The sequence below is a fragment of the Danio aesculapii genome, chromosome 4, assembly GCF_903798145.1.
Source record: "Danio aesculapii chromosome 4, fDanAes4.1, whole genome shotgun sequence".
Taxonomy (NCBI): domain Eukaryota; kingdom Metazoa; phylum Chordata; class Actinopteri; order Cypriniformes; family Danionidae; genus Danio; species Danio aesculapii.
The window spans coordinates 21,774,387-21,882,610 of record NC_079438.1 but is presented as its reverse complement, the minus strand read 5'-3'; the positions used below and the strand labels follow the sequence as shown (position 1 = coordinate 21,882,610).

General features: G+C 39.5%; 3 protein-coding genes and 19 non-coding genes across 22 annotated transcripts; 15 read left to right on the top strand and 7 right to left on the bottom strand.

Moving 5' to 3' along the window:
- Window positions 1-14,748: 14,748 nt before the first annotated feature.
- LOC130222336 (gastrula zinc finger protein XlCGF57.1-like) lies at window positions 14,749-26,772 on the bottom strand. Its single transcript, XM_056454925.1, has 2 exons — window positions 26,620-26,772; window positions 14,749-16,867 (listed from the first exon to the last, which is right to left on the bottom strand). The coding sequence occupies exons 1-2, from the start codon at window positions 26,702-26,704 to the stop codon at window positions 15,705-15,707; spliced, it is 1,248 nt and encodes a 415-aa protein (XP_056310900.1). The 5' UTR covers window positions 26,705-26,772; the 3' UTR covers window positions 14,749-15,704.
- A 12,809-nt stretch (window positions 26,773-39,581) lies between these two features.
- trnap-cgg (transfer RNA proline (anticodon CGG)) lies at window positions 39,582-39,653 on the bottom strand. Its single transcript has one exon. It is a non-coding gene; the product is annotated as a tRNA-Pro (tRNA).
- Window positions 39,654-41,921: 2,268 nt separating this feature from the next.
- trnap-cgg (transfer RNA proline (anticodon CGG)) lies at window positions 41,922-41,993 on the bottom strand. The gene has a single exon. It is a non-coding gene; the product is annotated as a tRNA-Pro (tRNA).
- A 2,257-nt stretch (window positions 41,994-44,250) lies between these two features.
- On the bottom strand, window positions 44,251-44,322 carry trnap-ugg (transfer RNA proline (anticodon UGG)). Its single transcript has one exon. It is a non-coding gene; the product is annotated as a tRNA-Pro (tRNA).
- An 18,099-nt stretch (window positions 44,323-62,421) lies between these two features.
- LOC130224023 (5S ribosomal RNA) lies at window positions 62,422-62,540 on the bottom strand. The gene has a single exon (XR_008837125.1). It is a non-coding gene; the product is annotated as a 5S ribosomal RNA (ribosomal RNA).
- Window positions 62,541-63,197: 657 nt separating this feature from the next.
- On the top strand, window positions 63,198-63,269 carry trnaq-cug (transfer RNA glutamine (anticodon CUG)). Its single transcript has one exon. It is a non-coding gene; the product is annotated as a tRNA-Gln (tRNA).
- Window positions 63,270-63,344: 75 nt separating this feature from the next.
- On the top strand, window positions 63,345-63,418 carry trnai-aau (transfer RNA isoleucine (anticodon AAU)). The gene has a single exon. It is a non-coding gene; the product is annotated as a tRNA-Ile (tRNA).
- Window positions 63,419-63,506: 88 nt separating this feature from the next.
- On the top strand, window positions 63,507-63,579 carry trnal-gag (transfer RNA leucine (anticodon GAG)). The gene has a single exon. It is a non-coding gene; the product is annotated as a tRNA-Leu (tRNA).
- A 1,638-nt stretch (window positions 63,580-65,217) lies between these two features.
- Window positions 65,218-65,289, top strand: trnaq-cug (transfer RNA glutamine (anticodon CUG)). Its single transcript has one exon. It is a non-coding gene; the product is annotated as a tRNA-Gln (tRNA).
- A 109-nt stretch (window positions 65,290-65,398) lies between these two features.
- Window positions 65,399-65,472, top strand: trnai-aau (transfer RNA isoleucine (anticodon AAU)). Its single transcript has one exon. It is a non-coding gene; the product is annotated as a tRNA-Ile (tRNA).
- An 88-nt stretch (window positions 65,473-65,560) lies between these two features.
- Window positions 65,561-65,633, top strand: trnaf-gaa (transfer RNA phenylalanine (anticodon GAA)). Its single transcript has one exon. It is a non-coding gene; the product is annotated as a tRNA-Phe (tRNA).
- A 6,267-nt stretch (window positions 65,634-71,900) lies between these two features.
- On the top strand, window positions 71,901-73,252 carry LOC130223481 (uncharacterized). Its single transcript, XM_056456327.1, has 2 exons — window positions 71,901-72,138; window positions 72,223-73,252. Exon 2 carries the CDS (start codon window positions 72,566-72,568, stop codon window positions 73,250-73,252), a length of 687 nt encoding a protein of 228 aa, XP_056312302.1. The 5' UTR covers window positions 71,901-72,138; window positions 72,223-72,565.
- Window positions 73,253-77,339: 4,087 nt separating this feature from the next.
- trnaq-uug (transfer RNA glutamine (anticodon UUG)) lies at window positions 77,340-77,411 on the top strand. The gene has a single exon. It is a non-coding gene; the product is annotated as a tRNA-Gln (tRNA).
- A 409-nt stretch (window positions 77,412-77,820) lies between these two features.
- trnap-ugg (transfer RNA proline (anticodon UGG)) lies at window positions 77,821-77,892 on the top strand. Its single transcript has one exon. It is a non-coding gene; the product is annotated as a tRNA-Pro (tRNA).
- Window positions 77,893-79,012: 1,120 nt separating this feature from the next.
- On the top strand, window positions 79,013-79,084 carry trnaq-uug (transfer RNA glutamine (anticodon UUG)). Its single transcript has one exon. It is a non-coding gene; the product is annotated as a tRNA-Gln (tRNA).
- A 580-nt stretch (window positions 79,085-79,664) lies between these two features.
- Window positions 79,665-79,736, top strand: trnaq-uug (transfer RNA glutamine (anticodon UUG)). The gene has a single exon. It is a non-coding gene; the product is annotated as a tRNA-Gln (tRNA).
- A 411-nt stretch (window positions 79,737-80,147) lies between these two features.
- On the top strand, window positions 80,148-80,219 carry trnap-ugg (transfer RNA proline (anticodon UGG)). The gene has a single exon. It is a non-coding gene; the product is annotated as a tRNA-Pro (tRNA).
- A 1,120-nt stretch (window positions 80,220-81,339) lies between these two features.
- On the top strand, window positions 81,340-81,411 carry trnaq-uug (transfer RNA glutamine (anticodon UUG)). The gene has a single exon. It is a non-coding gene; the product is annotated as a tRNA-Gln (tRNA).
- A 580-nt stretch (window positions 81,412-81,991) lies between these two features.
- Window positions 81,992-82,063, top strand: trnaq-uug (transfer RNA glutamine (anticodon UUG)). The gene has a single exon. It is a non-coding gene; the product is annotated as a tRNA-Gln (tRNA).
- A 411-nt stretch (window positions 82,064-82,474) lies between these two features.
- trnap-ugg (transfer RNA proline (anticodon UGG)) lies at window positions 82,475-82,546 on the top strand. The gene has a single exon. It is a non-coding gene; the product is annotated as a tRNA-Pro (tRNA).
- A 679-nt stretch (window positions 82,547-83,225) lies between these two features.
- Window positions 83,226-83,344, bottom strand: LOC130223987 (5S ribosomal RNA). Its single transcript, XR_008837092.1, has one exon. It is a non-coding gene; the product is annotated as a 5S ribosomal RNA (ribosomal RNA).
- Window positions 83,345-95,387: 12,043 nt separating this feature from the next.
- On the bottom strand, window positions 95,388-107,463 carry LOC130222338 (gastrula zinc finger protein XlCGF57.1-like). The gene is made up of 2 exons (XM_056454926.1): window positions 107,318-107,463; window positions 95,388-97,296 (listed from the first exon to the last, which is right to left on the bottom strand). The coding sequence occupies exons 1-2, from the start codon at window positions 107,400-107,402 to the stop codon at window positions 96,164-96,166; spliced, it is 1,218 nt and encodes a 405-aa protein (XP_056310901.1). The 5' UTR covers window positions 107,403-107,463; the 3' UTR covers window positions 95,388-96,163.
- Between the last annotated feature and the right edge of the window lie 761 nt (window positions 107,464-108,224).

Genomic DNA, 108,224 nt, shown 5'->3' with positions numbered 1-108,224 from the left:
TGGGACATGTAACATGCTGTCTATATTTTGGCAGTTCACGGGACAGTTTTGCTTTGTTAAAGTCCCCGAGAATGATTAAAGCAGAGTCCGGGTGTTGTTGCTCTAACACCGTGATCTGATCAGCTAGTTTCTGTATCGCCAGACTCGCGTGCGCGAGCGGAGGAATGTAAACACTGACGAGGATGAACGAGCAGAACTCGCGCGGGGAGTAAAAAGGCTTACAGTTAATAAACAGTGCTTCGAGATCTGGACAGCACATCTTCTTTAAAACTGTTACATCTGTACACCACCTTTCATTGATGTAAAAGCACGTCCCGCCACCGCGCGATTTACGCGTTGATTCTTCGTTGCGATCCGCTCTGAACAGCTGATAGCCCGGTAGGTGAAGCGCGTTGTCCGGTATGGTGTCGTTCAGCCAGGTTTCCGTGAAACACAGAGCAGCTGAATGCAGAAAATCCCTGTTTGTCTGAGAGAGCAGAATGAGTTCGTCTATTTTGTTGGGTAGAGAGCGGAGATTTGCTAGATGAATGCTAGGCAGCGCGGTCCGAAATCCGCGCTGTCTGAGTTTCACAAGCGCGCCTGCACGCTTTCCTCGTCTGCGCGCTTGAAAGCGTTTGAGCAGCACCGCGGCTCCTCCGACTACGATGTCCAACAGAACATCAGATAAATCCAGGTATGGAAAAATATTCGGTGGTGTATGTGCCCGAATGTCCAACAATTCGTCTCTGGTGAAACTAATTGTAGGAAAATGACTCGAGACAGGACAAACTAACAAAAACACAAACACTACTGCAGAGCACGACACGGAGGCTGCCATCGTCATCGGCGCCATCTTGGATGGAGACAACTGAGGTTAGGATCCACGTGCAGGTTTATTCGTTGTTAGAGAAGCAATGGTCAACACAGGTGCAAACAGATGTATATAGGCAGTCCAGAATCGTAAACAGTCACAGGCGAGAGGTCGGAAGGCAGGCGGCAGACAAGGATAAATAAGTAGACAAGGCTAGGGTAAATACACACCGTGAGACAAGACAAGGAAACGCGTTGTAAAGTCACTATACAGTAGACAAGACTCGGCAAAGGCAGGGAGTGAGTGTGATGTATAAATAGTGTGTGTAATCAGTCCAGAAGTTGCAACAGCTGTGGGAGTCTAATCAATGGAAATGGGGAAGCATGTGTGTGTGTGTGAACAGAGTGCATGTGTGAATATGTAGTCCATGAATGGCGGATTTGTAGTCCATGTGTGAGAGAACCAGCGACCTGGGAGTATGATCGCTGGTGATCGTGACAAATACCATGCATGGCATTAACAGTTCGTCCAATTTTTTCTGTTGTTGTGAAAACAATTGCAGCAGAACTTTTGGATACATGTGGTCATTCAAAAGACATCTGTTGAGAGATCACATGCAAGCAGATGACAGACCAACAAAAGAAATCTTTTCATCTACTTCTCCTGAAGTTTCACATTAACATAGTGCTCCATTCAAAAATGTTTCACATCAACATGTTTCATCCACACCTTTAGACGCTGAAGATACTAAAGTTGTGGGGACACAGGAAGAGTGGGATTATTTTGACAATGAAGAAATAACTAAACGTTTAGTCTTGTTTATCGCAAAGTTGAGAGCAAAATCTTCCCAAACATGTTCTGCCATCAACTTTGTGGTGAAACAAACTGCAAATTTAATTACAGATATAGAAAGTGGTCTTCAGGAGAAGACAATGTCTTTATTTCAACAATTAGGACACCAAGATGAACAAGCAGTAAAAACCCTAAATGCTCAGTTTGAGAGGGCTTCTGAGCCATTAAGAGACATTGAAACCGAATACAAACAAATGAAATACTTCACAAAAACAGGGTGTTTCATTGAGCCTACTGTTGAGTATTTTCCGGGGGTTTCTTATTGTCAGCTGCATGACTCTGTATCCGGCATGGTTAAGCAAACAGCAGTACCTGACTCATTTCAGTACATTCCACTGGGTCCACTTCTAAAAAAGGTTCTTGAATCACCTGGAACAATGAAACTCATCATTGACTATCAGAACATGAAGCGTGATGATGGAGTGTTTAAAGACTTTAATGACGGAGAGCTTTACAAATGCCACCTCTTGTTCTCCAAAGAGCTTTCTGTACCACTTCTATTGTACAACGATGATTGTGAGACTGTTAACCTCTTGGGCTCCAAAACTATAGTACACAAATTAGGACTGATATACTTTCAGATCAAGTGTTTGCCTCCCATGCTGTTATCGTCCCTGTCTTCATGCTTTCTGTTAGCTGTCTATAAATCAGATGATGCTAAAACATATGGCATCAATTCTGTTCTTCAGCGAATAACTGATGATATTATGGACTTGGAAGTTGGGGGACTCCTTATTGACACTCCAGAATATTGTGGCAGTGTTAAGGTCAGTGTGGCACAAGTTACTAGTGACAACTTAGGACTGAATTCACTCCTTGGCTTCTCAGAAAGTTTCAAAGCTAACTACTGCTGTCGCTGGTGTAAAGTAAACAAAGAAAATATGTGGAGGCAGACTGTTGAAGACACAAAGATGCTGTGCAATGCTCAGAATTATGCTGAGGACTTGTCATCCAACCACCAATCAGAAACAGGACTCAAACGAAAATGTGTCTTGGCTGATTTAAAGTACTTCAGCGTTGTGGACAATGTAGCCCCAGACACCATGCATGACATTCTTGAAGGAATTGGACCTTATGAAGTCAAGTTGGTCTTGACCTCCTTGTTTGCTGAAGGTCTTGTGAGTTTGGAAACGCTCAACTATAGATTGACAAGGTTTGATTATGGATTCCCAGATAGCTGCAACAAGCCTACTGTGCTGGGACAACATGAACTTAAGAACCGTAATGGGGCAATGAGACAGACTGCTGCTCAAATGTGGTGCTTTTTAAGGTTTTTGCCTATCATCATTGGAGACAAAATTCCAAAAGAAAACAAACATTGGGAATTGTTACTTCTTCTCCTGTCATGCATGGAGTTTATTTTCTCCCCCTCTATCACAGCAGAAGCCACAATATACTATCTAATAGCTGAACACCACACTGCATTCATGCAGTTTTACCCAGATAGAAACCTGAAACCCAAACATCACTTTCTCCTTCATTACCCGAGAGCTATTCAGAAGATTGGTCCATTAAAACAATTTTGGACAATGTGCTATGAGGCCAGACATAACTTCTTTAAGCAGCTGAGCCATGAAGTTTGCAATTTCAAACTATTTGCAAAACTATGGCATTTAGAAATCAGATGATGTTGTGCTACCATTTACTGACAGAAGGCATTTTCTCCAAAAACACAGAGATTGGACCAGGACATGGCTCATTTCTTTCTGCAGTTGAGGGAGAATTTGTGAAGGGTCTTGAAGAACTCCCATTTGCTGAAGTTTATGTTCCCGATTGGGTAGTAGTTAATGGCACACAGTACAGACCAGGCATGACCATTACAACCAGATGCACAGAGGATGGAGTACTTCAGTTTGGACTCATAAAGACAATTGTAGCTGGTGAGCTCAATGTTGATGTGAAACTTATTGTGAAGAAGTGGCACACTGTGGGTTTTGAGTGTCATTACTTCTCATACGCAGTGTCCCCCGATGAAGCTCTTGAAGCCATCTCTGTGAACTCACTGCATGATTTTCAGCCCTTGCATGCAGTGAGGTCATACAACATAGAGGATGACTTGTACTACATTCCCTTGCGGTACAGATGTTTTTAGGAATTTTTAAAGATCTTTGTTTTCTTTTCTTTTACCTTGAAACATACACAATAAATACAGGCTTCTTGTACAGTACATGCAGGCTTAGGTTACATATATATCTTTATTATTATAATAATGATTTTTATCAAAGACCAATTCTTGGTGTGGTGCATAAATCAAGCACAAGGCACATCTCAAATTGGTAATCACAGAAGCTGTATTTGTCAGTTTTTAACTCATTTATATTATGTAACTGGGTCTAAAAACCAAAATGATTTATCTTTGCATACAGACAGAAGAGCCCTCTCAAAACAGGGCCAGTGAAGCTGAGGTACCAACTGTGACTGAGCAACCTTCTGTGACCCTGACTTTTGTGGATGATTCAACCTTGTTTGTATGTATTCCCTCTTTACTGACCATAAAATGCCTTTAATGATATTGAATCTCTGTAAATTTTCTCTTCCTGAAATTCTCTGACCAGTTTATTTGACCAAAACTTCTTGTCATTTTTAATCTGTGTTAAAAGTGTGGTGTTTATTCACCTTTTTATTAAAGGTTTCTGTTCAATTTAATTGATGTTTATTTGTCCAGAATTAAATTTATTTCAAAGTAGCTTTATAGAAAATACATATTTCTAGTTAACAGCTTTCTTAAAAGGGTAGTTCACCCAAAAATGTCAATTTACTTACTACTTACCGTCAAGTGGCTGGAAATCTTTATGGGTAAGAAATCTGAAAACCTGTAACCAATGACTTCATAGAAGGAGGAACTAATGGTATGGATGTCAGTGGTTACAGGTTATTCTTCTATAAACAAGAAGGTTGCTGGTTGGCAACAAAACTATTGTTTTGTTTAACTTTTTTTCTAAATAAGGATATACGACATATGTTAGGAGAATGCACACAAGGATCTTCTATTGTTTCATCTTAGGAACAAAATCACACCTTATGTCTTGAAGACAGAAAAAAATGGTTCGCATTTTGGTGTCTCATTTAATGGATAAGTTTGGGGAATAGTAAGTGGTGTTTTATTCAATTGTCCAAATTTCCTTTTTTATAATGTTTTAAGTTTAATTACTCTGACAATGCTTGTCACTCCTAAGTAATTTAATTTCTTTAAAATTCTTCTACCAATTAGTCCATCTTCAGACAGAAAGAAAGAGCTAGCTCTGGCCTTTGTTACGCAATTCCCATGTCTTAGAGATTCAGAAGGAAGTGGATACATGAGTATGGTCATTCACATTTACCAGAACCAGTCACATAGCATTCTTGTGTACTATTCCTTTATCATATTTATGTTGATTCTTTAGGAGGTATGGTATTCACCTGGGCGATATCGCCATCCAGCAACAGGGTTTCTGGAGGAACGACTCCGCAATATCAGAAAGCGGACCCACAGATCAGCATCAGGAGGGAGGTCACATTTACAGACCACAAATAAACACAGAGCGACTTTAACCAGTCGGATCACTTTATTGCCAGGTAAAACACTTGAAACCTTGAATTCTTTTACTTTCCTATTTATTTCTCAAATTTCAATTGTGCTATGATAAACAAAGTTCAGAGTGAAAAGCTTCCAAAACATTCAGTTTCTTCAAATTATGCTTGCCTTTTCTTCACATATTGCTGTTTATACCCATATTATGTTTAACAAATAAACTAGTCTGCATCCCACAATCACAGCAATATGCCTGAATACTTTGGCTACCAGCCATTCATCATATCCTTTAGCTTAGAGTTTGGTTTATTTAGGTTCAATGTTTTTCTGAGTCGGCATAACATGACAATAGTCAAAGTAATAATTTTAGAACCTGCAACAAGTGTCTGTTAGAAACTTATCATTAAAACATTGCTTTAAGTTGTTGTCATATTATTCACTTTGCTCTTTGATTTGTATAGATTCAGAACTGAGTCAGACAGACAATTCAAAAATGACAGTGGTTGAAGAAGAACAAGAAACCAGTAAGTCAGGTTGAAGAATATATGGGTGGAACAGAATGGATAACGATTCGAAATCTTTACTGGAGATCAAGAGTACCCAAGACTTTTGGACACACCTGGAATGGTAAGGGATAGTTACATTTTTAAAAAATATATATTTATTTAAAAGATTTCAGGTATATTTTCTTTTTATTCTCTCATAATTTATTTTGAAGAATGTTGGTAAAGAACTGTATTAGATTCTATATTTCAAAACGATGCAAAAAGCACACACTGTAAAACACAATGATTTTCAACAACTGTTTTTATGCAACATTAATCAAATTCACAGCGATTTCATTATTGAATTAAAACTTTTTGTTTTGACGTAATTATGTATTTTCTTGGCCAAATCCTTCCTGGATTAACAGTATTTAAAAGTATAGTTCACCCAAAAAAAGAAATGTATTCATAATTTACTAACCCTCAAGTTATTGATTGGGTTTCTTAATTCTGCTGATCACAAATGAATGTGTGAAATATTCCTTAAAGAAATCCCAGCTCTTATGGCATTGTTTTAACTGGTGTTTTTGTTTATTTATTTTTGGATTGCTCAGGACTTTGGTACTTTAAATCCAGATGCCAAAGATAAACTTTTTGAGCTGTGGGGAGATGCATCACAGCGTATTATTTTGTAGTGCAAAACAGAGAAGAGAGCCTTGGATCTTCTTCCAATTCAACCAAACATTTCATCTGGTGAGAAAATCTTGTGGAACAGCTGTGTTTTAATCACAATTTACAGCAATTTACCTTTCATATAAGCGGCTTGTTTTGAGTTGAATTATTGTATTTTTTCTGTTTGATATAAAGACAGGCTTGGAGATGCTGCTTTAATCACTCTGCCAGCTTTCCTTCCTCCACTGCTGTACAGATTGGGCAGCAAAATTGTTCGGCCCTCTTAACAGGAGGCAAAACAAGCATTTATTGATTTGCAACCTGTAGGTGCGTTATTTATGACAATACATTTTGGCTATTATTAACTCCACGTGTGCATACTTACATTAACATTTTTTGTTTAAAGGTTGGAACAAATAGTGTTCAGTACTTGGAGTAGGAGGAGCAAAGTAGCCGGTACCCTCTTTTCCTGCTGCTTGTGGACACAATTAACTGCTCTCAGACTTTAGTAATTGTGGGAGACATGACACTAGAGCAGGATAGCCTTGCAGGATACAAGCAGTGGATACATGCTTTAAGTTGTTTTATGTATTGGACCTTGAGTATCCCAGGTCTGCTGCTGCTGTTTGGCAGATTTTGCAACATGCCATATACTCTGTACCAGGAGGTGTTCCCTCAGCTCAATATCGCCTACTTAGACAGTTTATAATTAGATAAGGCTGCTGTGTGTTTTCCAAATGAATCGAAGTAATTTAATTTGAGCAAAATTAATCAGTATTTATGTTCCCTCCACATTCCTCACATCAAGGAAGTATCGTTACAGTTTACCTTCTCATTGTTACCTTTGCTGGACTGTGTCATTTGATTATTTATTTGCATTATTTGTATTTATTTATTTAGTTTGGTTTGTTTGTTTAGAGATGAAGATAATATACCCTAACTGAACTCAAATAAATGAATTATAACACAAGACTTAAATTATTGAAAATGTTTGCTTGTGTTTAAATAAAGCATTGCCAATGTATTAGAATCTGTATTTTTTATTTACATATAAATATGATAAGGACTACTACTACTACTACTACTACTACTACTACTACTACAAATAATAATAAATTATCATTATATGGTGGTTAAACCAACTTGGAAAAATAACCCAACGAATTAGTTATTTTTGTAACTCAATGTGTTGGGTTACCCTCAATGACCCAATGGATTGGGTTAAAAATAACCCAAAAGAAGGTTGGTGCCAAAATGACCCATCATTGGGTTACTTGTTGGGTTTTTATTAACCCAACTGTTTTAAGTGAGTGGTTGACAGTGTATTAGACTACATATCTTGCATAAAATGCAAGCGAGAACGAGAAGAAAATGGTTAAATGCATCTTGAATTATATCATTCTCTATGTTCACATGATTTGTTCATGAATTCATGATAGAGAATTATGATGCGGCACCTTCAATCATACTTCACGTCTGCTCAAGGCATGATAGATCAGGCATGATAAAAGACATAAATGACACATGTTATTTCTGGGGGTTTTCATGCGGACCAAATTATCATTTCTCAAATAATGCATCTAAAAAAGTGCTTTTAAGTACTAATATTCTGCTGTAAGCTCTCAGTGTTGCAACGTCAATATGGCTTATATTTTAGAATCTATTTCTGTAAATTAATAGTAAACGTGCTGGATAAGTTGGTGGTTGAGTTGACCCCTGATTAATAAAGCTGAAAAAGAAAATGAATGAATGAATGTGTAGCATCTAGTACCCAATTTAGACACAGAAACATGGTTGAGAATCAGTGGCTTAGTCAATACTGACAGGTCTTTTTTTTTTATTCCAGATATTTAAAAATAATAATAATAAAAAAACTATTTACCACTGCACTGTAGCAGATCTCCTCCCTCAGCTTGTTCTCTAAACTTTCAAGGTCCTGTAGGTTTTCTAGTGGCAAATTTACACCCTCTGGCAAATTTGCTGAGGTGCTTTGGTTTGTCAATGCGAGTAGCAGTTGCTTGATGACAGCAACCTCTTCTTTTAGATGTTCCAGTTGTCTAATTATGTGACGCTTTGTTGCTGTTGAGAGAAAGAGAGAGGTACATGCAAACAAATAGACAATGAAATGTAAAGAAATTGTAAACTTAAAAAAAGAAAAAATAACATTAGCTATACTGTTTACTAGCATTCTACATAATATACATATTTTAACTTTCAATATCCATGATAATAAATAATAATGATAATACTTAACTAAAATAATACTTACGTGTAATTGTCTGCCGGTGGTGCTGGGGGTGCCGGCCGGGGTGATGGTCCTGGTCGGGCTGGTGATGTCAGCTGAAAGGGAAAAGAGGGTGGTACGGGTAGAGCGTGTTTGCGTCTTTTAGCTATGTCCTCTTCATCTGAAAACTGGCAAGGATTTGGGTATCGTGAATTTGGTCTGATGCAAATAAAAAGAAATAAAAAGTTACAAGCTAATTTTCACCATAACAAAATATCAAATTTATGTATGTTTTTAATTGTAGTGTAAGGACATTGTTGACAATAAATTCACTTAATGCAGAATAGCCATTCTAAAGGTAAAAATGAATACTATAAATAGAATTAAAACTTAGTATATTATTAAATTTGATTTACTTCAATGGTTGTCAAATAGTTCTTAAATAAAACGGAATGCATGACCTAGTTTTTTGGCTTAGTAATGCAGGTACTGTTCTTTTCCTCACTTGGGATGCTTCCTCTAAATGCATTTTATTTAAAGGTGTCTTTCTTGACACTCCAAGTCACCATACAGGACAGTCAGTTAAAATAAAAACACAATAAAAGTCAATAGAATATAATTGTTATAAACACATAGGCATACTAAATGGGCTCTATGCACAGCTAGTGTTTTCCAGCCAATGGTAAACGTCCTGTGAAAGCTTAATGTTACTATTTTCAATTTCATAAGGTTCCTTTTACAGCATCAGTTAAATCGACTTAAGCATTCATTTAGTTGTTCAAGCGTAAAATGAGATGGCTAGTGCCAACAGGAACAGAAAGCGAGTGCAGAAACTCCATTGAAAATACTGGGGTAAAATAAACTGTCATATTTTAAAAAATGGGGGCGGGGCTCCTTCCTTATTTCACCAGAAGCGCTTAAGCTGGCTGGCTGAAATTAAATGCCCATGTGCATATACCCCATTAAAATAACACATTTATGTGTTGTGAAAGACTGATTAATGTGCTCACTCACTAATTTTGGAAGAAAAAAGCAAACTGCTGTTTTTGTAAAAATAAATACTACATTCTTACTTTGAATATTACACACATTTTTCTTCTGAAGAAAGTCTTATTTGTTTTAATTTTACTAGAATGAAAGCAGTTTTTAAAAGCCAAAAACATTTTAAGGTCAGTATTATTAGCCCCCTTAAGCAATATGTTTTAATTGTCTAGAACAAACCACTGTTATACATTGACTTGGCTAATGAGTTAAGCCTTTAAATGTCACTGTTAGCTGAATATTTGAAAAATATTCAAATATAAAAGTAATCAGTTATTAGAAATGAGTTATGAAAACTGTTACATTTGGGAATGTTTTGAAACCATCTTGTTTCCATTAAACATAAATTAGGGGGTATCTGTGTCTATTTGTTTTTTATCTGTGCGGGCTCAATAACCAATGAAAGGATACTCACTTTCTTTTGCGATGTAGTTTTCCCACACTGCTGTCATTTTCTGAAGTAAGGCAAGTAGTTGTCTCAGCTTTTTTGCCTTTTGTCTGGCTTTCTCATAATCTGCTATAAAACATGAAATAAGCAGTCAGGACACTGAGTTATGATAAACATTTGTGACTGGTGATTGAGTGTGAAAGATAACATTAGTGCCGCTGAATGGGAAATGACAGGAGAGGATGATTAGAAGAACTTGGGTTATTGGGAGTGTGCAGAGCTCGTCACTGATTCAAGCTTATAGTTGGATGGATGAAGGCAGGTAAATAAGCAGGTGGCTAACCAGATCTTGGGTCCATTCTTTGTATGTGGATTACTCATTTAGCTGCATTTGGTTATTGATGATTTGACATAATCAATCAAACTTTAAAATTAATTTGAGATTTGTTGTCATTGCAACATGTCTGGTAGCACAAACCTGCTCAGGAGCAGCACCTTATTTCATATAAACAGGATTAGATCAGCTCATTTCAAGCATACAGAAAGTGCAGTTTGTAACAGCTGATATTTTCTCACAATAGTAACTTATAGGTTATATATACTGTATTAATTTGGGCAAAACAAGAAAATAGTAAAAATATATTTTATAAGAATCAAAATCTAATTAGTAATTATTAATATTGTTATTTGAATCAGACTGTTATGTTATCTACACAAAAATAAGGGTGCAAAAACCATGATGGTGGTGATCCTCCTCAAGGACTTAAGAGAACATGTATATGGTCTAATTTTAAGATACCAATATGGACTTTTTAGATACAAGCACATACTTTTACAAGGTACTGACCCAGTTTTAGTACAGTTTCTGTATGTTGATATGACTGATAATGACATGACTAATATTCTTGTTTCTTTTATAGGAAAAAATATAGGAGTCCTGCACATGTTTTTACAGCTATAATAATTTGATGCTTCGCAAAAGTTGGATACACCTTTTTTATATCAAAATGCTATTTTGTTATATGACAGGATTAAGAAACTAGTACTGTAAAATCCGCTCTAAAAGTAAAGCTAAATAAATTGTTAATTACTCTTGACACCTGAAATTGTAAGGTCTGCAGCCTATAACAGATATTGAAAGTTATTGCGTATTATTTAACAAGCTATGTACTGACAAATTTATGCCATTTTTGCATACATTTTATTATTATTATTTTTTTTTTGCATACATGGATAATTGAATATTAATCTGATGATGTCATTACGCTGCTGTGCCATCAGCCAATTGGTGCATTGCGGATCATGATTTTGAGGATCGATAGATGTGTGTTACAACAATCACAAGCAATCTCTCGGATCAATAAATCATTTAATTTAATCTGATTCGCGAGCTTGTTTTAAGAGCAAATCCTGTTTTGGTTCTAGGCTTTTTTTATGCAGGCTACAGTTTCATTTTCACATAGGCTTGAGGCAAACAAGCTCGCATGCTGCACTGAAGAGAATTAGAAGTAGGCTTAAATATATTTTTGGGTGCTACTATAGGCTATTATAATGCAATATTATCAATCAATGATAATTTCTAGCACAGCTTCACCTAATTAATTATTGACTTGTTCATTACTGTAACTTAAAGTTTAAATAGGAGAATAACACCATTACATTTTGAACGTTCATGCGTTGACTAAAACGTATTTGATCGTGCGTTTTGTCTGCGGAGGCTCTGGATCAGCTGTCAGATTAGCTATCTCAGCGTTCGACACCACGGTAAAGTTAGTTTGATGTTTGACATTGATTAGACATTCGGTTTCAAACCAATTAAGATCTTTGCTCCTGTTATAGTTTGAGCCAAGAATATGTCAGATGGACATAAATATGTGCCCTTTATGCTGCTGTAACCGGTTCTGCATTGTGTTTTCTTTTTCTTATGTAGGAATTACCAGACGGTTATCAGCAGTGACGGCTCTTTAATTACTCCTGATATAAACAAAAGGACAGCTTTTTCAGTTTGTCTTCACCCTTACAGCTTTTCTCTCTCTCATGTGAAGTCAGTGCAGAAAGGACAAGATAGAGAGAGCAAGAATAAAACTACAAATAATATAAACTTCAAATTGTCAAAACATACCTGATATAAACAAAAGCACAGCTTTTACAGTGTGTCTTCGCCCTTACAGCTTTTCTCTGTTAAAGGGAAAGTACAATGCATTTAGCATTTACATGCTTCAGTTAGACAAAAATAAATCAAAACCTCAATTTAAGTGATAACACAAAAATCATGAAATATATGTGAAAAATACAAGTATAAATATTATATAAACATAAAAAGATTTTTAAGGTAAAGCTGATTTTAGATTAATTGGAGCTTAGCAGACACCCACCTCTCCCATGTGCAGTCAGTGCAGAAAGGGAAGAGGCGGGTGCAAAACAGGAAATTAAATTTAAGCTTCCTTAGAAATTTAAAGGAAAAAACGCACTCACTAACAAACACCTCAGGTATACTTTACACACTAGGTAAAACAAATATATTTTATATAGTTCTATAAATAAAGTGAATGATAGTTTTCATACCTGTTACACTGCACAAGGCTTAATTTCTCTACAAAACAATAAATAACCATTCAACTGAATTAAACAATTCAATCATATGAAATTATACAGCAAAACCAGGACCAAAATGTTCAGAGAAACATCCTGGTTGTTGCACAAGATTTTGGAATTAGAAGTTTTTGGAAACAGCACTTTAATTATTTTATAATCATTTTAAAATAACTTTTAATGTAAAAATGGTAAAAGTCAGTTAAACTCTGACACCATTTGAGATAAAATAATTAAATCAACTCTAAAAATGTCTGAATATTATTCTCTAAAATGCACAAGCTTAGTTTTTACAGTTATGCCTATGTTGATTTATGTATTAATATTTAGAGTTGATTAGAGTTGACACAAGGAGGAGGGGTTTGTCTATACGTGAACACCCGTTATTGCAAATTTGTAACTGTCAGGGAAAGGATATGTTCCTTCAATGTGGAACTTTTATCTGCCTAGAGAATTTCCTCAGATTTTTATAACCATCTTGTACATTCATCCGAAGGCTAATAGCTGCCGCGCCTGCTACAGTACAAGATGTTATTCAGAAACTGCAATGCATATCACCTGATGCTTCAAATTTTATAAAGTATCAATACGTTGACTGCCACACTAGGAAGAACACTATCTTGGACTTGTGTTGTGGGTCAGTAAAAGATGCTTTTAAAGCACTTCCGCTACCGCCGTTGGCCAATGCCGACCATAACTGCATGCATCTCCTGCCCAAATACAAGTCTGTCCTTAAGAGAGGGAAGGTGCAAACCAAAAACGTCAAGGTGTGGTCAGTGGATTCTGTAAGGACACAGTGGTCCCCACTAAGACAGTGAAGATCTACCCTAATAATAGGCCATGGGTCAATAAAGCCATTAAAACCAGCATAAATAAAAAGAAGCTTGCCTTAAAAATGGCTCTTCAGCAGACTTCTATTTGGCCACAAAGGAGCTCAAAGTTGAAATGAATAAAGCAAAATTGATCTATAAATCTCAATTAGAGAATAAGCTAACTAACAATGCTTTAGGGTCGATGTGGTCTGCAATGGAAAGCATTGTGGGACTTCAGAGACCTAAAAACAGTGGAAATTGTATTTTAAAAAAAAGGTTCTAATTCAGATATGGACTTAGCTAATGCACTCAATGTTTTTATAATCGTTTTGATACCTTAGAGTTTAATAGTGAAATTCAGGAGCTTCATAATAAGGTTCTGAACACAGAGCGCTTTATTCTGAAACAGGAACAAGTTCAAAATGCTTTTAAATGCGTTAAAGTTAAAGAGCTATGGACCAGATGAAGTCTGTGGTCGACTGCCAAAACTTTTTAAAGTTTTTAACTATATTTTTAATCAGTCTCTGGAAAAAACAGCATGTACCAAAAATTGTCCAGTAGCCTCTCAACTTTAAATGATTTAAGGCCTGTGGCTGTGACTTCTATCCCTAAGAAGATTTTAAAAAAAATGATTAGGACAGAAATTGTTAAAAGTACAGAACAAGTTCTTGACCCAATGCAGTTTGCATACAGGCCTAATAGAGGTGTGGAAGATGCCGTAATAACTCTGCTGCATTTACTTTTCAAGCTTCTTATGGTTAAGGGGGCTCATGCTCGGCTCTTATTTGTAGATTTTTCTCCAGCTTTTAATACAATTTAACCTCATATTTTAATCCCGAGACTATCAGATCATTTTCAACTAAGCAACAATCTTGGCTGGATTTTAGACTTTTTAACCAATAGAACACAAAGAGTGTGAATAAACAGTTCCCTGTCTGAAAGCCTGTGCTCCTCCACCGGATCACCTCAGGGGTGTCTGTTATCCCCACTTTTAATTATTCTGTACACAAACATGTGTCAGAGCACATTTGAAAATCATTTCATTTTAAAATATGCAGACGACACTGTGATTGTAAGTCATGGTCCCATAGTTGATCATTTTGTTCAGTAATGTGAGGAGTCAAATCTAAAACTTAATGCAACAAAAACTAAGGATATGATAATTGATTTTAGAAGGAATCATACAGCAGCTGAGGCGACTAATATCAGAGGTCAAAAAGTAGAATGTGTGGAGAACTACAAATATTTGGGTACCATTATTGACCGATCTTTAAACTTTGAGGCAAACTGTGATGCTGTGTGCAAGGGACATCAGTGCACGTACACAAAAGTGAGCATGTGTATTCACAAATACGAGACTGTTGTTACAAAATGATGCACATTTATTTAAATCAGACTTTTTCAGACACAAGTGTAGTAGGGCAGGATTGTATAATTCTCAAATCGGTAGGTAGATGTGTACACATTGCGTAAGACATTGTGGCTTTTCCATGTAAAGTTGTTTGTGTTTGATTCCTGAAAAGTTTAAAAACCGCGAAAACAAAGTCTCAAAATTCAAACGAAGCCAGCAGTATAGACTCAAACAAGTGTCAATTCACACACACGCATCACCTGATTCACAAATGCAAAACTTCCTTTTCGCACACATAAATTAATATGCATGAATGCAAAACATAATATTTGTTTTACGAACATGTTTATGTTTGCGCAAATGTTAAACTCACAGACTCAGGTGGAAAGCCATTCAGTTGTGGATGCAAAACTGCATAGACGACATTAATAAAGCATGTGGAGGACAGAGCGTGCATTTGCAAATAATACTGATACTAATTTCATCCCATACGAGTTTAGCCGGACTTTCATTCATCAACAAGTTTTATTAAAATTGCAGACAAAAGCCCAAAATTGGAGGTAAATCTGTGTTTGTTCATGCGAGTGACAATCAGACAATGTGAATGATCAAAAACACAATCTAAGGGTGTAGGACAGTGTTCCCTTCATCTCCCCAAACATTTTCTCCTCCGTAATCTTTCTAATTCTCTTTTCAGAGCTGACCATTTGACTGAAGTGTGCAATGTGCACAAATATGGTTATCGGTTAAAACGCATATAGAGTTATTTTGCTTTCTTGCAGCCATTAGAAACTCTCAAAACCTGGTACTGCGCTGTGACCCTGATCTACACTACAAAAAAAATCTTGACCCCTTTTCAGTTATTAAGTTTAAATCTTCAGGTGTTCAAAGGGTTTCATTATCAGTAACTTGATATGTATACAAGAGTTCACACTTGTTTAGCATGCTGTCCCAGGAGAGAACCTTAAGCGCCGCTGGACAAGGCCTCAATTTTGAGGACTCTGATCTCCATTGTGAAGCTTCATGTGAATGCTGAGGCTTCTTTTATGTTTAAAGCCCTTTCCACACTCACTGCATCTAAAACTTTCCTCTCCTGAGTGAGTCTTCATGTGTTTTTTATTGGAGTCTTTACATGTGAGACTCTTTCCACACTGATCACATGTGAACACTATGGTTCCAGTGTGACCATTCATCTGGTTAATGGGGCTAGCTTTGGTTGTGAAGCTCTTTCCACACTGAGCACATGCAAACGGCTTCTCTCCGGCGTGACTTATCATGTGGTGTTTGAGTGTGTTTTTACATCTGAAACTTTTACCACACTCTGTGCATGTGTAAGGTTTCTCTCCAGTGTGAATCCTCATGTGGGTGTCAAGGCTGTGTTTTCGAGAAAAACTTTTCCCACACTGTGTGCAAATAAAAATTCTCTCTCCATTGTGAGTTCTCATGTGGACTTCAAGAGTGCAATTATGCTTATAACTCTTTCCACACTGAAGGCAAGAGTAAGGCTTCTCCCCAGTGTGAATTCTCATGTGCGCTGCCAAGTTTCCTGTATTATAGAAGCTTTGTCCACACTGTTGGCATGTGTACGGCCTCACTCCAGTGTGAATTCTCATGTGCTGTGTAAAGTTTCCTGTAGTATAGAAGCTTTTTCCACACTGTTGGCATGTGTAAGGCCTCTCTCCAGTGTGTGTTCTCATGTGTACTGTAAGGGTGCCATTTTGCTTAAAACTTTTTCCACACTGAGGGCAAGAGTAAGGCTTCTCCTCAGTGTGAATTCTCTTGTGTGCTGCCAAGTTTCCTGCATGATAGAAGCTTTGTCCACAGTGTTGGCATGTGTATGGCCTCTCTCCATTGTGAATTCTCATGTGGGTTTTAAAGCTTTGTTTTTTACCAAAACTCTTTCCACACTGTTCGCAGGTGTAAGGTTTCTCTCCTGTGTGAACTTTCATGTGAACATCAAGCTTTGGCTTTTGACTGAAACTCTTTCTACACTGTTCACTGCTGAAATTACACCCAGATTTGGATTTCCGAGGTCTTTCGTGTGATGAAGTTTTTTTAGTCAGTGTGGGTTTTTCATCAGTCGTTATGTCTTGGTGTTTCTCTTCCATTTCATTCCATTGATGAGTCTCTTCTTTCAGCATCATCGGGTCTTTAAAAAAAAAAAAAGTGAACTTTAGTATGAAGGCACAAAGCGACAAGCATGAAATGAATGTTTCACCCAAAAATATAAACGACCTTACCATTTACTCTGTCATGTGGTGTTAAACATTTCCTTTCTTCTGGAACACAAAGTAAGCCAGCGTTTTTTCACAATATCTTTTGTGTTTAACAGGTTTAAGAAACTCATAAAGGTTTAAAACCACACGAGGGAGAGTAAATGGTGAGGCTATTTTCATTTATTGACGCAAAAATGAAAATAAAAGGGTTCCTATTATGAACCTTTTTTTACAAGATGTAAAATAAGTCTTTGGTGTTCCCAGAATGTGTCTGAGGTTTCAGCTCAAAATCAGATCATATACCTTGCAGAAGATTTAATTTTGGGGATCAGAGGAAAACCAAGCTCTTTTTGTGCCTGTGGCTTTAAACGCAAATGATCAAATGCACTCGCTCTAGATTACTCATGTTGTGTTCCCTCATGTGTATCTACCACTGGATTTAAACATTTTTAACTTGCTTGGAAGCCCTGATTGAGACAAATCCTGCATGTTCATAGCAAGTACGCATAATTCACACATATATTTGTGAGTTTGCATTATTGTATAGAATTAGGCAAATGTTTCTCAGTACTGGGTTGCAGCTGGAAGGGCATCTGCTGTTTAAAACATATGCTGGATAAGTTGGTGGCTTATTCTGCTTGTGGCGACCCCTGATGAATAAAGGGACTCAGCTGAAGGAAGATGAATGAATGAATGAACTAATGCAAATGCTTCATGCCACGTTTGCTGTAACGAGATGACATACTTTGCTACTTGTTTTCATTTGGACTTTTGTCTTTGTTTTCTTGCCTTTGTGCATGTCCTGGGGCTTAGCTGAAGACCTACATGATGACATTTTATATACCCGACAAGATGCAGAAATGCCATCTAAAAAGGTGACCTGCTGTTTGTCCAATCAGGGATAGTGACAACGTAAATATACTAATATTAATGTTATCCCGGGGTTTACGAATGTGAAACATCTGTTAATGAACACCCAGGTTTATATTTTAACCCCAGGTATAGCATGAGCAGTGTGGAATGTGATTACAGATAACCCAGTATTCTGTTTATCCAGGGTTAGTATGACCCAGGGTTAACAGTTGGAAGTGTGAAAAGCCCTGGGAATACACAGCATCAGCTCTCAGGATAAACGGAGCACAATGACAAACAGCGACAATTGTCAATCATGTCATAGTGACCCGGGGTCCATTCTTCGTACCTCACTTAAATGATCTAAGATAATTTGGCAGATCCTGGATCTTTTAATCTTAATAACTGATCTCTGGCTAATTTGGTTCTTCAAACAAGTTTGTGAATCAGATTAAAATGTCTGGATAAACTGATCTGAGATCACTGCATGTGTTGTGAAGGACAGCTCTATCAATCATCGAAATCATGATCAGCAATGCAACGATTGACTGACAGCGTAATGACATCATTGTGGAGAGGTAAGCATGATCGAACACCCAATGAGGGGGGAGAGCAGGCTTGGAGCCCGGCGGCTAATCAGCAGGCCAATCAGAAATAATAAATAACACCTGTTTATTCTAGTGATTGGGCCGGAGAGACAACCTTCTTAAGGAGAACAGAAGGAGCAGCCGGGAGAAGAGGGGGAGAGCACACACACACGCACACTACGGGTGTTGTGCACTCATTTAAAAAAATAAAGCTATACTGCTTACCTGAATCGCCGACCCTGTCTTCTTCCCCTAATATCGAACTTTGCTACAGTGGTGCCGAAACCCAGGAAGAAGAAGAAACCCTGCTGCCAGAATGGTTACTCCGTCTACCAGTCCATGTGCGGAAGTCATCCAGGCGCTCGCGGCCCTCCACCAACAACAACACCATGCGCTGGGGGAGCTGAGAAAAAATCTGGAAAGACGCTTCCAAGTCCTCGTAGAGGCCCAGCGGGAGGACCGCGAGCTAATCCGGAGTCTGCTGGTCCAGGAGATCCGGCCCGCTCTGACATCTGCCGCCCACCCTCCCATCTCGCTACAGAAGATGGCACCGGAGGACGACCCGGAAGTGTTCCTGGACCTCTTCGAGAGGTTGGCGGAGGCGTGTGGCTGGCCGCGGGCCGAGTGGCCGGTAAGAGTTATCCCCCTGCTGTCAGGCGAAGCCCAAATTGCCATGCAGCAGCTACCGGCCCAGAATCTCCTGGAGTACGCTCACCTGAAGCGAGCCGTTCTCCAGCGGGCCGGCCGCAATCCGGAAGAGCAGCGTCAGCTCTTCCGCTCCATGGAGCTGACTGCCAGTGGCCGGCCCTTCGTGTTCGCTCAGCAGCTCCGTGACGCCTGCCGCAGATGGCTGGTGAAGGATGGCCGGACCACCGACCAGCTGGTGGATGCCGTGGTGCTGGAGCAATTCATCACCCGCCTCCCCTCCCGAACATCGGAGTGGGTCCAGTGCCACCGGCCAGAGGATCTGGAGACGGCCATCCGGCTGGCGGAGGATCACCTGGTGGCGAGGTCCAGGGTCGGCGAAATAACCTCTCTCTCTTCTCCCCCTCTCCCTCTCTCTCCTCCTGTTCCCAGGCCCAGACTGCGGGGACCGCCCACACCAGCACCCAGATGGCGGTGCACAGAGGCGGACCTGCCGAACGTCCCAAGGGGGGCGGGTCCATACCCGGACGGCGGGGTGGAGCAACGACCCCTGGCGGTTCCCCAGACAGCGCCAGGTCTCTCTCCGGTTCAATCGGTTGGTCTTGCTGGCCCTGGGGGTATAGTGAGAAGGGCTGGGCCGATGCATTGGCGCCGCGGGGGCGAGAATAGTACACCAAAAATCTGCTCCATGAAGGAGGTGAGTGCGCTGATTCGGGTCCCCGCCACGCCAATCGTCGCCCCCGGTCGCGACGGGCTATACCGGATACCAGTGAGTATAAAAGGGGGTACATATCAAGCTTTGGTGGATTCGGGGTGCAACCAAACCTCCATCCACCAAAGCCTGCTTCAAGACCCGGCATTGGATACGAGCCGCACAGTAAGGGTAAGGTGTGTGCACGGGGATGTAATTCACTACCCGCTAACGGCGATAGACATTCAATTCCGGGGTAAAAAGCATAGCGTTGAGGTAGCAGTTAACCCGCACCTCAAACACCCGCTAATTCTGGGAACCAATTGGCCTGGATTTAATAGATTATTAGGGGTCTTATGTGCGGGTGTGTCTTGGAAGACGAAATCGCCGGGTAGGGGGTGTGTCGCTCAGCTGGGGGAATCCCAAGCGGTGACGTCACGCGCTGTCTCAGGGGAAGGGATGGGAATTTCCCGGTGTAAAGACTTTCCCCTGGAGCAGTCTCGTGACGACACGCTAAGACATGCACTCGAAAGAGTGCAGGTGATAGATGGGGAAAACCTCCAGCCTGACCGGCCCCTCTCCTATCCATATTTTGCGATCATTAATGACAGGGTGTATCGAGTGACCCAAGACGCTCAGACAAAAGAAGATACTACCCAATTATTAGTACCAAAGTGCCGTCGGGAAATGCTTTTCCAGGCGGCTCATGCTAATCCTATGGCTGGACATTTAGGTCAGGCGGCCACATTAAATCGCCTCATGACCCGATTCTTTTGGCCGGGCATTCACGGGGATGTTAGCAGATGGTGCGCTGCGTGCCGTGAATGTCAGCTGGTAAATCCACCGGCCACCCCAAAAGCGCCTTTGCGCCCGTTACCAATTATGGAGATGCCCTTCGAGAGAATTGGTATGGATCTCATCGGGCCATTAGAGTGATCCGCACGCGGGCACCGGTTTGCACTAGTCCTAGTGGATTATGCAACCCGCTACCCGGAAGCAGTAGCGCTCCGTAACATCTCAGCAAAGAGTGTTGCGGAAGCTGTTTCGTATAATCTCCCGAGTGGGAATCCCCAAGGAGATTCTCACTGATCAAGGCACCGCGTTCATGTCACGCACCATGCGCGAACTTTATGGATTATTGGGCATTAAATCCATTCGCACCAGCGTCTATCACCCACAAACAGACGGGCTGGTGGAAAGGTTTAATCGCACGCTTAAATCAATGATCCGTAAATTCGTTCACGAGGACGCGAAAAATTGGGATAAGTGGTTAGAGCCCTTGTTATTTGCTGTGCGGGAGGTTCCCCAAGCCTCCACGGGGTTTTCCCCCTTCGAGCTTCTCTATGGCAGACAGCCCAGAGGGGTTTTGGATGTCATTAGAGAGGCTTGGGAGGACGAGCCTTCTAATAGTAAAAATGAAATTCAGTATATTCTGGACCTTAGAGCAAAACTCCACACACTGGGGCGGCTCTCTACGGAGAATTTGCTTAAGGCTCAGGATGACCAACGCCGGCGATATGACAAGGGCACTAAACTACGTAAATTTGCACAGGGAGATAAAGTCCTTGTACTACTACCCACTTCCAGCTCTAAATTACTCGCCAAGTGGCAAGGGCCGTTTGTGGTCACACGACGAGTCGGGGATCTCGATTACGAGGTTGTTCGTTCGGACAGGGCTGATTCACGTCAGATTTATCACATTAATCTGCTGAAGCAGTGGAGGGAGCCGGAGGAAGTGGCGTTGGCTACGCTCGTTACTAACGAGGATGACCTGGGGCCAGAGAGCCCCGGCCGGGAACGGCCGGGCGCTCTGGTCACCGGAGGGGATCATCTCTCAGCGAGCCAGCTCCTCGATATCCGGCACCTCCAACGTGAATTCTCTGATGTGTTCTCACCCCTGCCCGGTCGTACTAACCTGATTCAGCACCATATCGAGACCGAACCGGGCGTGGTCGTTAGGACCCGGCCGTATCGCCTACCTGAACACAAGAAAAAAGTGATTCAGGAAGAATTGAGTAATATGTTGAAAATGGGAGTAGTAGAAGAGTCCCACAGCGACTGGGCCAGCCCGATTGTCTTGGTACCCAAGACTGACGGCTCGGTCCGGTTCTGTGTGGATTATCCCAAGGTAAATGCGGTGTCAAAATTCGACGCCTATCCAATGCCGCGTATTGACGAGTTGCTCGACCGGTTAGGTGCTGCTCGATTTTACTCGACTTTGGATTTAACGAAGGGCTATTGGCAGATCCCCTTGACTCCAATATCCCGCGAAAAAACGGCTTTCACAACGCCGTTTGGATTACACCAATTCGTGACACTTCCGTTCGGGCTGTTCGGGGCACCGGCAACGTTTCAGCGTCTGATGGATAAAATACTCGGCCCTCATGTGGCATATGCCGCTGCTTATTTAGATGACATCATCATTTACAGTAATGACTGGCAGCGGCATATGCAACACCTGAGGGCAGTATTGTCGGCGCTGAGACGGGCCGGGCTCACGGCTAACCCACGGAAGTGCGCAATTGGGCGAGTGGAAGTAAGGTATCTGGGCTTCCACTTAGGCCACGGGCAGGTGCAGCCCCAAATTGATAAGACTGCAGCTATTGCCACCTGTCCGAGACCTAAGACCAAGAAGGAGGTGAGACAGTTTTTGGGGCTGGCGGGATACTATAGGCGTTTTGTCCCTAATTATTCGGCCCTCGTCAGCTCATTGACTGATCTCACTAAAAAGGAGGGACCAGATACCGTCCAATGGTCGGAGCAGTGTCAACAGGCCTTCTCAAAGGTAAAATCTATACTTTGCGGGGGGCCACTATTGCACGCTCCTGATTTTGCTCTCCCCTTTCTGTTACAGACGGATGCATCCGATCGGGGTCTGGGGGCGGTTCTCTCCCAGGAGGTGGCAGGAGTGGAACGGCCGGTGCTGTACATTAGCCGAAAACTCAGTAAGAGTGAGGCTAAGTACAGCACCATAGAGAAGGAGTGCCTGGCGATCAGGTGGGCCGTTCTCACTCTTCGCTATTACCTCCTGGGCAGGGAATTCGTCCTCTGTTCAGATCATGCTCCTCTCCAGTGGCTTCACCGCATGAAGGATACCAACGCGCGGATCACCCGTTGGTATCTAGCGTTACAGCCTTTTAAATTCAAGGTGGTCCACAGGCCGGGGGCGCAGATGGCTGTGGCCGACTTCCTCTCCAGGGTGGGGGGGGGGAGGGCTGCAGGCCGGACGGCTCCCCGGCCTGAGGCGGGCGGTGGGGGTATGTGGAGAGGTAAGCATGATCGAACACCCAATGAGGGGGGAGAGCAGGCTTGGAGCCCGGCGGCTAATCAGCAGGCCAATCAGAAATAATAAATAACACCTGTTTATTCTAGTGATTGGGCCGGAGAGACAACCTTCTTAAGGAGAACAGAAGGAGCAGCCGGGAGAAGAGGGGGAGAGCACACACACACGCACACTACGGGTGTTGTGCACTCATTTAAAAAAATAAAGCTATACTGCTTACCTGAATCGCCGACCCTGTCTTCTTCTTCCCCTAATATCGAACTTTGCTACAATCATCTGATTAATATTCAATCATCCATGTGAACAAAATTAGATAACATTTGTAGTAAACGGTTTGTTAAATATGATACGCAAGCTTTCCACATTTGTTGTGGGCTGCATGCTTTACCCTTTCATGTGTCAAGAGTATTTAGCAATTTATTTAGTTTTACAGTTGGAGCGGATATTCTGTAATATAGTAGCCGGTTTCTTATTCTGTGTAAAGAATAACTGGATGTTTACAAAAGCATTTCGATAATTGAAAAAGGCATCTGCAACTGTTGTGAAGCATCAAATCACCATCATATTAACTGTCAAAACATGACAAAACAAAACATGACTGCATAAATGTAAAAAAGTCACATATTGTGCATATCTTTTATTAAAATTTCAAATTGTACTAAAGCGATCTAAAAAGTTCATATCAATAAATTCTCTCTTTAAACTACTTTCATTTCGGACTGCAGATTGCACAAGTTTTTTTAATATATATTTTTAACTTGTTTATATATATATATATATATATATATATATATATATATATATATATATATATATATATATATATATATATAGTTAAAAATGTATATTTACTATTTCCCAAGTGTATATAACTACTACTGTAAGAAAATATCAGAAATCGGTACATACTTTCAGTATTATCTTAGCTTGAACTGACCCAATCTAATCCTGTTTATATAAAATGAGCCTGATCCCTAGCGAAGAGCATAGAATCACCAAGAGGTGACACTCTAGCGCGATTTGGAAAACAGCCACTAGATGGCGCTGCGACCATTTTGGAATAAAAACTGCAATAGAACAACAGCATATTATAAGTCTGTAAATTAAACTATTAAAAGTGCTTATGATTGTCATAGTAAGTGTTGTTTTGTCGTCTTTCAGGTTGTATCTCAGCTTTAATGCGCTTTTAAAATAAATAAATAAAAAACAAACCAGCTGGTTGCCACCGCGACAACAATAAGATCAAATGGACAGCCGATCGCCTTTACTCTAAAATGGTGGAATGCGGGGTGGAATCGTGTCAAATCATCAATAACCAAATCCAGCTAATGGAGTAATCCACGTACGAAGAACAGAGCCCTGGTCTTATATGCTATTGATTTAGAACTTCCAATTCAGTTGCCTATTGGAGAAATGACCAGGAATAATAAACAGCAGAAAACGGTCAAACTACTTACTATACAAAAAAAGTGTGTTCATGACTATACATACAAAAAAAAAAATTTGAAAGTATGACTTTGCAACATCAAGCAGTATTAGGCATGGGCCAGTATAAGATTCTGACGGTATGATAACCTTGAATAAAAATATCACGCTTTCACTGTACTGTGATTACTGCTCTAAAATATATTATTTTTAAATGTCTGGGTAAAAAAAACAAATACTTTTCCCCCTTTGAATACAATATATTTTCATTTGAGAAACTTTTAAAGTATTTTGGAGCAGTAAACATGTCAGACTAAATCATTCAAATGAATTCTTGACTTCTGCTGTCCTCATTTGTTTCAAAAACACAGATTTCTTTACAATTTACAACAGCATCTTTGAATATCTTTTCTGTTAGAGATACTGTTTCCCTGAAAAACTTAAAACATAAAAAAAACCTTACATATACAGTAGGAATGGTATAGCAGAATGTTTTGGCAGTTTTATACCTTGAAAGCGGTTATCATCCCATGCCTAAGCAGCATAACACTTTTTTTTAGGATCAAAAAATTCATTCTTTAAATAAAGTCTCAAGCGAAAAGTTTTACAATGTTACAATGTTTTTATAATAATTCATTATTTTATTGTCCATTTCATTCAGCATATTTAATATTGGGGGCATCCACATTATTTGACATACCAGGGTTTCTGCAGGTTTTACAAAGTTAAATGCAAGACTTTTTTAAGACCATTATGAATTAAATTTTAGACTCATAAAGGGCAAAAAGCTAAGAAATTTTTCAAATGATCAAAAAATATTATAATTTAATACATTTAATAATACAATAATAAATAAATAAAAAACATAAATATTTTAGATAATTCTTAGCCAAAGATTTTAAATAGTGTAAAAAAAGCAAGCTTTACTTATATGCATACACTTTTTTCCAACGTAAATTTCATTAAAAATAATAAAAATATTTTAAAAGTTTTAAAAACTATAATAAACTAAATCTATGCACAACAATCTGTCCAGGTCGATGTCCTCAGCAGTAAATACATGGAGCACGTTTAAACAAATGTTATTGTAAGGAAAATAATTAAACCGTTATGATAAATAGAGTTAACGAAAAGTTTAAAGATTTATTGAGATGGATTGTTGGTGATTATATGGGATTTGGCCAGATTGGGTATCAAAACATGAACCCAGGAAAAGTAAGACTTGTTTAAAAAAAATAAATAAATAAGACCTACAACACAATATTTCAGTAAATTTAAGACTCTGTAAGGGCTAAAACTTTTAATTTTTGAATTTACTATATTTTAAGACCCAGCGGAAATCCAGTTTAAACACAATAGCCCCTGGTAATTAATTATTATAGTAATGATGTAATTCTAACTCAGATACTATCTGTGAGAAATAGTAACAACTACTAGAAACAAGTTTAAACCCATAAAGAAGTTGATGAAAATAAGGGAATTGTGATCAATGTGTGATATGCAAATGGAAAGTACTAAGCCAACACTATCACTGTAATAGCAGATATCTTCTATGAGAATACTGAAGGTCAAATATCATCAGCTCAGTTAAACTTTTTTATTTTATTGTTTTTATTTATTTTATATAGCGCCAGTGCTCAAGCATGCTTTACAAAAACAGTAGGAGAACAAGAAAAGCAATAACCTTAAGAAAGTAGAGAAAATGGGAGACTAATAATACATAAAATAATGACAAAAAACATGAGAACTAACGAAAGAAACTCATTCCAGTCTTTCAATGAGTGCTTATGTGCATTTAGGAGATAGAGGTAAAGTTGGTTTTATATTCGCACATTCGTTCATTTAGAAGTCTACATTGTTTACCATGTTTCTTTGAATATTCGATCAGAATTAGCATGCAAGTGTGGCTTGATATCAACATTAACACTGTTTATTTGACTGTGAACAATGTTGTACTTTGATAGTCATTTGCTGCTAATATGATTTCGTTATTTAGACTTTGGAAATAATACTTTTATAAAATTATATTATTAAGGGGAAAGTCTGAATGTGTGAATATAAAACCAACTTTACCTCTATATTTAGGAGAACTAGGCAGCACACTCAGGGCTGCAAGATGGATTTAATTTAGTATTCTTATTATTAAAATATAACTGAATGAGGATCAAATGACTGAGTTGGTCTTTGAGAATGAAAACTAACCTGTTTGTTCCTGCAGATCTTCCTGTTTGACTCTGAATGTTTCTTCAATCTTCACATCTTCACTCTCCTCTTTAATAAACGCCATCTTTATAACAGTGTGGAGATCAGTCGCTTCAGCAGGAGTTTTTCTCTGTGTTTGGACACTTTATCCTGTTTAAAATGAACAAAACAATGAACAGAAACAAAACAACTTATCCTCAACACTTGCTTCAACAGTTTCTTTATATGAGAGTAATTAACAAAAAGAAATCAGGTTAACAGAGTAAGTCCGAGCAAGAAACAATAGCCATAAATGAGCTGATTAAAACTAGTACTCCATTTCTTATATAGTGATGTATACTTAGAATGGAATGACATTATGCTATTTAATAAATTAAACCTTCATTAAAACACTTATTACAAACGTTTCTCACTTTACACACTTTATTCAAACAATAGCCCTCATTACTTTGAGTAAAATAGTACTTCCTTGTCTAAAGGGTTAAAATAATATTGTCAACAACAGGTACACAATTTAGCATCGGATGAAAAACCTGAAACTTTCAACAATCCGTTTATATCTGTGTAAAAGTTTCAAAACAAACCTTTCTCCAGTTAAATTACAGCGCAGGAGTGGCGCAGCCTTATGACGTCACACATCACGCCAAAATAAAAGTCTTTTTTTTTTTTTTAGCTTTTTTGCCACTTACTATTACAGTCATGACTTATTGATACATTTCTCCCTCATTTTCCACTTGACACTTGCTTGCTCTCTTTCTCTCTCTCTCTCTCTCTTACACACACGCACACGCACACATACAGGTATATAGTGTTTACAGGGACAGCATGTAACCACTGTGGTTTAGGGGGACACACCTTTCCTTACAACCTACAAATTAAATTTATATATCAAACAATCTGTTATGGCCTCATTAAGATACATCTCACTTAAAAAAAAATCACTTGTGACCATGGAGTTGTTGAAAAATTACACCTGTTTTTTCACAGGCTTATAGGGTCATCTGTATCATGGTTTGTTGGCACACACAGGTTTAAAGGGTCTGCTTGTGTAAATCATTCATACACAACAAGCAAAGTGGTTTAAAGGGTCAAACATGGTTTATCAGGACCAGTAACATAAAAAAAACACTGACTGGGGTTAGATGCATACTTTAAGAAAATGATGAATGAATGACAAGCTTTTTTTTATTGTATTTGCTCTTTACATGTACACACAGTGTGCTAATTCATAGTATTTAAAGTATTTATTTGCAGTAAAAATAACAACATTACAAGAATAATAAGTAATAATAAAAACAAGCTACATCAGACATTTGAAGTACAGGAGTAAAAACAGATACATTAAATACTTAAATAGATAATATTTAAAATGAGTTTAAAACTATTTAAAAAATGTTCAAAAAGTAGAAATCTGAAGTTTAGATAAGTAGAAATAGTTCACAAGTACAATTGTCCAAATGACATCTTTTAGACTTTTCCTTTAGACATTAAAAACATTGCTTGTTAGATTTTCCTTTGTTTCTCACATAGTCTCTTATATTCTGAATAGTTAGTGAGTCAAGAACTGGATGTTCAGCTGTCTTGCAGGCATGACACTCTGGCAATGTAGCCAGCTTTCCCTTTTTAATGTGCTCCCGGAAGTATTTGAAGACAGATTTGACTTCTGAAGGAGCCCATGGTCTTTTAACATATGCACGCTTGTTTTTTTGTCTGTCGAGCTCTAAAATAAACACACACAAAAAAAATAGGTTAATACAAATTATCAGCATAGTTAGTTTTTTTATTGGTTTAGCACAATTTTACAAGCAACTGGTACATTTTCAAAACGCTTAGTACTTTTATCACAACAGATCATCAAAAGTGCACCTTTTAAAACATGTCCAAATATTTTTAATTGTGCAAGTACAGTACACAATCACAAAATATCCTTTACACTACACAAATTAAGTGTTTTGTCAATGGAAATGTTTTAACACTGACTTAATAGTAACTTCCTGAAACGACAGTACAAACTATGTTTTAAGCAAGCAAAATACAAGATTTACAGATAGCACATTTATTCATCTCCACGCCGAAGAGGCTTAAGGTAAGTTTAGTTACATCTTTTGGTAATTTATTGTTAATTGTTAATTCATGAAATTTGACGAGTATGTTTCAACAAACACATAGACTGCTGAATTATGTCAGATCCCTCAGCTCAACTGTCTTCTGTTCATGCAGAGGTTGATATTAATTCCTGGCTGTGTTTTCTTTGACTGTAGCTTCAAAATACAAAACGCGATAAATCTTGTTTACTCTCTTTTGTCAAATTTAATTATAATTTAGCCTTTATCAATAACAGATTTGGTGAGAAAAATTAACGTTAACGTTACACTGTTTGGATTTATATTTGTCCGTGTTCAGTGTACGTCATCATGCTCTCTGTGTGTGTGTGTTTGTAGGAGCGGCATTCAGAGCGGAGCTCATTAATATTCACGACACAAACCATATACGGTCAATCATGGACCTTCTGATCTAGGGGTATTTTAAGGAGTAATAAATTAGCTTATAAAACTGTTTCTGGAGATTTTTTGAACTTACCAAAGCCATAAACAAGGCCCTCAGACTATGCAGAGTCACTGATTTGATCCAAGACCAACGACGAGATGATCCCAAGGTTTCTATATCCTGGACCAGGCCGTATCCTGAGCAGCTACTGTGGTGGTCATGGAAGAGTGGAGAACACGAGACTGATTCCTGTGACGCTCCAGAGACAGACGAGTCTTCGCTGAGGCCAACTTTCAGCCTCCGCCACTGAGACTGCAGCTCTGCACAAAATGTTTGGCCAGCGGAGAAATTAAAATGATCCTAAGCGCTATACAAATAAAGGTGAATTTAATTGAATTAAACCTACTATGCAGATATCACAGAACAATTTAACTTATTAGACCAATGCAGTATATGGAACTTTTAAATAACCAAAAATAAACATGAGGAAACATTCTGAATATTTATATATTATTATTTAAAAAATAAAAAGCATTTTAAAAATTTTCCGAGCCCTGATACATAACACAATTACCTAGTGTTCTGAAAAAGTAATTATGTGGAATAAAAATAGGTGTAACTATAATGAAATCATGACATCAGGTTTTGAAAGAATAAGTAGTGGTATTACAATGGATCAGTTTAAAGTTTTGTTCTAAGAGATTTGAAAATGTTCACCTTTTGAAAATAGTGCCAAACAACCATACCTGTATTTTTTGTGGATGAACTGGCTCCCCCGCTGACTCCTGGGTTTTTACCTATACAATGTGTAAAACAATTGTTAAAGATGTTTTTATTTGTATTTTTTACTTTTCATAAAATTTTATGTATTGGTTCTATCAGAATTGAGCTACTTAAGGCATAAACATAAAATAAGGTAGGTCCCTTGGCTTATTTGTTTATCAGATGCAAATTAAGTCAGATGTCTACTCTGTAAATTTATACTGCAAAGGACCTCATTAGAAGTTGAGCATGCAAACGTTTTTCAACTTGTTACCTGATTGGCTCATCATATCTTGCATCATTGCTTCTGTGATCAATCCCATGGCCTTTTTAAAGAATGCAGCGAATGCGTACTTATCCCGGCTATTTACACTAGGCTTGACATAATGACACATTCTCATCCTAGATCAGCAAACCTGCAATGGACTAAGGCAAAACGCCCTGAGTAAACTAGGTCAAGTTACATTTTTTGTAAAATTATGGCTTTCTTAGTTCTACTTTTGGTCAACACCCCTCAGGAGGTGAGAACATGACACATGGAAGCCTAAAGACAATGAGACAACAGAAACACAGGAATGTCGGTAAGTAGCAATCACAATGAGTGTCTGAGGATGTGAATTGTAAATCACTGGCTGATGGAGCAAAGGTGAGTATTTTTTATAAGAAGCTTTTATAACTGGGTAGTTAAGCATGTGTGCCCTGGGGTCTTAGCAAGGGTGGTGGCTGCAGTGAATGCCTGGCATTACCCCATCCTGCATGTGTGGCTCCTGATGTTATTATGGGAAGACTACAACTTATAAGGCCCGGCTGGTCTGGATGAGAGTGGTAAAAAAATGCTGAGGAGGACAGGGGCTAGTACATCACTGGGAATCTAGGATTTTTCTTCCATGCTGTACCCAGTCAATCAGATATTGCAAATGATTATTTTAGCGTTGTGAACCCAGCTTCTGAACACAGGGAAGAACAGTTCAGCACTTAAGGCAGTAAGTAGACCTTTGATGCAAATCAGTTTACGAGCCTTGGAGAAGTGCTGGCATGAAGAGTGGAACAAGCTCAGCCAGAGGCAAACTTCTATGTGTTTTTGACAGCACAGACTATGCAGCTTCAGTTGCATGTTCTGCCTGGGTGACCAGAACCCAAAAGATTGCATACTGTAGACTTCATTGAGATTTTATTGTATGGGACACACAATAAGGGTTGGTAGTATAACTGACATAGATTAGTTGAGATCAAAGGAGAATTTATAGGACAGGGCATCAGCTTTGCTGTTTTTAGAACCTAGTTGGTAAGTTATAGTATAAATGTTCCATGGAAGGGACTTAGGGTTGCCTCGAAGAAGGTAACTAGGAGGGATCTAGGATTTTCCTGAAATCTTGAGTAAAAATCTTCTGTAGAAATTTGCCCAGCCAAGAACACTCTGGAGTTATATAATGAAGTTGAGCCATGTAAGGACTTTACCTTTCCCTTGTCCCCTCAAGGACTGATGAAATATAATAATTAGACTAAGGGCGTGTGGAGATCACACTTCCCCAACGTCACATATAGATTGTTTTCTCAGATGTTGAAGGACCAGCATGACTTGCTGGCAATGGTCAGCCAGGATCTGGGAAAATATTAGGATGTTGTTGATGTAGACAAGACAATAAAAAATTGATGGAGGAACTATTGGAACACCTTGTTCCTGTAGGTCTGGAAAACGGCTAAAAAGTTAATCAAATGTCTCATTCTAAATTAATAAATGCTTTCATAACGTATTTCACAGCATGCACGAGGTAAACCTTTTTTAAAGTTTGTCTAATTTGTTTTACTGCAGGCTATACTGTGATATGCATACAAAATTCACATTTAATACTGAAATAACTTCCTTCGGATTTGACCATACAGAATATTTTAAAAATAAATTAAATATTCCAATTGATTAAGATGAGAATAGCAATAATTCAAAATACTCAAGCGCAGACAAATCGTTTTCAAAAGTCTGCTAGTTGTCAACTGATAACCACACCAGGTGGTTAGTTGGATCCACTGGCAGAGGAGGAGGCCAGAGAAACCTGGCAGCCCCAAACGTATTGTGTGGGTTTGCTAGGAACTTCTTACTAAACTACATGTTGAAGGGTTTTTCAACTCTCCCATCTGGAAAAGCTTTGACCAGATCCTGCGGGAGGCTGGAATTTAAACCAAATGGTCCATGCTCTCTGACCTTGTCAACACAGTCATCGGGAGCTTTGGCTTCAAGGCCTCTGGTGCCTGTTGTGGCAGAACTCACAAACCTGGTAATGGACATTGGAAGCAAAGGATGCCATTAAACTAAAAGAGAAGTTCTACCAGGCCTGGCTGGCTTATGGGACTTCCAAGGCAGCTGATGATAATCAATCAACACGCCAAGCGTGCTGCAACCCATGTGGTTGGGGAAACAAAAACTTGACCAAGAGGACTACTGGCCTGCCTCAAAGATATTCTGGGGACATTAGATGGTGGAAGGAATTCTTTGAGGACATGCCCTCAATTGAGAAAGCAGAGATGACAGATACAAGGGTTAACTTGCTCGTGCAATCTCAAGTCACTGAACTAGTATGTAAGCTTCACAGTAGAAGTGGCTGGGAGTAAGATCCAACCTGGGTACCTCAAATCTCTGAAAGTTCTAGAGCTATCTTGGCTGACATGCCTCTACAACATCGCATAGACACAGGGACCATACCTCTGGACTGTACAACCTGGGGAAAGTGATTTCCACTTTTAAGAAGGGGGATCAGGAAAGGTGTTCCAAATAATGGTTATGTTTTACTCCGCAGACTCTTTGGAAAAGTCTATGCCAGGTTACTGGAGAGGAGAATTCAGCCGATAGTTAAACTTTTAAATCATGAGGAACAAAGTGAATTTCATCCAGGTAATGGAAAACTGGAACTGGCAATAAGTTCCCAGTGCATGTTGGACTCTGAGGGCTAATCTTTGTCATTGGTTTTGTTTATTATTTCTATGGACAGAATTTCTAGGTACAACCAAGAACCGGAGTGGGTCTGGTTTGGGTATGACCAAATTTCATTGTTTATATTTAAAGATGATGTTGCTCTGTTGGCTTTAATGGACCTGGATATTCAACATGTACTGCAGTGGTTTTGTAGTCAAGTGTGACATGGTGGGGATGAAAATCAGCACCTGCAAGTTCGAGGCCTTGGTAATCTACTGGATAAAGGTGGCTTGCTATATCCAGGTTGGATGAGAGTCTTTGCTCCAGGTAAAGAAGTTCAAGTATCTTGGGGTTTTGTTCATTAGTGTGGGAAGTGGGTAATTAGATTGGCAGGCAGATTGGTGCAGTGGCAGCTGCAATGAAACTGGTCAATTGGTCACAGAAGTGTCTGTTGAAGTAAAGGAGGAGCTGGCCCAGAAGGCAAAGCTCTGGATTTACAGGTTAAACTACATTCCTACTCTCACCTATAAGCTTTGAGTCATGACCAAAAGGACAAAATCTTCAATACAAGCAGCCAAAATGAGCTTCCTTCACAGGGGTGTACCATAGAATTAAGGTGAGGAGCTCTGTCACTTGGTGTAGACATGGCTTAGGCATCTGTTTCAGATGCCTTCTGGATGCCTACCTTGGAATGCCTACCTTGTCCCACTGAACGGAGGCCCTGTGGAAGACCCATGACATGCTGGAGGAAGTGTGAAGTGAAGTCTAAAGTACCATGCTGAGACAGCTGCCCCTGTGACCTAATTCAATTCAATTAATCTTTATTTCTATAGCACTTGTACAAAGTAGACTGTGTCAAAGCAGCTTAACATAGAAGTTTTAGTAACTAGTTTAGTCAACTAGCTTTGCCAAAAGAAATAAATAAATAAATAACATTTGTTGGACACTAATTTGTTCATTTCCATAATACATTACTGTGGTGGGGAGAGCGTGGCCGAACACCTGAAAGGGGGAGAGAGAGTGGAGACACCGGCGGCTGGTCAGTAGCCCAATCAGAAATAATTAATAACACCTGCTTTCTCTAGTGACTGGGTCGGAGAGACGCCTTCTTAAGGGAGCGAGAGAGACCAGTCAGGAGAGAGAGAGAGCGAAGCAACAACCACCACATTGAGGAGCTTGTTGTTGATCCCTTAAAGAAATAAAAATAAAGAAATTTTGTCACTACCTTACGCCGACCCTGTCTTCTTCTTCCCTCACAAAGAACCGTACAACAGTGGTGCCGAAAACCCGGGAAGAAGAAGAGATCTCGTTGCCAAGATGACCACTCCGTCCACCAGTCCATTTGCGGAAGTGATCCAGGCGCTCGCGGTCCTCCACCGTGAACAGCACCAGGAACTCCTGGATATTCGGGCTGAGCAGGAAGAGCGCTTTAAAGTCCTGGTGGAGGCCCAGCGCGAGGACCGCGAGCTCGTCTGGAGTCTGCTGGACCGGGAGATCCAGCCCGCCATAACATCAGCCACCCACCCTCCCATAACACTACACAAAATGGGGCCCACAGATGACCCGGAAGTTTTTCTCGACTTATTCGAGAAGATGGCCAAAGCGTGTGGGTGGCAGCGGGCCAATTGGCCGGTACGAGTCATCCCGTTGCTGTCGGGCGAAGCCCAGACCGCCGCACAGCAGCTACCGGCCGAGGATCTCCTGGACTATGCTCACCTGAAGCGAGCCATACTTCAGCGGGCCCTTCGTATTTGCCCAGCAGCTCCGTGACGCCTGCCGCAGATGGCTGGTACAGGATGACCGGACCATCGCCCAGGTCGGGGATGCCATGGTACTGGAACAGTTCATCGCCCTCCTTCCCTCCCGAACATCGGAATGGGTCCAGTGCCACCGGCCAGACGATCTGGACACGGCCATCCAGCTGGCGGAGAATCACCTGGTAGCGAGGTCCAGGGTCGGCGAAGTAACCTCTCTCTCTCTCTCTCTCTCTCTCTCTCCCTGTCCCACCTCTGTCTCTCTCTCCCCCCACTCCCAGGCCCAGATCACGGGGACCGCCCATCCCGGCGCCCCGGAGGCGAACCCAAGGCCCGGACCCTCAGCGCTTCACGCCTCGCTGGGGCGCTTATCGGGATAGAGATGGGGACGCCCGAACTATGGGCGGATATCAGGCGCCGACAGGTCTCTCTCCGGCCCAATCGGTTGGTCCTGCTGGCCCCGGGGGTGTAACGGGAAGGTCTGGGCCGGCATGTTGGCATTGCGGGGGGAGGATCATGCCTCCAGGAAAGTGCTCCATAATGGAGGTGGGGGCATTGATCCGCCTGCCCGACGCGCCAGCCGTCGCCCCCGGTCGCAATGGGCTTATCAAATACCGGTGAGTATTAAGGGGGATACCTATCAGGCCTTGGTGGATTCAGGCTGTAACCAAACCTCCATCCACCAATGCTTGGTGCAACGCTCGGCATTGGATAAGAGCCGCACGGTGCAGGTAAGGTGTGTGCACAGAGAGGTAAGACACTATCCGCTAACGGCTATGAAAATTCAATTCAGGGGAAAAAAGCATAAGGTGAAAGTAGCGGTTAATCCACACCTCAAACACCCGCTAATCCTGGGGACGAATTGGCCTGATTTTAACAAATTACTGGAAATCCTAAGCGCGGGTGTGTCTTGTAAAAAAAAAATCGCCGAATAGGGGGCGGGTTGCTCAGCTGGGGGAATCCCAAGTGATGACGTCACGCGCTGACTCAGGGGCAGGGCCGGGAATTTCCCGGTGGAAAGACTTTCCCCTAGAGCAGTCGCGTGACGACACGCTGAGACATGCACTCGAAAGAGTGCAGGTCATTGATGGGAGAATCCTCCAGCCTGATCGACCCCTGTTCTATCCGTATTTTAAGATTATTAATGACAGGGTGTATCGAGTGACCCAAGACACTCAAACAAAGGAAGATACAACCCAATTATTAGTACCAAGGAGCCGTCGGGAAATGCTTTTCCAGGCGGCTCACTCGAATCCCATGGCCGGACATTTAGGTCAAGCGGCCACTCTAAATCGCCTCATGACCCGATTCTTTTGGCCGGGCATTCACGGGGATGTTAGCAGATGGTGCGCTGCATGCCGTGAATGTCAACTGGTGAACCCACCGGCCACATCAAAAGCGCCATTGCGCCCTTTACCAATTATGGAGATCCCCTTCGAGAGAATTGGTATGGATCTCATCGGGCCATTAGAGCGATCCGCACGTGGGCACCGCTTTGCATTAGTCCTAGTGGATTATGCAACGCGGTACCCGGAAGCAGTAGCGCTCCGTAACATCTCAGCAAAGAGTGTTGCGGAAGCTCTGTTTAGTCTGATCTCCCGAGTGGGGTTCCCCAAGGAGATCCTCACTGATCAAGGCACCGCGTTCATGTCACGTACACTACGCGAACTTTATGGATTATTGGGCATTAAATCGATTCGCACCAGCGTCTATCACCCACAAACAGACGGGCTGGTGGAAAGGTTTAATCGCACGCTTAAATCAATGATCCGTAAATTCGTTCACGAGGACGTGAAAAATTGGGATAAATGGTTGGAGCCCTTATTATTTGCTGTGCGGGAGGTTCCCCAAGCCTCCACTGGGTTTTCCCCCTTCGAGCTTCTCTACGGCAGACAGCCCCGTGGGGTTTTGGATGTTGTTAGAGAGGTTTGGGAGGACGAGCCTTCACAAAGAAAAACGAAATTCAATATATCCTGGACCTACGAGCAAAACTCCACACACCGGGGCGGCTCTCTACGGAGAATTTGCTCAAGGCCCAGGAGGAACAAGGCAGGCGATATGATAAGGGCACTAAACTACGAAAATTCACAAAGGGAGATAAAGTCCTTGTACTGCTGCCTTCTTCCAGTTCCAAATTACTCGCCAAGTGGCAAGGGCCGTTTGTGGTCACACGACGAGTTGGCGATCTTGATTATGAGGTGGTGCGAACGGACAGGAGAGGGGCACGTCAAATTTACCATATTAATTTATTAAAACTGTGGAGGGAGCCGGAGGAGGTGATGCTGGCAGCACTCGTTACCAGCGAGGATGACCTGGGACCGGAGAGTGTTAACCGGAATGGGGCTAACACCCTGGTCGCCGGGGGTGACCATCTTTCGCCCGCGCAGCTCACCGATGTCCGGCGCCTCCAAATCGAATTTGCAGACGTGTTCTCCCCCCTACCCGGTCGCACCAACTTAATTCAGCACCACATCGAGACCGAACCAGGCGTGGTCGTAAGGACCCGACCGTATCGCTTGCCTGAACACAAAAAAAGGTGGTTCAGGATGAATTAAGAAAAATGCTGGAAATGGGTGTAGTAGAAGAATCCTGCAGTGACTGGGCCAGCCCGATCGTTTTGGTACCCAAAACAGATGGGTCGGTCTGGTTTTGTGTGAATTATCGCAAATTAAATGCTGTGTCGAAATTCGACGCGTATCCAATGCCGCGGGTTGACGAATTGCTCGACCGGTTAGGTGCTGCTCGCTATTATTCGACATTGGATCTGACAAAAGGATATTGGCAGATACCCCTAACTCCTTTATCCCGTGAAAAAACGGCCTTCACTACGCCGTTTGGTTTACACCAATTTGTGACGCTTCCGTTCGGGTTGTTCGGGGCACCGGCCGCGTTCCAGCGCCTGATGGACAAAATACTGGCCCGTCACTCGGCATATGCCGCTGCTTATCTGGATGATATAATCATATACAGTAATGATTGGCAGCGGCATATGCAACATGTGCGGGCGGTGTTAACGGCGCTGAGGCGGGCCGGGCTTACGGCCAACCCGAGGAAGTGCGCGGTTGGGCGTGTGGAGGTGAGGTATCTGGGCTTCCACTTGGGCCATGGGCAGGTGCAGCCCCAAATTGATAAAACTGCAGCAATTGCAACTTGTCCAAGACCCAAGACCAAAAAGGAGGTAAGACAGTTTTTGGGTCTGGCGGGATATTACAGACGGTTTATACCAAATTATTAGGACCTCGTCAGCCCCCTGACTGGTCTTACTAAAAAGGGGGAACCAGATACTGTCCAATGGTCGGAGCAGTGCCAACAGGCCTTCACCGAGGTTAAGGCTGCACTTTGCGGGGGGTCGCTATTGCACGCTCCTAACTTTGCTCTCCCCTTTCTTTTACAAAGATGCATCTGAACGGGGTCTGGGGGCGGTTCTCTCCCAGGAGGTTGAGAGTGAGGAGCGCCCGGTGCTGTACATCAGCCGGAAACTGTCCAACCGGGAGGCTAGGTACAGCACCATAGAAATATTAATTCACAAAAAATTCTGTGAGACCGATCCACTCTACTCTTTGTTCATGTTGTTTTTGTTACGTGTGTCAGCAACTCCCTGGAGGCATATTACAGTTCACAGGCAGTAAAAACAGCCCAGTGGCCTAATGGATAGGGCACCAGCCTTCAAAGCTGGGGATTGTGGGTTTAAAGTACCAACTGGGTTGTCTTTGATGCAGTTCCTTTTAAGTTGACTGTGCAAGACAATCCAGTGTTACCTTTAAAAAGCTAGGTTCATACCCCTAGTTCAAAAAGACATGACAATGGAAAACTCCTCAGAGAAGCTGTTTTGTCATTAGGTGTACTAAAGTACTGTTTTCTGAGTTACAAGAACTTCCTGAGCCATACATCAGATATGACAAAAGCTAGTGTTGACCCAGTGGCCTAATGGATAAGGCATCAGCCTTCGAAGCTGGCGATTGTGGGTGAAGTCCCATCTGGGTTGTCTTTGTTGGGTTACATTTAAGTTGTGTGAAACAATTCCGACTGGTCAACTCAAAACTTAGGCGGGATGATCTGAGGACAATAGGTAGCTTTGAGTTCTCAGACTTGCTGCACACTTCAAATACGATTCATCCAATCTTGCTTGAATCTCACTGTCACGTTACAAAGCTAAAAGGTTCTGCTGAGCTTTGGTAATGGAGATCTTGACTTCAAGTACCCCGTGGCTTTCAACTAATGGTCTCATGTTAGGTGGATGATGATGAAATGTAAACAAGAAAATAGCTGCAGAAAGGTTGTGATTGCAAGTTAATAAGAGTGGCCTTGTCTGGAATTTGAAACTCAAGACCAGTCACACCATACGCGAGAACCATGCCCCAGGACCAATGAGACCAGAATGTGGATGATTGCACAAAGAAAATGTTTGTCCATTGGTTGCACACATCTTATTTGACGGAATGCAAACTGGCATCGAGATCCTAAAGTGCAGTTTTCCATGCGTTGGCATCTTGTTGAAGGCATACAAAAAATCCATGACAAATGATTGGCGAAATGGCCCAGTGGCCTAATGGATAAGGCATCAGCCTCCGGGGCTTGGGATTGTTGGTTCAAGTCCCATCTGAGTTGTCTTTGAAGGTCTAATTTCAATTTGGGAGCAATGTTTGGTGGATGAAACACGGTAGCTGTGAAAACCTTCTTGAGTTGTGTTTGCATGTCATAAACTTCCTGCATTGCCATGCATATTACCTGTTATGACTAAAAGGGTAACGAGATACCTAACGTGAAAGGCCATTTTGAATCCTGCATGGTGCCTACAGAGAAGAGACTGTGTACAAAGACAAAAATGGTGCTTACATACAAAGCTGGTGGGTTGTTCAAGATCCATAAACAAATCTAACAACCGAATCACTGCCGCTCCTTTTTTTGTCTGTATAATTGTACATTTTAGACTGATTTAGATCAGAAGTCCACTAAATGTTCATTAACTAAAGTCACAGCAAAAGCTGCTACAAATATCATAGAAACACCTTGGATTGCACAGCTCCGCCTCTTTTTTGATGACAGGCGTAGGGCTCGTCCGGGATTTGAACCCGGGACCTCTCGCACCCGAAGCGAGAATCATACCCCTAGACCAACGAGCCCTGTAGAAACAATCTGCAGTGCCACAAAAAATTCTGTGAGACCGATCCAATGAACTCTTTGTTCATGTTGTTTTTGTTACGTGTGTCAGCAACTCCCTGGAGGCATATTACAGTTCAGAGTAAGTATAAAACAGTTCAGTGGCCTAATGGATAAGGCACCAGCCTTCGAAGCTGGGGATTGTGGGTTTAAAGTACCAACTGGGTTGTCTTTGATGCAGTGTCTTTTAAGTTGACTGTGCAAGACAATCCAGTGTTACCTTTAAAAAGCTAGGTTCATACCCTTAGGTCAAAAAGACATGACAATGGAAAACTCCTCAGAGAAGCTGTTTTGTCATTAGGTGTACACATCAGATCGTCTGAATGCAATATGGCATAGGGATCCAAAAGTACTCTTTTCTCAGTAACAAGAACTTCCTAAGCCATACATCAGAAATGACAAACGCTAGTGTTAACCCAGTGGCCTAAAATGTATAATTGTACATGTTAGACTGATTTAGATCAGAAGTCCAATAAATGTTCATTAACTAAAGTCACAGCAAAGCTGCTAAAATTAACATAGAAACATCATAGTGAGCACAGCTCCGCCTCTTTTTCGATGACATGCATAGGGCTCATCCGTGATTTGAACCCAGGACCTCCCACACCCTAAGCGAGAATCATACCCCTAGACCAACGAGCCCTGTAGAAACAATCTGCAGTGCCACAAAAAATTCTGTGAGACCGATCCAATGAACTCTTCATTCATGTTGTTTTTATTACGTGTGTCAGCAACTCCCTGGAGGCATATTACACTTCACAGGCAGTAAAACCAGCCCAGTGGCCTAATTGATAAGGCACCAGCCTTCGAAGCTGGGGATTGTGGGTTTAAAGTACCAACTGGGTTGTCTTTGATGCAGTTCCTTTTAAGTTGACTGTGCAAGACAATCCAGTGTTACCTTTAAAAAGCTAGGTTCATACCCTTAGGTCAAAAAGACATGACAATGGAAAACTCTTCAGAGAAGCTGGTTTGTCATTAGGTGTACACATCAGATCGTCTGAATGCAATATGGCATAGGGATCCTAAAATACTGTTTTTCTGAGTTACAAGAACTTTCTGAGCCATACATCAGATATGACAAAGACTAGTGTTAACCCAGTGGCCTTATGGATAAGGCATCAGCCTTCAGAGCTGGGGATTGTGGGTTCAAGTCCCATCTGGGTTGTCTTTGTTGGGTTACATTTAAGTTGTGTGAAACAATTCCGACTCATCTTTTCAAAACTGAGGCGTGATGATCTGAGGACAATAGTTAGCTTCGAATTCTCAGACTTGCTGCACACTTCAAATAAGATTCATCCAATCTTGCTTGAATCTCACTGTCAGGTTACAAAACTAAAAGGTTCCGCTAAGCTATGGTAATGGAGATCTTGACTTCAATTACCTCGTGGCTTTCAACTAATGGTCTCTTGTTAGGTGGATGATGATGAAATGCAAACAAGAAAATAGCTGCAGAAAGGTTGTGATTTCAAGTTAATGAGAGTGGCCTTGTCTGGAATTTGAAACTCAGGACCAGTCACACCATACACGAGAACCATACCCCAGGACCAATGATACACGAATGTGGATGATTGCACAAAGAAAATGTTTGACCATTAGTTGCACACATTTTATTTGACGGAATGCAAACTGGCATCGAGATCCTAAAGTGCAGTTTTCCATGCGTTGGCATCTTGTTGAAGGCATACAAAAAATCCATGACAAATGATTGGCGGAATGGCCCAGTGGCCTAACGGATAAGGCATCAGCCTCTGGGGCTTGGGATTGTTGGTTTAAGTCCCATCTGGGTTGTCTTTGAAGGTCTCACTTCAATTTGGGAGCAATGTTTGGTGGATGAAACACGGTAGCTGTGAAAACCTTCTTGAGATGTGTTTGCATGTCATTAACTTCCTGCATTGCCATGCATATTACCTGTTATGACTAAAAGGGTAACGAAATACCTAACGCGAAAGGCCATTTTGAATCCTGCATGGTACCTACAGAGAAGAGACTGTGTACAAACACAAAAATGGTGCTTACATATAAAGCTGGTGGGTTGTTCAAGATCCATAAACAAATCTAACAACCGAATCATCGCCGCTCCTTTTTTTGTCTGTATAATTGTACATGTTAGACTGATTTAGATCAGAAGTCCACTAAATGTTCATTAACTAAAGTCACAGCAAAAGCTGCTACAAATATCATAGAAACACCTTGGATTGCACAGCTCCACCTCTTTTTTGATGACAGGCGTAGGGCTCGTCCGGGATTTGAACCCGGGACCTCTCGCACCCGAAGCGAGAATCATACCCCTAGACCAACGAGCCCTGTAGAAACAATCTGCAGTGCCACAAAAAATTCTGTGAGACCGATCCAATGAACTCTTTGTTCATGTTGTTTTTGTTACGTGTGTCAGCAACTCCCTGGAGGCATATTACAGTTCAGAGTAAGTATAAAACAGTTCAGTGGCCTAATGGATAAGGCACCAGCCTTCGAAGCTGGGGATTGTGGGTTTAAAGTACCAACTGGGTTGTCTTTGATGCAGTGTCTTTTAAGTTGACTGTGCAAGACAATCCAGTGTTACCTTTAAAAAGCTAGGTTCATACCCTTAGGTCAAAAAGACATGACAATGGAAAACTCCTCAGAGAAGCTGTTTTGTCATTAGGTGTACACATCAGATCGTCTGAATGCAATATGGCATAGGGATCCAAAAGTACTCTTTTCTCAGTAACAAGAACTTCCTAAGCCATACATCAGAAATGACAAACGCTAGTGTTAACCCAGTGGCCTAAAATGTATAATTGTACATGTTAGACTGATTTAGATCAGAAGTCCAATAAATGTTCATTAACTAAAGTCACAGCAAAAGCTGCTAAAATTAACATAGAAACATCATAGTGAGCACAGCTCCGCCTCTTTTTCGATGACATGCATAGGGCTCATCCGTGATTTGAACCCAGGACCTCCCGCACCCTAAGCGAGAATCATACCCCTAGACCAACGAGCCCTGTAGAAACAATCTGCAGTGCCACAAAAAATTCTGTGAGACCGATCCAATGAACTCTTCATTCATGTTGTTTTTATTACGTGTGTCAGCAACTCCCTGGAGGCATATTACACTTCACAGGCAGTAAAACCAGCCCAGTGGCCTAATTGATAAGGCACCAGCCTTCGAAGCTGGGGATTGTGGGTTTAAAGTACCAACTGGGTTGTCTTTGATGCAGTTCCTTTTAAGTTGACTGTGCAAGACAATCCAGTGTTACCTTTAAAAAGCTAGGTTCATACCCTTAGGTCAAAAAGACATGACAATGGAAAACTCTTCAGAGAAGCTGGTTTGTCATTAGGTGTACACATCAGATCGTCTGAATGCAATATGGCATAGGGATCCTAAAATACTGTTTTTCTGAGTTACAAGAACTTTCTGAGCCATACATCAGATATGACAAAGACTAGTGTTAACCCAGTGGCCTTATGGATAAGGCATCAGCCTTCAGAGCTGGGGATTGTGGGTTCAAGTCCCATCTGGGTTGTCTTTGTTGGGTTACATTTAAGTTGTGTGAAACAATTCCGACTCATCTTTTCAAAACTGAGGCGTGATGATCTGAGGACAATAGTTAGCTTCGAATTCTCAGACTTGCTGCACACTTCAAATAAGATTCATCCAATCTTGCTTGAATCTCACTGTCAGGTTACAAAACTAAAAGGTTCCGCTAAGCTATGGTAATGGAGATCTTGACTTCAATTACCTCGTGGCTTTCAACTAATGGTCTCTTGTTAGGTGGATGATGATGAAATGCAAACAAGAAAATAGCTGCAGAAAGGTTGTGATTTCAAGTTAATGAGAGTGGCCTTGTCTGGAATTTGAAACTCAGGACCAGTCACACCATACACGAGAACCATACCCCAGGACCAATGATACACGAATGTGGATGATTGCACAAAGAAAATGTTTGACCATTAGTTGCACACATTTTATTTGACGGAATGCAAACTGGCATCGAGATCCTAAAGTGCAGTTTTCCATGCGTTGGCATCTTGTTGAAGGCATACAAAAAATCCATGACAAATGATTGGCGGAATGGCCCAGTGGCCTAACGGATAAGGCATCAGCCTCTGGGGCTTGGGATTGTTGGTTTAAGTCCCATCTGGGTTGTCTTTGAAGGTCTCACTTCAATTTGGGAGCAATGTTTGGTGGATGAAACACGGTAGCTGTGAAAACCTTCTTGAGATGTGTTTGCATGTCATTAACTTCCTGCATTGCCATGCATATTACCTGTTATGACTAAAAGGGTAACGAAATACCTAACGCGAAAGGCCATTTTGAATCCTGCATGGTACCTACAGAGAAGAGACTGTGTACAAACACAAAAATGGTGCTTACATATAAAGCTGGTGGGTTGTTCAAGATCCATAAACAAATCTAACAACCGAATCATCGCCGCTCCTTTTTTTGTCTGTATAATTGTACATGTTAGACTGATTTAGATCAGAAGTCCACTAAATGTTCATTAACTAAAGTCACAGCAAAAGCTGCTACAATTGACATAGAAACATAGCTCCGCCTCTTTTTCGATGACAAACAAAGGGCTCGTCTGGGAATTGAACCCGGGACCTCTCGCACCCAAAGCGAGAATCATACCCCTAGACCAACAAGCCCTGTAGAAGCAGTCTGCAGTGCCACAAAAAATTCTGTGAGACCGATCCAATCTACTTTTTGTTCATGTTGTTTTTGTTACGTGTGTCAGCAACTCCCTGGAGGCATATTACAGTTCACAGGCAGTAAAAACAGCCCAGTGGCCTAATGGATAAGGCACTAGCCTTCGAAGCTAGGGATTGTGGGTTTAAAGTACCAACTGGGATGTCTTTGATGCAGTTCCTTTTAAGTTGACTGTGCAAGACAATCCAGTGTTACCTTTAAAAAGCTAGGTTCATACCCTTAGGTCAAAATGACATGACAATGGAAAACTCCTCAGAGAAGCTGTTTTGTCATTAGGTGTACACATCAGATCGTCTGAATGCAATATGGCATAGGGATCCTAAAGTACTGTTTTCTGAGTTACAAGAACTTCCTGTGCCATACATGAGATATGACAAAGGCTAGTATTGGCCTAATGGATAAGGCATCAGCCTTTAAAGCTGGGGATTGTGGGTTCAAGTCCTATCTGGGTTGTCTTTGTTGGGTTACATTTAAGTTGTGTAAAACGATTCCGACTGGTCTTCTCAAAACTTGGGTGTGATGATCTGAGGACAATAGTTAGCTTTGAATTCTCAGACTTGCTGCACACTTCAAATAAGATTCATCCAATCTTGCTTGAATCTCACTGTCATGTTACAAACCTAAAAGGTTCTGCTAAGTTTTTTTTTTCAAGATCCATAAACAAATCTAACAACCGAATTATTGCCGCTCCTTTTTTGTCCGTATAATTGTACATGTTAGACTGATTTAGATCAGAAGTCCACTAAATGTTCATTAACTAAAGTCACAGCAAAAGCTGCTACTATTAACATAGAAACACCATAAATAGCACAGCTCCGCCTCTTTTTCTATGACAGGCGTTTTATTTTATTTTTTTTATTACAGAAACAACGCCCTTATCACCTCAATTGTTTACCTGTTTTTTTTTTTTTTGTTTTTTTGTTTTCTGTTTCTGCTCCGGGGCACCAGCAGCAGAAAAGACACCAGCAGCAGAGCTTGGACACGGGAAGTTTATTCGCTGCCAAATGAAGGAATTCAAAAAGCTTACAGCACCTGGGATTCCCAGGCGGTCTCCCATATAAGTACTAACCAGGCCCAACCCTGCTTTGCTTCCGAGTTCATTAAACATTAAAACTGTGGTAAATTCCAGTTCACTTCTTTAAAAACTTGACATGCTTTGTCCGTCAAAATTTTGTGCAGTTCTCCTAAATTTTTCTCGTTTTTATAATATATATACAGTTTTTCCACATATCCTTCCATTTTATTCTTAAAATTGTCCATACATCCTTCACAATTTTCTCTTTTTTTGCCACAATTCTTCTTTCCCACATTGCATTCTTCATCAGCATTATACATAGGTTGACAATTTTCTTATTTTCATTATTCTTATTCCATCCCAACATCAATACTCTGCTCCATTCTGTTTCATTTTCATCCCAGTCTCCAAGTAGTCCTTTAATTAAAACTTTACAATCTTTTAAAAAACTTTCCAATTCTTGACAATATAAAAACATGTGTAAAAAACCCTCTTCCTCTTTTTGACATACTTTACATATTCCACTTTGTTCCATCCCTATCTTGTTTAAAATGACATCTGAAAATATTGCTTTGTGCCTTATTAAAAATTCTAGACATTCGACTTTTGTTTCTACATACCTTCCTTTCATGTTCCCCCATATTTCATTTGCTTTTACATTGTATTTTTCCATCCAGTATTTGTTTGCTGTTGGTTCTTTAAAAACTTTCTCTCTAAAAAAACAATAAATATTTCTCACAGTACATTCTTTAAAATCGTGTGTTTTTTCTCCTATTTTCACATACACTTCATTTGTTTCTTTTTCTTTTTCAAAATTGTCTATGCTTCGTATCCATTCTTTCGGAATTGCCTGTTTAATTATGTCAAGACTTTTCTCAATTTCCCTTCTGTTGTATTCCTCTTTCGCCTCCTCCATTGTGTCTATAACATATTGTTCAGTTAAAAAGCCTTCTTTAAATTCATATAAAATGTCCCTTACTTTTAAAATCCCAACTTCTATCCATTTCTTAAAAAATAAAACCTTCCCTTGACTTAAAATGTTGTTGTTCAAGAAAAGAGGTTGGTTTAAAATGTTTTCCCTTCCATGTGGATTATATTGCACTATAGTTAAAAAGTTCCCCCACGCACTTAAAATTTCTCTATAAAATTCAGGTAAGTTTTCTGTCATCCAAGCTTTTGTTTTCATCCATAAAATCCCATCTCCCATGTTAAAATGACCACATTTGTTTAAAAAATATTTCATTGTTTTTTTCCACTCTGCTTTGTTTTCTTTTTCTAGATACTTCTTTATTCTTTTCACTCTTAAACTATTTTTCCTTTGTTCTACATCTATTAAACCCAACCCACCCTTGTCTGTTTCCCCTACAACTGTATTAAAAGCAATCCTTGGTGGCTTACCTCCCCATAAAAAATCAGTAAAACATTTTTTCAACCTCTTTTCTATCCACATTGGCATTTCTAAAACATATAAAACATGCCACAACTTAGACTCCATTAAAACATTTATAATTAAAACTTTTCCTTTTAATGTCAGTGTTCTTAGTTTCCAGTAATTTAACCTCCTTTCTATATCTGATAAAAAAACCTCCCACATCTTATCTCTAGCTGTTCTGGCATCTTTCCCCATTAAAACCCCTAAAATCTTTATTTCTTCTACTTCTTTAAAATTGGTGCATTCTGCTAAATCTGTTTCCTTTCCAAACTTCATATAAACCGTTTTGTCTTCATTTACTTTACTTCCCGATCCTTTACAAAACTGTTGTACTATTTTCATTGCTTCTTTCACGCTCTCTTTTCCTTTTACTATTAATGTAGTGTCATCTGCATATTGAAACATTTTATTTACTTTATTTTCTTCAATTTCCATTCCTTTTATTTTTTCTTCTTGACTGATAGCTAGACCCAGGGATTCTGCCACAAGTGAATATAAGAGTGCTGACAGAGGACATCCTTGCCTTATTGATCGTGTTATTTTAAAACATTCTGTTAAAAAGCCATTACATTTAATTTTTGTTAAAATACCCTTATATAAAATCCTGATCCATTTTCTAAAAACTTCTCCAAAACCAAACTTTTTAAGTACTTCAAATAAAAACTGGTGTTCAACTCTGTCAAAAGCTTTTTCCAAATCCAAACTTATGATATATCCTTCCTCTTTTTTGTCCTTCATATATTCTATGATGTCTTTTATGCTCATTGTTATGTCTGCTATGTCTCTTCCCTTTATCGCGTAGGCCTGTGTTGTTTGAATTATTTTTGGCATCACTTCTTTTAATCGATTTGCTAAAATTTTAGTTAAAATCTTCAAATCTGTGTTTAACATTGTGATTGGTCTGTAATTTTTTAACAATGTCTTTTCTCCTTTTTTGTGTATTAATTTCATTAATCCCATTCCCATTCTTTCATTTAATTCTTCTTTTTGCAGTATTTCTTTAAAAATTTCAGTTAAAATTGGTATTAAAATTTCTTTAAAACATACGTAAAATTCACTATTTAACCCGTCTATTCCTGGACTTTTCCTTTTGTTCAAGCTTTCTATTGCTTTTCTTATTTCTTCTTCTCTTATTTCTTGGTCACATTCTCTTTTATCCTCTTCATCTATTTTTGTTTTTATCTGTTTTAATAAGTTTTCCATTTGTAATTCATCAACTCCCTGTGTTTTAAATAACTCCTCATAGTATGTTTTTATTTCTTTTAAAATGTCTTCATTTCCTTCTATGCTTTCTCCTTTTGCTCCTTGTATTATCTTTATTGTTTCTGCTTTTCCTTTTTGTCTTTCTAAATCAAAGAAGAATTTTGTGCACTTTTCTCCCTCTACTACATATTTTGCTTTGCTTCTTAGTCTAGCTCCTTCATATTTCTTTTCCTCAATTTCTTTCAGTTTTTCCTCCATTTCTTTTATTTTTTGTATGTCTTTTTCATTTTTTTCTAGTTCTTTTTCTAAGATTTCTTTTATTGTTTTTTCTTGGTGTCTTTTATTCTTTTGTATTATTCTACAAAATTGTATTGTAGTTTTTTTAATCAGATATTTGACATTTTCCCACCATAGTCTTTTGTCTTCATTATATATTTGGTTTCCTTTTTCTTTTTCTATTATTCCTTTTATTTTTTTAACATAGTCTTCATTTTTTAAAATGTCACTATTTAATGTCCACACCCCTGGGCCTCTTTGTATTTCTTCTGTATTAAAATTAAAAAATAAAAATTTATGGTCACTTAAAACAGTTTCATCATACTTTATTTTTTCTATATAAATTTCTATATTTCTTGTGCATAACACATAGTCTATTCTCGATTGAGTTACAAAATTCCCTACTATTTGTCTTCTAGAAAACTCCTTTTTCTTCCCGTTTCTCTCTCTCCAAATGTCTATCATTCCTTTTTCCTCCATTAGTGATTTTAGTTCTTTTCTTCCTGTGTCTGATTTAAAAACCATACCTTCTGTTATGTCCTGTCTGCTAAAAACAGTGTTAAAATCCCCACATACTATTATTTGTTTATAGTCGTTTAAAAACCTTCTTAAAAAGTTAAAAAAGCTTTTCTTTTCACTCTCTTCATTGGGTGCATGCACGTTAACTAAAATGATATCTTTCCCTTCATATTTTATTTCTAAAATCATACATTTTCCTTGTTTGTCTTTATATATTACTTTACTCATTTGTAGTGCATTCTTTCTTATTAAAATAGCTACTCCTCTCCCAGCTTTCCCATCTCCATTACAATAATAAAAGTCCCCATCCCACTCTTTTTTATATACGTCCATCACCTCATTTTTCCAATTTGTTTCTTGTAAAATAATTATTTCTTCTCTTTTACACTTTTCTTTTACATTTTGGAATTTTCTGATGTCTAAAAGCCCTCTTGCATTAAAAGACACAATTCCTAAAACCATAAATAAGATAAAAACATTCATAAAAACCATCATCTCAGTCCATCTCTTCCAAGCCCTTTAGCAACTCATACTTATTTGCGCATTCGATTTCTTCATCTTTTAGCAGTTTTTTCCTTGCAGTCTCTAAATTTGGTTTTATCTTTATCGATCTTCTTCTTTTTGATGATTTCACCAGTGTCTCTTTGTTTCCCTCCTTTTGTAAATGTTCCTCTAACTCGTCTTGCTCCTCATTACTTTGTTCTTTTGTCTCCACTGTGTCCAATGCCTTTTGAAAACTGTCTGTCATGTCCATTTGTGTCCAAAATATGTCTTCCTGTTGTCCTTGTTGTAAGTCTTTATTATTCGAATTGCTCAATTCTGCTGCTTCCAAAACATTCCTTAAACTGTCAGTCATATCCATTTGAGTCCATGTTGTCCCTTCCTGTTCAGTGACTCTGTCCTTTCCATTAGCCTCATTCTCTTGTAGTTTTTCACTTTTAGATTCTGTTCTTCTGTCTTGTGTTGTTGTTTTGTCCTCTAACTGTATATTGTCTCCTTCATACATCTGTCCGTCTACCCGCTGCTCTACCTCCTCCTCCTCTTCCCCCATCCAACATTCACATTTATTTAAAACCTTATTACAATCCGGGCACTTCACCGCATCGCAATCCCTTGCGAAATGCCCCCTTTCCTCGCACTTAAAACACTTAAAATCTGGACAGTCTTTCACCACATGATCTGGGCTCATGCACAGCCTGCAAGTTTTCACCTGATGGCTGTGCATCACCCTAAAGTATTGTGGTCCTTCTGCTGTCTCTATTCTTGTGCTGTACGGGAGGGACGCCACTTCTTTGGGGAATCTGGTTTTAACAAACCTCGTCCCATCTTCAATATCTGTGCCCGGATAAAACCTTCTTTTAATTTTTGAAATGGGACAAACTCCCCAATGATCCAATTTCTCTAAAATATCTACGTCAGCAACATAGACAGGCAGATGCATGAAGGAGACAACATAATCTCGATTTTGTAGCCTCTTTACTGTACAGTTTATCCCTTTAATAGTCAATCCGTCTGTTAACACATCAGCATCTTCCTCTCTTTCAAGTGTTACTTCATACTCCTTGTTTTGTTTTGGTCTTACAGCCAAAATCTTTCCATCCCCAATCCTCTCCGTCACTGCTTTAATTAAATCCATTGCTCTCACCTCAGTTGTTTGTCCTATATCCACTGTTACAGTTGCTTCTTTTAGATAAATCCTTTTCCTTGCTTCCTTCTCCGATCTGTTTGTTTCTCGTTGTCGTCTGTCCAGTCCATTGTCATTTGCCTTCTCAAATCCGTCCGCCATTGCCAGGTCTGTCACCGTAGATCCGTCCATTGCAAAAAAAAAAAAATAGGAATAAAAAAACACTCCTCCCGAACAGCTCACGCTGCTGGGAGGATAAACTAAACAAACTCAAAAAAAGTTTAACAAAAATGTATTTAAGTCAAAAATAAAACTAAACAGAAGAAAATGTGGTGAGCCTCTCTCACCAACTGCAGCCAAACACTTCCTGGAATGTACCACTATCACACATGCACAGGGGGGTATGGCCGTAAGCGAGAGCAGTCGTCAAGAGTTGGCGACTTAAAAATAGCTGCAGTACCAGGAGCCGAGCGCAACTCAGCTTGCCTTGACACAGCAGCCACAGAAACAATGTCCTTGTCACCTCAATTGTTTACCTGTATTTTTTTTTTCTTTTCAATTAATTTATTCATTAATTTTTTTTTTTGCCAAATGAAGGAATTCAAAAAGCTTACAGCACCTGGTATTCCCAGGCGGTCTCCCATCCAAATACTAACCAGGCCCAACCCTGGTTAGCTTCCGAGTTCGGATGAGATTTTTTTTTTTTTTTTTTTTTTTTTTTTTTTTTTTAAATTAAACACATCATCAACAATCATGACATTTATACATACAAATATTTAAAATACACAATATTTAAAAATCTCCTGGTAAGAAAACTTCAAAACCAGTCCAAGTTTGTACAACATATGGATTATTTTTTGTAATACATTTTTCAAAAATGTCCATCTTTTCATACATTTTGCAATAGTTATATATAACCATTATTTCCTCAGTCACAATCTGTTTGTACAACAAAACCAATGGAATTTCTTTTTTCTTTTGTTTCATAATATTTCTTTTTTTCCATATTGTAAATCTTGCAAGAGTCAACATATAATTAAGAGCAAACACATTTTTTGTTTTCCCATTAAAACCAAATAAAAACAGTGTATCCCATTCTTCTAAAACAATGTTTTCATCATACAAAAAAGTACAGACCATTGTTTTCAACATCTTCATAAAATCACTTAACTTTTTACATTTTAAAAATAGGTGTAACACACCTTCCCTTTTTTCCAAACACACCTTACACAGTTCATCTTGTGATACCCCAATCTTTTTAAAGATAATCTCTGTCATTATGCAGTTGTGTCTTAACATAAAATCAAAGTTTTCCAATGCTGGACTTTTCAAATTTAATCTTACATTTTTCTAAATAGTCGAAGCATCGAAGTTTTCAAATATCTTTTCCCAAAATTCTGTTGATTTAGGTTTTTTAAACACAGCATTACACAAACATGTATAAAACATCTTGATAGGACAATCATTGATGCTAATCTTATCTTCATCCATTTTTAAAAACACTTTTATTTTTCTATTTTCAGTTTCTTTTTCATTCTCTTCAATAGTTTTGATCCAGTGATCTGGTAATGCTAATCTTAACTTCTTGTATTGATCTTCAATTTTTTCTTTATCATCTACATCTTCTATTTCCTCCAGTGTATCTATTATTGCTTGAGTAGGTAAAAACCCAGGTTTTATTTCATATAAAATGTCTTTTACTTGTCTAAAACCAACTGCATACCAGTTCTCATAAAACATTTGTTTTTTGCTTTTATTGTTCTGATTTAAAAACAGGGGTTGCTGTAAATAAAGTTTTCTTCCTTCAATCACAGTGTGTATCTTATCATAAAAACATTTCCATGTTCTCAACAACTCTTTATAAAACTCAGGAATATTCTCTATCATGCGGTCTTTAAATGCCATCCATAAGAAATCATCTCCTATTTGTCCACATTTATTAATAAAATAACTCATGATGCTTTTCCACGGAATATTGTCTTCATTTAAAAACTTCTTTAATGTTTTAATTCTCGTACTTTTCATTCTTATCCATGGATCTATAAGTCCTAATCCTCCCTCATCCACCTTTCCAATGATAGTGTTATATGCAATTTTAGATGGTTTATCATCCCATAAAAACTTTAAAATCATAGTTTTTATTCTCTTATACACCCACGTAGGTAGACTAACAACACTTAAAACATACCACATCTTAGATAGAAAAAGAGAATTTAATACCAGTACTTTCCCTTTTAAAAACAATACTCTCTGCTTCCAAAAACATCATCTTTTTTCCATTTTATTTAGGAGTTCATCCCAAATTATTTCTCTAGTTTTCATTTCATCATATCCCAGTGTAATGCCTAAGATCTTTATGTAATTGTTTTGTTCTTTAAATTCCCAATTTCCCTGTGGAGCTTCTGCTTTTCCCATCTTAATGTATTCCGTTTTTTCTTTATTTACTTTTGCTCCCGATCCTTGACAATATTTATCAAATATTTCCATAGCTTTCCCAACACTTTTAAAATCTTTTAAAAATAGAGTGGTATCATCAGCATACTGAAAAATCTTCTGTTCTGTTCTATTGATTTCTATCATAAACCCTTTAATTTCCTTTTCTCCATTTATAGCTAAGCCTAATGGTTCAGCAACTAGTGTGTATAATAAAGCTGATAAAGGACATCCTTGTCTTATAGATCTGGAAATCTCAATGTAGTCTGTTAAAAATCCATTTATTTTAAAACAACTAAAAATATCTGTATAAAAACATTTGATCCACTTAATGAAATTCTCACCAAAGCCAAATTTCTGGATTAAGTCAAATAAATAGCTGTGCTCAACTCTATCAAAAGCTTTCTCTAGATCTATGCTGAACAAAAATCCTTTTTTATCTATATGTATCAGATTAAATCTCTTATCCTTGTTATTGTGTCTGCTATATTTCTGCCTATTACACCATAAGCTTGATTAGTTGTGATAAGAGTGGGAACTACCTTTTTAAGTCTGTTTGCTAAAATCTTTGCTAATATCTTATAATCTGTACACTCTCAGAAAAAAAGGTACATGGTGGTACAAATTATGTACCTTAAGGAACAGTTTTGTACCCCTGTAAAAATTGTACCATATATGGTACAGGAAAGAGCTTGTATGATACGGTTCAGTGCCTTTTACGGTACAACTGAAATGAAGGTACAAAACTGTTCTCCCATCAAAGGTACAAAAGTGTTGGACAACCCCCTCTTCATTACATTTGCAAATAAAATACAATCGTTCATTCATTCAATCATTTGTCTTCATCTTAGTCACCAAACTGCCTAAAATATAATCTCTATTTTAAAATATGACCGGAAAGTGATTTTGTGAAAATTTTCACATTAAAACTCATCATTTAAATGTAGACTACTTTTTAACATTAAATATTAGATTCTAATTATTAAGTTCTGGCAAAAACAACTACAGTTGTTGTGTACAATATATATTATAATGCCGTTTTTAATAAACATTTACTAAACATTTTGGCGCTTGTTTTCCATTGAGCACGTAAGCTAGCGTACATAATTCCCGCCGAACTTTTTTAATTTACAAATGATTGGTTGCTTTGTATTGGCACAGCAACAATACATTGATTAGTTAAAGTTGCTGCAGCCGTGCAGCCATTTGAGCGCGAAGTCGGAAAGCAGACAACATCTTTGGTCTACTTTTTGCTTCTTTATTTCTACAATTTTTGGAATTGGTGCTTTATTTGACTCGCCGCAGAGGTTAAAAACGGATAGCAGAAAGCAGACGACAACCCGAATCGACTGTTTGGCTCTTTATTACAAAACTTTTATTTTGGTGGTTTGTCGGACACGTATAAGCGATTCGACACAAATGGCAACGGAATTGACCATGTTAACGGACAACGGGAAGCCGATGACCACATCACCATGGCTTTGCCTTCTTTATCATCCGAAGGACTTGTTTTAAAGGAGGCTGGACTAGAGTTATCAGACGAAGAGAAGAGGAAACTCAGAGGTGAGTCACATGAAACATTATATTTAACCAAACCAAATACAGGCTAACGTTATTTTACAGAAACCCAACATGACTTTAGGAAGTGCAACTTTAACGTTACTGTTTCGTGTGCCGTAGGTTTGCAGTAATGTTAAATTATTTTAATACTTTTGTTCATCATGTGCCACACGAGTATAACGTTAAAGGCATTCTTTTTTCTGTTTTCTAAAGGCCATTTCAAAGGTATAAATAGCCTAACTTACGCAGACGTATTGAGAGAGTTTAAGTATTTGACATTTCATAGAAACATGACTCGTGTATTCAATGTCAGACAAAGTATTTTGCACACAGTATATTTAAATTTTTATTTTTGCGCCTCGAGGTGTTGTGTTCGTGAAGGGTACAGGATTTTTGGTGCATCCTTCGCGATGCCTCGCCGCCGCCAGTGAAACGGCTCGCGTTTTCTCCCTTTGGTAATGTAACGTGATACCTTGTGTGCAGTATACAGTATGTGCGGGTAAAGCCAGCATCTGCCCAGCGCACTCTGTTTACAAGAATATCATTATCTGCTCATGCACTATAAACAATCGCCCTGTTCGAAACTTGCATAACGTTAATGTTTCTTTGTCTTTTAGATTTTGAGGCGGGTGGGGAAATTGCCAGCGATGGTCTTACGGATCACATGATCGTGCAGCTTTTTGAGAAGTCTTTTAAAAAGCAAGTCAAATTTATTAAACTTGTCCAGCAACTGAAAGAGAACCAAAGTGGAGAGCTGCCTGAAAGTCTGGCTGCATCCACAGATGTAAGGCAAGTACTACATCAGTTATTAACCTGCACACAATTATTGTATTATAATTAACTGTACCTCAATTGAATCAATTGTGCAGACCTCCCTGCTTAATGTATTTGTAGTTTGTTGGGTTTCAGTGTGAAATTTCTTGAAATGATTGCAGTGTTTTTGAGTAATGTTTAAACATTTTGTTTGAGCAAATAGAAACAGTAACATGATACATATCAATAATGTGACAAAATAGGTCAGTATAATCATGGCACAGGTTTTTAAATAAGCATGTTTCTAGTATGGATTGGAATGTTTTCTGCTAGGCAGTTAACAAAGGGTCCTGAGTGGTTGCTGAGGTGTTGCCAAGTAGTGGCTAGGGTGTTCTTGATGGTTAAGGCTTTGCTTGGGTGTTGCTAAGGTGTTCTGAGTGGTTGCTAGGAAGTTTTGCTAGGGTGTTTTGACTGGTTGCTAAAGCATTGCTAGGCGATTACTAAGATGTTCTGAGTGGTTTCTAAAGTGTTGCTAGGCGGTTACTAGGGTGTTCCAAGTAGTTAAGATGTTGCTAGGTTATTCGGAGTTGTTGCTAGGGTGTTCTGAGTAGTTTCTAAGGCGTTGCTAGGGTGTTTTATGTGGTTGCCAAGATGTTGCTAGAGTGTTCTGAGTGGCTACTAAGTTTGGTTTATTACTCAGAACATCTTAGCAACCGCCTAGCCATGCTTTAACAACCAGTCAAAACACCATAGCAACACCTTAGCAACCACTAAGAACCCCCCTATTAACTGCCTAGCAGGAAACATGCTAATCCATACTAGAAACATGCTTATTTAAAAATCTGTCATGATTATACTGACCTATTTTGTCACTCTATTAATATGTATCATGTTTACAAAGTAAACATATTTTAAAATCTTTCACCTCAATTTAGCATCATCTCTTTGTCTAAACGGCAAAAAGGGCCCCATTATCATTTCCTACTGCTTACACTACCAAAATTCCCAAAGACTGTGCAAGTAAAATACAGTGTCTGTGTATAAAACCATATGTTGCTAAAATGTTTATTTTTGATTTCTATACAATGGCCACTGATTGTTATTTACTTAAAAACATTTAAAAGCAACATGTTTTACCATTTCACTGTATACATTTGTTACAGTAAAAATTGTTTCAAATAATGGTGAAAAAGAACACTGTGAAAATTAACTTGTGAAAATTTGAAAAAAAAAAAATTTTTGTCTTCTCTGCATTTCAGTTAGTTCAAGAAATGTGACGAATGCATGCTGTAACTGATTAAAGCCGGTGTTTCCAGGATTACTTCACCAAAATTGTTTCCAGTGTGTTGAAGATGGCTGAGAAGAAATCTCATGAAGAATCACATTACATGGACGCAAGAAATGAAGCTGTTGCAGAGTCTTTGTGGTATGCATATGTTTCTGTTTAGACAAATTTTTGAAAATCCAAATTAAATTGTTTTTATTGGTTCTTGGTTTAAAAAATTAAATTAAATTTGCACAGTTGATTTTATAAAATCTTTTAATCTGACAAGGCATCCCCAAAAAATATGAGTTTATAATATTGCTATATAGTGTATTTGCTGTATTTTTATTTTTTTTTTGTGCAATTTCTCGTAGGTTTAATTATTTTTACTTTGTTTATTTTTAATATAGCACATTTGGAACTATACAGAAACCATGACCCTTATGAACAATGAGTAATTTTAACCATTACACCTTTAATATCTTTTCAATGTGTTCTTAGATATGGATTTTTATGCCGTTCTGGTGTCACTTCCAGTGATTTTTTTTTTTTTTTTTTTTTTAGGGAGAAAGTGAACCATTCAGTGAACTTGATTTTAATTAATGCCTAACTTCTAATACTAATTTTACATTTTGTCCAGGAAGCACCAGCAACACCCTACTCCTCTGTGCAGATTTTTGGAGCATCTGGCTGGAAACAAGTCTTTAGTGATAAGAAAATCTTTCAATGTGAAAATGGAGGGATCTGCCGAGCAGTTGAAGTGGAGGATGGCATTCTTTCTGCTTTTTGTCCATATCCATATTTTTGTCCAACCTTGCATACCCCATGCACCGCAGGAACACTTTGCTCTTTCACCAAAGGCATGTTAAAGATATCTGCACCAGATGATAAGCCATTGCCAACTGCTGTTGTCAGGTTTATTGATCTAGTATCATAGACTGTGAAGATGCCACGACCCTATGCATGTCAGAAGTGTTCACACCGAAATTATACTATTGTAAAATTTAATCAAACGTATAGGACTGATTCATGCTCATGAGCATAACTTTTCCATCTCTTGTGAACTTGATGACTGTCAACAATTTATCTTTCAAATATGAGTCTTTTCGGCATCATGTATACAGAAAGCACAGAACTCACATTTGGCTCAAAAACAATGTCACTGAAGAGGATGAAATTTACATTAGTGACAGTGAAGCCAACATCGATTATAGTGACAATGAAGTGAACTTTGACACTGCAGAGGATGCTCTTGAAGATGCTATACTGGAAATAAATGATCTTTTGACTAATTTCAAGGGGAATCTAGTTTCTTTTGTTTTGAAATACAGAGAAAAAAATGTATTCCCACAGTCTGTTCAGCAAGAACTATTGGAAGATGTCAAGTTTCTTTTAAATTCTTTAAAGAGAACTATGATTCCTTGCTTTGCTATTAAATTAATTTTGCTTTAGATGGTGGCTAAGAAGTTATTGAACGTTTAGGGCATTTACAATCAGTTGACTTTTTTTGCTGAGTCCTGTAAAGTAATTGACTGAGCATTTGTCCAAAGAGTACTGTACTTCTCAATTGTGCAGCACACTTAAAGGGATGATAATGGCAATCAGATTGGACATTTTGCGTATGTTCCCACTGTGGATGTGCTGAAAAAAATACTGCAGCCATGAGGTCGTATGGGATTCTAGAAAGAAACAAACACAAACTCTGTGCTATCTATTATACTGTTGGTGATGTAGGAGTAAAATACAGTAAATAAATATTGTAAAATATGCAATCAAAGATATTTGTTATTGATGTTATGCATACTGAAGAAGTTCCATTATGCTTTCAAGTGATGTTTTAAACGTAGATACTTTATGGATACTGTGAGGAAACTGTTGCTGCCACTGTAATGTAATAGTAATTTTAATGGATGTCATGTTACATATGACAAGGATTGGTTTTGTATGGTGCCAGGAGAGGAACTGGACTACCAAGCACTTGACCTTTATATGGTTAATGACCTTTTGTATATTGGAACCAGATATACTTAGTCACAGTCCTAAAAACTATTTGTATTTTGCATATATCATTACAATGCTTTAGCAGAATTTTATTTTCACTTTAAATTATATAAACCTAAGTGATTACAAGGGTATGCTATGAAAAGTGTCAAGTTTTATATTGTACAAAAAAACATTTATTGCATATGCTGTAACTTTTTTGTGAAATGTATTGTTAAACATTTTACAGCAAATTGATTTTCTGAGTTAAAACACTTTTTTATCTAATCTATAAATGGAATAATGTAATGTCATAAGTGGAAAATGTTTTTATAATTTAAAAATGTATTTTGATATTTTACATTAATAAATTGATGCCTTTCAGGTTCAGCAGAAATGGCTTTTAATAGTTCTTTGAGGAACACATTTGACACAGTTAAGGTACAAAGTGCTTTGTCACTGTGGCGGTACCTTTACGGATCAGATTTGTACCGGTGATGAAGGTACAATATTGTACCAGCAGGTTCCAAAAGCCAAAGGTACATTTTGGTTGTCCAAGGTACAAATAATGTCCTTAAAGGTACAAACTGCAATGGTACAAATTGGTTTCTTTATTTTAAGGTACAATTCTGTTCCATGAAAAGGTACTGCCCCAGTGACAAGGGTTTGTACCTTTTTGGGTACAACTTTGTACCTTTTTTTCTGAGAGTGTATTAAGCATACTTAAAGGTCTATAATTTTGCAAATCATCTTTATTACCTTTATTTTTATAAATTATTTTAATCATTCCTTTCTTCATACTCTCACTCAACTCTCCTTTTTTAAAAATAGCAATAAAAAGATCTTTTAAAATTGGAATTAAAACATCTTTAAAAGTCTTATAAAACTCGGATGATAAACCATCTAAACCAGGGCTTTTCCCATTGCTTAATTGTGTTATAGCTTCATTTATCTCCTCTTCAGTTATATCACTATCACACCGTTCTTTATCCTCTTCACTTACTTTAACCTTTATTTGATTCAATAAAAAATCCTTATCTTCCTAATGAACTCCTTCTCCTTTAAACAAAATTCCATAGAAATCTTTAACTGTACTTAAAATACTTTCTTTATCTTTGACATTTTTCCCTTTAATTGAGACATTCTTTATCAAATCGGCTTTTTGTCGTGTTTTTTCTAAATCATAAAAGAACTTTGTACTTTCTCCTTCCACTGTATTTTTCATCTTGCTTCTTATTCTAGCTCCCATACATTTTTCCTCTTCTACTTTTTTCAGTTTCTCTTCTAATATCACTATTCTCCTAATATCCATATTTCCTTCTGTTATCTTTTCCGTTTCATTCTCCCATTCTTTGTTTAATTGTCTTTCTTTAGCTCGATTAGCTTTCTGCATTTTCTTTGAACATTCTATTGAAAATCTTTTGGCCTCTAATTTTACATTATCCCACCACACACTTATTTCTTCATCATATAACTCATCATTTACACTATTAATAATAATATTTTCCATTTCAATTTTATAAAAATCATTCTTTAAGAGCTCTGTATTAAACACCCATACACCCGGTCCTCTTTCAACTCCACTGAAATCTATCATGACATACAAAAAATCATGGTCACTACAGCTCAAAATCTTGGAAAAAAATCTTTGAAATAAAAGATTCTAATCTTCTTGTACATAAATCATTGTCTAATCTACTTTGTTTTAAAACTGTATTCACCCACTGCCTTCTTGAGTATTCTCTTTTGGCTCTATTTCTCTCTCTCCAAACATCTACATATTTATGTTTTTCAATCATGTATTTCAGTTCTTTTCTTCCAACATCTGCTCTATAAACCATATAATCATCTACATCTATCCTTTCTAAAACAGTATTAAAATCTCCTAAGACAATAACATTATCCCATCCACTCATTAAAACACTAAGGTCCTTAAAAAAAGTCACTCTTTCCAGGTCTTGATTTGGAGCATGAATGTTACATATTGTTATTTCTTCACCCTTATTTATAATTTTAATAGTTAAGATCCTTCCATGGTTATCTTTAAATAAAACATCAAATGAGCATCCTATTCCTCTTCTAATTAATATTGCCATGCCTTTTTTATTATTTGGGTCATTATTATACAATATTTCCCCGTCCCAACATTTTTTAAACTCATTAATAATCGTTTCATTCTATCCAGTCTCTTGTATACATATTATATCACATTTTTCTGTTAAAGCAATTACATTTTCAAACTTCACTTTAGATGACAGCCCTCTTACATTAATTGAAACCAAACATAGGTTGTTCATTAGAAATATAAAAGAAAACAAGCTTTTCTGCGTCTTCTGTCTATGCTGTCTATTGTTCTGTCTTTAGTCCCAATATTTATTTCATCATTATCATCATCGCTTACCTCTTCCTCAATTCTGCTTTCTGTATTTTCACCCGCTGCTCCTTGTTCTTTTTCCATGTCCTGTCCATCATCTTTCAATAGATGTTGTTCCTCAGTCTCTACTGTATCTCCTTCATCCTCTTCACTCATTACCTGCTCCTCTTCTTGTTCATTCAAACCATCCGCTGTTAATTCCTGTGCTTCATCTTCACTTTCTTCATCGCTTGATTTCTCCGTTGGTTTATGCAGTTCTATAACTCCAGTCTCTTCATCATCCGATTCACATCTGCACCACAATGTTGTCTTTTTGCAGCCTTGGCACCGTGGGGCTTTACAGTCCCGTGCAAAATGCCCCTGCTCCAGACATTCTCTGCACACAAATTGTGGGCAGTCTTTTTTTTTCATGTTCAGTGCTTCCACATAATCTGCATGTTTTTATCTGCTGATCATGTATCACTCTAAAATATTTGGGTCCTTCCTCTTTATCAAATTTAACGTTGTAAGGAAGAGTCATGACTTCTTTCGGAAATTTCACCCTGATGAACCTTGTTCCATCAGCCACAGTTGTTCCTGGATGATACCTTCATCTTAGTGGAAGAATTGGAGAAACTCCCCAGTCCACAAGCTTTTGGATGATTTCACTATCTTGAATATAATTGGGTAAATTTAAAAAAGAAACCATTCTCACAGTTGCGCAGAGTTTTGATATCTCACAGAATTGTTGGTTAATCATGAGTCCATCCATTAAATGATCACAGTCTGTTTCATTTTCCATAGTTAGTTCATAGTCAAAGTTTGATTTTTTTCTCAGTCCAAACAATTTCCCAACTCCAGTCTTTCCTTCCACAGCCTTTATAATCATAACTACTGTGATAGTTTCAGGATCTTTCACAGTCATTGTCAAAGTTGTTTCTTTTTTATATTGTCTCTGAAATCTTGCTTGACTTTTAGTTTGTTTATCATCTCATTTCTTTGACTTGTTTGTTGGGTGTTTTCCAAACGTTCAGCAATTGCTTTACCTTTTGTTTGTTGTATTTCTCCACTTCCTCCTCTACTTGTGTCTGATCTATTTTTCCTCCGTCTTGCCACAACAGTTGCCCATGTGTCATTATTGTCGATGTCCTTGTTTGAATCTCCTGAATTGCTATCTTCAGGAGTAGCTTTGTCCGTGCTGCCGTAGTCCATATTCAGTTCCTGTTCCTTTACCAATGTGTCCATCCTTTCAAAAGGTTTTAACCCCAAACAGATAACACTGTCTGGGGTTTAACTAAAACTAAACAAAATTTATATAACTTATTTCAAGCAAAATCAAGTAAAAAACAATAAAGAAAATCAAAATGGGAGAGCCTTTCTCTCCCTACTGCCACCTCACACTTCCTTGAAAGCAGTGACTCAGTCAAACTCAAGGGGGCGTGCTCAGGGTGGTATGGCCGTAAGCGAGAGTAGCCGTCAAGAGTTGGCTATTTAAAAACAGGCCGCTCAGCTTGCCTTGACACAGCACCGACAGAAACAATGCCCTTAGCCCCTCAATAGTTTATCTCTTTTTTTTTTTATTGATTAATTAATTAATTTTTTTTTGCCAAATGAAGGAATTCAAAAGGCTTACAGCACCTGGTATTCCCAGGTGGTCTCCCATCCAAGTACTAACCAGGCCCAACCCTACTTTGCTTCCGAGTTCAGAGGAGATCATGCATTGCCAGGGTGGTATGGCCGTAAGCGAGAGCAGCCGTCAAGAGTTGGCTATTTAAAAATAGGCGCAGCACCAGGAGCCGAGTGCCGCTCAGCTTGCCTTGACACAGCACCGACAGAAACAATGCCCTTGGCCCCTCAATAGTTTACCTCTTTATTTTTTTTTATTAATTAATTAAAAAAATTTTTTTTTGCCAAATTAAGGAATTCAAAAAGCTTACAGCACCTGGTATTCCCAGGCGGTCTCTTATCCAAGTACTAACCAGGCCCAACCCTGCTTTGCTTCCGAGTTCAGATGAGATCAGGCATGCTTTTTTTTTCTTTTTTTTCTTTTTTTTTTATTAAAAATAATTTTCAAATACAATAAAACAATACATTGAGTGACTTTTCAAACATCAAAAATAAAATAAAAAAATAATTATATAAAATACATTCATTTGTATTTGTCCCACATCCAGGTAACACCATTAGTCGTCAAATTGCCTAGAATAGCGTGCTTTTCTTTTGAAGGTCCTACCTAGTAATGCTCCAGTAAATGTGTGAGGAGCCCTGCATGCCGAATGACGAGTTACTCAGAAATCAATGCACATTGGCTCCGCCTTAGATGGACCTTCTGCTACTTTCCTGCAGGACCAGTTTTTTTATCCATCCTCTTCATCTCGGGCAGCTGCTCTATATCATCTTAAGGTTCCATGGTGTAATGGTTAGCACTCTGGACTCTGAATCCAGTGATCCGAGTTCAAATCTCGGTGGGGCATAAAATAGCTTCCTGTTCCCTTGAAGGCCAAAGAATGACGCTAACTCTGGGTTTTCCAGCACACTGGTAAGAAAACGGCCGGTTAGCTCAGTTGGTTAGAGCGTAGTGCTAATAACGCCAAGGTCGCGGGTTCGATACCTGTACTGGCCAAATTTTTACTCTCTTATGCCTCAGATGCACTTAAGGGCTCAGCTTGGTCTCACAGACATCCCTGCTGCAGGAAAGCTGTGTCATGGCAGCTGAAACAGCTCAGTTGGGAGAGCGTTAGACTGAGGATCTAAAGCTCCATGGTTCGATCCCAGGTTTCGGCAAAGCAATGTTGTTGTTCTGTTTTGGGCACAGGGTCAGTTGAATGAAAGTCACCCAAAAAGCCTAGCCGCTTCACCCTTAAGTCCACCTGCTTCCATTTGACCAAAACGCTATCTTTCTCCCAGGTGGTCACATCGCTTCTGGTGATGATTCCTATGGGCTAATCGACAGCACTCTGCTATATATTTAGTGCTTTGATTTCCCACTGCGGACGCGCCATTGAATAAATGAAAACTGTGACTTGATAGGGCTTCTGAAGGATTGCAATGAGTAGTACTACACAGAACCGGCAAAGCTGAAGTAAGGAAATTCGCTCTAAACCCTCTAGGTGCAACCAGCTTTGCAATAAAAGCCACTGTGAAAGGCATGAAAACAGAAGTGGATAATGCGGGCATCGATCCAGCTACCTCTCTCATGCATGCTAAGCGACCGTTCTACCATTTAAGCTAATTCCCCTTTTCACAGTCAAAATTGAACATTTTAGACGTGGTCGAAAAAGAAAAAATAAGATCACATCTGTTCTGTGGTGGCTTCTTTGCCCTGCCTGCCATTTAGTCGTCAAATTGCCTAGAATGGCGTGCTTTTCTTTTGAAGGCCCTACCTAGTAATGCTCCAGTAAATGTGTGAGGAGCCCTGCATGCCGAATGACGAGTTACTCAGAAATCAATGCACATTGGCGTTGCCTTGGATGGACCTTTCGCTACTTTCCTGCAATGCCAGTTTTTTAATTCATCATCTTCATCTCGGGCAGCAGCTCTACACCATCTTGAGGTTCCATAATGTAATGGATAGCACTCTGCATCCAGCGATCTAAATTCAAATCTAGATGGGACCTGTTTTTTTTTTGCCAGCACCGCACAAAAAAGCTAAAATAGCATTCTATTCCCTTGAAGGCCAGAGAATAACAGTTACTATGGGTTTTCTAGGACCCTCAAGTCCAGCTGCTTCACCCTCAAGTCCACCTGCTTCCATTTGACCAAAACGCTATCTTTCTCCCAGGTGGTCACATCGCTTCTGGTGATGATTCCTATGGGCTAATCGACAGCACTCTGCTATATATTTAGTGCTTTGATTTCCCACTGCGGACGCGCCATCGAATAAAAGAAAACTGTGATTTGATAGGGCTTCTGACGGATTGCAATGATTAGTACTACACAGAACCGGCAAAGCTGACGTAAGGAAATTCGCTCTAAACCCTCCAGGTGCAACCAGCTTTGCAATAAAAGCAACTGTGAAATGCATGAAAACACAAGTGGAGAATGCTGGCATCGATCCCGCTACCTCTCACATGCTAAGCGAGCGCGCTACCATTTGAGCTAATTCCCCTTTTCATAAGTCAAATTGAACATTTTAGACGTGGTCAAAAAAGAAAAAATAAGATCACATCTGTTCTGTGGTGGCTTCTTTGCCCTGCCTGCCATTTAGTCGTCAAATTGCCTAGAATAGCGTGCTTTTCTTTTGAAGGCCCTACCTAGTCCTGCTCCAGTAAATGTGTGAGGAGCCCTGCATGCCGAATGACGAGTTACTCAGAAATCAATTCACATTGGCCTTGCCTTGGATGGACCTTCTGCTACTTTCCTGCAAGGCCATTTTTTTAATTCATCATCTTCATGTTGGGCAGCAGCTCTATATCATCTTAAGGTTCCATGGTGTAATGGTTAGCACTCTGGACTCTGAATCCAGTGATCCGAGTTCAAATCTCGGTGGGACCTGTTTTTATTTTGCCAGCACCGCACAAAAAAAGTTAAAATAGCATCATGTTCCCTTGAAGGCCAAAGAATGACACTAACTCTGGGTTTTCCAGCACACTGGTAAGAAAATGGCCGGTTAGCTCAGTTGGTTAGAGCGTGGTGCTAATAACGCCAAGGTCGCGGGTTCGATACCCGTACTGGCCAAATTTTTACTCTCTTATGCCTCAGATGCACTTAAGGGCTCAGCTTGGTCTCACAGACATCCCTGCTGCAGGAAAGCTGTGTTATGGCAGCTGAAATAGCTCAGTTGGGAGAGCGTTAGACTGAAGATCTAAAGGTCCCTGGTTCGATCCCGGGTTTCGGCAAAGCAATGTTGTTGTTCTGTTTTGGGCACAGGGTCAGTTGAATGAAAGTCACCCAAAAAGCCTAGCCGCTTCACCCTTAAGTCCACCTGCTTCTATTTGACCAAAACGCTAACTTTCTCCCAGGTGGTCACATCGCTTCTGGTGATGATTCCTATGGCCTAATCGACAGCACTCTGCTATATATTTAGTGCTTTGATTTCCCACTGCGGACGCGCCATCGAATAAAAGAAAACTGTGACTTGATAGGGCTTCTGAAGGATTGCAATGATTAGTACTACACAGAACCGGCAAAGCTGACGTAAGGAAATTCGCTCTAAACCATCCAGGTGCAACCAGCTTTGCAATAAAAGCCAGTGTGAAAGGCATGAAAACACAAGTGGATAATGCGGGCATCGATCCCACTACCTCTCGCTTGCGTCTGCAGCATCCCGTCTACAGAGCCAAAGTAAGCCCAAAGTAAGCCCACATAAGCCAATCACGTCTCACCTCGGTGGCTTACTTTTGACCAATCGCGTTTGTCTTTGTGCTGACGTCATTTCGACCAATCGCGTTTCACTTCAGTGGCTTACTTTTGACCAATCGCATTTCTTTTTGCTGTGACGTATTTTTGACCAATCGCGTTTTTCCTCGATGGCTTACTTTTGACCAATCACACGACACTTTTATTATAATCGTCATCTTTGAATCAGGTAAGCCAGATGTAACACTACTTTATTATTAGTTTATTATACAGTGTGTATTTCTGTTAAATGATAAGTTACAATCGACAGCAAGGTAACGTTATAGCAGATGTTTTCTACATAACTTGTAAAACGGTAATGTTTCCCATGATAAATACAGAGCAAAATGTCGCTAGTGATCAGAAAAGGTGGAATCATCGCCATTTGGTCAAATGATTAAACAAAATGTTCTGATATTTGTTTAGAATAATAATGCCCCCATTCGACCTAGCAATATTGGGCCCTATTATCGCTTTTTATATACTCTAAAAAGTTAATGTTACTGTATTTAAATGTACAGTTACAGTTACTTATAATGTAATTGCATTAAATACAGAGTTAAAGTTTTTTCTTAAACATTTAATTCAGCAAATAATTCTATACTTTTAAAATAATTCTATTTTAAGTAAAACGACTGCACAAACTTTAAAAACATTTGAGTTTAACACTTGTTCAAGACAATATATGATATATATTTAGTAATTAGATTGTATTGTATTTCATAAATCTATTGTAAAAATATTAAAAGCATATATTGTATTTTGTTTATTTTATTACTTGTGTTTTTAGATATATTACACAACAGAATAGTTATATTAAATAGCTGAAGTACAAACATTTTATTTATAAAATCGTAAAATTATAAAATGTAAAGACTTAAGAGTTTAATGTGTATTTTATAACTTAATGTTTTAATTTCTGTTGTTTCTCATTTATTTATATGAATTTTAAGTTGTACTACCATGCATATATTAGGCATATCTGTAGAAAATTCACCAGAAGTATATTTACTACTGCAATAATATGGATTATGTCTACATTGTTAAATTATTGTTTCAGACTTAATGTAAATGTATCTTTCTAAATGCTCTAGGTAATGTTCTCTCTAATGTTTTTTTTTTTTCAGAAAAAATGTACGCATACCCGATTTTCCACCGCCAATCAGCGACATCAAGCAGACTCCTCTTGGGGCCATCTGCAGAGGCAGAGCGCCTTGTAAGCAGGGAGTCTGGAAGGGCCAAACCCAAGAAAGAGGTGCTGGCAGAGGCCACTGCTTTTGTCAGCAGCAATGGTGGAGACCCCAGTGACCAGTTTTTAGTTCTGGCTCACTGCAAGATTCAGTTTGGCAAGTACCAGGGCCAAAGATTTAGATGGCTCCTAGAGCATGCTCTGGGGTATGCGGTGTACCTGGTGCTTAGCATTTCTGATGAGAAGCTGCAGACAACACCCTTGTCAGAAAACAAACACCTGTTTTTTCAGTACACTTCCTCCATCAGGGAGATTGCAGAAGAAGTAGAGAAGTACCAGAGGAAACAGGAAATGCAAGCAGAAGCCAGGGCAAAAGGAGATACAGGGTGCTTGATGGTGGAGTTTGGTGACTTTAAGGGCCGGTCCATGAAAGATGTGTTTGAGGACCAGAGCAAGGAGGCTCAAGCCCTCATCAGGTACCTGGTTAAGGCAGATGCCAGGCCAAAAACCAACATAGCACTTTTCAAGGCGTATGTCCTGAAAAGACTGGCTTCTGCTGCTGCCTCTGCACCTCCACCTGCAGCATCCAGTGTCTCTGCACCTCCACCTGCAGCATCCAGTGTCCCTGCTCCTCCACCTGCAGCCATCCAAACAGGTGTACAGCAGACTGCCACTGTGAAATCGCTGTTGGCATGGGGCAAGCACTTGTCTCCTTCACAGCTGGCAAAAAAACTGATGTCACCTGTTAAAGTAGGAGAGTGAATACTGAGCATGATACAGAATTATCCCAACATCAGTTATATATGTGTTTATTTATTGTTATGTCAAACTCTCTGTTTCCAGATCCAAAACTGCAGTCCACTGTACCTCCTCCTACAGCAGAACCCCCAGCCAAACGTATGGCCCAAAGGCAGCTTTTTACTACTAGTAAGTAAGCACCATCGTATTGTACATTTGGCTGTGTGTATTTTTCACAGTAATATTTTTAAGATTTATGCTCCAGGCACTTCCAGATCCACTGCTGAAGATGATGAAGAACTGGTGTTTGCTGCATCACAATGTGAAGCACAGCTCTTTGCAGGTGTGGCACACGACACAAATGAAAATGTTTTAAGAATATTTTGTGAAAACACACTAAGTATTTTTTTTTTACAAAAAATAATGAATCAAATTTTTATCAACAGTACAGAGTTGTCACATCATGCCTCAAGCGGGATGCATTCTTTGAGTGCACTTCTTCAAAACCTTAAGGATGTTTAAAGGTTTCAATGTATTTATTTGCGTTTCCGAACTAATCATTATTGAACATTCATCAGATAACTTTTCCACGTCGCTTGCTCTTCTCACTCACTCTCTTAGATGGTAGTGATTCATTGCTGTCATTATCAGCTGAGTAGTTTTTCCTTACTGTATCTGTGTGCATGCTTCATGTCTTTGTGCTTCAATAATTTATACTAATCATGCCTCATTTTACTTACTCCATTTCATATGATTCTCATTCGCAGAGAATTGTGTTAATTCCATATCCCTTTCATCAATAAAGTGCACACTAATTTCTTTGCTTCCTAACAGTACCATTCTCTTAACTTGTATTTCTAAGTATAGTCATATTAATAATAATACTTATCCAAAACTATTGCTTCACTGGCTGTTCATAGGCATAATTTGTGGCACCTTACTATCAAAAGCAACAGTCATCATAATATTGTTAACTATAAATTGTTTGTTACTATTCACTCAGAGGCCTGTGCCAATCCGTCTCCATCAGCGGAAACAGCAAAAACACCAGATCTTCAACATCATCTGCCACCAGTTGAGCTTCCAGTTCACTGGAAAGATCAGCTTCCCCCTTTCCAGCATGAGTGGATCCGGAACACGGTATTTAAAACAAACTTAAAAACCGGCAAGCCAGAGCTAGTGTCCCAGCTGAAGCTTTGATAGTATCCCCCCCAACCCCCTCTAATTAACACGCAGCCACCTGCCTCTCCTGACCTCTTCTTCTGCCGACCACTTTTTCTGTGGATGCCGCTGAAGATGTGGTTGTTTCCACTTGTCTGTGTTCGCCTAAGCTGTGGTAAGCACAGACTAACAGCTGCAGGAATTTACCGCATGGTGCGCAAGGTCCTCGACATCGACGGCTGGTACGACCATGCCACTGGGTATCTGGAGTGCAAGCAGTGCAAAAAGAAGTATCCTGCCTGGTCCGAGGACATCTTAGGACAGCTGGATATTGGCCACCGTAGTCAGTTTCCAGCTTTGCTGACATAAAGGTAATTCATAATGCCAATATTTTATTTGTGTTAATTTTTAGCAAACAAAGCATTTCCCTGATTATAATGTTGTTTCCTTAGATACTCATGTGACAACCGGGTAGTTAGGATGATGAGAGAGAGGACACTGGGCAACAGTGTGACTCAGCTTTTTAAAAAGCTGATGGAGCAACACAGCGAGGCATGGACACAGCGAGTCTTGCAGTACCTGACTGCCTGTGAACTATTCACAAGGTCCTCCCTTGTGCAACCTCCTGTGTTTGCTGAGCCTCCCCTCTTACCTGCCATACCCAAACCTAAGTGGCTGTTAGCCGTCTATGCCAGGGATGTTCTGGGGCGACTGCACGAGGTCAAGACCAAAATCACCTCCGTCTTTGGCTGTGTTCTAAAGATGGACTCCACAAAAAAGGTATGTTTATATCCAGACATTTGCCAGATATGGATATGTGTGCGTATATATTTAACACAGTTTTATTTTTACTAATAGATCACAAAGAAACTTGCAGGTGCTGCTGCGGGAACAGCTGCCTGGTGCACTAATGTGGGGAACGAACACGGCCAAGTCCTTGTCTCTGTGCTGTCAGCTGCCGAGGGTCATGGACTGGACCCAATGGCGGCCGGGCTGATGAAGCGTTACCGGGAGGCAGGAGAGGCAGCCCCGAAAGTAATGTACGTGGACAGAGATTGCTGCAGTCAGCACGGCCAGTCTCCGGTGAAGATCATGTTTCGGGAGTGGGATGAGCTTGAAGTGCGCCTTGACATCTGGCATTTTATGCGCCGGTTTGCTGCAGGTGTCACGACAGAAGCTCATCCGCTCTACGTGATCTTCATGGCACGTCTGTCCACGTGCATCTTTCAGTGGGATCCAGATGTGGCCGCTCTTCGCCAGGCAAAGGAGGGTGAGCTGGCAGCAAAGAAGACTGGCCACATTTCACAAACGTGCTCGCATAAACCGGAGGGAGCTAGCACTGCACTGCCGTAGGAGGACCAGAGGTGTGGAGGAGACCACCTGTCTGATTGGAAAGCTGTTGGACCATTTTGACAGCGAGCATGGGAAGGACACTCTGGGTGTTCCTCTGCTGGACCACGAACGGATCCAGCAGATATGGAAGGAACAGCAGAAGCATGTACAGTGCATTCAAGACCCAGAGAACTTTCCATTATACATGAAGACAGGGACACTGAAGAAAGGCGGTGTGGAGCTGTGTTGTTACAGGTGTGCCCGTGGCTCTACATCTTTGGAGTCCTTCCACCTCCACCTAAACCGTTTTATTCCAGGTATTACATACATTTGGATCGTTTTATTTTGTAAAACATATAAGCACTGTGATTACTTCCATTGCTTTAATGTCACATTATTAAACATTTAAATAACATTTGTGATGTTATCAGCATTGACAAAGCTGTCTTGCCTGAAAAGTAACTCTGTTTATAATGACAATAATTTTAATGTTAGTACATAACCTAATAACATGTTACTTAATTCTTCATATATTTTTAACTATTTTAATTTCCAGGGACCAGTGCCAGTGATGCGCATTTTCAGGCCTATCTCCTTAAGGGCTTGATGTGCTGGAATGATGACCGGATGGAAAGCACCATAAAAGGAGCATCCTCCATACAGTCATATGGCAGTGCCATGAGAGAGGCTGTGGACAGGCTTAGCCGAGCAGTCTTAGGGAAGCCCTGGGATAACCGTTATCACCCTCCTCGAGCATATACAGGCAAGAAATTCATTAACTAGTTGTTATATAAGTGATTTATTAAGCTTTAATGTACTACACAAAATGTTTATCTAAATATTTACTTTATTATTAGTTTTATTTAATATATGTTTTTTTAGTGTTTTATTCTTTAAGGTGAATTGCTGGGAATGGAGTACCTTTACAGCCAGACCGGCAAAACCCTGACTCTGGTGCTCCAGAACCCAGAGGAGGAAGACAGGCTGGTGGAGGAAGTAGATGACGAGGATCTACAAGATGAGGGGTTTGAGGAGGAGATCATGGAGGACATCACATCACAGTTCCAGTGCTGTATGTGGATGACCCCTGCCGTGATCTCAGAAACAGCCCCTCATCTTCGCCTCTGCCTCAGTCCCCAGCATCACTGGCTGAGCCGTCCACATCAGCTGGTGGAGAAGGACAGCTTCCTAGCCCAGCCCCCTCAGTGCCGTCACAGCCATCTGACTCTGGAGACAGTCTCTCTGTTGAGGCTCAGGTAAGATACATTAAGAACTTAATTTGATTTAGTCTTTTTTTATTCCACATATACTGATTTTAATCTGTATTTACCAGGGTGTAGTCATTGGACCTGATAGCATTGCTGGGTGGGACAAGTTCCAGGATCTGGCTGCTTATTTGGTAGGTCTTCGTGAGGCTCCTTACCTCACTGACCTGCAGGTGACAGAGGCCATCCAGCTGTGGACAGCTCTCCTGGATGTTGATAAACAGCGCATCAACTACCAGCCTCGACATCAGCCTCAGCTGACACATGGGCGCTTTAAGGCATCCAGCTTTTTGAGCTAAACCAGAAGGCGCTCATTCAGTGGTAAGCAAAGCACATTATTTTCTTTAAAGTACCTGAATACTTCTAAATTAATATATATGTATAATACATATCATTTATTATCAGGTTTCAACGGAGGCAAAAGGATCAGGAAATGAGTGTACTCACTCAGGGACTGACTCCACTTGATCCAATTGCTTTGGCAGATACGCAGCTTCCTTTGCCGAGGGAAAAATTGGACGAGGCACCATCAACATCAGGCCCCAAACACCAGTTTGTCTTTCCTCCAAATAAAGAAGGACAGGCACCTCTTCTTTGACCTGGTCGAAAGTCTGCTTCTGCAACCACCACAGTTTGCTCCTTCCTGCCAGATGCCACCACGGTGTGCTCCTTCCCACTGGGCCCCACGACGGTATGCCCTATCGCGCCAACCCCCACCACAGTCTGCCACATTGCACCGGCCCCTACCATGGTGTGCCCCGTCACACCGACCTTCACCACAGTGCGCCCCATCTCGCCAGCCTCCACCACAGTGTGCCCCATCATACCAGCCTCCACCACAGTGCGCCCTATTGCGCCGGCCCCCACCACAGTGTGCCCCATTGTGTCTGCCCCCACCACGGTGTGCTCCTTTCCACCGGCCCCCAGCACGATGTGCCCCATTGCACCACCCCCCACAGCACCAGGTGTTGTGCAGCCCATTTCAGGACCTGGATCATTGTTTGGCACACTTGTTTTTAACCCAGACATGAGTGTGTCAATGGTGATTCCATCATTTGCTGCACCAACATCCAGTGCAGTCCCAGCTTCACCTGCACCTGCTGTTCCTCCACCTGCACCTGCTCCACCTGCACCTGCTGTTCCTCCACCTGCACCTGCTCCACCTGCGCCTGCTGTTCCTGTGTCCCGTTACACCCAGAGGAACAGGCGCAGACGGGAACTGGAGAAGGAAAGTGGAGTCCACAAAAGGAAGTATGTGCGTGCGGTTACTTTTAATGTTTGCAGCAAATGTGGGCAACCCAAGACTAAGGAGTTTGGCCATAGCCGATTTGGTAATGCCACATTTTGCCTGCAAACTTCAAATGGCAAATCCTTAGAGGACTGGTTGGCAGAAAAGCGCCAGCAAAATAAAGGACAAACTCCAGCTCCAGAATAAAGTACAAATTGCTGTATATATTTTTGTAAATGTTACATGGGTACTCTCTCTCTCATTTTATTTAATTTTTGTGTGTTAATATGTAGCGTTTTAAAGTAGCACTTATATATTACATAGGCCCACTCTTATTTTGTCTTGTGTGTACTTATTTAATATTTGTGTGCATTTTATGTAAAAACATATTTATATTTCTTAAACAATTAACATTTTATACGTTGCTTAAATACTATATTTTATATATTACGTGCCCCCACTCTTGCATTTTATTATTTATATTATTGTTTAATATATTGTGTGCATAAAATAAATATATATATATAGAGTATTGTTTTTATATAATGTGTATAATAAATAAATATATTTATATATAGTATTGTTTTAATAAATTATATGTGCAAAATAAATAAATATATTTTGTATTGTTTTTATTTATTGTATATTATATAGTTTATATATTAAGATATGTTTTTATTTTGTTTTTTTTACATTGTTTTGCGATTTTAATATTTGTATTAATTTTAATAAACCATTTTGCATATTACTTGTTTTTGTGTGCATTCATTTAAAGTTATTATTACATAAAGAAATATAACATATATTAATATATATATAGTATAGTATATATTTATATATTAATACATAAATATATATATAATATACTTATATATACATAAGCATGCATACATATGTTTAATTGAAACATTTTCATTAATTTTTAATTAACGTAATATGCTTTTTAAGAACAATATCCACATAATAATAGTAATATCAATATAATTGCCTGTGTTACGTCAGTAAAATTTCAATAAGAGCGCAGCTGATTGGCTCCGCTGAAACCGACACTGATTGGATATTGTGTTACACAGATCGTGTGTTCGAATCCAGCACGCAAAAAATGACATTTAGAATGACATGCAATATGCAACCAAAATACCACATTATGCACAAAGCCGCGAACACTACTGAAAGCGAAATTTGTCGCATTTTTTCCATTTTTTGCGACTTGTTCGCTTGCGAGTGAGCGAGAAGATTGGGCCCCTTCCTATGCTAAGCGACCGTTCTACCATTTGAGCTAATTCCCCTTTTCACAAGCCAAATTGAACATTTTAGACGTGGTCAAAAAAGAAAAAATAAGATCACATCTGTTCTGTGGTGGCTTCTTTGCCCTGCCTGCCATTTAGTCGTCAAATTGCCTAGAATAGCGTGCTTTTCTTTTGAAGGCCCTACCTAGTAATGCTCCAGTAAATGTGTGAGGAGCCCTGCATGCCGAATGACGAGTTACTCAGAAATCAATGAACATTGGCTCTGCCTTGGATGGACCTTCTGCTACTTTCCTGCAAGGCAAGTTTTTTATTTCATCATCTTCATGTCGGGCAGCAGCTCTACATCATCTTGAGGTTCCATGGTGTAATGGATAGCATTTTGCATCCAGCGATCTAAGTTCAAATCTAGGTGGGACCTGTTTTTTTTTTTGCCAGCACCGCACAAAAAAGCTAAAATAGCATTCTATTCCCTTGAAGGCCAGAGAATAACAGTTACTATGGGTTTTCTAGGACCCTCAAGTCCACCTGCTTCCATTTGACCAAAACGCTATCTTTCTCCCAGGTGGTCACATTTTTTTTTCTTTTATTACACTGTTCAAAATTCATACAATTCACTTATTTATACAGATTACACTTAAGACAAAACATTAAAAAGGTCCATTTTACATCATTGCTTCACAACAATGTGTTTTTTTTTTGTTTGTTTTTTTACATAAAATGTTGTAAGTAGTATTCCTTAAAAGGTAAAATCACATTTTTAAAAAGACATTTTTATTCCTGTGTCATTTAAAATCTTTGTGACTTCTTGAGTAAAAACATCATAAAAAGCCTCCTGCATTTCCTCTAACTTAAAATAATAAAATAGACATTCAAAATATTTCTCCACCTTCCTCTTAAACACATTCCACACACTTAATAAAACTTTTTCCTTTTTTGCTACAACTCTTCTCTCCCATATTGCACTTTTCATTAAAATCACAAGTAAATTTATAAGCTTTTTATTATTACACTCTTTGTTCAGCCCCAACAGTAACACCTTTTCCCACTCTAGATTGTCGTCTCTTTCTCCTTTTAAAGTTAAAATCATGGTTTTGCATTTCTCATTAAAATCTTTCAACTCATTACAATATAAAAACAAGTGTAAAAATCCTTCATCTGCTTCTTGACACACTTTACATGTGACACTTTCCTCCATCCCTATTTTGTTTAAAATGACATCTGTAAACACTGCTTTACTCCTGATAAAATATTCTAAATTCTCCAGTTTTGACTGTACAAATTTGCCATTTATATTAGACCATAAGTTGTCTTCATTTACATCTTTAAACATCAGTATCCAGTACTGATTTGCACCAGGTTTCTTAAAAACCCCATCTCTAAAAAACCCATAAATCATTTTCACTGTACAATCTTTCAAATCCCACCATTTCTCTCCAAATCTTACACTCATATCTTTACTTGGTTTATTTTCTTCCATATTTTCTATTCTTGTTAACCTCTGTTGTTTGTCCCATATCCACTGTTACAGTTGCTTCTTTTACATAAATCCTTTTCCTTGCTTCCTTTTCCGATCGGTTTGTTTCTTGTTGTCGTCTGTCCAGTTCATTGTCATTTGCCTTCTCAAATCCGTCCGCCATTGCCAGGTCTGTCACCGTAGATCCGTCCATTGCAAAAAAAATAGGGATAAAAAACACTCCTCCCGAACAGCTCACGCTGCTGGGAGGATAAACTAAACAAACACAAAAAAAGTTTAACAAAAATGTATTTTAGTCAAAAATAAAACTAAACAGAAGAAAATGTGGTGAGCCTCTCTCACCAACTGCTGCCAAACACTTCCTGGAATGTACCACTATCACACATGCACAGGGGGGTATGGCCGTAAGCGAGAGCAGCCGTCAAGAGTTGGCTATTTAAAAATAGGCGCAGCACCAGGAGCCGAGTGCCGCTCAGCTTGCCTTGACACAGCAACCACAGAAACAATGTCCTTGGCCCCTCAATAGTTTACCTCTTTTTTAAATTTTTTATTTAGTTACACAGTGGCTTGCTGTTCTAGGAGAATGATTCTCACTCATGCCACGAGAGCTCCCAGGTTCTAATTCCGGGTGAGCCCGTACAGTTGTCTCATGTTTTATGATGGCGTTGAGGTTTTAGACAGAGGCCGTTTTCAGAGAATGCTGGTTTGACAGCAGATAGTGTTGCCATGTAAACTTGTTGCTTTTTATTGGCTCGTTGGTCTAGGGGTATGATTCTTGCTTTGGGTGTGACAGGTCCCGGGTTCATTTACTGGACGAGTCCTTGCAGTTGTTTTTTGCTTTGAGGGACAGCTTGGCTTTCACAGGGGCCTGTTTCAACACAAGTTTATGAGCATTAGAGAGCCTATAAGAAGGGTTTTGTTTCCATGGTGTAATGGTTAGCACTCTGGACTTTGAATCCAGTGATCCGAGTCCAAATATAGGTAGAACCTCTTCCTTCTCTCCTTGCTTCAACTCAGTGAACTTAATGAGACCATTTTCAATCACACCAATCAGTGAGTAGTTCTGATACTATACACTGAGATAGCTGTTTGATGCTATCACGATCCTCCTTCAGCAATCACTTATGTAACGTTATGTGTGGTTTTGCCATGCAGCATAAATCTGTGAAACTGATGAGATCAATTTACTCACTGAAACAGCTGGACAACAAAAATTTATAAGTAAACGAGTGACTCAACTTGTCGGTCTGGGGCTGCGAGTCTAGTTTTGGGTGGGAGAATTCACGCACAAGCCCTGCTTCAACGCATGAATTTTTGAAGGTATGTACTGACTCAATTGTTACATAAAGATTTCCAACCATGCACTGCTTCTGATGCCATGTGAAAACTTCATGTTTTAGTGGCTAGTTGGTCTAGGTGTATGATTCTCGCTTAGGGTGTGAGAGGTCCCGGGTTACAATCCTGGACGAGCCCTTGCGGTTGATTTTTGTTTTGAGGGACAGCTTGGATTTCACAGAGGCCTGTTTCATAACCAGTTTCTGAGCATTAGATAGCCTGTAAGAAGTGTCTTGGTTCCATGGTGTAATGGTTAGCACTCTGGACTTTGAATCCAATGATCCGAGCTCAAATCTCGGTGGAACCTCTGCCTTTGCTTCTTGCTTTAAATCAGTGAAATGAATGAGACCATTTTCAATCACACCAATCAGTGAGTAGTTCCGATACTATACGCTGAGATAGCTATTTGATGCTCCCACGGTCCTCCTTCAGCAATCACTTATGTAACAATGTGTGGTTTTGCCATGCAGCATAAATCTGTGAAACTGGTGAGATCAATTTACTCACTGAAACAGCTGGACAACAAAAATTTATAAGTAAACGAGTGACTCAACTTGTCGGTCTGGGGCTGCGAGTCTGGTTTTGGGTGGGAGAATTCACGCACAAGCCCTGCTTCAACGCATGAGATTTTGAAGGTATGTTGTGACTCAATTGTTACATAAAGATTTCCAACTATGCACTGCTTCTGATGCCATGTGAAAGCTTCGCGTGTTAGTGGCTCGTTGGTCTAGGGGTATGATTCTCGCTTTGGGTGCGAGAGGTCCCGGGTTCAAATCCCGGACGAGCCCTTGCAGCTGTCTTGTGTTTTACAGGGGGGCATTATGGCTTTCATAAAATCTTCTTTCGAAGAATTCCAGTTTGTCAGCAGATAGTATCAGCACATAAAACCTTCCCTGCACAGTGGCTTGCTGTTCTAGGAGAATGATTCTCGCTCGTGCTACGAGAGCTCCCAGGTATAAATTCCGGGTGAGCCCGTACAGTTGTCTCATGTTTTATGAGGGCGTTGAGGTTTTAGACAGAGGCCGTTTTCAGAGAATGCCGGTTAGTCAGCAGATAGTGTTGCCATGTAAACTTGCTGCTTTTTATTGGCTCGTTGGTCTAGGTGTATGATTCTTGCTTCGGGAGTGAGAGGTCCCAGTTTCATTTACTGGACGAGCCCTTGCAGTTGTTTTTTGCTTTGAGGGACAGCTTGGCTTTTACAGAGGCCTGTTTCAACGCCAGTTTCCGAGCATTAGATAGCCTATAAGAAGGGTCTTGTTTCCATGGTGTAATGGTTAGCACTCTGGACTTTGAATCCAGTGATCTGAGTCCAAATATCGGTGGAACCTCTTCCTTCTCTCCTTGCTTCAAATCAGTGAACTGAATGAGACCGTTTTCAATCACACCAATCAGTGAGTAGTTCTGATACTATACACTGAGATAGCTGTTTGATGCTATCACGATCCTCCTTCAGCAATCACTTATGTAACGTTATGTGTGGTTTTGCCATGCAGCATAAATCTGTGAAACTGATGAGATCAATTTACTCACTGAAACAGCTGGACAACAAAAATTTATAAGTAAACGAGTGACTCAACTTGTCGGTCTGGGGCTGCGAGTCTAGTTTTGGGTGGGAGAATTCACGCACAAGCCCTGCTTCAACGCATGAGATTTTGAAGGTATGTACTGACTCAATTGTTACATAAAGATTTCCAACCATGCACTGCTTCTGATGCCATGTGAAAACTTCATGTTTTAGTGGCTAGTTGGTCTAGGTGTATGATTCTCGCTTAGGGTGTGAGAGGTCCCGGGTTACAATCCTGGACGAGCCCTTGCGGTTGATTTTTGTTTTGAGGGACAGCTTGGATTTCACAGAGGCCTGTTTCATAACCAGTTTCTGAGCATTAGATAGCCTGTAAGAAGTGTCTTGGTTCCATGGTGTAATGGTTAGCACTCTGGACTTTGAATCCAATGATCCGAGCTCAAATCTCGGTGGAACCTCTGCCTTTGCTTCTTGCTTTAAATCAGTGAAATGAATGAGACCATTTTCAATCACACCAATCAGTGAGTAGTTCCGATACTGTACACTGAGATAGCTGTTTGATGCTCTCACGATCCTTCTTCAGCAATCACTTATGTAACGTTATGTGTGATTTTGCCATGCAGCATAAATCTGTGAAACTGATGAGATCAATTTACTCACTGAAACAGCTGGACAACAAAAATTTATATGTAAACGAGTGACTCAACTTGTCGGTCTGGGGCTGCGAGTCTAGTTTTGGGTGGGAGAATTCACGCACAAGCCCTGCTTCAACGCATGAGATTTTGAAGGTATGTACTGACTCAATTGTTACATAAAGATTTCCAACCATGCACTGCTTCTGATGCCATGTGAAAACTTCATGTTTTAGTGGCTAGTTGGTCTAGGTGTATGATTCTCGCTTAGGGTGTGAGAGGTCCCGGGTTACAATCCTGGACGAGCCCTTGCGGTTGATTTTTGTTTTGAGGGACAGCTTGGATTTCACAGAGGCCTGTTTCATAACCAGTTTCTGAGCATTAGATAGCCTGTAAGAAGTGTCTTGGTTCCATGGTGTAATGGTTAGCACTCTGGACTTTGAATCCAATGATCCGAGCTCAAATCTCGGTGGAACCTCTGCCTTTGCTTCTTGCTTTAAATCAGTGAAATGAATGAGACCATTTTCAATCACACCAATCAGTGAGTAGTTCCGATACTATACGCTGAGATAGCTATTTGATGCTCCCACGGTCCTCCTTCAGCAATCACTTATGTAACGTTATGTGTGGTTTTGCCATGCAGCATAAATCTGTGAAACTGGTGAGATCAATTTACTCACTGAAACAACTGGAGAACAAAAATTTATAAGTAAACGAGTGACTCAACTTGTCGGTCTGGGGTTGCGAGTCTGGTTTTGGGTGGGAGAATTCACGCACAAGCCCTGCTTCAACCCATGAGATTTTGAAGGTATGTTGTGACTCAATTGTTACATAAAGTTTTCCAACCATGCACTGCTTCTGATGCCATGTGAAAGCTTTGCGTGTTAGTGGCTCGTTGGTCTAGGGGTATGATTCTCGCTTTGGGTGCGAGAGGTCCTGGGTTCAAATCCCGGGCGAGCCCTTGCAGCTGTCTTGTGTTTTACAGGGGGGCATTATGGCTTTCATAAAATCTTCTTTCGAAGAATTCCAGTTTGTCAGCAGATAGTATCACCACATAAAACCTTCCCTGCACAGTGGCTTGCTGTTCTAGGAGAATGATTCTCGCTCATGCCACGAGAGCTCCCAGGTTCAAATTCCAGGTGAGCCCGTACAGTTGTCACATGTTTTATGAGGGCGTTGAGGTTTTAGACAGAGGCCGTTTTCAGAGAATGCCGGTTTGTCAGCAGATAGTGTGGCCATGTAAACTTGCTGCTTTTTATTGGCTCGTTGGTCTAGGTGTATGATTCTTGCTTCGGGAGTGAGAGGTCCCAGTTTCATTTACTGGACGAGCCCTTGCAGTTGTTTTTTGCTTTGAGGGACAGCTTGGCTTTTACAGAGGCCTGTTTCAACGCCAGTTTCCGAGCATTAGATAGCCTATAAGAAGGGTCTTGTTTCCATGGTGTAATGGTTAGCACTCTGGACTTTGAATCCAGTGATCCGAGTCCAAATATCGGTGGAACCTCTTCCTTCTCTCCTTGCTTCAAATCAGTGAACTGAATGAGACCGTTTTCAATCACACCAATCAGTGAGTAGTTCTGATACTATACACTGAGATAGCTGTTTGATGCTATCACGATCCTCCTTCAGCAATCACTTATGTAACGTTATGTGTGGTTTTGCCATGCAGCATAAATCTGTGAAACTGATGAGATCAATTTACTCACTGAAACAGCTGGACAACAAAAATTTATAAGTAAACGAGTGACTCAACTTGTCGGTCTGGGGCTGCGAGTCTAGTTTTGGGTGGGAGAATTCACGCACAAGCCCTGCTTCAACGCATGAGATTTTGAAGGTATGTACTGACTCAATTGTTACATAAAGATTTCCAACCATGCACTGCTTCTGATGCCATGTGAAAACTTCATGTTTTAGTGGCTAGTTGGTCTAGGTGTATGATTCTCGCTTAGGGTGTGAGAGGTCCCGGGTTACAATCCTGGACGAGCCCTTGCGGTTGATTTTTGTTTTGAGGGACAGCTTGGATTTCACAGAGGCCTGTTTCATAACCAGTTTCTGAGCATTAGATAGCCTGTAAGAAGTGTCTTGGTTCCATGGTGTAATGGTTAGCACTCTGGACTTTGAATCCAATGATCCGAGCTCAAATCTCGGTGGAACCTCTGCCTTTGCTTCTTGCTTTAAATCAGTGAAATGAATGAGACCATTTTCAATCACACCAATCAGTGAGTAGTTCCGATACTATACACTGAGATAGCTGTTTGATGCTCTCACGATCCTTCTTCAGCAATCACTTATGTAACGTTATGTGTGATTTTGCCATGCAGCATAAATCTGTGAAACTGATGAGATCAATTTACTCACTGAAACAGCTGGACAACAAAAATTTATATGTAAACGAGTGACTCAACTTGTCGGTCTGGGGCTGCGAGTCTAGTTTTGGGTGGGAGAATTCACGCACAAGCCCTGCTTCAACGCATGAGATTTTGAAGGTATGTACTGACTCAATTGTTACATAAAGATTTCCAACCATGCACTGCTTCTGATGCCATGTGAAAACTTCATGTTTTAGTGGCTAGTTGGTCTAGGTGTATGATTCTCGCTTAGGGTGTGAGAGGTCCCGGGTTACAATCCTGGACGAGCCCTTGCGGTTGATTTTTGTTTTGAGGGACAGCTTGGATTTCACAGAGGCCTGTTTCATAACCAGTTTCTGAGCATTAGATAGCCTGTAAGAAGTGTCTTGGTTCCATGGTGTAATGGTTAGCACTCTGGACTTTGAATCCAATGATCCGAGCTCAAATCTCGGTGGAACCTCTGCCTTTGCTTCTTGCTTTAAATCAGTGAAATGAATGAGACCATTTTCAATCACACCAATCAGTGAGTAGTTCCGATACTATACGCTGAGATAGCTATTTAATGCTCCCACGGTCCTCCTTCAGCAATCACTTATGTAACGTTATGTGTGGTTTTGCCATGCAGCATAAATCTGTGAAACTGGTGAGATCAATTTACTCACTGAAACAACTGGAGAACAAAAATTTATAAGTAAACGAGTGACTCAACTTGTCGGTCTGGGGTTGCGAGTCTGGTTTTGGGTGGGAGAATTCACGCACAAGCCCTGCTTCAACCCATGAGATTTTGAAGGTATGTTGTGACTCAATTGTTACATAAAGTTTTCCAACCATGCACTGCTTCTGATGCCATGTGAAAGCTTTGCGTGTTAGTGGCTCGTTGGTCTAGGGGTATGATTCTCGCTTTGGGTGCGAGAGGTCCTGGGTTCAAATCCCGGGCGAGCCCTTGCAGCTGTCTTGTGTTTTACAGGGGGGCATTATGGCTTTCATAAAATCTTCTTTCGAAGAATTCCAGTTTGTCAGCAGATAGTATCACCACATAAAACCTTCCCTGCACAGTGGCTTGCTGTTCTAGGAGAATGATTCTCGCTCATGCCACGAGAGTTCCCAGGTTCAAATTCCAGGTGAGCCCGTACAGTTGTCACATGTTTTATGAGGGCGTTGAGGTTTTAGACAGAGGCCGTTTTCAGAGAATGCCGGTTTGTCAGCAGATAGTGTGGCCATGTAAACTTGCTGCTTTTTATTGGCTCGTTGGTCTAGGGGTATGATTCTTGCTTCGGGTGTGAGAGGTCCCAGTTTCATTTACTGGACGATCCCTTGCAGTTGTTTTTGGCTTTGAGGGACAGCTTGGCTTTCACAGAGGCCTGTTTCATCACCAGTTTCCGAGCATTAGATAGCCTATAAGAAGGGTATTGTTTCCATGGTGTAATGGTTAGCACTCTGGACTTTGAATCCAGTGATCCGAGTCCAAATATCGGTGGAACCTCCTCCTTCTCTCCTTGCTTCAACTCAGTGAACTGAATGAGACCGTTTTCAATCACACCAATCAGTGAGTAGTTCCGATACTATACGCTGAGACAGCAATTTGATGCTACCACGGTCCTCCTCCTTGAAGGAATTCAAAAAGCTTACAGCACCTGGTATTCCCAGGCGGTCTCCCATCCAAGTACTAACCAGGTCCAACCCTGCTTAGCTTCCGAATTCAGATAAGATCAGGCATTGCCAGGGTGGTATGGCCGTAAGCGAAAGCAGCCGTCAAGAGTTGGCTATTTAAAAATAGGCGCAGCACCAGGAGCCAAGTGCCGCTCAGCTTGCCTTGACACAGCACTGACAGAAACAATGCCCTTGGCCCCTCAATAGTTATTTTTTATTTTTTTTTATTTATGAATTTTTTTGCCAAATGAATTCAAAAAGCTTACAGCATCTGGTATTCCCAGGCAGTCACCCATCCAAGTACTAACCAGGCCCAACCCTGCTTTGCTTCCGAATTTAGATGAGATCAGGCATTGCCATTTTTTACTTTTTTTCTTTTATTGCACTGTTCAAAATTCATACAATTCACTTATTTATCCAGATTACACTTCAGACAAAACATTAAAAAGGTCCATATTACATTCATAGCTTCACAACAATGTGTTTTTTTTTTTTTTTACATAAAATGTAAATTTATGAGTTTTTTATTATTACATTCTTTGTTCAGCCCCAACAGTAACTTTCAATTCAATTCAATTCAATTCACCTTTATTTGTATAGCGCTTATACAATGTAGATTGTGTCAAAGCAGCTTCACATAAAAGGTCATAGTAAATAGGAACAGTGTAGTTCAGTTTGTAGTGTTTAAGTTCAGTTCAGTTGAGCTCAGTTCAGTGTGGTTTAATAATTACTACTGAGAGTCCAAATATTGAAGGGCAAATCCAACGATGCGCAGCTCTACAGATCCTGAACCATGCAAGCCAGTGGCGACAGCGGAGAGGGAAAAAAAACTTCACTAATGGCGGAAGTGGAGAAATAAAACCTTGAAAGAAACCAGGCTCAGTTGGGCACGATCATTTTAATTTCTCCGCTGGCCAAACGTCTTGTGCAGAGCTGCAGTCTCAGTGGCGGAGGCTGGAAGCTGGCCTCAGCGAAGACTCGTCTGTCTCTGGAGCGTCACAGGAATCAGTCTCATGTTCTCCACTCTTCCATGACCATCACAGTAGCTGCTCAGGATTCGGCCAGGTCCAGGATATGGAAACCTTGGGATCATATCGTCGTTGGTCTTGGATCGAATCAGTGACTCTGCATAGTCTGAGGGCCTCGGGAAGAGTATCCCCAGGTGAAAATGGAGAATAAAGAAAATAATTAGCGTAGCTGATGTTCACAGTGTATATCAACAAGATGCATAACCTGTGTGGAAGCCCCCTAAGTGGTGCACTAAGTGTATGCTTTACTGAACAGATAGGTCTTTAATCTAGTTTTGAATTGGGAGTGTGTCTGAGCCTCGGACGTTATCAGGAAGGCTATTCCAGAGTTTAGGAGCTATAAATGAGAAGGCTCGACCTCCTTTACTCGACTTTGCTATTCTAGGTACTACCAGAAGCCTTAAGTTTTGAGACCTTAAAGAGCGAGTTGGATTGCAGCGAGACAGAAGATTGGTTAGATAAACAGGAGCTAGATTATTTAAAGCTTTATATGTAAGAAGCAATATTTTAAATTCAATACGAAACTTAACAGGCAGCCAGTGTAAGGAGGATAAAATTGGTGTGATGTGATCAAATTTTCTAGACCTGGTAAGAACTCTGGCAGCTGCATTTTGTACTAATTGAAGTTTGTTAATAGAGGATGCTGGGCAGCCAGCAAACAGTGCATTACAGTAGTCCAGCCTAGAAGTCATAAAAGCATGGACTAGCTTTTCTGCATCTGAGATGGATAGCATACTTCGTAACTTAGCAATATTTCTCAGATGAAAAAAAGCAGTTTTTGTGACATGGGATATATGATTTTTATAAGTAAAATTGCTGTCTAATATGACACCCAGATCTTTTATAGTAGAGCTAACGCTAACTTTGTATCCCTCTAATTGTAGGTCGAGTTGTGGGATCTGCTGTGTACAAGATTTAGGCCCAATAAGTAATAATTCTGCTTTGTCTGAGTTTAAGAGAAGGTAATTGTTGGTCATCCAGTCTTTAACATCTTTAATACACTCAGTTAGCTTGGACAGTTTAGATGTCTCGTCAGGTTTAGTTGAAATATATAATTGAGTATCATCTGCATAGCAGTGAAAGCTGATCCCATGTCTTCTAATAATGTCTCCCAGGGGTAGCATGTATATTGTAAACAGCAAAGGGCCTAAAACTGATCCTTGAGGCACCCCGTATTTTACTGGGCTGATTTGTGAAGGCTGTCCATTAATATTCACAAACTGGTAACGGTCAGATAAGTATGACTTAAACCATTGTAGGGCCTGTCCCTGGACACCTGTAGACTTTAAGCGATTAATAAGGATATCATGGTCAATGGTGTCAAATGCTGCACTAAGATCGAGTAGAACTAATAGCGAGATGCACCCTTGGTCAGCAGCTAAGAGTAAATCGTTGGTTATTTTCACTAATGCAGTTTCTGTACTGTGATGAGCTCTGAAACCTGACTGAAACACTTCAAAAACATTGTTCATCTGCAGAAAGGAGCATAATTGAGCAGAAACTACTTTTCTAGTATTTTAGATATAAATGGAAGATTTGAAATAGGCCTATAATTAGCTAAGTTGCTGGGGTCCAGTTGTGGTTTCTTAATAATAGGTTTAATAACAGCTAACTTGTAAGGATTTGGAACATGGCCTAAAGATAAAAAAGAGTTGATAACGTTAAGAAGAGGTTCTCCTATAACAGGTAGCAATTCTTTCAGTAACTTTGTTGGAATTGGGTCCAATATACACGTAGCTGATTTAGAGCTATTTATAATTTTGTCTAGCTCTTCCTGTTCTATGATTTTAAAGCACTGTAGGTTATTTAGATTCAGAGACGTGTTTACTGGATCTGAAGTATAAGGCGGTGCAGAAAGTTGAATATCTCCTATTTTCTGTCTAAAGCCTTCTATTTTATCACTGAAAAAAATTAATGAAGTCATCACTACTAATTTGCGGTGGAACGTTTTGTTCCAAAGATGACCAATTATTTGTTAATTTAGCGATGGTGTTAAATAAGAATCTAGGATTGTTATGATTATTTTCTATCAGTTTGCGGAGGTGCTCAGCCCTGGCAGATTTTAAAGCCCTCCTATAGCTGGACATACTGTCTTTGTATGCAATTCTAAAGACTTCTAAATTAGTTTTTTCCCATTTACGTTCCAGGGCACGGGTTGCTGTTTTGAGAGCGCGGGTATGACTATTATACCACGGTGTAGTTTTATTCTCTCTAGCCTTTTTTAGTTTGATGGGTGCCACAGTATTTAAAGTGCTAGTAAAGATGGCATCCATACTGCTGGTTACTACATCAAGGTCATTTGCGTTTACGGGTGCATTTCGAAGTAGAGAAAGATCAGGTAAGTTATTTATAAATTCATCTTTAGTGGATGGAACAATAGTTCTACTAGGGCGATATATCGGAGCGGATCTGCTAATTTCAGGTAAACACAGCTTATATAGTAAGAGGTAGTGGTCTGTAATATAATCACTTTATGGTATAATGTCTACATCAATGACCTCAATTCCATAAGACAGAATTAGATCTAGTGTATGCTTTAGGCGATGGGTTGGACCAATAACATTTTGCTTTATTCTTAGTGAGAGCAGTAAGTCTATAAACGCGAGCCTTAATGTGTCGTTGGCGTCATCTATGTGGATGTTAAAGTCTCCTACAATTAGTATTTTATCAGTTTTAACTAGTAAGTCAGAGATAAAATCAGAAAACTCTTTTAGAAAATTGACATAGGGTCCTGGGGTTCTATATATGGTGATTAGAGCGAGAGATAACATAGGTTTTTGCATAGTGTTTGGAAGGACAACATTAAGCGCTAATACTTCAAAGGAGCTAAACATAAGTTCGTTTCTCTGATTAACATTAAGAATATCACTAAAGATTGACGCGACTCCACCACCATGACCAGTTTGACGAGCCTCATGTTTATTTAAGAATCCTGGAGGAGTTGCTTCATTTAAACTAATATAGTCAATTTGTTTCAGCCAGGTTTCAGTGAGACAGAGTGCATTAAGATTGTTATCTGTTATTATTTCATTTATGATTAGTGCTTTAGGTGCTAGTGACCTGATGTTTAGGAGACCAAGCTTCATGAAATTTGTATTTTCTCTTTTTAGTGGTTTTTCTGGTTTAATTCTTAATAGATTATTTCTGGAGCACACAGTACGTTGTTTCTTGATCTAATAATGCGACATATATTTGTTTAGATCTTTACACTCTAGACAAAGCATCAGCTATAAAGTTATTCACACTTTTCTTGTGTTTAATAACCAAGTTATATCCTTGTACAATCAAAGACCAAGGCATTAAGCGCTGGTTCTGATTGTACAACCGAGTGGGGAAAACGAGTGGATTATGATCCATGAACACGGTAACTGGCAAATTACTGGGCCGACATACACATCAAAGAACTGAAGAGCCATCAACAACGCTAATGGTTTTTTCGATTGTAGAATATTTATTTGATGTTTGTTAAATTTGCGTGAAAAATAACAAATAGGATGATCAACACCAACTTGATCCTTCTGCAGCAAAACAGCTCCCGTGCCCACAGCACTCGCATCTATCTCCAACTTGAAAGGAGAGGAAAAGTCAGGTGCAGCCAGCACATGAGTGTTGCTTAAAAGAGCCTTGATGGAATCAAAAGCATGTTGGCAATCATCAGACCAACAAAACGAATGGGATGGACCCAAAATTAAGGTTAGTGGATGTGCAATATAAGAAAAGTTCTTTCATAAGCCGCGATAGTAACCAGCCATTCCTAAAAACCTGTGAAGCTCATGTCTGGTAGTTGGAGCTGGGAATTCTGAAATAGCTGTCACTTTCGCTTCAAGAGGGCGCACTTGACCTTGGCCAACTTGTTTACCTAAATAGGTAATAATTGCTTGTCCGAATTTACACTTGGCCAAATTTAACGTCAATGAAGCTTTTGCAAGACGCTCAAACCCAGTTTGGAGGAAATTAACGTGCTCAACCCAGTCACTAGAATACACAGCTAAATCGTCCAAATAAGCATTACAGTTCGGCACTCCTGGCAACACAATATTAATAAGGCATTGGAACGAGGCTGGTGCGTTACACATTCCGAACGCCATAAGAGAATATTGTAGAAAGTTTGTCAAGGGCTACGAAAGCTGAAATGTAAGAGGCAGAAGTTTAAGGGCCACCTGCCAATAACCTCGCAGCAAATCTAATTTGCTAACATAATGTGCCGAGCCAAGGTTATCAACGCAGTCCTCCATCTACGGCAAAGGAAAACAATCTGAAACGGTAACTGCATTAACTTAGCGATAATCAGTGCAGAATCTAACAGTTCCATCGCACTTTGGAACCAGCAAACACGGGGAGCTCCATGGACTGCTACTGGGTTTAGCAAACTCATTCTCCAACAAGTACTTCACTTAATTTTGCATAGCTTCTCTTTTGAAACTGTTAACGCGATACAAGTGTTGTTTTAATCGGGATGGCATTAACAACATCAATGTCATTTTCTAAAGGTACGTGTGCAAAGGTACATCATTAAAGAGAGAGGAAAAATCGGAGATTAACCCTTTAATGTCACTCACCTGCTGCTCAGATAAGTGAGATAAATGAGTGTTTAGATTGCACAAGATTTCAGAATTTTGTAGTCTAGCAGACTGTTGATGTGTATGACGGAGCACTATCCCATCTTCAGCATAAATGTCATCAACTTGGTCACATGCGAGGGAAACAGAATTAGGCTCAGATGCAATGACAGTAGACTCAGCAGTGACAGATGCAGTTTCTAACGGACTCTCCCTATCATAATATGCATAATAATAATAACACCCTGGCAACACCTTAGAAACCACAGAGCAACACCTTAGCAACCGCATAACACCTTAGTAACTGCCTAGCAACACTTTAGCAACCACCTAGCAACACCTTAGTAACCGCCTAGTAACACCTTAGCAACCACCTACCAACATCTTAGCAATTGCCAATCAACACCTTAGCAACCGCCTAGCAACACATTATCAACCACCTAGCAAAACCTTAGCAACTACTTAACAACCGGCTAGCAACACCTTAGCAACCTGAAATGTGTTGCTAGGTGGTTGCTAAGGTGTTGATAGGCAGTTGAAGAAAACATGAAAAAAGTTTTGTTTTTTACCCAGACATTTTAAAAGTAATTGCAGATATGGATAAATTTATAGGGGGGGGGGGGGGGTGTCCACGTAGCTGGTGGATCTTGGGGTTTGTTGTTCTTTGTCGGAGGAGGAGATTATGAAGGGACAGGAAGTGGTCGTGTGCAGATTTTGATCCCAGTAGGGACACTGATTCCACTGAGTAATGCGAATAGCGCATTTTGCAGAAAATTATTTGTGGTACGTGTAAAAATGTGTTCCCTCACAGGAGATGGCCTCCTATGGGGAAAGACTGAACAGATGGTTTCTGTATAACGTGCAAATGCTACATAAAATTCAGCTAATGAAAGTGTGTGAGGTTGTGAGCTAGCGGGTGATTTAAGTGTAATAGTGAATTCGCCGCAATCCACCTGTCGTTCTGCTGAGGGAGGTGTTATGGGTGAAAGGAGTGTAGAAAGGTCGATGTCAGCACCTGATAGGATGAGGTTTTTGATGGCTTTGAAGATCGGGGGTGGTTCCAGCACTGGAGCACTATGAGGAATGAGAAGGCGTGTGGCTGTGGTTAGGGTGAAGGGGGGCCGTGCGGAAGAAATGTGGGTAGGGAGGGTAGACTGTTGGGGAGGGTTAGTAATGGAGGTGGGTGCTTGGGGAAGGGATGTAGAGCTGAAAAAGTTGGGGATACTGGAAGAGGGGAAATGAGTAGGGAGAGGAAGAGTGTAGAAAAACTTGTAGAGAAAGACTAGGTAGAATTAAGCTGGGTTGAAGAGTGAGGGAGGTTGGAAGGGAGAGAGAGTTGAGGAGGGTTGAGAGTGGAGGGGATGGTAGGAAAAGTAGGCCTGGAGTTTTCACTGGAATGTGGAGCTGGAGGCCAAGGGAGGGGGGTGGGTAGTCCGAGAGTGGCGTCATTATGCAGTGGATTGTCCATATTTTGGAATGTTATGGTAGGTGCAGTTTGTCCGATTCGGTGGGATTGCTTTTTTTTGCTTTTCTTAGTTGCTTTCTTTCATGGTCTGGGGAGATTTTGTGCATGTGGGGCTGTGGTGGGTTGAGGATAGGGGGTGTGGCGGGAGCAAGCGGTTCTGCTGTGCTGAAGGGGCAGTGTTGCTGATGAAATGGATTCATAGAGTTTTAGTAGTTCGGTTTTATTGCAGCGGCTGGGGATGGAATTTCCCGCATTTATGAGGGTCTGGCAAAGTTCGGTCACTGTCATCTTGTTGGAAGTAAGGGGATGATGATCTTGCAGAGGCGTATAAAGAAGCTGGAGAAGGTGGGTGGCGATTCGGAGTGACGGGAGATGGGGATTGTGTCTTTGCTGAAGTAGAGCAGATAGGCCTTCGCCCTCTTATTGGAGCCTCAGTATCGAGTCGGCTTCCAGGCTGAGCTTGGTGTTGTTGAGCCAGGGCTGGTGTTTCTGGGAGAGCGGAGATTTCGTTCCTGTACATGTTGCTGTTTGTTGATCTGAGAGTAGATTTGATGCTGCTGTTGTCTTATTTCCGCTGTTGTTGTATTGCTGCTGTTGTTGTTGTTGATTTGTCGTAGTCAGATGATGGTTTTAGAATTGTTGATGGGTTGTAGAGAGATGTTGAATTTTAGAAGCTTGTGAAGGAGCTGGAGCAGTCCTGTCAAGAGCTTTCTTCGTTAAACGAAGATAAGCGAGTCATTTTTTGCTAGGCTTCTTATAGCGAGTTTGGATTAATCTGATTGGCTAACTAATGATTGTAAATGAGAGACCAGCTGCGGTCAATCATATCAAGCGCTCCTCTCGAAATTCGTTTGTGAAACTTCACTAAATGTAGGCTGCCATTCAGACTTCATTGTTGATATCAAAAATTCAATTGTTGACTACAACAACTAAAATGCTACTAGTAAAAATAGGTTTGTCCTCCACACACTTCTCCACTGTTACATCCTCTCTTCCCTCAAACACACAGTTCTCACTTCTTGATGTAAATAGTGCAGCAGAAACACTCTGTTCCATTTTAACATCCTGTCTAGGTGAAATCTGTCCTGTCTCCACCAGACCAATACACTCACTCTACTCCCTCTAACCCCTGGCTGTTGGATGGTCTGAGAGAAGAGTTAGGGTTAAGGCATGTTCTGAGATAACATCGAACAGCACTCAGGGCAACAGAGAGAGCATGGCACAAATCAAAAGCCTCCACTGACTTTAGCAGGTACCAAACCCAGCTGGCGTCATTAGCCTCCCAACTCCATTCGGCCAAAACCAATACAAACGTAACAGAATTAACACCACTTCAGACATCCGCAAACTTTTCAGGACATTTAATACCCTGCTCTGTCCTCCTCCACCAACTCCTTATAAGCTAATAATTTGGCCTCCTTCTTTAACAAAAAAAAACCCCACTCAAATCTAAATCTCCATCAAACAACACCCTCTGAAGAAAATTTGACTCTCTTCTATCACTCCACACTGGCACATTTATAATCACTTTTAAGCAGGTGTAACGGAGGCCAGCTAGTGAAGTGCTGTGCCTGTAAACCTCACTCCTCTGACTTTAAAGGTCCTCTGGCGACAGACACTAGGAACCAAGGGTCCTTAGCCTACTTGTTAGAGCAACTGCCATGCAGAAGGTCGCCGGTTCGATCTCAGCTCGGAGCGGGTTGATTGGTGTACACAGGCCTGGGTAAACTCACTGTTTAAAAAACATTACTCATTGGATGAAAAAAACAGACCAGTCTCTCTACTTCTATTTATTGCCAAAACACTACAATGGGCTGTTTTTAACTGAATTTCCAAATTTTTAACTCACATCACACTGCCTGAAGGATATCGGCTTGGAACAAATATCACCAACTGCTTACTCATCTGCTTACACCAGCTTCCCTGCAACTCCACACATTCAACATAATTTCTCAATGCAGTTGGGATCATCCACCATTACCCCATGTAGTTCGGTAAGAAATCTTAGGGTGATTCTGGATGATCAGTTGTCCTTCAAAGAGGACATTGCTAACACAGCTCCATCATGCAGATCTGCACTTTTCAACATCAGAAAAATCTGACTCTTCTTAACAGATCATGCTGCACAACGTTTAGTGCGAACTCTTGTCATTTCAAGGCTAGACCCCGACAGTGCCCTTCTAGCTGGATTCCCATCCTGCACCCTTAATCCTCCAGAATGCTGCAGCTCATCTGGTCTTCAGTAAGAGCCCATGTAACTCCTCTCTTTATCTCTCTGCATTGGTTACCGTTCGAGGCTCGTATCAAGTTCAAATCACTGGCACTGCACCCTCTTACCTCCACCTACTTCTGAAGGTCTACATCCCGTCCTGGAGTCTCCAATCTGGGAGTGAGCGCAGGCTATAAATCACTTTCCAAAACCTTTTCATTGACTGTTCCATGCTGGAGGAATGTCTTCCCATTCCCAACTAAATGTAAATGTAAGATTCTCAAATGTAAGATTCTCTGTCTCAAAAATAATAATATTAAAAATAATAATAATAATAACATTAATCCATGCACATCTCTATTCATTCACAAAATCCAATTCATAAATTCAAAAGACAATTTGTGAATTAACAAAAATTAGATTTGTGAATTTAAGAATTATGTGCTACTTTGGAAAAATTTCAGAGACTTAAGGAGATCACTAAATGTGTCCCTCTGGGCAGTGGGTTTCTTTGAATACTACATGTGTTTATTGCAACCAAGTTAATTGTTTTTTTTAACCCTTATAGCAGATGAATCCTTCTGTATTTGTCTGAAATGTATGATGTCTGGTACTAAACAAAAGCTAGTGATATTTTCAATAAATTAGTGTAAATGCAAAACAGTATTTGTCTTGTAACATTTGATGTAAGATAGTAACGAACTTACAAGATATTTTACCACATGAAATTACCCAGCAGTCTGTTAATGACTTACCCTGAGCATAATGGTACGGGGTGTGGGCCCACTCTCCATGGCAACTGCTCATTGGAAGACAGTGCCAGTGGGATGGACCAAACCAGATCACTTAAAAACCTACTACAATAGTAAAACTTTGCTTTTGCATTAGCTCGCTGCTGCTCTATGCCCCCTATTGCCTTGCTCTCGGACACTGCACCGCCACACAATCGGGTCCGCAAAGAACTTTCCATGCAACCTCTTTAAATTTAGAAACCGCCGAAACTGCAAAAAACTTCTGCAAACCGCAGAGTCTGTCACTCAGGTAACCCAGGACAACTTCCACGCACAAGCGAGTGAATACCAAGGACGTCACTGAAGCTGAGTCACCAACCAATCAGGAACGCCGTGTTTCGTTGAGGCCTGTTGGTGAAGGAAACTTAAATGTTGTCTCTTGCTGATCTGGTGCAAATTGATCTTAAGCAGTTAAAGATAAGCCAAATCTCTGCTTTTGTGGATTCTCATGTGTGATTCTAAGATCTAGTAATAAGAGATAAAATAATTTGGAACCGTTGTCAACTCATTTTGCACAAGCACCAGAATTAAGAACCACTGATCTGAGGTACTCAAAATAACAAACTATCATACTCAAAATGAATTGCCTTCCTAAAGTTACTTCTCTACTTCAGTATATAACTGCAAATATTTCTTTACAATATTTAAAACAGTTTGATAATTTAGTCAATGAATTTCTGTAAAACAATAAGCCCCCTTGGTTGCATAGGAATACATTGCAACAGTCAGTTGATTAAAAAGTGTTGGGGCTTCCTGAGCATTTATTTCATTATTATGCCTTCAGTCTGAGACATCTCGCGCACTGGTCCATCCCTCCTGAGAGAGCTCCATCTTGGTTTATGGTTGAACAAGCCTTCCTACTTCCCCTTCCACCAATACAATGTCTATCCATCCATCTATTTCAGGGGTGTCCAAACTCGGTCCTGGAGTGCCGGTGTCCTGCAGATTTTAGCTCCAACTTGCCTCAACACACCTGCACAGATGTTTCTGGAAAGACTAGTAAAGCTGCGGTCACACTTGACTTTTCCTCCCATAGACTTCCATTCATTCGCACGCGAATGCGTCAGACCGGAAACGCGGGGTCATGCGTTAAGTTTCGCAAGTTGCTGCGGTGCAAAGTTCAAGCTTGGTGAACTCTGACCTGCGAAATCGCATCACTTGACTGCGTGAGATCAATCGAGGATCAAAACACGACCTCTCTGGACAGAAATTTAAAACATGGAGCAATCGCTGGCTTTTTTAAATGTCTAATCATCTTGTTTAATCCCGCCCCTTTTCGCAGCGCCGTACGACAGAATTTCGCACACACAAAGCCCAATGTGACCGCAGCTTTAAGCTACGGTCACACTGGGCTTTGTGAGTGCGAAATTCTGTCGTGCGGCGCTGCGAAAAGGGGCGGGATTAAACAAGCCAATTAGATATTAAAAAAAGCCAGCGATTGCTCCATGCTTTAAATTTCTGCTCAGAGAGGTCTTGTTTTGATCCTCGATTGGTCTCATGCAGCCAAGTGATGCGATTTCGCAGGTCAGAGTTCACCAAGCTTGAACTTTGCACCACAGCAACCTGCGAAACTTAACGCATGACTCCGCGTTTCCGGTCTGACGTATTCGTGTGCACATGAATGGAAGTCTATGGGAGGAAAAGTCAAGTGTGACCGCACCTTTAGAGCTTGATTAGCTAGCCCAGGTGTGTCTAATTGGGGTTGGAACTAAACTTTGCAGGACACCAGCCCTCCAGGACCGAACTTGGACATGCCTGATCTATTTATTCATTTAAATTTTTAAATGTGTTATTTTTGAGGCTGATCTCAAAAATATAATTTTTACTGACAAAATTGAAGGTGCAGGCTAGGACTGTCTCTGCCATTTGCAAATAATGTTGTCCTTTTGGCTTCATAGGACATGGACCTTCATCATGAATTGGGACGGTTTGCTGCTGATTGTGATGGCAGAGAAAGAAACAGCACCTGTAATTCAGAAACCATCGTGCTTGACTGGAAAAAGGTGGCCATCTCCAATTTGGAGTAGAGTTCTTACCCCAAATGGAGTTCAAGTACCTGCATTTTTTTTTCATGAGGAATGGAATGTGAGATTAAAAGATAGATCAGTGCAGCGGCAGCAGTAATGCAGCTGATGTGATTGTTTGTTGTGGTGAAGGAGCAAAAGACAATGTTAGACAAAAGGTAATGTTCTCAATCAAGGTTCCTACTCTCACCTATGGTCATGACTGAAAGGACAAGATCTCGGATACAACCGGAGACATGACCCCCTTGTTTGAGTCACAACATGAAAGAGAGATGAGCCAATAAAAAAGCCTGAATGCAAATTATTTTTTATAAAATGTAACTCATAGAACAATCAAAGCAACCAACAAATGTCTAGGGATAATAATGAAGATAAAGAACTTAGGATATAATCACAACAACACTTTAACTACATGACAAGTAATGCAAAACAAAACCATAAGGTTAAAGAGTCAATGAGATGGCAGGTGGCATGAGGACTCCTGAGTAGCCACGGCGTCCTGGGGTAGCTAGCACAACAACTTTTATATACCCAGTTCTAAAATTCTGTTGTACGGCACCGCAAAAAGGGACAGGATTAAACAAGATGATTAGACATTAAAAAAAGTAAGCGATTGGTCCATATTTTACATTTCTGTCCAGAGAGGTCATGTTTTGATGTTCGATTGGTCTCATAGTCAAGTAATGCGATTTCGCAGGTCAGAGTTCACAAAGCTTGAACTTTGCAAGGCAGTGAATTGCGAAACTTGATGCGCAAACTTGCATTTCTGGTCTGATGCATTTGCATGCGTATGAATGGAAGTCTATAGGGAAAAAAGTCCAGTGTGACAGCGGCTTAAGGGCATGTGAATGGTTTCTCCCCAGTGTGGACCGTCATGTGTTTATTAAGGGACGATGATTGGCTGAAACTCTTCCCACACTGAGTGGAAACAAATGGTTTCTCTCCAGTGTGGATCCTACTATGTTGATAAAGGTTTGACGAGCGGTTAAAACTCTTCCCACACTGAGTGCATGTGAATAGTTTCTCTCCAGTGTGGATCCTCATGTGTAGATTAAGGGATGATGATATGCTGAAACTCTTCCCACACTGGGTGCATGTGAATGGTTTCTCTCCAGTGTGGATCCTCATGTGTTGATTAAGGTGTGATGAGTAGTTAAAACTCTTCCCACACTGAGTGCATGTGAATGGTTTCTCTCCAGTGTGGATCCTCATGTGTAGATTAAGGGATGATGATATGCTGAAACTCTTCCCACACTGAGTGCATGTAAAAGGTTTCTCTCCAGTGTGGACCCTCATGTGTTGATTAAGGTGTGATAAGTAGTTAAAACTCTTCCAACACTGAGTGCATGGGAATGGTTTCTCTCCAGTGTGGGTCATCATGTGTTCATTAAGGTGTGATGAGCATTTAAAATTCTTCCCACACTGAGTGCATGTGAAAGGTTTCTCTCCAGTGTGGTTCCTCATGTGTAGTTTAAGGGATGATGACTGGCTGAAACTCTTCCCACACTGAGTGCAAGTAAATGGTTTCTCTCCAGTGTGGACTGTGATGTGTTTATTAAGGGATGATGATTGACTGAAACTCTTCCCACACTGAGTGCAAGTAAAGGGTTTCTCTCCAGTGTGGATCCTTATGTGTTGATTAAGGGATGATGACTGGCTGAAACTCTTCCCACACTGAGTACAAGTAAATGGTTTGTCTCCAGTGTGGACCGTCATGTGTTTATTAAGGGATGATGACTGGCTGAAACTCTTCCCACACTGAGTGCAAGTAAATGGTTTCTCTCCAGTGTGGATCATCATGTGAATCTTAAGATCGCCTTTTCTTTCAAAACTCTTCCCACACTGAGTGCAGGTGAAACAATTCTTGTCTCTCCTTTTCAAAATACCATCAGTCTGTAAATGAGTTTTTTCCTCAATTTTGACATGATGTTCCTCCTCTTCACTCCCCTCATTCTCTTCAATTAGGTCTGAAACATAAAAAAAACATTAGTTTTCATTAAGTCTTAAAAACTCTCGTCAAAAGCTGAAAAGTGAAAAGACACTGGAAACATTGGCTACACACACTGTAATTTTGAATTTTGCACATTAAATGTAAAATAAATCAGATCATATTTTGTTCGGTCCATTAACGTGTACACATTTAAGCAGATTCAATTTAATTCATCTTTATTTATCTAGTGGTTTTCTAATGTAAATAGTGTCAAAGCCGCTTAACATAGAAGTTACAGTAAATTGAAACTGTGTCAGTCCAGTTTTCAGAGTTTCTTACATAATTGATCATAAAAGTCATTTTGGTCATATTGATAAGACACAGATTTGAAAGCTGTAAATGGCCTACTTTCATTCATATATTTTTATAATTACATGTTTTTTCTAAAATTTGTAAAGCAGACAGGGAATACTTGTTCATTCTGTGCCTGACTGGTAAACGCATCAGAAAAAAAAGTTCTGGGGTACTAGCTGAACAAACAGCTGAATATTTGCCTCGCAGACATGAGACATACCTGGACTGCATCTGCATAAAGGTTGAAAGTGCACCTTTCCCATTGTGTGCTGTTGGATCATTTTCATCCATTCAGGGGCGATTTTGAGGCTTAATTTGGCCACAACTTTCTCTGTGTTTCTGCAAACGGACTGATATTTGGGGACATCTTATTTTGACATATTCGGGGAAAATGTTTTTAAATAAAAAAATAAAATAAAAACTCAATACACTGTTTTTTTCTCCATTGACCTCTATTATAACAAAAAAAATTTGATTGCAAATCCATGATAGCATATAATCATGCATTTATGATAGTTGGTGTTTTCTGTGATGACAGTCAACATTGACTGGTCAGATTGGTCTCCACCCATGGGACGGCAAAAAGAAAATGGGTGAGAGTATAAAAGAAGAGGAGAGTTGAAGAGGGGAGCATTATGTGGTGTGTGGAAGAAAGAGTAGTTGACTGAACTGTTGCAGTGCGGGGAAATGAGTAGAGAAACCGGGTCGAGACGAGCAGTGTAAACTTAACGACTGGCTGTGAGAAACAAAAAGCGAAAGTACGTATCGAAGCAATGGAGCAAAGACCGCTGTCTTGATACTGAAGTGCTCGTGACGTCTGTGAATGAGTGCGTCACCAAAGACTTCAGTGCAGTGTACTTTCGGTCAACTTACAGATTTATCTCTCTGGCATGGAGTCAGCTGCCGAAAGCCTCCATCCCGCAGTCAACAGTGTCAAAGACGCAAACTGTTGAGGTCCTCACATGAAACTTAAAATTTAGTTTAATATTGCTCTTATCCTAAATATTGCTACCTTAAACCTACCTATACTGGAAAATAAGCATTTATAAGTGTCAGAGCCTAGCTGTTCTGAGCATAATTCAACTTGAATAAGGATGAATATAGGCCGAAGCAACCGTAGGGAGGCGGAATCCGCTACTAGCCTCCATGCTAATGCAACCTGCATCTAAGAAACAGACGGCTCCAGTGAGTGATAACAGTGCGGTCCTTCAAGCTACTGATGCACTAAAAGGCGATTTGATTGCTAAAATTGAAAAAAAGGCCATTACACAGTCAAATGAACTTTGCAATCGAATTGACCAGCTTCAGACAGAGTTACTGGTCTGGAGTCTGTGTTGGGTGGATCATCCGACTCACCCTGGAAAAAGGGTTTAGTGTAGTGAAAAAGGAGCTGGCTCTGCTGAGAGACCGAAGCGAGGATCTTAAGGAGAGGTCTCGCCGCTCAAATCTCCGCATTACGGGAGTTAAGGACGTATGGGAGCACAGCAGATGCATGAAGGACTTTGTAGCCGGCATCCTGAAAGATACCCTGAACCTCGAGAAGACTCCACTTCTGGACTGGGCACACCGCACTCTACGCAGCAAACCAGTGGATGACAAGGAACTGCCACGCACCTTCGTGATTAAATGCCACTACTTTTCCCAAAAAAGATGATATTTTGAAGAAAGCCATTGAAATGAAGGCAATCAAAACAGTACACTGGGCTGTCAAAGACAATACAAATGTTAATGTCACTCTCCGTTTGACTTTTAAATTATCACTATCGCACATGTTTGTTGTTGTTATTTCTGGTTCTCAAGTATATTTTGTCAATAATGGGGTAGCTTTGTAGTAAAACAAGAGCTGTTTAAACTGGTTTGTTTTATATGTGAGGTCCCACATAGTCAGCTAGTAAAGAGTGGGAGTAGCTGGAAGTGTGTGCAGTAAGTAAGTTAAAATCTGATATTGTATATTTAGAGGAGACACATCTGTTGAAAAAAGACTATTCTAAACTTAATAGAGGAGGCTATACACAAATATATAATTTTAACTTCAATAGCAAAAGTAGGGGCGTTGCTGTACTCATACATAAGAATGTACAGTTTGTTATGGAGTCAAATGTGTTGGATAAACATGGCAGATATATAATAATCCAAGGTAAACTTTTAACATGTCTGTGGTCCTGGCCAATGTATATGCTCCTAATTAGGACAATGTACAAGTGATGTCAATGATTTTTTTTAAAATTTTGCCTAGTCTCGACATACACAATTTAATTTTAGGAGGCGATTTAAATTGTGTTTTGCACCCAATTTTGGACCGTTCTAGCACTTCGAGTAATACATTAAGTCAGCCAGCACAATGTATCAACTCCTTCCTTCAGACATATGGTGTAAGTGACCCCTGGAGATTTAAATATCCATCTTCCAAGCAATTTTGCTTCTATTCACCTGTGCATCAAACATTCCAGGATTGACCATTATCTCCTGGACAAGCAGTTACTTCAAATAATGTCAGAAGTAGAGAAGTAGTATTGTTATTTTGGACCATTGTCTAGTCTCACTAAAGCTTTGTTTTTCAGGCTATGTAATCCCTCAACGTACATGGCAGTTTAACTCAAGAGTCTTGACAGACGACCATTTTGTGAAATTTATTGATGCTCAAATAGATTTTTTTCCTTGCAACAAAGGAATCCCCAGAGATAAGTTATAGCATCCTATGAGACTCTGTAAGCATATATAAGAGGACAGATTATTTCAAGCTAGTGCAAACAAAAGAATGTCAAAACAGCTTACAGAGATTATGAATAAAATTGATACAATTGATCAGCTACACTCAATATCACCTTTCGAAGAGCTCCACAAGAAAAGACTTCTTCTGCAAGAGGAATATGACTCCTTGACTAGTGAAAATGCAGAGGATCTCCACATAAGATCACGCCAGATTCAATATGATCTTGGTGATCGAGCTGGCAGGATATTGAGTTACCAACTGAAACAATCCTCAGCAGCTGGTTTTACAGCAGCAGTTAGTAAGGATGATGGCAGTATTATTACTGATCAACAGGGAATTAATGATCAATTTAAAAACTTGTGTAAAATTCTTTATAGCTCTGAAGTAAGCTCTCAAGCTAACACCCCTGTTGTGCAAGGTATTTGCTGAAGCTCTTGTCTCAGAATCACTCCCCCCTTCCATGGCATCGGCTGTTATAACAGTACTTCTTAAAAAGGATAAGGATCTACTTAAATGTGAATGTTATCGTCCGATCAGCTTACTCTGCTGTGATTATAAGATCCTGGCTAAAGTGCTGGCAATCAGAGTGGAGTCAGTCATGAGAAAGATTCACCCAGATCAAACTGGTTTTATTGTTGGAGACAGTTATCTTACAACCTTCGTCACTTATTTAATAATATTTATTCACCTAAAAATAATACCAATCCAGAGGTCTTAATTTCTTTAGATGCCCATAAGGCATTTGATAGAATAAAGTATATCTATTCATTTAAAGTGCTTAAAAATTTTGCTTTTGGCCCTGGATTCTGTTCCTGGGTTAAAATGTTAGATTCCAGGCCCCAAGCATCCATTCGAACAAATAACATAATTTCTAAATGCTTTCCACTCTCTAGGGGAACGAGACAGGGCTGCCCTCTGTCCTCTCTGCTCTTTCACATTGCCATCGAACCTCTTGCTACCGTATTAAGGAACTTAGATGGCTTGCAAGGAACTTTCAGAGAGGGACAAGAACATAAGCTCCTGCTATATGCGGATCATCTTCTTTTTCTGTCAAATCCAGATACATGTATTCCAAAAGCTCTTACAATAATTTCAGAATTTGTAAATGTTTCTGGAAACAAAGTCAATCTAGCAAAGAGTCTCCTTTTCCCTATCAATGATAGAGCACAGCAAATGTCCTTCCAATCCTTTCCATTTTCAGTAAGTCCTGATAAATGTGACACGCAAATATATAGATTTGTTCAATAATAATTTTAAAACGACATTAGACAAAGCCCAACGAGACATGACGTGGTGGTCAACCCTTCCTTTATATTTGGCTGGAAAGATCAATTCCATCAAAATGAAAATACTACAAAGATTTCTGTTATTATTTCTAACCGTGCCTGTTTTTATTGCCAAGTCATTTTTCAAGGAGTTGATTAATTGTATTTGTACATTTCTCTGGGAAAACAAAATTCATCGAATTCGAAAGGAATACTTGGAAAGAAAGAAGGAAGAGTGTGGATTGGCAATGCCAAATTTCCTATACTATTATTGGGCGGCCAATTTACACAAACTGATATTCTGGTTTTCCAACATCTGTAACTTTGGTTACTGATGGAACAGCACACGTATTATCCAGTGTCTTTACGCTCACTATTTTGTGCTTCGATTGCAGTGAGTAAACAATATTCTACGAATAACCCAGTTATTAATGGATCACTCAGAATATGGTCACAATTCAGACTTCACTTTAATAATAAACAAGTATTGCGTTCTGCTCTCATTTAGTTAAATCTGTTATTCCCTTCATCTCTTATAGATTCAGCATTCCAATGATGGTCTAGGAAGGGAGTTAACTGTGTTAAAGACTTGTTTAAAGACGGCACGTTTATCTCATTTCAGCAGTTAAGAACAGACATTGAAATTCCCCAGTCTAATGTTTTTAAGTACCTTCAGGTCTGTAGTTTCGTTAAAAAACACTTCTCTCCTTCACTGAACCAACCAGAAGCATGCTGGATAGATGAATTGTAAATATGGACCCATATCAAAAAGGTTTGATGTCCATGTGAAGTGATCCAAAGAGCTGCCTCCCCTTCCCTAAATCGTATAAAGCAAAAATGGGAAGACGAACTGGGACTAGAAATATCAGATACAGCCTGGCAATATGCCATAGAACTGATACACTCATCTTCTGTATGTATTAGACATGGTCTTCTTCAGTTTAAGGTGCTTCATAGGCTTCACCTATCTAGGAGCAAGCTGGCAAAAATGTATCCAGGGTCAGATTCATCTTACCCTAGCTGTGGTTTGGAGCCAGCAGATCTGAGTCATATGTTCTGGAGATGCCCTAGATTATGTAAATTTTGGACCAATATATTTAGATCATTTTCATCTATATGTAATAAAAATATGGATCCTAATCCTTTGGCCTCAATTTTTGGTACAGTGGCAGAAGAGATGTACCTGTCAGCTAATCACGTAGAAACCATTGCCTTTTCTTCTTTATTGGCCAGACGCCTGATTCTACTCAGGTGGAAAAAAACAAACCCGCCATCCCACAAACATTGCATATTAGAAGTGTTATCACATCTTAAACTCGAGCACCTTAAGTACACCATCCGAGGCTTTACAAAAAAACGTTTTATGAGGTTTGGCAGCCTTTCCTATCCTACACTGAACGCTCAGGGGTTATTATATCCTAAGTAAGAGTTTATCCCTAATTTCTATTTTTCTTATTTTATCTTTTTTTATTTATTTATTTATTTTTCTCTTTCTCCCTTTTTCTTTATAGGGTGTGAGTATGTCTATAGCTATGTACCATGTTAATTTGTTGTTCAATTTGTGTGTTGTGGAAAAATTGAAGACTTTAGAAAAATCAATAAAAATATTTGAATAATAAGAATGTAAGCAGAACTAAAAAAAAAAATGTTTTTAGAACGAGTAATAATCCCATTAATCTAGTTACAGTACATGTCGAAGGTCTGTGAATTTAAGCTAACTATTTATTAAAAAAGGACAGGCCATTCTCGTACTTTGTTCTTTGTGTGACTGAAATGTAGGCAATAGCTGTTTCCATCCAAAAATGTAAATTAAATTTATTTGCAAAACTGGAATATCGCATGAAAAAAATTTGCAAATAAATCAGCGTTTCCATTCAATGAATCAAAGAGAACAAAATCGTCACTTTCTGATTAACTGGTACCAAATATCAACAGTAAAAAACAGAATTTACTGTGGTTGAAGAAGCTACATGAATCTTTTCTTTATTTAATAATGAGTTTGAAGCCATGAGAAGCAGAGAACAGATGCTCTTGACATGCTCCAAACGCTCTGGAGGTCCTTAATAATATAATATCATTAATACTGAATTAGTAAAGGTGTTTTAGAATAACCAAAACAACAGATGTTTTACAGTGGGTCCCACTTTATATTAAGTGTCGCTTATACCTGTGACTTACATGGTAACTAGATGTGTAAGTAGTATGTAACTACAGTGTATGTACATACTGGTACATAGTATTTACTTGTGTAATACTGGTGTAACTACACACAATAATATGTTTAAGTTCAAATGTATAACAGGACATTGGTAACAACAATGAAATTGTACACATATGTGCATTGTTTAACAAACAATGTGTATTTGCAGGTATTTTCCCACTTCCACACCTGTTTGCATACCATGTACTTCTGAACACTGTATTAGAATGAGAATAGCAGAATTAACACTGCATTAGAAGGTTTCACCTTGTGATACAAGTGTAATTACAGGGTAAATTCTGAGGAACTGTCCACGCAATATAAAGTGTAAAATGGTAATATAAAATATTACAAAATATTTTAATAATATAAAATATAAAATATTACAAATTAATATAAAATATATGTAATATGTAAAAGTATATGTAATATATAAAACCTAAGCCATTGTGCAACTGTTTAACAACAGCAAACTTCTGCCAAAAAAGAATATATTTATTGTTTATATAGAAATATACAAATGCCTCATGTTTATATGTTGTTTTAAGGTAAATTGAAGAATCACATCAGTAATTCACATTAAAGGGGTAGTTTACCAAAGATTGTGTTACCAATTTCAAAGAGTTTCTGTCTTGGGCCAAAATAAAAGGAGACATGTTTCTGTCTTTAATCCTAAATAAAAGGAGACATGCCTGAAGTTATAGCAGCCAGAAGCACTGTAGTTTTTAATGGATGTTTCAAAATTATAGGGCCACTCTCAGAGACTTGTGTAACAATTGAACCATCAGTATCATCATCTTTGCCTGGTGGATTACTTGTGGCCAGCAGTTTGCGTTCTCTACCAGCAAAACGCAATGTCCAAATACCAGTAGTGCTGAGAAATAACACAAATTCAATTAACAATGTCCTGTTGCAATGTACATCGCTCTTCTGCAATGTCCTGTTACACATTTGAACTTTCACATACTATTCAGTGTGTTGTTACATGTGTGTAGTTACACCAGTATTACACAAGTAAATACTATGTACCATTGTGTATATTCACTGTAGTTACATACTAGTTACATTTAGTTACCATGTAAGTTCACAGGTATAAGAGGCACTTAATATCAAGTGGGACCCCTTTTTAAATGCACATACTGGAATTTGTTCAGTAAAAGTGCTTGCGTAGTTTATGCAAGTTTATCTTTTCTTATCAAATAAAAAATGTATCCTACTCAGTTATGAGCATGTTTTTTATACCTATATTTCAAAAGTTTTGTGCATCATGACGTTTCCATCAACTGATATTTAATGCTCTTAGCCTATCCAAAATACATATAAAAATAGGTGGCTGGAAACGCAAGGCTAAGTGAGAAATATTGCTTCATCTTTAAAAAAAATCTGGAGACTGACAGAAACTCAGAGTTTAGAGAATAAGACCTGCAGATATGACTTTGCAACATCAAGCAGCATTAGGCATGGGCCAGTATAAGATTCTGATGGTGTGATAACCTTGAATAAAAATATTACGGTTTCACAGTACTGTGATTACTGTTCTAAAATATATTTTTTTAAATGTCTGGGTAAAACAAACACTTTTTCCCTTCGAACACAATATATTTTCTTTTGAGAAACTTTTACAATATTTTGGAGTAGTAAACATGTCAGGCTAATTAGCTCAAATGAATCATTGACTTCTGCTGTCTTCATTAGTTTCAAAAACACAGATTTCTTTACAATTTAAAACAGCATCTTTGGATATCATTTCTGCTGGAGATACTGCTGTCCTGAAAAACTTAAAACAAAATGTAAAAAAAAAACAAAAAACGTACATATACCGTAGGGACGGTACAGCAGAAAATATTGGTGGTTTTAAAACCTCGACTTTTTTTCAAACCGCGGTATACCTTGTAAACTGTTATCGTCCCATGCCTAAGCAGCATAACACTGTTTTTAGGATCTAAAAATTCATCCTTTAAAAAAGTCTCAAGCAAAAAAATTCCAATGGCGCCGCCTGCTGGTACGTGAAGAATACGGTCAATACTGACTAACTTTACACTCAAATGTTTGCATATCATCAGCATGCTGTAATCCATTTCTTAAGCAGCAAAAGTCATTTTTAGACTAGTTTGTTGGCCAGTTGTAGTCCACTATAACTTGTTTGTTTTGTCTCACATCGTCCCACAACAACATCATATAGTTTAGAATACTGTACAATGTTTTATAATAATTAATTACTTTAGTGTCCATTTCATTCAGCATTTTTAATATTGGGGACATCCACGCTTTTTGACATACTTTAAACCAGGATTTCTGCAGGTTTCACCAAGTTAAATTTAAGACTTTTTAAAACATTTTTAAGACCATTAGGAATGAAATTTTAGACTAAGGAATTTTTCAAATGGCCCAGATGAAAAAAGATTTTTATTTGTCCTATCAAAAAAATGATTATTTAATACATTTAATAATACAATAATAAATGAATAATAATATATTAAAATATTTTAGATATTTCTTAGCAAAAGAAGTGTAAAAACAAGACAGCTCTACTTGTATTCACACACTTTTTTTTCCAAAATAAACTTTCTTTAAAATAAAAAAACAAATTAACAAATTTTAAAAAGTTTTAAAAACTATAATAAACTAAATCTATGCACAACAATCTGTCCAGGTCGATGTCCTTAGCAGTAAATACATGGAGCACTTTTAAACAAATGTTATTGTAAGGAAAATAATTAAACCATTATGATAAACAGAGTTAAAATGACCTTTTTGAATAAAAAGTTAAAAGTTTTATTAAGATGGATTGTTGGTGATTGTATGGGTTTTGGTCAGATTGGGAAGCAAAACATGAACAAAGGAAAATGAAGACTTGTTTAAAATAAGATTTAAGACCTACAACACAATATTTCAGTAAATTTAAGACTTTTTAAGGCCTAAAATTTTACGACATTTTTTGACTCACGGAAAACCCTGTTTAAACACAATATCCCTGGTAATTAGTTATTATAATGATGTAATTCTAACTCAGATACTATCTGTGAGAACTAGTAACAACTACTAGAAACAAGTTTAGACCCATAAAGAAATTGATGAAAAAAGGGGAATTGTGATCAATGTGTCATATGCAAATGGAAAGTACTAAGCCGACACTTTCACTGTAATAGCAGATATCTTCTATGAGAATACTGTAGGTCAAATATCATCAGCTCAGTTCAACTTTTTTAATTTATTGTTTTTATTTATTTTATATAGTGCCAGTGCTCAAGGACGCTTTACAAACAGTAGGAGAACAAGAAAGCAATAACCTTAAGAAGGAGATGGGAAATGGGAGACTAATAATACATAAAAGAATGACAAAAGACACGAGAACAAGTAATGAAAGAAACTCATTCCTGTCTTTCAATGAGTGCTTATGTGTGTTTAGGAGAACTAGGCAGCACACTCAGGGCTGCAAGATGAATTTAATTCAGTATTCTTATTATTAACATATATCTGAATGAGGATCAAATGACTGAGTTGGTCTTTGAGAATGAAAACTAACCTGTTTGTTCCTGCAGATCTTCCTGTTTGACTCTGAATGTTTCTTCGATCTTCACATCTTCACTCTCCTCTTTAATAAACACCATCTTTATAACAGTGTGGAGATCAGTCCCTTCAGCAGGAGTTTTTCTCTGCGTTTGGACACTTTATCCTGTTTAAAATGAATAAAACAATGAACAGAAACAAAATAACTTCTCTTCAACACTTGCTTCAACAGTTTCTTATATGAGAGAATTGAACAAAAAGAAATCAGGTAAGTCCGAGCAAGAAACAATAGCCACAAATGAGCTGATTAAAACTAGTAACGTTACTATTCTTAGTGATGTATACTTAGAACGGACTGACATTATGCTATTTAATCAATTAAAACTTTATTAAAACACTTATTACACACATTTCTGTTGTTCAAACAATAGCCCTCATTACTCTGAGTAAAATAGTACTACGTTGTATAAAGGATTAAAATAATATTGTCAACAGCTGCTACATAATTTAGCATCGGATGAAAACCTGAAACTTTAATCAATCGGTTAATATCTGTGTAAAAGTTTTAAAACAAACCTTTCCCCTGTTGATTCACAGCGCAGTAGTGGCGCAACCTTATGACGTCACACGCCACGCCAAAATAAAAGTCTTTTTGTTTAGCTTTTTATTACTTACTGTTGCAGTCATGACTTATTGATACATTTCTCTATCGTTTTTCCACTTTCTCACACACACAAAAACACATATATCCAGTATTTGGAGTTGATCAAAACATTTACTCTAAACATTTCAAGACAATTTTGAAAAACTTTTTTAATCCACTAAGACTGTTTAAAGCAGAAAATCCCAACATTCTAAAATGTATAATAAATAATCTGATGGGTATTTTGAGCTGAAACATGTGTACAGACACATTCTGGAGA

Excerpts from the sequence above, each read along its gene's own strand:
- LOC130222338 (XM_056454926.1), bottom strand. The coding sequence starts at position 107,402 with ATGGTGTTTATTAAAGAGGAGAGTGAAGATGTGAAGATCGAAGAAACA. Across the intron at positions 97,297-107,317 it reads AGATCTGCAGGAACAAACAG|ACCTAATTGAAGAGAATGAG; the intron begins GTTAGTTTTCAT and ends TTTATGTTTCAG.
- LOC130223481 (XM_056456327.1), top strand. The coding sequence starts at position 72,566 with ATGGTGTGCCCCGTCACACCGACCTTCACCACAGTGCGCCCCATCTCG.
- LOC130222336 (XM_056454925.1), bottom strand. The coding sequence starts at position 26,704 with ATGGCGTTTATTAAAGAGGAGAGTGAAGATGTGAAGATTGAAGAAACA. Across the intron at positions 16,868-26,619 it reads AGATCTGCAGGAACAAACAG|ACCCGATGATGCTGAAAGAA; the intron begins GTTAGTTTTCAT and ends TTTTTTTTAAAG.